Genomic DNA, 120,527 nt, shown 5'->3' on the forward strand with positions numbered 1-120,527 from the left:
CACTCACCTTAGCCTCCCAAAGGCGCGGGATTACAGGCTGAGCCACCGAGCCCGGCTTATAATTCTTAATAAAAATTCCAAGGGAAGTCTACTTAAAAAAATAATATACATGAAACTAAGGAGGAGATCAATTTCACTTTCTGGAAAATTCTCAAGAGCAGACATCTTAATGGGGTGTCACTTAGGTGTCAAAAATAAAATGGTGTGTCACTCAAATGTTGCTCTCGTCATTCTATTTTCTAGAACTCTTCCTAAGAGTTGGTACTGAACCTAAGGGAAGGACTTCCCATTATTTTCCGAAAGTTCCTAGATCTGGTCTCCGCTTCCTCCAGCTCTTTTTGGCCTGCTCAGTCCTGCAGGTATTGAAGGCCACTGAGCCATTTCTCTGCATTCCTGTGTATAGGGAGGTCAGGCCTCAATTGCAAACCCTAGATTCATATACTCTGACAGAATATGCTTGCTAGTAATCTAAATCCTGGCAGCTTATTTTAGACTTGAAAAAGTCCTGATGGCTTTGGGAGGGGTGCATTCTGGGTATTTTGATTATGTGTTTATGTATGTATTTATTTATGTAATTTATCCTATGTTGCCTAGGTTAGTCTCCAACTCCTAGGCTCAAGCAATCCTCCTGCCTCAGCCTCCCAAACTGCTGGAATTTCAGATCTGAGCTACTGTGCTTGGCCTTTTGGGTTTTTTTTTTTGTATGTTTATGAAACATGGTTTTACATATGTGTATTTGAGTGTTTATACCCCTCTCTTAGATACTTAAGTGATTCTTTGTCATCCTCAGATTAAGTCCCAGCTAGTTAGCATGCCTGGAATATTCCTTTATTCTTTGTCTAGTTGACCCTTTCTCTTTTTGTGGGTTCAGCTCAGCATTCATCATTTACAGGAAATGTCTGAGGTTCCAGCATGTATACAGGTGTCTCATCTGTGCTCCTGAATAACTTAGCATATTATAATAAAATTATTCACTGATTCATTGGTTCAACAAATAATTATTGAGCACCTGTGCTTATTAACCTAACATTATAAACTTCACCAAGTAGGCCTGCCTTTTATAAAATAGACCTCGACAAATATTTGTTCAATTAAAATTGGTATATATTATTTTAGTTTTAGGATAAGGCTTATTTGGTTACTGATGAATGAAATTACTATTAGACAGTGTGGTGTGAAAAGGGGAAAAAAAGACCCCACTGGAGTTGTAATCAGAATAACTCATTATAGGTGATGACTGACAGCCTGCATGTCACAAACTGCCTGTGTTCAAATCCTGACTCTTCTGTTTGTTGGCTTTATGACATCTGGCCAATTATCCAGTCATCTTTTCTCTCATATGTAAGAAAGAAGTCACGACAAAGGTTATTGAGAAGTTAAATGAGAAGGTACAAGAGAGTGCATATTTTAAGTTTCACAGGATGTATTTATTTATTTGGATTATTAACTTTCTCAATTTCATCCTTGATTGTGCTTCTCAAGTTTTAATGTATATACAAATCCCCGGGGGATCTTGTTAAAATGTAGAGGGGCTGAGATTTTTCATTTCTAACCAGCTCCCAGGAGAGGTTCATACCTGGCCCACAGACCAAGATTTGGTCTGGTCTAGAGTTGTGATTCTCAAACCTTCCTATGCATCAGAATTTCCTGGAGGGGTCTGGCGCAGTGGCTTATCCCTGTATTTTCCACACTTTGGAGGCCAAGGCGGGAGAATTGTTTGACCCCAGGAGTTCGAGATCAGTCTGGGTAATAGAGCAAGACCTTGTCCCTATAAAAAATAATAAAATTAGTCGGGCATGGTGACACACGCCTGTAGTCTCAACTATTGGGGAGGCTGAGGTAGGAAGATCACCTGAGTCCAGAAGGTCGAGGCTGCACTCCAGCCTGGTTAACAGAGTGAGAACCCAATTCAAAAGTAAAAATCCCCTACAGGATATGTTTAAACATGGTTTCTGGGCCCCAACCTGGGGTTTCTGCTTGAGCAGGCATAGGGTGAGGTTGAGAATCTGCATTTCTAACTAGCTTCCAGGGGAAGTGAGTGCTCTGGGAAGCTCATCTTTTGAGAATCACTGATCTAGAAAACAGAACATTGTTTTACTTGGAGAGTAAATTACTTTGCTATGCTTCAGAAAGCAGGAATTGGAGGCTTAAGACTTGGATTCGGACTCTTAGATTATAGTTCTGGTGCTTAAACCCATTTAATATTATTTTTAATAATAAGGGGCACTAGCACGTTTGGATGCTTTTGCATTGTCTAAGGTGTGCAACAGCAGTTGCAACACTCTAACCCTAACCCGAGAACTCTGCAAGGAGTACCCTGAGAGCCAGTGAAATTTTGTCACTTGGATGACAAGAGCCAAGGAGATTTTTGTCTCTTGCCTCCCTCTCAGATGAACGTGGAATAGAGAGAAAAATCTTTTGGTAAGATTCTCATTAGACATAGTGAAAACCGGCCCATGTTCTGATCGCTTTTGCATTAAGAAATAAATACATCAGGAAAATGAATTCTCTCCTTCAACTTAATGGACTTAACAGAAACTCTTGGAGGACAGGCATGGGTTACATGATTCTAAAAGGGTCTACTCATGGTAAATCTTAAAAAAGGGTCAAATTTGTCCCTGATTAAAGCAAATGCTAGAAAGATGCAATGTAAAAATATATTGAATGGAATCTTCCGAGGTTTATTGGTATTCTAGCTCTCTTTTGTGTGCAGTGATGTTGACAGCATGTTCTGGAAGGTCAGCTGTCCTCCTACGGCAGCCTGGTGCTACTGGCCAAGCGACCTCTTCTTTTTACTTTTTTTTTTTTTGGAGTCAGGGTTTCACTCTGTTGCCCAGGCTGGAACACAGTGACACGCTCATGGCCACTGCAGCCTTGATCTGTTGGGCTCAGGTAATCCTTTCACCTCAGCCTTCTGAGTAGCTGGGACTACAGGTACACACCACCATGCCCGGCTAATTTTTTAATTTATTGTAGATACAAGACCTCACCGAGTTGCCCACGTGGTCTCCAATCCTTGGGTTCAGGTAATCCTCTCAACTCTGCCTCCTAAAGTGCTGGGATTACAGGCATGAGCCATCATGCCTGGCCCTCTTCAGTTTAAAAGAGAGAAGTGAAATGCTCAGGGAACAAAATCATACTTCCTAATCCTGGATATGGACCAGTTTTGTCTCTGTTCAACATTTATTGCCTCTTCTCTATAGGATAGTGTGCTATATTCTGGGAGTGAGTTCAAGAGTGGTTCTTGTTCCCAAGATATTTATAATTTTACGGGAGATGAGGATTTATGTAAACAATTATACTATAAGCAGAATGAAATAATTGATAAATATTGATCATGGTACTCGTGTGAAGAGGTACTACAGAGAAAACAGTGATACTTTCTGCTTGAAAAAGTTGGAGACAGTTTAAGGACAATGTGGCATGTGGCTAAGACTTTAAAAATTAAAAGGATTTCAACTGGGTTCGGTGGCTCAGCCTATAATCCCAGCACTTTGGGAGACCAAGGCTAGTGGATTGCTTGAGCCCTGGGGTTTGAGACCAGTCCAGGCAACTTGGCGAGATCTTGCCTCTACAATAAATCAAAAAAATTAGCCAGGCGTGGTGCCCACGCCTGTAGTCCCAGCTATTTGGGAGATTGAGGCAGGAGGATCACTTGAGCCCAGGAATTCAAGTCTGCAGTGAGTTATGATCACACCACTTTCTTATTATAAATAACCTCTAGGGGTCCGCAAGATGTAAAAAAAGTAATTCACAGCAATGTCCTCCAAAGCTGAAGTTATCAGTCTTTAAACTGTAGTCAGCCTGGAATTCTATTTTAGAATTGTATAGACAGGGTCAACAGAAAACCAGTCATCTGGTCAACAACCAAAATCTCGTTGACTCTTGAGGCAATCAGGGCTCAGAAATTTTAAAAATATCTAAGCAAATATTGATGTTTCATGTAACAAAGTGTAACACACATTTCCTTTGGTAAAGTTCATTTCTATTTTTCTTCATTAAGCACCACTGACTTGAGGGAATAATAGCCCTTCCGATGTTTGCAAGCACTCTAAGTGGAAACTTCAGTTCTAAGTCCAGTTAACAAGCATATAGTTATAAACTCCTTAACGGGTCTCTATCTTTTTTTCCTTGTATTTTTTCCATTTTTAAAAATAACTATTTTTTCAGAAGTGTTTCTTTTCCCCTTTGTGTAAAAAATTTACATTTTTCTCGTTTTTTGTTGGTTACCTTTGCATTTTTAACAGGCCTACTTCACTCAACAAGGTATAACATTAATGAATATTTCTACTCTCCCTCAAAGAACATGTTGTTCTATAGCTCTATAGTGTACTTGAATTCTGACATCCCCATCCTATATTCCAAGTTATTGCTATCTAGAATTTTAGTTCCACCTTGTTTTTAATCCCCCAAATATTCATTATTATTTAGGTAAATTTTTAATTTTATATATACATACAGAAAAGTACACAAATCATAACTATACAACTTAGGACATTTTCAAAAAGGGAATATAATCCATGTAACAACCACCCAGATCAGAAAATAGAATATTACCAGTACTTTAGTATAGTCCCACAAGTGTCCCCTTCTCAGTTGCTACCCCTTGTAAAAGTAACCCATTATTCTAACTTCTATCATTATGAGTTAATTTTTCTTGTTTTGAACTTTATATGAACTCTTAGGTCTGGCTTCTTTCCTTCAACATTACTTTGTGGAATTCGTCCATGGGTATAGCAGTGGTTTGTTTATTCTCATGGCTATAAAATATTGCATTGTGTGCATATATATACACCTTACTTATCCACTCTTCTGATGATGGACATTTACATTGTTTTTATTTTGTCTATTATGAACAGTCTACTATGAACATCCTGTACATGCCTTTTGTACCCATTTCTGGGCACTCTTAGGTATGTGTTCACGTGTTCTCATATCTGCTACTAGACCTGGGTAGGGATTGCTGAGTCATGAGACTCATGTTCACATGTTTCCATTTCTGTTGGGTAGATGTAGGAGGGAGATTGCTGAGTCATGAGATACTACAGTTTATATTCTCACTAATGGTGTATGAGAGTTCCAGTTTTGTGATGTGCCAGTTCAAATTCTTTTCATGATTTGTACTTGCTGATGATTAGCTCATTTTTAGATGGGATTGCTTTTGAATGTAGAACTCCATGTGTCTTGGGTTGTGAATGCATACTAGGGAGTGTTTTGTGGATATACATTATTGACTTTTGCATTTACTTTTGCTAAGTGTTAGGTTTTTGGCTTGGGATTCCAGCATATAAGGGTAGTACAGATCTGGACCTTACACCTGGAAGGGTCATGTGCTTGGTGTATCAGTTTCTCACTGGGAGAATTTTTTCACCCTTCATCCAAAGATTGAGGCAGGCTGGGTGTGGTGGCTCATGCCTGTAAGCACTGCACTTTGGGAGGCTTAGGTGGGAGGATTGCTAGAACCCAGGAGTTCAAGTTTGAGTTCAAGATCAGCCTGGGTAACATGGTAAAACCTTGTCTCTACAAAAAATAAAAAAATTAGCCAGGTATGGTGGTGGGGTCATGCTATCCTCCTGCCTCAGCCTCCCAAAGTGCTGGGTCTACAGGTGTGAGCCACAGTGTCCTACTAGGAAATATATTTTTAATATACTTTTAAATAATTCCCATATTTTCAGTTAGTAATTGTTTCAATTGTGTGTGTGTGTATGAGAAAAGGACACTAGTAAAAAAAACTTTGAAATATTTCCCACCTGTAATCCTATGTCTACATTTAGCCAATATTTATGGGAACCAACATCATCCCTCCTTAGTAACTTTATTTTCCTGTTTCTTACAAGGTCATGCGAAAGACTGTGTATAATTCAGAAGAGATATTTCTGCAGTAAAAAAAAAAACACAAAAACCCTATATTTAAATCAATCCAAGTCTCTTCCTGACATCTAGGCTGTATCTAGGACACATCTGGACATCTGGAAACATCCAAATTTGATAGACTTTCCCAGCTTTCAGCAGAACAGTTAGTAAATAAAAGAATAAGAAACTTATACTAATCATGCGTATTTTTTAAAAAGTCAACAGCCTGATACCCCCATAGCACAGTCTTTATTTCTTGCCCCACATTAGTGAAGGAGGCTGTTGTCCAAAGGGTGTGGTTTTTGAGGTTGCCACATGCCATGCCATGACCTAAAATATCTCCCTCTGGCTGCCAGATGGCTTGGGGATGCAGCAAACACAGGATCCATTGACCTCAGAACTTGGTGCCTTAGAACTGGAGGCTCTTTCAGGGTCCTTCCTAAATTTCCATTTATTCTTAAATATCTGAAGCACGTCAAGCCTTAAACTGGTCTTGTTCACCTCCTTCTCCTCCCTTTAGTGAAAGCAGTGGTAAGAATTAATTTCGGGCACAGAAAATATATGCTGACCTTTCACGGTTCCCCTGAGGTCCCTAATCTGTGCTCTCCAAGAGAAAGTCTCCCATCTTCAGGCCAAGCCTTCTGGAAATTGTGTGCATATGAGGTGGAAAGCTATTTTGGGATTCTACAAACAGACCCAGTCTTTGGGGGATACTTGGCAGGAGTGGAAGAAGGAGGCTCAGATATCTCTTCAAGTTCAACTCTCTGCTGGGTGTAGATGCACAAAATGCAACCTACTTCCAGTTACTGAAATGTAGTATCTTGAAATATCAGAAAAATAATTATCTTGAAGGAAAAGGCAGGGAAATAGTTTTTTTCTGTTTGTAGAAGGGAAAAATTTGATAAGTTGGTTTGAAAAGAGAAAAACATAAATACATTGCAAGGGACATTTATTCATCAGACATTTATTGAGCACCTACTATGTGCCAGAGATAGTTCTAGGCTCTGGAGATAAAATAGTCAGTGGACTAGATGGACATGTTCTTTGGCCCATGGACTTCTTAGTTTAGTTGAAAAGGCACGAAGGAGAACTAACCCAGGATGTGTGTGTATGTGGAGAGGAATCAGAGGAGATTTCTCTGAAGAATTGATTTATTTTATTTTATTTTAGAGTTGGAGTCTCACTCTGTCGCCCAGGCTGGAGTGCAGTGGTATGCTCATGGCCACCCCAGCGTCGACCTACTGGGCTCCAGCAATCTTTCCCCTTCAGCCTTCCAAGTAGCCAAACTACAGGTACGTGCTACCATGCCCAGCTAATTTTTTTATTGATTATAGAGACGAGGTCTTGCCAAGTTGCTCGGGCTGGTCTCGAACCCCTGGGCTCAGACGATCTTCTTGCCTTAGCCTCCCAAAGTGCTGGGATTATGGGCTTGAGCCACCATACCCGACCGTTTAATTTATTTTTAGTCGGAGTCTCACTCCGTTGTCAGGCTGGAGTGCAGTGGCACACTCACGGCCACCGTGGCCTTGACCTGCTAGGCTCAGGTAAGCCTTCCACTTCCAAGTTGCTGGAACTACAGATGCTCCACCACGTCTGGCTAATTTTTAAAATTTATTGTAGACATGAGGTCTCACTATGTTGTTCAGTCTGGTCTCGAACTCCTGGGCTCACGCAGTCCTCTTCCCTCAGCCTCCCAAAGTACTAGGATTACAGGCGTGAGCCACCGAGCCTGGCAAGGAGTGATCGTTAAACCAAGATCTGAGTGGAGTTAGATGATCAAAGTCCTCAATTTAGTTTGGCTTCATTGTCAATGTCCTGTTAACAAAACAAAACAAAAATTTAGTTCTAAATCACTTATTTTTTTTCTGAGATGGTTGTCTGCCTGAGATACAATTCTGATTTCAACAAGAGAAAATTGGCTTGCTTCTTCTGTCTCTCTCCCGTGTGTATATGTTTATTATTATTTCTTGTGTCTCACAGTGTTATGATTGATTGATTTACAACTGTCTCCCTCTATAGATGTGAGTCATTTCAGGCCAGGGCCTATGTCTTAATAGTCTTTGTTTAGGCACAACATAGTCTTAGGATGCGTAAATACAAGGGGGGACCCCCCAAAGTGGAATTCTCTTTTGGAGGGCGTGCCCCTTGTAAGACAGGCTTTCCCTGCTAGGTAAGTGTTCTAGGAACCCATCAGCATCGGTGTACCAGGTAGCATTGTTGTAAGAGGCTGTGTTCGACTTCAGTGAATTGTTTTGGAGATTCTTTCAAGGTGTTTATCCATTTCATGATGGGTGATTTACAAGTGCACCTGCCCATACTGCACTGAGGGTTCAGAAGTTTCTGACCAAAAATGGCATGGCTCCCGTGTCCCAATCTTCCTCTTCACCTGATGTCACCCCGAGTGACTTTTTTTGTTTCCTCAGATGAAAAAACTTCTCAAAGGGAAATGTTCTGCTGGTGTGGAAGAGGTAAAACAAAAAGCAGCAGAAGTACTAAAAGGCATCAAAATTGATGAGTTCAAAGATTATTTTGAGCAGTGGAAAAAGTGTCTTGATAGGTATATTGCATCAAACAGAGAGTACTTTGAAGGTGACTGAAGTTTAAGCATGTAAGAATAAATACACAATTTTTAAGAAATAAATTCTGGACTTTTTTTTAGTTTCTCTCATAAAGGAATCAAGGTGGATGAATAAAAGTAATAGACATTCTCACAGCATCATTTTGCATCGAGCACAGAGTCATATCCAAACATTATTCTTCACATCCAACCTACTCAATCCTTCATCACAGATGCCTCGGGCAGACCTCCTATTTGCTGTGGGGATGCAATAGTCTAGGCACTGGCTCTTATGGGGTATACAGTCTGATGGAAGAGATACACTTTAAAAAATTTTTTGGGGGGTCAGGGTCTCACTCTGTTGCTCAGGATGGAGTGCAGTGACAACGCTTATGGCTACTGAATCCTCGACTTGCTGGGCTCTGGTCATCTTTTTGGCAAGAAGCTGGGACTACAGGTGTGCCATACCACACCGAGCTAATTTGTTAAAAAATTTATTGTAGAGATGAGGTCTCCCCAAATTGCCCAGGCTGATCTCAGACTCCTGAGCTCAGACAATCCTTTTGTATTTGCCTCCCAAAGTTCTGGGATTGCAGGCATGAGCCACTGCACCTATCTGGGAAACACTCTTTATATAAGTAATCACTCAAATAGCTAATTCTTTCTAAAGAAACAATGTGTGTAAAAATTTTAGAAATAAGAGATTTTAACTAAAAACTGCAGGAACATTTACTGCTTGACCAAATGTTTGGATGCCTTTGAGAAATGTATCTTGCTGTTGGGCATGCCTGTAATGCCATCACTTTGGGAGGCCAAAGTGGGAGAGTTGCTTGAGCCCAGGAGTTTGAGAACAGCCTGGGCAACATGAAACCTCATCTCTACAAAAAAATACAAGAATTAGCTGAGCACAGTGGCATGTGCCTATAGTGCCAGTTTCTTGGGAGGCTGAGGCAGGAAAATCACTTGAGTCCAGGAGTCGGAGGTTGCTGTGAGTTGTGATCATGCCACTGCAAGATAAGAAAAACAAAAACAAACCTAAAACACTGTCTTGTATTTCCTTCCTTTCTTCTCTCCTATCCTCTTATAATAATTAAATTTTAAACTCAAGGTACATACTTCTATAAGGAAAAGGATATAAACTGATATTCATTCTAGATATTTTGGATGCTGACTTGGCTCAATTGCTAATAGCAAAATCCATTTTTCCCCCTGGTAAACACCAGTTAATCATTAATGGTAGTTTGATTTTCCCTAAAGTTATTTTCCAGTTGTACTGATACTATCTAGTGAGTAAGAATCCACTTTTACAAGGAAATTTTGCGGCTCTAAAAAATTGCCAGCATCCTAAGCAGGGGGTGTATATTCCTGCACATTAAGAGCATGAGAGGACAGGTAGACACATAGCAGAAGAAAATAAGAGTCAGTAATGTGCATTGCTCTCCATGTGTCAGCAAGTCTAAGAATCTTAGGAAATGACTATACACAGAATAGGATTTTTTTTTTCTGGCTCCAGATCTAAGGAAATAATTTAAAATAACATTTTAGGTCAGGCACAGTGTCTCATGCCTGTAACTCCAGTACTTTGGGAGACCGAGGTGGGAGAATCATTTGAGGCCAGGAGTTTGAGATCAGTCTGAACAACATAGTGAGTGTGTCTCTGCAGAAAACACAAAAATTCACCAGGGATGATGGCATGTTCCTGTAGTACTCAGGAGGCTGAAGTAGAAGGATCACCTGACCCCAGGAGGTCAAGGTTGTGGTGAGCCATGATTATGCCACTGCACTCCAGTCTGAATGACAGAGTGAAACCCTACTCAAAAAATGAAATGAAATGAAAAAAAAAATTTTTTTTAGAATTAGAGGGTGAACATTGGAGGAGTGAACTGACCTCCTTAGTATAGTAGGACAATACATACCATTAAATTCATGTTTCACAATTCCCTTTGGAATTTTTGGATATAAATCAGAACTTCTCTCTCTCCCAGCTTTCTTTTCTTTTCTTTTTCTTGTTTTTTTGCTTTTCTTCTTTTCTTTTTTTCTGAAGGCTATCATGTGAATGTCTCACCTGTGTTGCTGTAGAAATGATATGTTATTGAAAGTAAACATGTATGAAGGTCAAGGGCACATGGAATGGTGTGACTACACTGGATGATGCTACTCACAGATATGGTTCTCAGCTCAGATCCAAAAAAGAAAGATTTATTTACTACTGTTGCTGAATATTATGCTATTTTGGATGAACATATGATCTCTTTAGTCCTAGTCTGGTATTGAATTGCTTACCATTTAAATACAAATATGAGAGCTGAGTTGGTAAGAATAAAGATAGCAAGTTAAGAAAGATGGCATAAAAGCAATGAAAAAATTCGAAGGATGGGGCACTATAGACAGCCTCATCATTAATGGAGGCTGCCTCTCCAGATAAGAGTTGCATTCATGTTCGCCTTATCAGTCACAGACAACAGCCACGTTAGATACTTCACATGCCTTGAGTTATGCATTCTCAACAGGGGCAATGTTACCCCTAACAAGGTGAAAAATGGTTGTGTGTGTGTATGTAATCTTACTTTTTAGTATATAAAGCTAGATATATGTACAGTACATAGTCAGATATTCAGTATATCCATGATATTAACATTTCATGGTAGGGAGCACTTAAGAAAAAAATGTCTGAAAATGTTCTTTAGTGGGAAGGTGGTAATGAAAACACATGATTGAGAAACACTGCCCCGATGATATTTTTGTTCTTTGTAGGGGAGATAATCTACTCCTCGGTGAAGCTACTTAATCTTAAAGAACTTGATTTTTTTCTTTATTTTTTTTTTGAGTTGGAGTTTCACTCTGTTGTCCAGGCTGGAGTGCAGTGACAGGATCATGGTTCACTGTAGCCTCAACCTCCTGGGCTCAGGTGTCCTCCTGCTTTAGACTCCCGAGTAGCTGGGATTACATGCATGCACAATCATGTTTGACTAATTTGATTTTTGGTAGAGACAATGTGTCACTATATTGCCTAGGCTGGCCTCAAACTCCTAGGCTCAAGCAATCTTCCAGCTTCAGTCTCCCAAAGTGCTGGGATTGCTGGCATGAGCCACTGCACCCAGCCAAGAACTTGATATTTATGCTACAACATCAACTAGGAAAAGATCATTATGAAACGAAGCCAAAATAGTAGCATGGCCACAAATGATGAAAGAGCTTGAGGCAAATTGATAGACTTTTCAATAGCCTTACCCATAAACCCAACAAACTTAGGCCCACATAGACTATTTATATTAGAAATAAAGAAGTGACCGAAGATAAGTCCTTTCTGTTATTTACAGATTTCTACTTACAGAGTCTATGGTTTTCATGTGTTACATGTACAATAGACATTTTCTTAACTGACCCTTGCTTAATTGACTTGCCAGATTAACAAAGGTTCTTCAATCTTCTATAATACGTCCTACAGAGGTCCAGGGTGCTTCAAACACTTGAGGATAGTAGGCTACTCACCATTACACTCTGGGCTTCTGTTCTCTTCAGTTGAGTCATATGCTTACCACAAGTGAGCTTGGTTTGTTCCCAGACCTGTTTATGCCAGTTGTATTTGTTACTATATTTAGTTATTAGTTAATGAAATAGCATGTAAGCCTATGAATGCAAAAAGAAAGAGAATTGCCATTTCTACAAAAATCAAGTTGAATGCTTTCAAAAGAATTGACAAGGAAAGCCACAGTTTAAATTGAGAATGGTCCAAGTATGTGTATGTTTGTCCCCAGCTATGTTCAAGTACATGTGTGGAGTAGGACGAACTTTGGATTTAACCAGACTTGAGATTTTGCCAGAGGAGTAAGAAGGAGATGGAGAGGGTACAGGGAATTAAAGATGTATATTGGTTAGCAAGTAGAGTGGTGAATATTAGATTTTAAGAAGGAAAACAAGGACATGAAGGGTTGAGAGACAGTGAAAAGCGGGTAGGCTTAGTTGACTGAAGGGAATTGGGGTCATAGTCAGAGTCGTCTGAAATAGTGGAGGTTGTGATTAGAGAATGGAGTGCTTGAAATGAAGATGGAAGGGCTCAGGCCATGGCAGTGCCGAGATGGGATTGTGTGGTTGATGTGCTATACAAGCCAACTCGGTAGGGGAATACAAAGACAGGTTATTGGGAAGATATTGGAGTCACCAAGAATTACCCCAGAAACAGGAGTGGAGGGAGGCAATAAAATGGCTCAAGAAATAGAGTGCCATGAAATTTGGCGAGCTCAAGTCAGTAAGTGCCAGAGGTCCTCGAAGGACAGAAAGCCTTCTGTTGCTGCGGCTGGGAAAAGTATGGTGGAGGAATGGGGATTATGTTTACCAGTCAAAGGTGGAAGAATCAGGAAGATAGATGGAGAGGACAGGGGAGGGCGTTCCAGGTCGTGGGTCACAGAGTGAGCAAAGTCCAAATGGCAGCAGGGTGCATGGTGTGATTTTGATGGCAGTGAGTTTGCCAGGTTTGGTGGCTTCGGATTGTGAAAGACTTGGAATGCCAGACTAAGGTTTTTTTATTTTTTCATTTTTTTACAGACAGGATCTCCCTCTGTCACCCAGGCCAGAGTGCAGTAGTACGATCATAACTTGCTGCAGACTCAACCATCTGGGCTCAAATGTTCCTCCCACTTCAGCTTCCCAAGTAGCTGGGATTGCAGGTGCACATCACCGTGGATGGCTAATTTTAAAAAATTTTTGTAGAACTGGGGTCTCACTATGCTGCTCAGGGTGATCTTGGACTCCTGGTCTCAACTAATCCTCCCACGTCAGCCTACCAAAGCACTAGGATTACAGGCATGAGCCACTTGGCCTCACTGGGTTAATCTTTACTGATGTTATACTTTGAGCAGGAAGTTTTAGGCTGTGAGAAATTGCCTACTTTTGTAAATATAGGCAAATAGTCAAACACATTAAAATATAAAACGGCAGAAGAAAATAGAATAGAAAGTTCGAAAACAAAAATTGAGTCTGTACCCAAGCTCACTTGGTGGCTATATTTTCAGAAGTGTGTGCCTGGTAAACCTCAGATTCCTTATCTTTAAAGCTGGATCTTAGAGCTCTTTAACTTAGAATGGCACCTCTTCAAATTTGTTATTTTTTCCCATTGGACTAAAAGTAAGCTGAGTTAATTACACTTCCTTTTGACTTTCCATTTAGTATCTATTGATTTGAGAAGTGATACCGAACTATCACAAGAACCTGTGTATAGGGTCTTCTACCTCTTTTAGCCAGAACAACATGGAAAGCCAAGTTATCAGAAGACTGCTAGGTAAGGTAAGGTGTCATCAGAATAAGGGTGTTTTTGGGGGTGAGACAAATGTTTCTTGACATCAGGCTGTGCATTTCCAATGTATCCATCTTTAAAAGGGTCTTCCTGTTACTCTTCATCACTTATTTCCATCAGGTTCCCAGTGGAAGACAGATGGCACATTCAAAGGTTTCCTTGAAGAGGCAGAGATTTCAACAGAGGGATTCCTAGGGATGTGGTTGGGGCCAAGGGAACTAACCAAGATGATGAGGCACCCAGGGCACTAGCAATGTGGGGAAGTTGTTCCTGCCCTAGGCCTGAAGGGAAAAGGAGAATGAGTGGTGCTTGAGAACACAGAAGGAGCTGTGAAGAGGGGTGTCCAACAGGAGTCATGGTCATGGACAGAGGAACCACTGTGGAAACATTGCTGGGCAGGGAAAGCATAGACAGAACAAATACTCTGGTCTCTTTCTCCCCACCCTTGAGCTCCTCCAAATGGTGGAACTCAACTGGAAGCTAGAAGGCAAGAGAGCCTAGATGACACAGTCCAACGTGATCAACACCTGAGGTACAGGAAGGTAGAGAAAAGTCAAGAGTAGATCTGGACAGGCAAGATAAGAACAGCCAGCACGCTAATTTTTGACTGCTACATCCTCCAGAAATCTATGCACTTTCAGTTCCTCCCAAGAGCAGCACTTTACCAAAGTTCTGAAAAATTAAAAATCTGAAAAAATTTCTTTTGTTATGAAGCCACTGTCAGAGCTTTGGAGAGGGCCCAGTAAATAGAACATACTGGGAGAACAATCCAAATGAATGGCTGCTGGGAGCCAGAGTGTCATGTGTGTGTTGGTTAAGTTAAGTCGGAGGGAACAGCTTAGTGTGAGGACCTATGAATCGGTCAGCTGAGCCCAGATTTAATCTTTTCCACCTAGTCTCAGAAGCACCAAATCATGTGAGGAGAGTCTATCTGGAGGAAAGTAAAGAATGTTTGCTTTCTGAGGGTAGTTTGTCACCCTGGGGAAGATGGGACGGAAAGGGGTAGACACACCAACCAGGGCAGAACTGGAAGTACAGAGCTTGGCCAATGCTCTGTGAGGGCAGCTCATACTCAAGAGGGTGGCTGGGGCTGGCCACACATACCCAATGATTCTTCCCAAACTTACTGGGCAGGGAAGTCTTTCTGCTGCTTTGGAGCAGAGTCAATTTTCTTTTCTTTTCTTCTTTCTTTTTTTTTTTAACATATTTTTTATTTTAAAATTATGGGATACAGTTAAGGGTTAGGCATACAAATATGTATTGTGCAGGTACCCTTGTTGATGAGGTGTGCCCCCCCATCCCCAGACAGATATCGACTACCGTTAATCCCACCTCCCTTCCCCTCCCTGCCCACCCTCATAGTTTCCCACCACTGTCAATCCTTTTCTTATAGTATTACGATAGTTGTTCAAGGACCACTTATGAGAGAGAACATGTGATGCTCAGATCTTTGTTTCTGAGAGAGATCACTCACTCAGTATTATAAATTCCAGTTCCATCCAGGTTGCTGCGAAATTCATGATTCTGTTCTTTTTTATGGCTGCGTAATATTCCATTGTGTATATGTACCACATTTTAAAAATCCAGTTCTCTTTTAATGGACAGCATGGTTAGTTCCATGATCTTGCTATTGTGAACAATGCTGCAATAAACATACATGTGCAGGTATCTTTTTTATAGAGTGATTTGAGTTCTTCAGGGTATATTCCCAGTAGGGGGATTGTGGGGTCGTATAGAAGGTCGAATTTTAGAGCTTTTAGGATTTGCCACACTGATTTCCACAGAGGCTGCACTAGTTTACACTCCCACCAACAGTATAGAAGTGTTCCCTTTTCACCACATCCTCTCCAGCATCTGTTATTTTTTGAGTTATTGATAATGGCCATTCTGACTGGAGTTAGGTGGTATCTCAGTATAGTTTTAATTTGCATCTCCTTGATGATTAATGAGGTTGAACATTTCTTCATGTGTCTGTTGGTCACTCGTATGTCTTCTTTTGAGAAGTGTCTGTTCATATCTTTTGCCCACTTTGTAATGGGGTTATTTGTTTTTTTCTTATCAGCACATTTGAGTTCCTTGTAGATCCAAGATGTTAGGCCTTTGTCAGACCTGGAGTTGGCAAATACTTTTTCCCAGTCTGTGGGCTGTCTCCCTGTTCTCTTGACAGTTTCTTTGGCTTTGCAGAAGCTTGTCAGTTTAATGAGGTCCCACTTGTCTATCTTCTCTCTTATGGCCCGTGCATTTTGGGTTTTGTTCAGGAATTGGATGCCAGTTCCAACTTCCATAAGGGAGTGTCCTGCATTTTCTAAGGTTCTTATGGTTTGAGGTTTTACATTTAGGGCTCTGATCCATTTAGAGTTAATTTTTGTGTATGGAGATAGATATGGGGTCTTGTTTGAGTCTTCTGCATGTGGTCAGCCAGTTATCCCAGCAACATTTACTGAATAGGTTCTCCTCTCCCCAGTGGTAGGTGGTGGAGGCTTTGTTGAAGATGACTTGGTTGAGAAATTGAGGTTTTGCTTCTGGAATCTCAATTCTATTCCATTGGTCTATATGCCTGTTCCTGTACCAATACCAGGCTGTTTTGATTATTGTAGCTTTATAGTAAAGTTTGAAGTCTGGTAATGTGATACCTCCTGCTTTGTTTTTTTGCTGAGGATTGTTCTGGCTATTCTTGGTCGTTTGTGTTTCCATATGAATTCCTGTATTTTTTTTCTAACTCTGAGAAGAATGTTGCTGGTAATTTGATGGGTATTGGATTAAATCTGTAGATTGCCTTAGGTAAGATGGACACCTTCACAATGTTGATTCTTCCAATCCATGAGCATGGGATATTTTTCCACTTGTTTGTGTCATTTTTACACCAATAATAAACAAACAGAAACTCAAATAAAAAGCACAATTCCATTCACAATAGTCACACACATAAAAAATGAAATACCTTGGCATCTTCCTAACCAGAAACGTGAAAGACCTTTACAATGAAAACTACAAAACACTGCTCAAAGAATTCTTTCTTTTTTTTTCTGAGTTGAAGTCTCACTCTGTCGCCCAGGCTGTAGTGCAGTAGCACACTCACAACTACAGCAGCCTTGACCTGCTGGGCTCAGGTGATCCTTCCACCTCAGCCTTCTAAGTAGCTGGAACTACAGGTGTGCATCACCAACTACAGGTGTGCCCAGCTAATTTTTTGATTTATTGTAGAGACGAGGTCTCCCTAAGTTGACCGGTCTGGTCTCAGACCCCTGGGCTCAGACAGTCCTCTTGCCTCTGCCTCCCAAAGTAATGAGATTACAGGTGTGAACCACTGTGCCTGACTTGGAGTAAGGTAAATTAAGGGCATGATTACGAATCATAAACATGGTATTTTGGCTCCCACCTGTCATTCATTTGAATTGTGTCTCAGTATGTTCTGTTCATTGGGCCCACTCCAGTGACTTCAAACCAAAAAGAGCTTTTACCGATTTTTAATTTTTCTCCACTACATTTACTCATTCACTGGTTCATCCAACCTACATATTTTCAGACGCCAGGAATACATTATAGAGGTTGGGAATGCAAACATGAATAGGATGGGATTGATCTACAGAGGATGATACTAAGAAGTTAACAGTTGAAGGTGTTCCTTAGGATGGCGTGTATTTGTCATTCACTTGTCATGAGATACTCACAGCTACCATATTAGACAAACATGATCACCAACTGTGTCTCTCCTACAGGTACAATTACTAACTATATTTTGCAGATGGAGACACTGAGTCTTGGCAAACTAAAGGGACTTGCTCAAAGTTAAAGAAATTGGTTCATGGAAGAGCAAGGATTTAACTCTGGGCAGTCTGGCTCCAGAGTGAGTATGTTCAACTCTTTCCCCTGTCACAGGCCAGTGCTGGGGATGGGCCTGTGGACAAAGAATGACTGTGTCACGAATGAGGTAAGTGCTAATGGAGGGACATACAGTGTGCCGAGGGAGAGAGGAAGCAGTGACTAACCCAGTCTGTGTGCAGGACATTTGTGCAATAGCCCTTGCCCATTGCCAGAAAGGAATACACAGCGTCTCTTTAGGGCTCTATTTGACTATGTGTGGATCCACATATAGAGGCCAATTCATGTTACCCTGCAGCCCCTCCCAAACATAACAACACTTAAAATAATTTCTTCCTGACATCCTGGACCGCCTCCAAGGATTCTGTTCCAGCTTTTGGACAAGGTGGAAACAGGAAGAGGATGTCCTAATGTTCCCTGACTAAAGGCCTAAGTTAGAGTTTGGGATAGTTTTGTAATTGGAATCATTGTTGAGATTTTTATCATCCTGTGCTGTATGTATGTACATGCACATGTCAACTATGTTACATATCAGCCACAACACATGTACTATATAGGATCACTGAAATCACCTGACATTGCTTAAGTCTCAACCTTTCTATAGTTTGTAGATCTATGTTAAGTGAAGATGATTTTGTTTTTTCATAAAGAATTAATATTACTTGCTGGGCATGGGGACTTGCAGCTGTAATCCCAGCACTTTGAGAGGCCGAGGCAGGAGGCTTGCTTGAGCTCAGGAGTTTGAGAACAGTCTGGATAACATAGTGAGAACTCATCTCCATAAAAAAAAATTCTCTCCTCAGATGCTTTTTTTTGCTATGACTTAAACATAATTTAGTAGTAGTAGCAGCAGCAGCAGTAGTAGTAGTAGTAGTAGTAGATCACAATTTATGCTAAGGACACAAAAACAAATTCACTTCTATGTTTCATTCCCTCTAGGAAGAAACCGTTTCGGTTAGGTCTCCTTTACTGATTCATGTCTCAGCTCATCTTTGAGTCATTGAACAACCTTACTTTTGACTTTATATATTGCTTGGTTTTAGAGTGTCACTGAGTTTATCTGGGCAGACCGTAAACAGGTGCTGTCTGCTGCTGCCAAATGACGGCTTATTCATGCCAGGATATTAAGCACATCCTGTAGTTCAGTAAACACCAGGTGGGATTCTAATCCCTTCAGCACAGATCCCCCCATTCTTCTCTCCTCAGGGAATGAAAATCTCTGGGAAGTTCCTGCTCAGAAATTCTCTGCACCTTTAGAGGTCAGTGAGTCTCATTCCAAAATGATCCAAGAAGAGGGCTAGAACTGCTACTCCTAGTACCCCTCTCTATATATCCTATTTTGGGGCATAACCTCAGACAAGTCCCAAGTTGACACATAGCCCCTTTCGTGTATTAGGTTACTCTTTTGGGGTTTCAGGGTTGGTGAAATCTTCCTTCCTTTCCAGAGTTGAACCTGCCTGTGAGCTTTGCGTCTCTGACTTACTCCTAGATCATTCTCCTATGAGACCTCTAAAGAAGATAAAATGAGACAAGGTCATCCTCACACCACGGAATAACCTCCGGGTCTTATGGTCATCAAGGCAGAGTCTTTGGTCTATAGGAAAAAGGTAACAGTCTCAGACTCAAACGGAACCATCATCAAGGGACTTTCCCGGGAGGAGGACCAACCTTGCTCACTGATCTGCTCACACTGAGTGGCACAGACCCTGCAGCTCAACTCTCATAGCCTTTCATTACTTAGGTATACCAGTGTAGCATACCGGCACCAGTATAGCATACTGGCACCGGTGTAGAAAACTGGCACCACTGGTCCAATCAATGGAGCAGTTTTGGAGGGAGGCACACTGCAATACCTCTGCAGGCAAAGAGGTGATGTCTTGCCCATCATTTAAAGGAATAATCTGAAAATTGACAGCTGTGACAAATGACTGGCTATTCCCAAATACCGAATCTCTTTTTTTCGATAGTAACAGAATTCCCATTATGTAGCTGGGAGCAGCCATGAAACCCTGTCAGTTATATGACTAAGTTTTGACCACTAGCATATAAGCAGAAGTGATGCAATTTCTGCGTTGTATCTTTAAAGGAAAGTGGTAGGCCATATGGGTGCTTGACCTCTATGGGTCCAAGGATGGCAGAGCTACATGATAGAAGGTACCTGGGCTCTGGATCCCCTGGCTGCCATGCCAGTTCTGGGCTTCTTAGATCTCAAGACCACTGATGGTGGGTAGACTGCTATTATTTTGGGTCTCTGTCAAAGCAGTCAAGCCTTTATCCTGTCAGTGACTTTGGAGCTCAGTAGAATAGATTCCATTTCAGTTGAGAATGTTGCCGCATTACCACAACTCGTCTGTTCCCAGCATGTAGCCTTACTTTTCCCATAGATACGGTTCTCGGGTACTGCAGCCTCCATTTAGGGTGCTGCTTCTTGGGGACTCTTCACATAGAGAAAGAAAGGGCTATGCTATTAGACTTCAACTGGAATAGAGAGTGGAGACCTAGACTTCTCGCTCAGTGTCAAAAATCATCCCTCAATTGGCCAGTCCTTTACATGTTGCCATATTTCTCAGGCACACCCCATGATTGACGTCTGCAGGGGCAGGGGTACTTCCTCAGACATGGCTGCAGTGTTTGAATTTGTTGCTAGGGTATCTATGGAATTTCCATATTCTATCTTAGGAAAGAAATCTAATATTGCTTTGATGCTACATTCTTCTTTAGCCAGAAATATAAAGAAACCATTGTTTGCTGTGGCATTTTGGCAGAATTCTGAAGTGTGGTCTGGACCTGGGAACCCACAATCCAAGAATAAGGCACCATTTACGTACAGAACTGTTGAATTTGGATGGAAACTAGGTTCAGCCACACTTGTGAAGCCGCTGTCTTGCAGAGTCAAAAAGAGCTTATTTTTCAAGTGAGTGTGTCTCACTGTTTGTTGGCGAGTACCAAAATAATTATTTCCTGTGTGGGTCAGTAGAAGTGAGGTAATTCCAAGGAAAATGTTCCATTGTGCTGCTCGGGCTGGGCAGTGCAGTGGCTCCAGACGTGCCCTTAAAGCAACAGTCATTTCAGTGAATGGTCAAGTCAGGTTCATGTGCCCCTGGGAGGGAGACTCATGTTCTGTTTCATGCTTCCAGGGTCTTGTGAGAAACAGCAAGTGTGAATGTGCACTTATAGAAACACATGCACATGAACATATCTGTGGGTGGGCTTAGCATTTTGGCTCACTTAGTCTCATAGATTTTTGAGAAAGATAATTCTATAGGAGCCGACATAATATACTCTGCTTCTTTCAGTGTAAAAGTAGAAACTTACTTTGGACAAGCAGTTATTTGTTCACGTGTCTGTCTTGAACCACTTGAGGGCATACTTCATTTGTCTTTGTTTCCCCAGCTTGTACAATGGATCTGTCACTCAGTATATTTTCATTCATCTTTTGTTGGATGAATGAATGACTTGTATGGAAAGTGAACTCCAGGGTGGTGACTACTACACCCAAACCAGGGAGTTTGCCAGAAGGAGCGCCCAGCCAGCCAGGGTTGGAACATTCCTGAGGTGCCAAACCCCATGGTTCCAGAGATTAACCAACTCTGGGTTTCATACTGCTATCCTTCCTAGAATCAGAGAAATAGGCATAGAATTGTCCACACCAGTTGCTAGATTCTGGCACAACAAGTGTAGTGAATTGTGGCAGCTGGGTCAATGATGACAGATAATCCCACTGGGCCAAATGGGATGCCATTTCTGGCCCAAACAAAGAGGGATGCTTTTAGTATCTGACACTTTCCATGACTGCTCTGATACAGGAGCTTAGAGTGTACAATGTGTCTTACAGAGTTGCATGTTATAAAAGGGAAAGTTCATTACTGATTAATCCACTTAACACATTTTTTTGGAGTGCCTGCTATGTGCTAAGCATTGTATTGCTGCTGGGCACAGAAGTAGATGAACCAGACATGCTCCCTGCCTTTGAGAAATTTAGCTTCTAGTGGAGAAGATAGTCTTCTTTGTCCCCTTCTTTTTGAGCCGGAATGTTATTCTGTCTCCCAGACTGGCATAATCGCAGTTCACTCCAGCCTCAGCTTCCTGGGCTCAGGCAATCCTTCCACCTCAGCCTCCTAAGTGACTGGACTATCAGCATGAGCCACCATGCTTGGCTAGTTTTTTTTTTTTTAGTTGGAGTCTCACTCTGTTGCCCAGGTTGGAGTGCAGTGGCACACTCGTGGCCAGCCCAGTGTTGACCTGCTGGGCTCCAGTGATCCTTCCACCTCAGCCTTCCAAGTAGCTGGAACTACAGGTGCACGCTACCATGCCCAGCTAATTTTTAAATTTATTGTAGAGAGGAGGTCTTGCCAAGTTGCCGGGGCTGGTCTTGAACCCACAGGCTGAGGCAATCCACTCACCTCAGGTTCCCAAAGTGCTAGGATTACAGGCTGAGCCATTGATCCCATCCTAATTTTTGATTTTCTTGTAGAGATGAGGTCTCACTATGTTGCCCAGGCTGGTCTTAAACTCCTGGGCTCAAGCAATTCTCTTGCTTCAGCCTCTCAAAGTGCTAGGGTTACAGGCCGTTGTACCTAACCGAGATAGTAAAAAAATACAAACAAATACATAAAATAATTGCAAATTGTGGCCAGTTATGAAAAATAAACTGGATATTGAGGTGGGAATTAATTGGAAGTGTGTGGGTGATCAGAAATGACTGTAGGGGGAAGGAACGAGTCTTGGGAAGAATAAAGGGGAAGAACATTTCAGACAGAGGAAAAAAACTCATGTTAAGGACCCGAGGCCTAAAATAAATTGATTTTTAGAGTAAGAGTGTCCAACCTTTTGGCTTTCCTAGTCCACATTAAGTAACCTTTTGGCTTCTCTGGGTCACACTGAGTAAAGAGGAATTGCCTCGGGCCACACATAAATCATATGATATAATTAGTGTATATACATAATATGACTCCTTTTTAAATTTCTTTATTATAATGTTTAGATAAGTGAGAACAATGAAAGACTAATGGAAAATTTGACCTTTTTGGGGTAAAACTAATCTATCAATGTCTGGTTTGATGGAAGTGGTCAAATTCTTAGTGAGTTCTCAAGGTGCGCATGAGAAATGTTTGCTTGAATTTTACTCTTCATGTGCTTCATAATTGAAAACAGCTGCTCACAAATGTATGCGCTGCCAGAAAGTGATGTCATGAATAAGGCGTGATTGTAAACTTCAAAAACGAAATTACGCATGGGGTCATGAAGAAAATACATGCTAAAAATGCATGATTTTAAAAGATTTTGTGGGACCACATTGCTAGCTGTCCTGGGCCACATGCAGCATGTGGGCTGTGGGTTGGACATGACTGTTTTAGAGCAGGAGTCTCCAAACCCCAGGCCACAGACAGGTACCAGTCTATGGTCAAGTTAGGAACCAGGTTGCACAGCAGGAGGTGAATGGCAGGTGAGCAAGTGAAGTTTCATCTATATTTACAGTCATGCTCCATTGCTTGCATCACTGCCTGAGCTCCATCTCCTGTCAGATCAATGGAAGCATTAGATTCTTATAGGAGTCTGAACCCTATTGTGAATGGTGCATGTGAGGAGTCTAAGTTGCGCACTCTTTATGAGAATCAAATGTCTGATGATCTGAGGTGGAGCTGAGGCAATGACCGGCTGCAAATGCAAATTAACATTAGCAGTGAGGTTTGACTGCACAGAGACCATAATAAATCAATTGCCTGCAGACTCATATCAAAGCCCTATCAGTGAGTGGCAAATGAATTGATGTACTTTAATTGTATAGCTGCATCTGGTGGCAGACTTTAAGTCAGAATTCGACACATATTTGAGTCTGCATGTGGCCTGCTCATTATTTCATTTACCACTTGCATCTGTGCCTCTTTCCCACACTGCACACTGTCTCAATCACAGTTTTGGTAAGCTCACAAGCTAACCCTAGCCAAAATGAGTAAAAAACAAACATCACTGGAGAGCTTTTTTGAAAAGAGGGAAAGACACAATGATGAGATGGCAGAAGACTCTCAGGCTGCCAACAAAAAGAGAGCTGCATTTAAAAGAAAATAAAAAGAGTCCTATTTAAATTATAGCTTCATTGCAACAGGTGATTCACATTCTCCAAGCCTGCTTTGTATATGTGGTGACCTGCTATCCAAAGAAGCCACGAAACCTTCAAAAGTACTTCGCCACATGGAGACCAAGCACCCTGCATTAAGAGACACACCTTTGGAGTTTTTCAAAAGAAAAAAGCATGAATATGAAGAACAGAAGCAATTATTGAAGGCCATCACTTTATCAAATGTGTCTGCACTGAGAGCACCGTTCTTAGTGGCCAACTGCATTGCTAAAGCTAAGGAGCCCTTTACTATTGGTGAAGAGTTGATCCTACCTGCTGCTAAGGATATTTGACATGAATTTTAGGAAAGGCTGCAGTTCCAAAGGTGGCATGCGTTCCTCTTTTGGCTAGCACCATAACTAGGCAAATTGATGAAATAGTAGAGGATGTTGAGGCACAATTATTAGAGAGGATTAATGAGTCATGGTACACAACCCAGGTTGACGAGGCTAATGATGTTGACAGGGCAAGAATGCTTGTTTTTGTGTGATCTATTTTTTCAGGAGGATGTGTGTGAGGATATGTTATGTGTACTTTTGTTGCCAACCAATACCACAGCTGCAGCACTATCCAAGTCTTTGAATGACTACATACCGGAAAAATGGAATTGGTCATTTTGTGTCAGTATATGCTTGGACAGAGTGGTTGCCATGACTGGACAGCTTTCTGGTTTCACTATTCAGGTCAAAGAGGTCGCTTCTGAATGTGAATCTATGCACTGTGTCATCCATAGCTGAAAAATGCCACCTGAACTTAACAACATTTTGCAGGATGTGATTGAAATTGTCAACCTCATTAAAGTACATGTCCTTAACTCTTGTTTGTTTGAGCAGCTCTGTGAGGAGATGGGGGCAGATCACACACATCTTCTCTTATACAGAGAAGTGAGATAGCGTTCTAAAGATAGATCACTGTCCAGAGTTTTTGAGTTATGAGAGCCACTCCAGAAATTTCTTTTAGAAAAACTGTCATCACTGGTGGCACATTTCAGTGACACAGAATGGGCCACAAAACTTGCTTACTAGTGTGTCATATTCAGCCTGCTCAACGAACTCAATCTGTCACTTCAGAAGAGAACGACAACTGTGTTAAAGTCTGCAAATACAGTGACTACATTTAAAGTCAAACTGGAACTATGGGGGTGATGAGTAAACACTGAGATTTTTGACATGTTTTGAACATTAGCAGAGATTTTGAAGGAGACTGAGCCAGGGCCTTCTTTCTCCTAACTGGTGCACAATCACCTATCTCATCTTTCAAAAGAGTTTGAACACTACTTCCCAACCAAAAAAGACTCATGAACTGGGAAGGAATGGATCTGTGACCCATTTGTGAATAAGCCAGGTGAATTAACCTTGTCCATGCTAGAAGAGGATCAGCTGTGAGAGATTGTAATAGACAGTGGCCTTAAAAAGTATGTTTGGACAAACTTCAAATCCCCATACGTTCTGAATTAAAGTCAAGACGGAATATCCTGAGATTGCCACAAAAGCACTGAAAAACCTGCTTGCATGTCCAACATCTATCTTTGTGAAGCAGGGTTTTCTGCAGTAACAGCAACCAAAACAAGATTATGGAGTAGAGTGGACATAAGCGACTCATTTCGTGTGTCACTGTCTCTGAGTATGTCTTGACTGGTGAAGTCCCCCAAGGATTTTTGGACCTACGGTCAAGGACACAATACTGAATGGCAGACGCTGAATGCTTGTAGGTGGTTGGGGGTTTTCTATTGAGATCCACAGCCAGAGGTCCAGGCCCGAGTCTTGTCCTCTGACTGACTGTTTAGTCTTGTCTCATCTGCTGTATGTCCCCTTGCTGAGTAGCAGTGAGTGGAATGGAAAGTCGGATTTGATGTAAAACATGGGAGAAAAACCAGTCCAGGTAAAGCGATATAGCTTATGACTCTGGTCCAAGTGTCAGGGAAATGAGAATGGTCATTCACATCCAGCTGGTGTGAGCTAGAGGCTGCAGAGGATGATGGTGTTGAGTGCTATGAAGTTATCTGCACTGTATGCTCCTTTGATCTCAATATAAACCATCTGGGAAGGGTCCTTTATGTCCAACATCTATCTTTGTGAAGCAGGGTTTTCTGCAGTGACAGCAACCAAAACAAGATTATTGAGTAGAGTGGACATAAGCAGACAGAGGAGGAAATAGCAACCTTGCCATTACTTCCCTTCTACTCTTGTGCAAAAGAGGTGATCCTGCCCAGGTGGTAGGAGACCGATTCACACCCCAGAGCACTTGAGACAGAGTAGAACCTCAGGGTGCCTGTGGATTCTGCTGACCAGACTCACTATCTGGGGAGGGATCTGTTGGAGCAAGGGGAAAGCTTCTGAATTAGATGAAAGTTCTTGCCCATTCTTGCCAGACTGCACAGGTGAAGCAGTTCCCTCTAGTTCATCACACTTTCTGCCACCACTGACCAAACTGCCACCTCAACAATAGTAATATTATCTAAAAAAACAAAAAACAAAGCTAAAAAAGAAAAAGAGAGATGAAGAAGAACCAGCAAAGAAACACTGGCATTCCCCAAAACCTTAATATGTTGACACCCACAAAAGGACTTCCCAGAGTCCAAGTGATGGACCCCATCTAGATTGACTTGTCCAGGGTTTTCATCTTGTTGGACCTGCTTAAACCTGTCCAGTATGATCTGGAAATGCAGCCTCAGTACGTGCCACCAGTGTTTCTGGCAGCACAGGAAGGAGGTTTCATAAAGCTGGACTAAGAGATGTTCTTTGAATGGGTTATCCAAGGCATCCACCCAATGAAGAAAACTATGCTAACTCTTGCTATGTAAAATAAAAAAATGTAAAACCCTTCAAAAATTACTACTTAAACCTTACTTTTTTTCCTGAGGCCTAAAGAAAAAAAATTACTATTTTAGTCTTACTCCCTGGAACCCCAACAGCTGTAGAGAGGAAGCACTGTAAAATGCATGTGGAGTAAGTAGAACCCAGTGAACCATGTCCTCAGATAACAGACCCCAGGTGAGGCTGATGGGGAGGTGGGCCCTGCCTGGAAGGGGTCCCACAGCCTTCCAGACACTGGTACTCCCTATACTTTGATCCGGCTGAGGGTCACAGAGGCATACACATGTGAAAAACTCTTCAGACTGCTCACATATGATAACAGCGCTTTACACAGCTTACTGCATGTGGGTTATGTCTCAATTTCAAAAAAGTCAAACACACTGAACCCTGAGAATCCACAGAAAAAGGATAGGAAGACTGGAATATGCTTCACGATAACCTGGATGGAAGGGAAAATGATAGATCCAGATCAAGACTGGTCACAAGTTGATAACAGTTGTACCTCGATAATGTGTGCCTGGGAGTTCATTATATTATTTCTGATGTTAGTACATGTATGAAATTTTTCATAACCAAAAATTTAAGAGAAAAAAAAGTTAGAATGCATTTAGTTTTGTACTATATGTAGTATATAGCAAATGTTTAATATATTTTGGTCTTAATTATGATAAGTATTAATATTGTTATCACAGGAACAGGATCCAGAACTTGAACACAGGCTGTACTATTTATACCAGTACCAAAGTGAGTGTGGGCGTACCCTTCCCTGGCCTTGTACCCCCAATAGGAAGTACAGATTGCATATATTATCTGGAATTCACCAAAGCTACTTTGGGGACAAACAGGATAATGTGTTCAGAACAGAGGTCAACAGCTGTTACTCCTCTGTGACATTCCAGAGATGGGGACAGATGTGTTCAGACTGACCTCCTTATTCAGTGAGTGTGGGAACTGGTGGGAAAGGGCGGGATGGGGGAAGAGGAACAGAGCAAGGGGGGAGGACGAGAAGGTTCCCATGGGGGCCCAGTAACTCGAGAGAACACTGGGAGCAACGTTGAAGTGAACAGTTCTGTTTCCTGGAGGTGCTGTCCTAAACAACATGTGGGGATGAAGGCCCTTAAGGCTGTTCCTAAAGGAGTAAAACCAAGCATGATAGGTTTCCCAAGACTGGGACGAGACTGCAGTTCCTGGAGGGGTCAGAGGGCGCCTCCTCACCATTCTGCTTATTGTGCAGTGGGGAATAGAAGAGGGTCAAGCCAGGTTCTGTACAAGATGTGGAGTGAAATACATTCTTTACCTTGCTGCCCAACCCAGTCATGTTTAATTAACATTCCTGTTTCCAGAAAATATCCAAGTGTCCCAGTGGCTTTAAAAAATTTTTAAAAATTCAGCCAGACCCTGGATTCTTGGTACCTTTGTATAAAGCCAGCAACAAGACAGGTTCCTGGTCTCCAGTGAGACCAAACAGAACACGGCTCAGTGAGACCATTTGGGTTTCAGTATAACAGCAATTTAGAGAACGATGCACTTTCTTGATGATTTGTTTGGGTCCTATGATCTGTGCTTTCACCTAGTCATAATGACTTGGCCAGGTTCTGACGGTAATAGTCTCTCTCGACTTTGGTGAAGGTAGTTGTTTTCTGTATCTGCCACACCACTTCTGCTTTATTTTCAGATGATCAAGTGAATGAACCTTTTGTCATGGAAGCATCCTAAGGCTCACATCAGCATTGCCTGGTTTTTTGTGTATTTCCTTTGTTGATAGCACACAAATTCTTGGTCTGATCAGGATTAATTCCTCCAGGATGATTGTCAAGATGACACAAGTTTTGCTTCTTCTCTTGTCTGAATCTGCATGAATATAAGGTCAGCAGGAAAGTAATAAGAACCACATATTCCGGACTAAAGGAAGACTTTGCAAGTCATATGTAGACTTTTAACTGAATCTTTATGTAGTTGGTGGCTGAAGGTCAGATGTGCTTATCAAGAAGGTATACTTTGCAAGCCTTGCTCCTGACCTCTGCACTGTCAGTCACACAGTCAAGCCGGTTGTTGATTGGGCCATGTCTACCTTTCCCATCCTGTGACACTTGAATCTCAAGTTCCATTTTCAGAGAGTTGAGTTCAAATCTCTGCTTTGCCAATTACTGTGTCATTGTGGGCAAATTACTTAACCTCTGAAAGCTTCTGTTTCATTATTTATATAAAATGGAAGCCATAGTAATATCAATGCTCTAGGGTTGTTGTGAGGATTAAGTGAGATATAGTGCTTAGTACAAGGGAGGACCCAAAAAAACCCGGAATTAATTTTTGGGCAGCAGGCCTCTTGTAGGACAGACTTTCCCCACTAGGCAAGTGTTCTAGGAACCCATTGACATCAGTGTACCAGCTAGTGTTGTTGTGAGAGGCTGCATTTGGCTTTAGTGAATTTTTTGGGGGGAGATTCTTTTAACGTGTTTCCCATTTCATGATGAGTGATTTACGAGTGCAATTATCCATACTGCGCTGACTCTTCAGCAGTTTTTGACCCAAAACGGCATGCCCCATATACCCTACCCTCCCTACTCACCTGATCTTGCCCAAGTGAAAAAAAAAATCCTCAAAGGGACTTTGTTTCACCTCTTCCATATTTTGCCGATGTGGAAGAGGTGAAACAAAAACCGGCAGAAGTACTAAAAGATGAGTTTAAAAACTGTTTTGAGCAGTGGAAAAAAATGTCTTGACAGGTGTATTGCATCAAATGGAGAGTACTTTGAAGGTGACTGAAGTTTAAACATGTAAAAATAAAGACACGACTTTCTATAAATAAATTCTTGGTTTCTTTGGAGCTTCCCTCATATAGTACTTGGCAGCAAGAAGCCTCTAATCAACGTTAGCCACTGCTTTTATAGCTAGAAGTGATAGTCCTGCTTCTCTAAGTAGTCAGAAAGGTTTTAGGTAATTGTTTTGAGCTATTTTTTCACCATATTTCTCATGTAATCCTTGATAAGTTCTCATAGATTATTCCTGTAAATATGTCTTTTTATAATATATGTTTACTCTGTGGGATTCGTCAATCAATGTAGCAGTCATTTCTTATTGGCTCAGCATAATTTTTTTAATGCTTTGGTCCTGCTGGTTTGCGATAATATACATGGGTTTCTTATCTTCATCTCTGCCTCTTTTTTTGATAAAGTTTTTTGTACCAATATTTGGGATAGCACCACATGGCTCAAAGAGAGAAGCTCAGGCTTCATTACTTTTCTACAGTCACCCTGTGACTGTTTGAACCTCTTTAAGGCAGATCTTTGGGGAAAATTAGAAACTGAAATGAAAGGCAAGTTTCTAGCTGGAGTTTAGATCAAAGAAGATCCTATCCTTCTAGGCTTGCTCTGTATGAGAGGTAGCCACAGGGCTTCTCACTAACCAGCTTGACAATGATAATTCTTCAAGACTCTTCAATGAAACTTTAGTCTATACTGGTATATGTTATTAAAGACCGTGTGTCAAGGAGGACTATCAGGCTAATTTCTAAATCTGGATTCTGGTGGGACTCATGCCATAAAGTAAAATCAATCCACATATGAGGGGGGATCCAAGAAAACCAGGTACTTATTTATAAAAAGTTGTGTATTTATTTTTACATATTTAAACCAGTCACGGAGTGCTCTCCATTTGATGCAATACACCTTTCTACTGCTCAAAACAGTTTTTGAACTTGTCCATTTTGATGCCTTTTAGTGCTTCTGCTATTTTTTGTTTCACCTCTTCCACATCTGCAAAGTATTTCCCTTTGAGGACTTTTTTCATTCAGGGAAATTAAAAGAAAGTATTGCTCGGGGTGAAATTGGGTAAATAGGGAGGGTGGGGACATAGGGGTCATGCTGTTTTGGGTCAAAAATTGCTGAACACTCAGTGCAGTGTGGGCAGGTGCATTGTCCTGGTGGAAGAAGCAGTCACCTGTTTGCCACAACTTGGGACATTTCTTCCCCAACACAGCCTCTCACAACAATGCTGATACATAGGTACACTGAAACATAGGTTCCTAGAACACTCACTTAGCTGGAGAAGGCTGTACTACAAGGGACCTGCCCCCTAAAAGGTAATTCTGGTTTTTTTTGGATCCCCCTTCATAAGTATATTGAACATATATTGAAGGATCTATTCTGGTTGCTCCAACAAACGTTTATTCAGTCCCTCCAATAAGTACAAAATGAAGATTAATTAAATCTTATTTCTATCTTAAGGACAGAGGAGGTTTACACATTGTGTGAGATGTGAGAAACATATGGGGAGAGGTATTTTCTTCCTATTTTACACCCAAGAAATTGAGCCTATGACTTTCTGAGATTAGTTAACGAGATGGCCCAACTAGATTTGATCCCTAAGCCTGGGGGAAGTCAAATTCCGTGTGTTTAGCCACTGGAATTTCCAAGTCAGTTATTTTTCCTCTTCTGTATTCAATGTGTTCAACTGAGTCTGGGAATGCACTCTGAGTAAGAAGCTCCTCATCTCTGCAGGCCCATGTGGGACTCACAGGGGTGCCCCCGGGAGAGAGAGAAGAAAGATGACAGGTGGTTAGGCATAACTCTGACATTGGCTGTAAGAGAAATGAACTGTGAAGGAACTAGTTCTTTGAATCTCTTGTATTGTTGGGTAGGGAGCAGACAGCAGACAAAGGTTCTAGCTGGTGACAGTGCATATTGAGCTGGGATATTCCTAGTGTCATATCCTTGGGAAACCAGGCATGGGATGATGACCCAGGTCAGAGTAGCAGAGAGAGAAATCTGCAGTTTCAGCTGTAGTTGTTGGAGGTCAGGAGAGCAGTGGTTAGAGTTGCCTCATTCCCTCAGTCAGTGTCTTACTGAGCACTAACTGTGATCTAGATGCAGGGAGTATAGCCATGGAGGAGACAGACATGGATTCACCCTTATCACGTTGTTATAGTTGCATAGGGGATACTTGCATTCAACAAATAGCAGCACAAACAAATCCATAGTTGTTTTTTCTTCGTGGTGTTCAATCACATGGTAGAAAGAGTGTGATGAACTTTGTAGCTGGGAGGCCAGGTTTAGGTGGGTCAGAGGTAGGGAGTGTGTGGGTCATGGTGGCTGGAGAAAGCATCTCTGAGGAGGTTCTGTTCACTCTGAGCCTGGAAGGATGAGTGTGATTTATGCAGACTGGAGAGAAACATCCTGTTAATGAGCAGTAAGCGAGGAGGCTTCTGAGATGCTTCCCTCCACCCGTACAGGCTTGGTTTCTGTTATGTTTCCAACAGCCTATAGAATTTGGTCACGTGTATTACATTTTTTCCTAACAACCAATGTGGTTGGGACTTCAGTCTGCTTGTGGGTTGACTAAGGTTGCTTGTTTCATCATGAGACGTATGTCCTAGAATTTCAAGAGCATGTAGGGATTTAAGGAATCCGAAATTTCTCCCAAAAATACATGTGTGCTTTTATGAAGCACAGTTTAATCATGACTTCCCAGTGTCATTTGGGTCACTCCTCTTCTTCCTAGGTGATTACACTTAGGCTCTAAGGAGACACTGTGTGAGATGTCTTGTACTGAAAGATAATGTACATCCTTATCCTTTTGTCCTGATATTAATTTTTTTGAAAAAGACCCTTTAGTTTGGGCAGCATAGTGAGATCTTGTCTCTACAAAAAAACCAAAAAATTAGCCAGTGTGGTGGCACATTTCTGTAGTCCCAGCTACTTGGGAGGCTGAGGTGGAAGGATCGCTTGAACCAAAGAGGTTGAGGCTGTGATGAGCTGTGATTATGCTGCATTCCAGTGTGAACAAGTGAGGCCCTAACTCAAAAATAACAACAACAATTTAATCATGGACTCTATTAATTTAGTATAAATTAACAATTAAAATGAATTTTGTTTCCACTTTTAAAGTATTTAATTTTCGAACCACACAACTAAATTACTTTAGGTAATCATATTATCCCCATTTTAAATATGAGTAAAATAAAACAGAAAGGGATTAGGCGAACTACTCAAGTTTAGAAAACAAGCCAGTATCAGAACCAGGATGATAACCCAGGTTGCCTGACTCTAATTTTCAATATCATTATTCAAACTAGCTGACAAACTAAATGAAGATTTTTGTTGTATATACCTGCCAGAGTTATTTCCAGCTGTAACTCTGATGGTTCTAGGTAATCCTTAATTCTTGAAGTCAATTACATCCTATACTGGTGGTTTAAAAACCAACTTAACCCTCACTCAGACCCGTTTTCTCATCTGTAAAATGGGGTTAGTAATACTTTTCTTCATAGGCTGTGTATTAAATCAGATCTGAAATGTAAAGTTCTTGGTATGTAAATGTAATTATAATTACTGAAAATATAGTAGGGTCTCTGTATTCTGTGCATTGATGGATTTAAGGACTTTATTTTACTTCTGTCATTTCTACCTCTTAGTATATGTGAGTGCCATTGACTTTCAAGAGTAAATGTGAAAATACTCTAATGTTATGATTTGGTCCTTTGGTATGATACATGTTAAAAAAAAAGGAAGCGAAATATAAAAGTTTGTGTTTCTTTATATTTTTAGAATGAAAACCACATAAGGCCAGCTTCAGTGGCTTACACCTGTAATCCCAGCACTTTGGGAGGCTGAGGATTACTTGAACCCAGGAGTTTAAGACCAGCCTAGACAACATAGTGAGACTTCGTTTCTAAAAAAAAAAAAAAAAAATTAGCCAGGCATGGTGGTAAGCACCAGCTATTCGGGAGGCTGAGGTAGAAAAATCGCTTGGGCCCAGGAGATCAAGGTTGTGTGAGCTATGATGGCACCACTGTACTTCCAGCCTGTGTGACAGAGTGAGACCTCAACTCAAAAAGAAAGAAAGAAGAAGAAAGAACGAAATAGAATTGGTCAAGTACACTTAATTATTTTTTTGTGAATTTGCCTCCCTGGGTTTCAAGCTTACTTCTCAGCAAGATAAAGCAGTTAGATCAGATAAGTAACTGTTTCTTTCTACTTCTTTGAAAATAATTATTAGTCTAATTTTATTTATTAATGAACCTTTTTTATAACGACTTTATTGAGATGTAATCTACATGCCAAACATTTCACTCTCTTAAATGTACAGTTCAGCTACCTAATTCCACAACACATCATCATTCCCAAAAGAAACGCTTTACCCATTAGCAGTCACTCCCATTTCACCCTACTCCTACCCTCTGGCAACTACCAGTCTATTTTCTATCTCCTTGGACTTGCCTATTGAACAGTTCATATAAATAAAAATACAGGCACTGTTTCTTTTCCAGCTAAGTTTGACTCAGTTCTGTACTACCATTTGCATTTATTAACTAAATGCTACACAGTCATCTTTCATATGCTCAAAGACAACTGATAATTCTCACCTTAGCCTTTTGTTATTGATCATAGGAAACAGTGGAGAATCTACTTTGTTTCTATTATCCATGTTCTTGGGTTGTGTTATTTTAGTCTCAGAGTCTCTTGTTCTAGATCTGGGTAGCCTGGTGGCTCTAGAATAGAGATGACCTTTTGGGAAAGGTCATTCTGCCATCTTTTAATTGTCCCCAGATAGACAACAGGCCTTGGGTAACATATAGGTTACTGTAACTGGAGAGAGGGTCAGAGCCATGAAGTCTGAGTCAAATTCTAGAAGTGAGTCTTCTCCAGGACGGGTCATAACTTTGTCACTTACCTATGGTTGAGAAGTGTGAGCGAGTAATGCCCAAGGATAAACTACTTAAAAGGGCAGAAGTATGTGTTGGTAAGGAAGGTTCACAAAGACTGCTTGTGAAAACATGGAAATGTGGATCAGATCAGGAGGGAGGGACATGTCTCTGCTCTGTCTTAAAGATGTTCACTGTAGTATTTTAAAATAGCAAAGAAAAAAATAAAAGGTAACAACACTAGGGGTTTGTTAAACCATTTATATGATTATAGGATAGAATATTGTGCATCAATTACAAATGACGTTTATGAAGTTTAAGTGATATGAAAAAATGTCAAAGATATAACAGTATATACCTTTTGAAAACTTTAAGTAAAACATGATATTAAATGTGTAAAAATCTTAAGAGACAAACAGATGCAAGGTAATGAACTAGAATTTAACAGTGTTTATATCAAAGTAGAAGATTAGGGATGAATATTGTTTTAATGTTCATAATTTTTCTAAATTTTCTTTTCTTTTTTGAGTCAGGGGTCACACTCTGTCACACAGACTGGAGTGCAGTGGTGTGATCATAGTTCACTGCAGCCTCAACCTCCTGGGCTCAGGTGATTCTCCCTCCTCAGCCTCCCAAGTAGCTGGGACTACAGGGCTGTGCCAGCATGCCCAGCTAATTTTTTGATTACTTTTTTTTTCTTTTTTCTTTTTTTTTTTGAGTTAGAGTCTCACTCTGTCACCCAGACTGGAGTGCAGTGGCTGCTCCTGGCCACTGCAGCCTCGACCTGCTGGGCTCCGGTGATCCTTCCCCCTCAGTCTTCCAAGTAGCTGGAACTACAGGCATGCGCTACCACGCCCGGCTAATTTTTTTGATTTATTGTAGGGATGAGGTCTTGCCAAGTTGCCCAGGTGGGTCTCGAACCCACGGGCTCAGGCAATTCACTCACCTCGGCCTCCCGAGGTGCGAGATTACAGGCTGAGCCACCGAGCCCGGTCTTTTGATTACTTTTGTTGGGACAAGATCTCACTGTGTTGCCCAGGCTGGTCTCGAACTCCTGGGCTTAAGTGATCCTCCCGCCTTGGCCTCCCAAAGTGTTAGGATTACAGGTGTGAGCCACTGTGCCTGGCTCGTAATTTTTATAATTTCCCATATGAAATATATCTTACTTTTATCATCAGAATAAGAAGTGGTGCAAGTTATCTTTTAAAAAACCCACATATTCAAACACCCAAACCGAAGTAATTATATAGCATTTAGGTTATCAGGAAAGAAGAAAAAAAAATACTAGAAAAGTTTTGAGAAAGTCACTGAGTATAAGACACTGACCCAGGTACCAGGATGGAGGGTGGAATTGGCCCTGCTAGTGGAATGGTCCTAGCTACAGAAGGCCTGGGTAGGAGAAGAGTGCAGAACGGTGTTGTAAGTCTTGAAGATCTTGTGGCACCTCTTTTGTACCCTACTACTTAACCTTGAGGGACATAGAAAGCATGAGAACCAAGGGGCTTTTGGTCGCCTTACCTCCCCCGCAAGAACATACAATGCTTTTTTTGTTTGACTTTCCTTTGGTTTAGGGAACCTTCTTTACATACTCACCAGGCAGAGTGCTTGCAAGTGGGATGTGTTTTGCAAAGTTTCTAGAACTAAACTGGGGGATGCTTGGCGTAAAGCGAGCGCTGTGTGCTAAATGCCCTGGAGGACTACCATATGATGTCCAACACAAACATCGAATTCCTAAGATCTAAATCTAACTCCTTTAATCACGTGTGCAGACATTCCCCAACTCCTCACTATAATTCTTACTGTTGTCTTTTTGGCACCGTCTATCCCCATTCTGTGAAAATCTCTCCTCTGCAAATGGGTTTAATCCTTCTTTAGATCACTTTGTCTCCTCTTAAGTCTCAGCTGGATTTCAACTAGCCTTTTTCCACAACTTCGACATCCATCAATAGAGAATGATTCTAATGAGCCCATTATGAAGTGACCAACTATTTTTTAGTGCCATACAAGGTCTTGTCTTTAAAAGAACTAAAAGTCTAAAGTCATCAAAACAATGTTATATCCTGTGTGAAATGTTGCAGTCATGATGCTTTGTGGTTTGAGTCCCTTGATCATGTGCTCTGAGAGGATGGTGGTTGTGGCCGTGGGTGACGGAGACGCTCAAGCCCTGGCAGGTGCATCTTCAGTTTCCCTCACACTTGGAGTTCTTCAGGAGGAGGGGCTGGAGGCCTAGACCACCATCGGGACAATGTTGCTCAGGCTGCTCCTGGCTCTCAACTTACTCCCCTCAATTCAAGTAACAGGTAAATAACTTTAATTCCTTTTCTCCTCTACATTGTATTTTGAGGACTGGCTATCAGGTTTATTTTAAATTTCAAACAACCTGTGAAATTTGGATGTTGGAAGTATAGTCCTGCTTTAATATGGCAAGTTGTTACTTTGAAACTCACTGACTCTCAGACTGCAGCATAGTACTTTAACAAAAGTCCTCTGGAAATAAATAAGATTTAGTTATTAGTCGGTAGTGTCATAGTCGGTAGAGTTGTGTTCTTAAGAAAACTGCTATAAATAGGTTGGTTCTGAAAACTCTGAATTTAGGCTATCCGGGTTCCTATCACCGATCTAATTCTTACTAGCTAAGCTTAGGTTGCTACTTAAACTCTCTAAATCTCAGTTTCCTTAACTGTAAAATAGGAATGATAGCACACCTCATATCAAGGCCACTGTGAGGGTAAAATGAGATAATCCATGTGAAGTGCTTTGCTCAGTCAGTGCTTGGCTAGCGAGATAAAACTTGGTTTAATCGCTCTGTCCACCTGAATTGAATGAATGCCAAGATAAATCCTGGAGTCACTGTGGAAGATGGTACGAAACCAACATTAATAAGTTAGTTTTCTTTTACAATTGGCTGAAATCTGTTTTCTTAGATTAAAATTCTTTAAGTTCCTTATGATGATGAGAAGGAGGATAATATACCTCACACTTATAGAGCACTTGTTCTGAATAGCTCTCAGTTCTCACAACTAGAAGGTAGGTATATTACAGTTAACCCCATTTCAGATGAAGAGACCGAGGGGTAGGCATGACAAGTAATTTGCCCAAGACTATATAGGTGACCTTTCTGGAGGCAGCATCTGAATCACATGAATCTGATCCCCAAGTCCGCAAGCTATTCCACCTAACGTGGAGTGGTTTGTAATTTTATGTATGGACTCAGGTAAATCCAGGGTTAAGTCATCTTCAGAAAATTGTAGTCCCTAATAGAAAGAGCTCATTACTTTGGTAGACTAGAGTAAAATGTTTGTTCAACTTTTTCTCAGAGTTAGAAAAGGGTCCCACATGGCTCAGAAATTGGACTGATATGCCAATGAGCATGTTTAAATAAGTGCAGTTATTTTTCTCTGAAAGATACATTGAAAAACCAGTAACTTCAATTATCTTTCTTATTTATTTTGGTAGTACAGAAACTGCATTATTTGCTATTGTCATTCTTAAATGTTTTGTGCATGTACTCCAAGGAATATAATTTTCCAACCTGTAGATGTATAATAATTACATATACACCCATCTATTTTGTGATCTGATGTACCCATGAGCACAAATTGTGCATATTTATAAAAGGTATTGATATAATGAAAAACATGAGTTGGTGATGAGGTTACCTTTCCTGATCTGGTACCAAGAAATTAGAACTACCAAATATATTCTAACAGAATCTTTAAAATTTATTTTTAAATGGTTTTTAAACTTTATGTTTAAGGGATCTTCAAAATTCATTTTAAAGAATATTTAAAATACCTTGATTTATTCGACAGTAAAGGGAAGCCTCACCCTGACTGAAAACTGTTTAAAACTTGGTAATTGTATAAAACATGCTTTGCTGATGTGCTTTGTGGACACTTTTCTGTCATCGATTTTTTCACTCTCTTTTGAAGATCTTTTGGTAAGACCCAAAGCATTGTATTTTTTCTTTAGAATATTTTTTTAAAAGGAGAATAGCTTAAAAAGTGGTCGGAGAATCCACACACACGGAGTATTTGCTTTCTACTTTGAGATGCATTTACTGTTCAAACGCCAACTCACTTTCCCGATCACTTTGGGATTTGATGCTGAGTGACTATGTGATGAAGGGGAGGGTGGAGGTGGAGAGGGCATTGCTGCAATGCCTCTTCCAGTAAGAAAATTTATGAGGAAGAAAGAAAATATTTACAATATACAAAAATGTGTGATCTGTTCTAATAAAATTGTGCCAAGCCTTCCGTGTGCTTCTTGTTTCTCTCTTAGTATTCACTTTCCAGTAAGAAATAAGGAAATTCTTTGATCAGTGGGCAATTGTCCTCCCTAGGACCGAGAAATGATTGTTCCATCTGTGTTGAGATGTATGTGTGTGCGTGTGTACAAAGAATAGTTCTTTTTTTCCAGTAATTTAACAACTCTAACTTATTTGCTCACAGTATAGCTTAAAATACCTGTTCTCTTGGGGTTATGCCTAAGCTGATTCTTTATGATTTAAATGACTCTGTAGAAAGACCTTTATGGCTAAAGTACAGAAGTATGATTTTGGAAGAATGAGGAAATCTTAGCTTAGACAAGTGCTTTGCTAAAGTCACAGGTTTTCTTGGAAAATTGTGCAACCGAGATCTACAGAAAAGACTTCGTCGAACTTTGGAATATCAGTCCAGCTTGGACTTGCAGGCCCTTAAGAGGGATACGATTTGGGAATGGTGATAGAAGTGTGCACAGCATTGGTTGTGTTTTCCAGCCCATATGGGTTATTCTTCAGTGAGCTAATTATCTAGTATGATGACAAAAATCAGGGCAATGTACTTATTTTTCCAAAGAAGCATTCTTTTTCGTTTCCCCCCAGACTTTAGCAAATGAATGTCAAGATGGCCAGTTTGGACATAATTGATTTCCCCTAGCTCTTGTTTTTTTGGAGAGAGGCACAGAAGGCAGGAAAATAACTGGCGTTTAATTTTTTAAAAGAAGTAATCAGCAAAGCAAAGTAATTAAAAACTTGATATTTACTTCAGCAAATGACTCCCTTGAGGTATTTGTAAACAGAAAGAGGTAATCTACTTCTTACCATCAAGTGTTGCTGGGTGCTGGGCTTGAGAAAGTGAGGTTGAAAAGAGGAATAATGAAAATGGCAAGGGATCCACTGACTGCTATGTTTATGTGACTTTCAACACACTGTGCCTTTGTTCTGACTCTTAAAAAATTGACTGCATGTGCTTGTTTTGCCATTTTAGGTAAATTTGATGAACATTTCAAAAGTACAAGTCTTGCTTAAGAATTTGTTTTACTCTACAGCCATGTCCCAGACAACACACTCATTTTTAAAGGCAACCATTTAGCAAGAACTTTTACAGCAAGAGCTGTAAAGTTTAATATCAATATATCAATTCCAGGAAATAGAATGAGTCATTGCCATAGATGAATTAGAAATGGAAATGAATCTGTGATCGTAACTCAGAAACCCTCACATTCAAACATTTCCTTTGAGCGGGGAGGGGAATCTCATGCCCCTACTCCTTCTTTAATACTAGACCCTCCTTCCTTTTAATGCCTTTACTCTTTTTTCATGAGTGGAGAAATGCCATGTGAGTGCCATTTGGCTTTTATCTTGTGTGAATATCTTCCTCCAAGTATTTCCTGCATGCAGTGTGCTGACATTTACAAAATGAAAATTTTTATGCCACCAACATCCTAGAAGAAAATTCCGTTTGTGGTTTACCATCTGTAAGACAATAGCTCTTTATTAACTCGTGTAGCCATTGATGAGGATACATAATTTATTTCAGACGTTCTTGCCTAAAAACCAGAGAATGGGCACTCCTTCAAAGCACAGTTATGTCATAGTAGGCCATTGCAAGGGATAAAATCTTTTTCTCCTTTTCATCTTGGTTAAATTTTTTGTTTGCCTTTTGCTTCAAGAATTCTTTATGGAAGTTCACAGTGGCTGGAACTTCTCAGTAGTTTAGCTGAACATCTGGAAAAATGACATCTGGCTATTTGTGACTGACTGAAAGGGGTCTCTGGCTTTTTAAAGCTGCATTAAGGTATTTGTATCTCTTTTATGATGATTTCTTTGACTATTTTTGACCAATATCAGGGTGTTAGCATAAAAAAAGAATAAAAGAAATACACCTCACCCTGAGCTTTCAGTCTGAGAATTGTTGCACGAGAACTGGTTCCTGTAGCTGGAGGGAAGGTTATCCGGGCCCCACAGAGGGGTGGTTGCATAGTGGGTGTCTAATTTTTTTGCCCATTACTCTCATTTTGATGACTCCAAACACGAGAAGGGAGGTACACAGGGTGGGACCAAGAGCTCCCCAGTTGTTTGGCAGAGGCTCATAAAAAGAGAGTGTAGACTTCTTGAAACTTAGTATTTCATTGCTGATTTTGCAGGTAGATTTGTTTAATCTGGTATTACCAGGCAGGTTGTACATGTTTCTGTTTTCATTGCTGGAAGAGAACCTGCAAGGTGGTGGAGAGCTTCTGCCCTAACTTGGAGCTGCTCTTTTATCTGCGTCACCATCACCGTTATCTTTTTCTTTGTCATCATCTTCATTATCTCTGGTACTCTGCCGACAACATAACTGGGTTCATGGTTCCTGATTGTGTCATTCAGAATTACTCACCCTAGTTCACTGTGGCCTCTGATCTGATAGTGAACCCCTTTCTACAGCATCTGAATCACCTTGCTGGCTTACAAGCCACCACGTAATGTACTGGTGATGGCAATGATGCCTATTCACTCCCTACCCATTCACATGGAAGTCTAAATGACTGGCATGTCCACATATTTTAACCATGATGTAGATTCTAGATTCCCTTGTTGAGAACTTAGGGGGGGTGTTTGAACAAATTTTTAAATTTGCTGAAAAGGTAGAAGGTTGTGCTTTCATTGTTTAGGGATATTGACACGTGATGAAGTATGAGAACGTCATCAGAGATATATTTGCAGCTTTGATGGGACCTGATGAGTTTTTAAAATACTGAATGCTACTACTTACAAGGGCACATAGCTTAAGATCAGGAGAGGTCCATTTGTGAAACATAGACTCCATCTCACAGAGGGTGGATGAATGGGTGCAAATGAGGAAAATGTTCCCTTCCATCATGAGACTTCTGGGGACCAAACAGGGTGTGAGTAGATTTCTGTTCTCTAAAGTGCCTTTTCCCTCTTTTGCTTTGGTAAGATGGGTCCTCACAGATGTGCTCATGCAATAGGCAGGTGTTGAATATCCTCTATACGCAAGATATGGTTCTAGATTCTGTGACAGATGCAAAAACCTACTTTGGGGTTTAAGGAAGTAAACTTGAGAATTGCAAAATCTTCCTAGAAATTTCTTTCCTTTTAATTTGGGACCATTGTGAGTAATAGTTTATCCACAATAATTTATTTTATGAAAAAAATTATTAGCAGAAGCATCCAAAGAATTGTTGAATCCAACCACAGATGTTTAGAGATGGGAGGGAATTTAGACATCTCCCAATTTGCAGAAAAGAAAGTTGTGTTGATGGTTCCTAGAAGATGCTAATAGAAAAATGACATTGCAGAGTCTCTTGGCATTTTTGGATGCTTTTGGGCTGGACCCACCTTACTTATCTAAACTCTCTCCTTCCATGAACCAATACAAGACTCTCATCTCCAATCCTGCAGTTTCTTCACTGGCCCCAAACCTGTACTCTCCCTCTTGACCTTACTGAGGCTGTTTGGACCTTGAGATGCCCTTTCTTCCCCTTTCTGTCCATTCACATTCTACTTGTCTTTCACTGTTGACCAGCAGTCCCCAACCATTTTGGCATCAGGGACTGGTTTCATGGAAGACAATTATGGTCTCTGTGTAGTAAAACGTCAGTGCTAATGTTAATCTGTATTTGCAGCTGCTACCTAGCACTAGCATCATCACCTTAGCTCCACCACAGATCATCAGACATTAGAGTCTCATAAGCAGTGCACAACATAGATCCCTCGCATGTGCAGTTCACAATAGAGTTTGCATTCCTATGAGAATCTAATGCTGCCGCTGATCTGACAGGAGGCAGAGCTCAGGTGGTAATGTGAGTGATGGGAAGGGGCTGCAAATATAGATGAAGCTTTGCTTACTCAAATGACACTCACCTTCCGCTGTGTGACCTGGTTCCTAACAGGCTGCAGGCCGGCACTAGTCCACGGCCTGGTGGTTGGGACCCCTGCTGCAAACCTTTAGGGCAAGATCCATCTCCTTGAGGAATCTTTTCCTGGACACTTTGACCTTTACTGTAGTCTTGTAAGAAGAGTTCTGATTAAGTGTAGCTCAATTTAACAAATATTTTAAAAGATCGTTAATATTTTAATCTCTATTGTAGTCAGAGGAAATATTTAAGAAGGAAAAGAAATATAAAAAAAGTACACAGAGGTTTCTTTCACCCATGCCAGCTCTGGCATGTCTCTGTTTCTTTTCTCCCTTGTTTCTCTAATAAACTTTGTTTTAAAACTTTATGAAACCGCCCCCCCAAAAACCAGTACACAAGAACTACTTATGTAAATTGAATTATCTCTGCTTTTGTAGACTTTATGATCTAGTTGAGAAGATTATATGTAACAGGACAGAACACATGAAAACAGATAAATGATAACACTTGGAGGCTCCCTACCTCACTATGCTATTTGATGACTTAATGACTTTCCATAAATTATTCTTCTCATCTGGAATGTTTTCTACACTTCTCACCTGAAGAATGCTTCTCTTAGTCTCTAAGTGGCAATGTGAGGAATTTCTTTCCTTCTCAAGGTTCCCAAAATTGTTATTGTGTGCTGATACATCTATTTTTTCCACTAGGCTATGAACTCAGTGAGGGCAGGATCATGTCTTATTCGTCCCTATAGCTTCTGCATTAGGGACAATGCTGGAAGAATGTAGGTATTCATGAAATATTTGTTGATGAAGGAAATGAATGAATTAGTGCCAAAATGAGGAAGCATAAAATGAAATACTCAGGTAAGTTTAATGTTAATGGAACTGAGCTGGAAGCTAATACTAGATAGGATTGGAATGAATGACGCTGTTGTTAATAATTGCTGGCTATCATTTAGATTTGCCTGGATTTTTTTGTATTAAATCATGAAATTTCCCCCCAAATCCTGTGAAGCAGTTGCTATGATCACTGTGATTCTACTATCTCATAGATGGGGACACTGAAGCCCAGAGTGGGTAGAACAACTTGCCTGTGATCACCAAGGATGTGAATAGACTCATGCTGTGTTGCCTCAAGAGGGAGTAGCCATATTAATAAACACGTGGAAGCACGGGGTACTGTTTCATGTTCCTGGGGCAGATGGGAGGCCTGAATGCAGGGTGGCATGGAGAGGCAGGAGAGAACCGGGCTAAACAGAGAAGTGAGTGCTGATAACAGACATTTTAACATTGTTTTCAAGGCGTTTTGAAGCAGCTGCACTGGGTAAGAAGAATCCTTATCTTTGGAAATCCTTATCTTTGGAATGAAGCTGAAGTCATAGGAATGGAAGGCCAGTTGAAGGGAGAGGGTATCATCTGATGACGAGCTAGTGAAGGAGACAGAGAATATAGTCAGAGAGGCAGGAGGGCAATGAAGCTCATGGAATGCCATAAAAGCTAAATGGGGAAAGTGCTTCAAAAAGAGACAGTGGTTAATAGCCTCAGACGTAGGAGGGAAAAAGACGTGACTAATGGCTTGGTTTTGGCTGAAAGGAGGCCAATGGGACTTCGAGTTTAGGCAGAGTCATGGGGAAGAAAGACAACACTTCACAGCGTCAAGAAAAAAGTGGAGGAAGACACAACAGAGCCAGTGAAAAAGGAGAGGAAATAGACAAGGTGAAGACAATTAGGAACGTCTATCACCCAAAGTGTTCACCACGGTCTTTTGTACATGGTAGGTATTATGTTTGGTATGTGGAAGGAGCTAAGTGACGGACTTGAGTGTGTGTGTAGGTGTGTGTGTGTGTGTATGTAGCACTACAGGGCTGGAGGGGAGAGAATGCTGTTAGAAAAGAAAGGAAGAAGAGGGAGAGGGAGAAAGGAGGGGGGGGCAGTTCTCTCAAGAAGATAGGGAGGAAAGTTTGCTGCATGGGGGAAGGCGTGTTAGAGAGAGGAGGCTGCATCTTTAAGAAGATGGGGAAGAAGAGAAGAGGCTTATAGGGACAGAGATATGTGGGGATGAAGCTAGGGTAGCTGAGTGATGTCATGTAGGAAAACCTGAAGTTAAAAACAGCTTTTAAAATAAATAAATAATAAATAAAGTCTCTCAGAATAGATTATAGCATTAAACCTATTATCAGCAAAGGCCACTGGAATAATACATACCTTGACTTTGAAGACTTCGCCCATGTGTACTTTAAATTCTTGCCTGAGTCCTCAAAATTGCACAAGATGGCTGGGCTTGACCTCCATTCATGGCTGAGATAATGGGGTTATAAGGTTCAAACCAACCCTGCCCAACATTATGGGCAGGGCTCCCATTTTCTGTCAGGGATGATAATCTCAGCCTTTCCCTGTATGTTTTAGAACAAGGGTGTGGCTGCCTGACCCTGGCTTTGGGGAGGCCAAGTCTGATATCCTCTTGGCCTCTCTCTTTTTCTTTTTGAGTCTCACTGTATCACCCAGGCTGGACCTCCTGGGCTCAGGCAATCCTTCCGCCTCAGCATCCTGAGTAGCTGGGACTATAGGCACATTCCACCACGCCTGGATAATTTTTATCTTTTATTTTCTTGTAGAGACGAAGTTTTTCTATGTTTCTCAGACTGGTCTTGAACTCCTGGACTCAAGCAATTCGCCTGCCTTGGCCTCCCAAAGGGCTGGGATTATAGGCGTGAGTGCCCAGCCTCTTTTTTCAAACTCAAAAGCTAACTCCAAGAGATTCTCAAGGTGGGGGGTGGTGGGATGAAGAGTTTCAGTCTGTCACATTTTGACAGAACTTTGCTAGCCTCGGTTTCCTCATTTGATATATGAAGAGGCTGGCCTAAGGATATCTTGCATCTATTTTCTGGCTTAAAAGTACTTCTAGAATGGGATTTTTAAAATGCCAGCTTTTATCAGCTCTAAGAAGGCAACTCAACCACCCCACTCCTTTGTGGATGCTCTTATGACCTGGTAGAGCAATTATAAGGTATTGCAAACCAGCCATCTCTGAAGTCTTTTAGGGGACATGCTAACCAGGATCTTAGATGCCAGTGTGCTTAGTAATGATGGCAGGATTTGGGGGGACAATATTACCTTTGCTATCTCCTACATCCCTTTGTAATTATCCTACATTTTCTACATCTAAACTTCCAGACCATGACACCTAGGAGATTCTGTATATGCGATGGCGGTCCTGTGTAGGCTCTTCAGAAGTGTATGACTTGGGCAGAATAGAGCAGGCCGTTGTCTTTGCAGAGTTGTTTAGAATGAAGCCTCAGGATCATGGTGGCTTGGGAGAAAAACATGGTCCCCAAATTTGGTTACTAGATTAAAATACATATTTAGAAAATAATATATTAATAGAGGAGGCTCCTTTATACTTGTGAGTTTTCTTTTAACCTGTTAATGGAATTACTGGCATATATTGTAGAAAGCTACAAAGCCTTAGATACCTACTAGTTGGACTACAGGAAATCTTTTAGGATAATAGACTTTGATTTTTGGGAGCCATTTGGTGGCTTTTGGTCTGGGCACCACTTTCACGTAAGTTAAGGTGCTCTGCCGTGTTGTGCTCTTAGGTCGTCTTTCTAGCATTGAGAAATGAGAGGAAAATTGCAGCCCCAGGAACAGCAGTGATTGGGGCACATGAGCTTATGCTGCTTTATGTTGAGGGAATTTTGGTTCTCAGAGTGCTCATACCTCACACTGCTGGGCAGTGTCTGAGTGGTAGAGATGGATTACGGTGGAGGTAATGGTTTTAAACAGTTTTAATATTAACTGTCCTCCTAATACAGATGACTTCCCAATGGACATTTATTTCTAACTTTGATTGGCTTCTTTGAACTCTGGGTGTACACTTCTAATTCCTTCTGGATCTTTCCTCTCAGATGTCTTACCTGGCCCCCAAACTCAACATATCTAAAACTGAATTCAATAGCTTTTTCAAATTTCCCCTTCCCCTCTGTTTTTTTTTTTTTTTGAGTTGGGGCTTCACTCTGTCGCCCAGGCTGGAGTCCAGTGGCACACTCACAGCCACCGTAGCCTTGACCTGCTAGGCCCAGGCAATCTTTTCACCTCAGACTTCCAAGTAACTGGAACTATAGGCATGAGCCATCACACCTGGCTAATTTTTTAATATATTGTAGAGACAAGGTCTCACCAAATTGTCCAGGCTGACCTCAAACAAGAGGATTCAGGCAATCCTCTTGCCTTGGCCTCCCAAAGTGCTGGGATTACAAGCGTGAGACACCATGCCTGGCAACTCCCCCTCTTAATTTACCTAATTTTGTCAATGGTGTGTCAACTTGAGCCCTCAAACAGCCCATGAACTCTGTGTCAGTTTCCATTTAGTTCACCACCAGTCTGCAGGACTGCCTTGTTGTGTACCACTGGAGCACCAATACCTTGTCTACCCTGTCATCCTAGCTGCTACCTCCACAGTGCCAGCCTTAGAACTCACATCAGTGCTAGTGCATCAGCCTCCTGATTGGCCTCTGCCTCAGCCCTACCCTTGCTCCAAATCAATGCACGTTCACTGCTGTGCCAGCATTCCTCAAGCAACACATACCGTACCCTTCCCAACTCACGTGTCTTCAATATCTTCCGTGAAAGTCCTAGTAAAATCCTGTGCCTTTTCTTGGCAGTAAAAGCTCTTCACGAATGGTACCGGCCATCTTTATTTATTTCCCTCCTACATAAATGGAATGCTCAGCTGGTCCCCGCTAAACCCTTATACAAAGGTCATTTCCATGATCTTAGCCTGCCTACATTTTCTCAGACCATATAGCCCAGCTAAAAAAGCCCCCAGAAAAATTCCCCCTGGAAACAAATCATCCCCTCTTTCAGGTGACTGTCAATGACCCTTTATAAGGTCCATGTGCCACACCTGGCTTTGGAGAGTAACTAACTAATTATGCACCTGTCTTGGAATGTAAAAGAGCTGCTTGGGAGGAAGCAGCTCTTTTACATCTTTCTATCTCCCAATAAACAAGTATACCAGGTCCCATGATTTATTTGCTAAATGAATGAAGGATTTTATCCTGGCAAAAATCATAATACTAAAGAACAATTCTCTGGCGTGTCAGCATTTTTTTTCAGAAAGTACTTACTGATTTTTTTGATAATTTTTCTCTCTCAAAAATTCATGCCTTAGTTAGATCTTGGTGCTCAGATGGGACTTTTTGCTACTGAACAATTTGACTTTTGAGTTACTTTCTGGCAGCTGAATGTAGCACAATAAATTTTTACAAGGAAAAAGACAAGTGCTCTCTACCCCACAGTGTCTGCCTGTGTGGGACACAAATAAGGGTTAAAGATGAGACTTAGGCTAGTGCTGACCAAAAGCAACTTGTTTAGTAAATTTGTTAATCAGGTTTGTGTTTTCATTTCCTATAGTCATTTGTCTTGTTTGAACTAAAATCTCTTTAGATTTTGTTTTAAAATCATACTTTCTGTCAATAAGAGTTCAGGTGCTTGATATGACCAGTAGTTGTGACATACACAATCTTGGCCAGGGCTGGTTGCTTGGACTCCTTCTCTTGACAGATGTCATTACTTCTGTCGTGGCAGCCTCCTCTACACAACTGTCTTTCCTTCTGCTTCTAGTAGCTTCCCTGTCCCCTGGCCTTTTCAGACTGAGGGTGATCACTAGTTGGCTGCTATAAGCCACAGTTTCCAGCACTGCTCCTTGTGGTTCTGCTGTCCTCAAACCTTTGCCAACAGTCCTTTTACAAATAAGCCCTTTGACTATTGCCCAATTTTGTGTGTGCCATCTGTTTTCTGTTGGGATCCTGAATCAGACCACGTAAGTCGGCCCTCTGTATCTGCGGGATCCGCATCCACAAGTTCAACCAACTGCAAATTGAAAATACAGAAATCGTCTATGGCCACCCCACCTTGAATGTGTCCGATAAGATCTGAAAATACAGAATTCGTGGTATGCCAAATCTGCAGATATGGAGGACTGGCTTTTCCTATCCACTGGTTCCGGGGGGCTGATTGCAGGACTTGAGCATTTGTGGATTTTGGTATCCTCAGGGATCCTCAAACCAATCCCCCATGGATACTGAAGAATGACTGTATATATGTGCATATCAAGCTTATGTAACGCTTTTTTGGGTGAAGGAACTTCCATTAAATCTCCATTCCTGTGAAAATGGGAAGAGTCTTCAGATAACAGTCAACAGAAAACTAGATGTAATGATTACAAAGTTATTTTGAAACTATAACCTGCATTATTATTTTGTGTTAACATCAATTTCTGAGAGGGAGAGGCTGGGGCCTTTCAAAAGTGTGACAGGTCATTAATATGAGGAAGACTAAAACACCACCAGAATTATCTTTTGGAGGGTGCACCCCTTGTAGTACAGGCTTCCCCCACTAGGTAAGTGTTATAGGAATCCATCGTCATCAGTGTATCAGCTAGTGTTGTTGTGAAAGGCTGTGTTTGACTTCAGTGATTTTTTTTTTTTTTTTTTTTTTTTAGATTCTTTCGATGCATTCGCCCATTTCCTGATGGGTGATTTACAAGTACACCTGCCCACACGGCGCTGAGTGTTCAGCAGTATTTGACCAAAAAACGGCATGACTCTCATGCCTCACCCTCCCTATTTACCCCATCTTGGTTTTGTCGGTGTGGAAGAGGTGAAACAAAAAACAGCAGAAGCCGGGCTCGGTGGCTCAGCCTGTAGTCCCGCGCTCTGAGGTGAGTGGATTGCCTGAGCCAGCGGGTTCAAGACCTGCCTGGGCAACTTGGCGAGACCTCATCTCTACAATAAATCAAAAATTAGCCGGGTGTGGTAGTGCGTGCCTGTAGTTCCAGCTACTTGGAAGGCTGAGGTGGAAGGATTGTTGGAGCCCAGCAGGTGGAGGCTGTGGTGGCCAGGAGCAGCCACTGCACTCCAGTCTGGGTGACAGAGAGAGACTCCAACTCAAAAACAAACAAACAAAAAAAAAACAACCAAAAAAAGCCCCAGCAGAAATACTAAAAGGCATCTAAATTGATGAATTAAAAAACTGTTTTGAGCAATGGAAAAGGCGAATTGGGTGTTTGGCATCAAATGAAGAGTACTTTGAAGGTGATTGAAGTTTAAACATGTAAGAATAAATACATAATTTTTTATAAATAAGTTCCGGGTTTTTTTGGGTCTCCTCTCTTGCAGCCTTCATTATTACTATTATTTCATTTTAACATAAATTTCTGGGAGAGTGTCTGGGTCAATTCAAAATGTGATAGGCCATTAATAGCTTTTTTTTTTCTCTTCCTGGGAGCTCAAAGAGGTTGGTGAAGGTAGCTCAAAGAGCATGCTATAGTCTGGTGAAGGTTTTGCATTCCTCTTAAGTCAGCATGAAGCCAAACCACCAGCTATAGTTACCAGGGCCACAGTCTGTTGAGTCTCCCTCCTCCCTTTCCTCCCAGAGAGTACAGTTTGTCTCACAGGTTCTCGAGCAACCACAGGATTGTCCCATGGAAGGAGCCTGAAAAGAAGCCAGTGGTCAGACGTCTACACATTGAAGGGTATCTGTGGTCAGGAGGGAGGTGCTCTTCTGAGCCAGGGAAACTGGTGTCACCTTCACACTGTGTGCACAGCATCACAGGGCAAGAAGACTGAAAACAGACGCTTTCATTTTAACATGAAAATGTTACCTAATATGTTAAATTCTGTTCAGTCACAATTTTAAAAAGGGAACAATGTAATTAGGATCCTACAACCTGGTTTTTCATTTACAAAAGAGACTCTGACCATACATGCCTAAATGGAACCAGATAAAGTTCTTGAAGGTTCTGGGGGAATATGTCATTGCTCATTAAACACGTGTTAAGTCCTCCTGACTGCTTCTTTAACCTCCCAGTCTTGAGTGTCTCATACTCCACGGTTTCACCAGCTTCTGCGTGCTATTTTATTTCTTTATGGTGCTGTGGTCACGGAAAGGAAAGATAGAGCACCATACATTTAAACATGACCAACAAAGGTAACTGACAGAAGCTCTGATGTTAAGGATTTGCTCAGTGAGGCTTAGACTGACTTTATATGTTGACTAAAGTCTATATTAAATCCCTTTTGTACACTTGGGCAAGGTGAAATGGAAGATCTTAATGGTATAATCACTGCTTGTGCATCAGAAATTATTTATTTTCTTAAATTTTTATTTTAAAGATATGGGGTACAATTCAGGATTAAGTATACAAATATTCATTATGCAGGTACCCTTGTTGATGAGGTGTACCCCTCCTCCCTTGGCAGAATCCCCCTACTGTCAATCCCACGCACCACCTCCCCCCCGGCAATTTCTCACTACTGACAATCCTTTTCTTATAGTATTACGATAATTGTTTAAGGTCTACTTATGAATGAGAACATGTGGTACTCAATTCTTTGTTTCTATGATAGATCACTCAGTATTATAGACTCTAAGTCCATCCAAATTGCTGTGAAGCTCATAATTTTGTCCTTATTTATGGCTGCATCATATTCCATTGTGTATATGTACCACGTTTTTTTTTATCCAGTCCTCTTTTGATGGGCAGCATGGTTGGTTCCATGTTTTTACTGTTGTGAACAATGCTGCAATAAACATGCGTGTGTAGGTATCTTTTTCATAGAGTGACTTGAGTTCCTCCAGGTATGTTCCCAGTAGGGGGATTGTGGGATCCTATGCAAGGTCTATTTTTAGACCTTTTAGGAATCACCAAACTGTTTTCCACAGAGGTTGTACTAGTTTACACTCCCACTAACAGTGTAGAAGTGTTCCCTTTTCCTCAATTGTTGTTGGCCATCCTGACTGGAGTTAGGTGGTATCTAGTGTGGTTTTAATTTGCATTTCTTTGATGACAAATGAGGCTGAGTATTTTTTCATGTATCTGTTGGCTGCTCATATGTCTTCTTTTGCGAAGTACCTATTCATATCTTTTGTCCACTTTGTAATGGGGCTGTTCGTTTTTTTCTTTTCGGCACGTTTGAGTTCCTTGCAGATCCTAGATTTAGGTCTTTGTCAGATATACAGTTGACAAATATTTTTTCCAAGTACATGGGCTGTCTCCCTATTCTCTTGATGTTTTCTTTGGCTTTGCAGAAGTTTCTCAGTTTGATGAGGTTCCATTTGTTTATCTTATCGCTTATGGCATGGGCACTTGGGTTTCGATCAGGAATTGATTGCCAGTTCTAATTTCCATAAGGATGTATCCTGCATTTTCTAAGCTTCTTATAGTTTGAGGTTTTCTGGTTAGGTTTTTGATCTGTTTAGAGTTGACTTTTGTGTATGGTGAGAGGTAGGGGTCTTAATCTTCTTCATGTGGTCAGCCAGTTTTCCCAGCACCATTTACTGAATAGGTTCTCCTCTCCTCAGTGGTTGGTGGTGGAGACTTCGGGGAAGATGAGTTGGTTGAGAAATTGGGGTTTTGGTTAAGAAACTGGAATCTCTATCTTGTTCCATTGGTCTATATGCCTGCTCTTGTACCAATACCAGGCTGTTTTGATTATTGTAGCTTTATAAAAAAGTTTAAAGTCTGGGAGTGTGATACCCCCCCCTTTTTTTTTTTTTTTTTTTGGCTAAGAATTGTTTTGGCTATTTGTGGTCGTTTATGTTTCCATATGAATCCTGTATTATTGTTTCCAGGTCGGAGAAGAATGCTGATGGTAAGTTAATGGGTATAAATTGTAGATTGCCTTGGGTAGGCTGGACATCTTAACAATGTTGATTCTTCCAATCCATGGGCATGGAATATTTTTCCATTTGTTTGTGTCATCCTTGATTTCTTTGAGCAGTGTTTTGTAGTTTTCATTGTAAAGGTCTTTCACATCTCTGGTTAGGAAGATGCCAAGGTATTTCATTTTTTTGTGTGGCTATTGTGAATGGGATTTTGCTTTTTATTTGGGTTTCTGTTTGTTTATTGTTGGTGTATAGAAATGCGACTGTCTTTTGCACATTTATTTTATATCCTGAGACTTTGCCAAAGTCCTTTATCAGTGCAAGGAGGTTTTTGACAGATTCTCTTGGGTTTTCAAGGTATAGAATCATGTCGTCTACAAAGAGGGATAACTTATTTCCTCTTTTCCTATTTGAATACCAATGATTTCCTTCTCTTGTCTGATTGCTCTAGCTAGGACTTCCAATACTCTGTTGAACAGGAGGGGTAAGAGTGGGCATCCTTGTCTTGTTCCGGTTTTCAGAGGAAATGGTTCCAATTTCTGTCTGTTTAGCATATGTTAGCTGTGAGTTTCTCATAGATGGCTCTTACTGTTTTGAGGTATGTTTGACCTATGCCTAGGTGTTGGAGGGTTTTTATCAAGAAGGGGTGCTGGATTTTATCAAAAGCTTTTTCCTCATCTAATGATATAGTCATGTGGTTTTTGTCTTTATATCTGTTGATGTATTTAATTATGTTTATGGTCTTGCGGATGTTGAACCAGCCCTGCATCCCAGGGATGAAGGCTACTTGGTCATGGTGGATGATTTTTGAGGTGTCGTTGTTGGATCTGGTTTGCTAGAATTTTGTTGAGAATTTTAGCATCTATGTTCATCAAAGATATTGGCTTGTTCTCTTTCTTTGATGGATCTTTACCTGGTTTGGGTATCAATGTGATATTAGCTTCATAAAATGATTTGGGGAGAGCTCCATCTTTCTTGATTGCCTGGAATACTTTCAGCTCTTCCTTGTATGTTTTGTAGAATTCTGCTGGAAAACCATCTGGTCCAGGGCTTTTTTTAAAGGTAGTCTTCTTATGACACAGTCAATTTCCTGGGTTGTTTTTGGTCAATTTACGGTCTTGATTTCTTCTTGTTTCAACCTGGGGAGGTTGTGTGATGTAAGAAAGTCCTCCATTTCATTTAGGTTTTTGAATTTGTTTCCATACAAGGGTACATAGTAATCTCTGATAAACTTTTGTATTTCTTTGAGGTCAGTTGTGACTGGATCTTTTGCATTTCTCATTGTGTTTATTTGGACTTCTTGGTTAGTCTAACTAGGAGTCCATCAATCTTGTTCTTCCTTTCAAAGAAACAACTTTTGGTTTCATTTTTTTTGGTATTATATTTTTGTCTTCTGTGTCCCGAATTTGGGTTTTTATTTTGGTGATCTGGACTCTTCTGCTGAAATTAGGATTTTGGTGGTCTTGTTTTTCCAGTTTCCTTAGGTGATTTGTTAGGCTGTTAACTTGTGATCTTTCCATTTTCTTCATGTGTGTTCATAGAGATATTAATTTCTCTCTTATTACTGTTTTCATGGCATCCCAGAGATTTTGATAAGATGTTTCTTTGTTTTAATTTGTTTCCAGGTATCTTTTAATCTCTGTTTTGATTTCCATGTTGACCCAGGAGTTGTTTAGAGAAATAATTTATAAGAGGCATTTCATGTGATCATATTGTCATATGTGGACCTTATCTGGGCTCCATCTATGATCTTAAGGAAGTCTTTGAAATTGTAAGCAAAATGTTTTGTATATGTGCAATAGATGCCAAAAAAAAAAAGTTTGAAAATATATACTTCTTTTAGCTGTGAGCAGAAAATCAATTCATTCTTGTGGGATGAACAAAGTTATTTTCCTATTCATTCATAATCTTAGATGCCTAAGTAAATAAATTACATCTTAGCTCTTCCACTATTTGTGTGACTTTGTTAAACAGTCATTTAGTTCTTTTGTTTCCATTTGCCTCTTCTTTAGACTATGGAGTTGGCTTAGATCATCTCCAAGTTGCCTTCCAGTTGAGCATTTTTTTTTTTCAGGATTGACTCTAGTAAAATGGTGGAGAAACTGAAATTTATCTTGTTCTGTTCCTCTTCCCATTTCCTTTACTCCCCTACTCAATGAGAGTGTCTTCCCTCACTTTGACACCTAGTATCATCCTCGCTATCAAGTTCAACTTTGAGAGGATCTAGAATCAATCACTGAAATTGTGTTGAAATTTTGACACAACACGGCAGAGGGAAAAAAAAGTAATAGATGAGGAATTATGAGGCATAAATTTAAGTCTCAAGGGTTACTAACCTTTTCTGTAAACTTGGACAACCTATCTACCTTTTGACCTCAGTTTCCCCATCTGTAAAATGGGCATAAGACTGACTATGCTGCCCATTTACATCACTGATGAATATGGAATTCAAATGAGATAAAATAAGAGAAAGCATTTTATAGTCCTATGAATGTAGGCCATAGGTACAAATATAAGCCAATATGTTTATCACATTGTATTTTTAGGCTTCATTTTATTTGGAAATCTAAGCATTAACTGAGTGGTGGGGAGGGTCCTTTTGCAGTCACAGTTCTTTGATGCTGGGAGCCACACCCTGGAGGGGGTTATCCACTCCACCTGTGCAAGAGGGTTGACCTAGTTACTAAATATAGCAATTGACCTGTTTCTAATGGGTGAAAAGGAAAAAAAAAATTTTTTTTGTTACCAAGCTTCCTCCTGATGCTCCACTCTCATGGAAGTACGAGCAACCTTCAATTTTCCTGAAGTTGGCTGTATCACAAGATTCACAGATTATCTGTGGGAAATCTTTGAGCTCTCACTGCCTTGCCCATAGCGGCAGATAAGTAGCTTCTCATCTCTGATCTTACTCTTCATGTTGCCTGTTGTCAAGCAGGAGTTGTGAGGGAAAGAGGTTTGCGGTTACTGCTTCCTGTCTCCACACCTTTAGCTGGTTTAGCTGCTAGGAAAGGCTTTGAAAAGCAAAGCACTGAATTCATCATCAAAACAACTTGTCAATTCTGTTAATGTCAGTCAGACCAATCTTTTGATACCATAAGCAAATAAAATTGATGGGTTGACAATGTTTCTCTTTCAACCTAGTGAGTTTGAGCTAGAGTGTTTTTTGAGTGTTTGACCTCTGAATACTCAAAAAAAGGAAGCTCAGCTATTCACAGGGAAAGAGGAAGTTCTGTTAATTCCAAAGTAACCTAAGAAGGGTGCTTCTTACCCCTAGCATGAACTGGAAAGCAAAAAGGAATCAACTAGAATTGGTGTAGGTAAGCTGAATTTTTTTTAGTTTCTCCTGAGTCTAGATATGTCCTTAAATTTTACAATATGTCCTTAAATTATTTGAAGTATTATGGAGTCCCAGAAACTTGGAGAACCGAAATACATATCAAAACCAAATGTTATCTGATGTTCTGATGACCAAATGCTTTGATTTATCTTTACTCTCACAGAATAAGAGGTGTGCATTTTTACACATGCCTCATTTTAAGAGAAAATAAGAGGAATCAGAATTGTTGTGTCTATTGGAAGTCGAAATGATCACATATTCAGTATCAGTTAGAGCCATTGATTATCTTTTTCTACCACCAAATACAAATTTCTTTCATTTAGTGCGGTTTTCAAAGCAGATGTAGGTTTTGAGTCTGATGAGATAGTTTCCCATTTAGGCTTCTCTGAATTATTGATATAAAAGAAGGTGGCACCAAGTGCTATAATGATATAAATATTGAAAAACAAGAAATTTTATCAACCAAGCTTAAACTCAGTTTGACCTCTAAATTAGGAGACTGCTAACCATACATTAACATGTAGTAAGTAAACTATTTCAAACATAGTATTGTATGTTTTGGGGTCAGCTAACTTTGAAATGATCTGTGTTGACATAGAAGGGAGAGGAATGTAAACATTGAACGATACATTGGACGTCTTTTTTTGAATCAAATGGCCATATTGAAAACCAATATTTTTCTAGTCTTTCCCAACAAAATTTTAGCACGAGTCACAAAGTAAAGTATTTTTCCTTCTCTTGCTCAGTTGCTGGATATGCCATCAACCAAGAGAATATTGAATATGTAACAGCCAGCCTAGGTAATGGGGCCTTTGATTGCCCCTCCCTGAGAAAGTTCTTGCTTTGTAGTGCTGAGGTAGAATGGGCTCAGGAGAAATCCAATCACTCTCAACAATGCTGAGGTTTGCATTTGGAGGTCCCGCGATGGACAGAAGGAAAATTTATCTTCTCTTTATCTCACTACATTATGCCTTGTGAAGGGCAGATGGCTTCAGGAGAGAACGAAGATTGCTTCTCCCTTCTAAAAAACAGCAAACACTGCAATGTGCTCCAGGGAGTCCATTGTGTTCTCAGTCATTTTTGAGATATTTTGTATTTTCTTTGCAATAATACCTCAGACTGGAAGACTGTCTTATCCCAGATGCCCAAACTTCACCTCTGTTTCTGGGTGTCTATTCTGGTCCTGTAATAAGGAAGAGACAAGTGAAGAGGAGATGCAGGCAGAAGGAGAACAGTTACTCACTGGTTGGTCTGTATGTCCTAAAGGCAATCATTTTTAACTCCTTCCTCCTCACGCACCATGCTTAAGCCAATGTTGAGTTTTGCAAAGTGCATCCTGGAAATATTTCTCAAGTTTATCCACTTCTTTAGAACCATATTCCAGTCCCTTATCACCTCCTCCTGAGACTACTACAACTGTATCCTAACTGGACTTCATGGTTCCCTCTTGTACCCTTCACATTTACCTTCCACATTTTTGCTAAAGTGATCTGTATAAAGTGAAAAGTTGTGGACATCACTTTCCTGCATAAAAGCTTTTGGTAGATCCCCAAGACCTGCAGGAGAGAGCCCAGGTTCCCTAATGGAATGAATGATGCTTGCTCTGCCAATCCTATCTCCCATGATTCATGCATGGTTCAGCAAAGTGGAGGTAGCTGTGATTCCCTACGCGTGCTGGACTCTTTGTCACCTCCTGATTTCTTTAGCCTAGACTGCTTTTTTTCTCTCTTGTTCTATCCTCCCCACACACCTCTAACTTACCCCCAAACCAAACACACATACTCTTCTATCTCACCCTAGTCCCCAACACAAAGACACATCTTAGCTAGGCTGACTTTGACTTAGTAAAAACTTGTCAAGGCAATGTTTGCATAATCCTTCAAGACTTGGGTCAGCAGTCATTGCCTGAGAGATCCCTGCTGGTTCCCCAACTTCCCCCAAAAGCTCTGTGCAGATCACTGTGTTGCTTGTCTAAAGTAGTGACATCTGTTTACATGTCTTTCTTCCCCACACGATTGTGAGCTGCCCAAGGACAGAAACTGAGCACCATTCATGTTTGGAAAATCAACTCTCTCCCACATGCATCTTAGGAACATATCATACCCTGAATTAGACGAGACATAGTCAGCAAACTACTGGAGTGTTGATGCTAGAGCTTCTCTCTCCCTTCCCTCTCCCTTCCCTCTTTCCACCTCACTGTGCATGATGAGAGAAGGAGGCTGAGCTGGGGAACCATCTGGGATTTCTCTCTCGCCTCCCTCTGTTTCCCGCCCACGCTCTCCTTTTTGTTCCCACAAATGTCCTATTCTCATCTTTTTCCTTATATCAAACTCTCAAAGTCATATCAGGAAGAATTTGATTACACATTAAAATGAAATCCAAACAATTAGCAGCAGAATCTCAATTCCCAGGGGATTCAGTAAGCAGAAATACACATACCTAACGTTCACTCTCTGAAGAGCAGAGGCGGTATTGGCATTTCTTTTTGGGGTTGCTTGCCCTTCCAGTGAAAACTGGCCCAATGACTTCTAAGTAAACAAAGAAAAAAGCCCAATAAAATAAAACTAATTTTTTTTAAAAGTTAAGCTTTTGTATCAAGACAGCCTGAACTTTTTGATTCTTCACATATTTACTTTTCAGTACTTTCAAGAATATTTGTGGACTCAATAATAAATGAAGCTAAAGTTGTTGAGACAGATTTTGAACAAGAATTTAATGAGATGGTAGTCAAACTGATGATAAGAACGATACAGTTAGGTCACCATTTTTCACTCAATGATTCAATGGGATCCTATTAGTCAAACAGTGCATATAAAAAAGCATTAACATGTGGTCCTTGGTGTCAAGAGCCTGGGTAACTAGGGGTCTAGGGGAAATACACATGAGCCAAAAGTTAAACAAATTGAAGGGTATGGAACAAGAGGTGTTCACAAGGTAGACCCTGACCAAACGGCGAATGAATGATACAGACGGCAATCAGTTTGAGGCCTAGAAGGGACTGATACTCTGGATCATAGAATTAGTGGACAAATTATGGGGGTGGAAACACTCACAGCATGTTCCTGGAACCTTGACCTAAATGGTTTGACTAATTACAAGTGTTTTGGTTTGAGAAAATGAGGTTGGAAAAGCCTGTGGAGGCCTGTGAATTTGAGGATAAGAAGTTAGGTTGTATCTGTTAGGCCTCTGGTTCTCAGACTTGATTGCAATTTAGCATTAAATTCTAAATGGAGACACTTAAGAAATGTGAATGGATGCCTGGGTTCTATGCCCAGAGATTCTTATTTAATTGGCCCAGGAAGTCAGACAAAAAAGGGCACATATTGTATGATTCTATTTATATGAAATGCCCAGAATAGGCAAATTCATAGAGACAGAAAGTAGAATAGTGGTTTCCAGGGGCTAAAGGGAAGGAAGAAGGGCAAGTGACTGCCCATGGGTGTGGTGTTTGTTTTGGGGTAAAGAAAATATTCTGGAATCAGATAGTGGTGGTCCATTTACAACTATGTGAATATACTAAAAAATCAACTGAATTGTATACTTAAATATGCGAAAAAATCCACTGAGTCATACATTTGAAAAGGGCAGACTTTATGGTACATGAATTATATCCCCACAAAGTTGTTATCTAAAAAACCACAACACAATATCAATCTTCTCCAACTTCTATCCCTAGCCTAGATCAATTGAATCAGAATTTCAGGAGTAAGAGGTTCTGGGCACAGGTATATATTTTTTAAGTTCTTGATGTACTATCGGTTTTAATAACTATATAGGAGATAAAAAGGTATTATTAGTTTAGTTCCATGTGGCTTTCCTCTTTTCAAAGAAAAAACAAAATCCTTGAGTTCATGAATTCAAATTCAGGTTAAATTGTATATTTCATTTTAATTGATTCTGATTTTATTCGGGTCTTCAGCATGAGTATGTGGGATGTTGCTTCAAATAAACTTTTCCTAAAAATGCAAAGGAGTAAATAATTATTAACATACCCTAAAACAAAAACAAAATATGTTTTTGCTTGTATTTAAATTTGAATCAAAGACATAAAGCAGTTTTTTGTTTTAGAAAACATTTTGGAAAGTTTTTAGTAGCAAAGTTGATTCTCAAAGCTTCAGTGGTCTATTTCTTTCTCAGGTGGTTGTGGCCAACTTGGGTTTTAGTACTGACTTTGCTTACCATTTGCTCAGTGACTTTAAACAAACCTTCTATTGTTCTAGGCCTCAGACAGTCATTACAAAAAAAGGAATATGTTGTCATGTGCCATCAGTGAGGATAGCACAGGAAACAAAACACATGTGTTCTCTTCCCTCATGGAGTTAATAACCTAGTTTAAGCGTTTTTTATTCTCTTTTTCTTTTAAAGTGAAGAGCTTGAACTAAATGGTCTCCAGATTCTTTGATTTTTTATTGAGATAGTGGTAAAAATAGAAGATGGACCAGAGAGGTAACTCTTACAGATCTCTTCCATCCTTTGTGATTTAAGGAAACAAATCTCTCGGTATAATTATCTCCCCAAGAGTTCTTATATCTTCATCTGCCAAGAGAAAACCTATGCTGGAGAGCAGTCCATCTGGTTAATTAATTCATCTTGATTTCAGGAAAAAATAATCTTATATTCTTGTTCTAAGCAAATGATTTCTTTCCCCTCAGAAAACAAGATTTTGGTGAAGCAGTTACCCAGGCTTGTGGTGAGCAACAATGAGGTCAACCTTAGCTGCAAGTATACCTACAACCTCTTCTCAAAGGAGTTCCGGGCATCCCTTTACAAGGGAGCAGACAGTGCCTTGGAAGTCTGTGTTGTGAATGGGAATCACTCCCATCAACTGCAGTTTCACTCAAACACAGGGTTCAATTGTGGTGGGAAATTGGACAATGAATCAGTGACATTCTACCTCTGGGACCTGAACGTTAACCAAACAGATATTTACTTCTGCAAAATTGAAGTCATGTATCCTCCTCCTTACCTGGACAACGAGAAGAGCAATGGAACTATTATCCATGTGAAAGGTAACATACAACTCTACCGGTGTGCCACCCTAAAGCAATGGTTTCCAGTCACAGTCCTGAAAACTAGGTCATGGCCAGTGTTGGGGTTGAATAGGTCCTAAGTGATCTGACACTCATTAAGACAAATAACGTTTTGGGGATTCTTTTTTCCTTTCACTTCAGGGGAGATTCAAGGTTATATTTTGAATATCTTTGCTTTCCCTCACTGACACTGAGTAGGAGAGTAAGGAATGAAGTTACAACCCATGCGAATAGTCTCCATTTGAGTGGGTCATGGTAGAAAAAAATGTTGGCATTAAAATGTAAGCCCAGGTACCCTCAAGAAGCCACTGAATCAATGAATCAAGACTCAAGAAGACTGGGTCCTATTTCTAATGAATTCTTTTTTATATGGTCTTCCTCTGTAAAAGTATATTTCCATTTTCTTTTTAAAAAATTTTTAAGTTTTAATGTACATTTCCATTTTCTAAAATATACAAAGGATGCTGGATTAGAAATCAGGGAGCATGAAATTTGCTATTAATCAACTCTGTGATCTTTAAGTCACCCAATTTTTTCGTAGCCCCAAACTCAATACTATTAAACTGTGTTCATGAATTAGTGACAATAAGTCTATTGAGCTAATGTTGAGATTACAGTCTCTCTTCAAACTCAATACTATTATGTAGTGTTTATTAATTAGTGAAAATAAATCTACTGAGCTTATGTTGTAATTATGCTCTCTTTAAATGTTGGGGAGAAAAATTATGATTCCCCAACTCAGAAGAATACTGTCTATGGTAGCAACAAGTAAAACTGAGAAAGGTCAGATAGACTTTTCAGTATACTTTGTGTATATACTATAGCTTTTCCTTTCTGTAGAATGATAAATAAGAAAGTGTGTATTCAGCTTTATATTGAATACTAGAATAATTCCAATAAATGTTTTTTTCTCCTATGCCAGGACAAAGCTGTGACAGTGAAAAATGAGAGATACTAAATAAGGAAAAAGCCATTAGCTTAATGTGGCAGAATACCTTTTGTGACCTGGTAAAATAGAAGCAATTAATGTGTGAATATTTTGTTTGCTGAGTCCCATTTAGATTTCTGATATCTATAATGTCCAAGCAGAATATTTTAATTGAATCAAGTCAAAGGCTAAGGAATATGCTATTTTGGAAGCTGAGTGAAATATTTTTTCCTATAGAAATAATAATACTACTTTAAGATAGTATTACACCACACACACACACACACACACACACACACACACACACACACAATCATTTATATTAGAACAGGAAAGAAGACCAATGACTCAGTAATTTTCAATCATGTCTTCAAACTGTAAATCTAGGTAGGTTAAAAAAATACGAATGCCTGGTCCCAACCCTGAGATTCTGAAGTAGTTGATGTGGGTTGAGGAAGGTATGCTGGACATTGTTATATTTAAAATTCCTAAGATAATTCAGCCAGTGTTGAAATCAATGAAAGAGGAGATTTGGGGTATTCCTTCTATTCCTAATTTTCAATAGACCTCTGTGGTTTCTTCCTAATCCCTTTCTGATTCCCAAAGATATAAAGTGACTTGTCTATCATCATATAATATATTAGACAGAGTTAGAGCTAGAAATGTATCTTCTGATTATCAGTCCAGTGTTCTGACTACTATATTAGGCTGGTGATTTTCTTATGACTTGAAAACATGTATATTATTTAACTTATTCTGAGGATATAGTTTAGGGTCTAGATGAACTGTCTTCTGATGGAGGAACGGGGCAGGGTTAGGTTAAGGCCTCTGGAAGCCACTATTTTGAATTACACAGTGGATCCAACAAAGTCAAGCAAATGCAACTCTATCAACATACTACTCTAAAGTAATGGCTTTCAATTGCAGTTGTAAAAACTGACCAGTTCATGGTCAGTGCTGGGGTTGACTAATTCCCAAAGAGCAAGTCTATACACTCTGAGCTGGTGATGTTTTTCATATTTTTATTTTTTTCACTTTCTTCTCTGATTTCAGAAGGAAGGAAATGTACTCAACTGCCATCCCTGTATCATTTAATCCACTTTATTCTGTTTTCCAGAGAAACATAGTTGTCCACCTCACTTATCCCCTGAGTCTGCTAAACCCTTCTGGGCACTGGTGGTTGTTGGTGGAGTCCTGGTTTTCTACAGTTTGATGGTGACAGTGGCCCTGTGCACTTTCTGGGTAAGAGAAGTAGCACTGCATTTGTGCCATCTTTCCACTGCACATGCAATCTGAACTTATGGAAGAATGTTGCCTTGTGGTTTATTTTCTTTTCCTTTTAATATGTGATTATTATTATTATCTTCTCCCCATACTCGAGTAGGTTCTTATTTGAAATAGAAATCTGATGTGAATTCCACTTTTCAGAAGGTACTGAGTAAGTGGCCAGGCGGAAGAAGATGCTGGGAAAATTGGGGGAGGAGACAAGGAGTAACTCCCTTTCTTCTCCCCAATTTGCAATATAATTATGACACATAAAACACTTTTAATGCATACATTTGTATAAAATTCCAGGCAACTTGGGAAACTAGGTAACTGAAGCCAACAAAAAACTTTGACATGGTCCAAAATCATGAGAAAATTGGCTACTGATGTGTATTCAAATCTAGCAAAGAAATGAGATGTGTTTATCTGAGTCATTCTTTTGTCTCCTCTGAAGCAGTTGAATTGTGTGAGGCCAAGCATGGGGCTGTCATTATGAAACGCTAATGGGAATTAGACTTTTCTGAGCTCTCACCACCTAATCGAAGTTTACCAACTTTTGCAAATGTTTGTGTAACACACTTGGTGCATTTCCCTTTGCACCAAGCATTGACTTTTTGGCTTAGGTTTGAACACATTTTGATGAATATATCTGCAGTTGAGAAGAGATCTCCTGAGCGAGAATCTCTTCCTCACTCAGTGACTTCCTTCTCACGCTGGTAGTATGTACGGATTACCTTATGTATTAACTCCATGCTGTCTTTGACTTTTTTCTAGAAGCTAGATGCATGTATGAGTCATTTCTTTGATGAGAAATGTATCCTCTTCAAGAAGAAGGGACCAATTCTGTTGATATTCTCCACAGTTTGATATTAAGTACATTTGGTACTTAATAAATGCACTTATTAGATTGATGAATCAATAACCCCCAGAGAGGTCAAATTCAGGACTTAAATGAGCCTACCTGAAGTAGGATGTCCATCTTTAAGGCATAATCCACATAGTTAACTAACTCTCAGATGGGTCAGTGATTTTTTAGAAGCCATACTATGTTAAGCCATCTTGTTTATTAGGCTTGGTGCTGGGAGACAGCTCTGGAGTCACAATCATGCCATTCTATCATCTGGCCTTAGGCCCTTTTTTTTCATTTCATTTTATTTATCTACTATTATTATTTTTGAGTCAGGGGCCTCATGGTGCCCAGGCTGGAGTGCAGTGGTGTGTTCACGGCTCACCACATCCTCAACCTCCTGGGCTCAGGAAATCCTCCTGCCTCAGCCTCCTGAGTAACTGGGACAACAGGTGTGTGAAAAATCATGCCTGTCTAATTTTTTGTAGAGACGGCATCTTTCTATATTGCTTAGGTTTATCTCGAACTCTGGGGCTCAAGCAGTCTTCCGGCCTCAGACTCCCAAAGTGTTGGAATCACAGTTATGAGCTCAGCCTCTTACGCCCTTTTAAACTCTCATTGACTTCTTGCCAAAATTTTCTCTCGATTGTTCCCCATGTGCTCTTTGCAGTTAAGAAGGCCCCAGTGGGCAGATGAATATGTGTCAGGTTGCCTATTGCCTAATCTGTACCCTCTGCAGGGTGGGGAACAAAGTGGTTGCTTGTTCCTGGACATTCTTTATATGAGGTATCATCCTAGGAATTTGCCTGCCTTGTCTTATGTGAGTTGCCCAACCTGACAGGGTTACAGTATTGTCAAGTATTGCCCAAGTTCTGCCTCTCATGTTAGTTGAGTGCTTTTGTCTTTCTGTATCTTTTATCTTCATCCAAGGTATCTTCCAGCTTTGATCCTCTGTGGTGTTTGTCAATAATTTTAGGATTTTTAGAATTCCCAGGTCTTGTTTCTGCCTAATCCCTGGCCATTCCAATCCTTTCATGGGGAAGCTCAGTTTTCTAACTTAAAGGCCAGGTGCAGTGGCCCTCCAGGAAAGGTGCTCCCCTGTGGTATGCTGACTTAGGTTGAAGTAATTTACCAGCTTTGCAGGAAGTAGTCTGGGAGCTGCTTTAACTTTCAGTGGTCGGAAGGATACAGCTCATCATTTAAAACTGATTGTAGACATGCATTAGAATGTCAGGTACTATCATGGGGCACTAATTTGCTGAGTGACTTGAATCCCCACAGGGACAAAAGCGTTTCTCACTCTTAATGGGTTTAAACAGTTCATTTTCTTTTCTTTTCTTTTTTTTAAAGTTAGAGTCTCACTCTTGTTGCCCAGGCTGGAGGGCAGTGGCACGCTCCTGGCCACTGCAGCCTCTACCTGCTGGGCTCCGGCGATCCTTCACCTCAGCCTTCCAAGTAGCTGGAACTACAGGTGCGCACTACCACGCCCAGTTAATTTTTGATTTATTGTAGAGATGAGGTCTCGCCAAGTTGCCCGAGAGGGTCTCGAACCTGCGGGGGTCAGGCAATTCACTCACCTTGGCCTCCCAAAGCACGGGATTACAGGCTGAACCACTGAGCCCGGCCAACAGTTCATTTTCAACTCAAGCACCTCATAGATGCTTGGGGTTTTTCTTTGGCAGCATGACTACGAACTCCTAGTGAGGTTCTTTTTGCTTTACTTTGAGAAAACTTACCTCTGGTCTTATTTTGTCTCACAGACCCCCTGTGAATTGGGTAGTTCCTGTCCTTGGCATGTCTTATCATCTGTGGCCTCTGGTAAAAAATAAGAACTACCCTCAAATCTCAAATCTAGGTCTTTGCACTCTGACTAAAAGGTATAAATGCAAAATGTTATAGAATACATTTTGGGCTCATCTTTTCCGTTTGTTGCTGTTTAAGCAACAAGAAACTTGCTGAGCTGGGCATCTAGGCCGTTGAGATCCCTAGAGTTTAGCTGCTTCCTGGGTCATTTTCTGAAATCCTATTTTTGGCTGGTCTGCAGTGTGCCTTGGTGTAAGCTTCTGTGTTCTGGAACTTCCTGGAGGCCTGTGATGTGCCACTGTAGGCAGATCTAGGCTGAGTGGGTTTCTGGGAGCAGCTGCAGATTCTTCCTCAGTTCTTGACCTGTTGTTGACATTTGAGTAAATAAAGAGCTCCTCTCAGTCAGGCTGCCACAGACCAGCACCTGTTCCTTTCAATTCTCCATCCACTCAGCTGAATTGGTCAACCTGCTTCTTTCCCTAGTCTAAAGGAGCATTTTAAAAAACATCGTGTCTCCCACTGCAGATCACAATGTGGGGGATGTGGATAGTGTGTGTACAGGTAGTAACTGCCTTTTAATCCAGTTGATTCTTTTTTTTTTGAGATGGAGTCTCACTCAGTTGCCCAGACTGGAGTGCAGTGGCCGCTCCCGGACACCGTAGCCTCGACCTGCTGGGCTCCAGCGATCCTTCCGCCTCAGCCTTCCAAGTAGCTGGAACTACAGGCGCATGCTACCACGCCCGGCTAATTTTTTTGATTTTTATTGCAGAGATGAAAAGTTGCCCAGGCGGGTCTCGAACCCGCGGGCTCAGGCAATTCACTCACCTCGGCCTCCCAAGGTGCAGGATTACAGGCTGAGACACCAAGCCCGGCCCCAGTTAATTCTTAAAGTAGATTACCTTGTGTTTGTCCTGGGGGTGGCTGCTGCTCCCAGGACAGGGGTGGGTAGGGCTGGTGTTAGGGGGAAGGCCAGAGGAGGAGCTGTCCTGACATCTCACTTGGTTAGCAGACATTGGCTGGGAAGGAGTGGAAGGGATGACACGGTCACCAGACACATAGTTGGGTAGGCCCTGCACACATATATGTACATGCCAGATGCACATGGGCACTTTGTGTTCTGAAGGGTGTCCCCAGTCCTATGTGTGTCATTTCCATCCCACTGCTGTGTCTAGAGTTGGGGCAAGAATAAGTAAATCCACTGCCTGCTCACAGTGTGGGGGAGCATGGGAGCTGATCGCAGATCGTTCATTATCTTTGTGTGCAACCTGGAAAACCTCAGAGTCAAGACATCTTCATTACTGGGGACTCTCTAGAAGCTATTGTTTTGTTTGGGTGTCTGGAGGCAAAGACTGAAGGTTTGGCAAAGGGAGTAGTCAGGGCTGGAGTAGATACTAAAAATGCTTTTCAGATTAACATCAGCAATCTTTTACACTTATCTGGGTACAGACATTTCCTTGGTCTCACCCTTGCCCTGCTGTAGTCCTGTGCACAGAATTCTAGTCTGTTATTCATAAAAAGGATGTAGAACCAAGATGATTCTTTCTTGCTGGGGACTGCCCTGTGAATGTAGAATGTTCAGCAGCATCTCTGGCCTCTACCCACCAATGCCAGTAACATTCCTCCATATTGTGACAACCCAAAATGTCTTTAGACCTTGTCAAATGTCTCTTGGGACAGGGGTTAAGGGAGCTTGAGTTGTCAAGAATGAAGCTTGGCAGGTCTGCCTTGGGCAAGTGTTTATATGAAGGTGTCATTCACTGAGATGAGAAACACTAGGACAAGACCAGATCTAGGGGGACATCTTGAGTTTTGTCAGGGTCTCGCTCTGTTGCCTAGGTTGGAGTGTGCAGTGGTACAATCACAGGTCACCTCAACCTCAACCTTCTGGGCTCAGGTGATCCTCCCATTTTGGCCTCCAGAGTAGCTGGGACTACAGGGGCATGCAACCATGTCCAGCTAATTTTTTGATTTTTTTTGTAGAGACAAGGTCTCACTGTGTTGCCTAGGCTGGTCTCGAACTCCTGGGCTCAAGTGATCCTCTTGCCTTGGTCTCTCAAAATGCTGAGAATGTAGGCATGAGCCATCAGGCCTGGCTGGAGTGCCTCTGAGTCCAGAGACATAAATTCAGATGAATAAGTGGTCACTGAAGCTTTGAAGGTGGATGAGACTGCCGAGGGAAAGAGGGTAGAGTGAGTAGAGGAGAAGACCAAGGACCATGCCATGAGGAATTCTAACTTGCAATTCTGAGCTTGCAAAGAAGGCAGGCAGGAGTGGCTAGAGGTAGGACAAAAGCCAGGATGTGGTGGATGGCAAAGAAGAAGAGAGGTGCAAAAACAGGAGAGTGATCAGCATTAGAGAACACTGCTGAGAGCTCCAGAAGGTACCTGAGACGTGCTAGCTGTGTCTACCAACATGAGGTCAGGGTTTTCCAAACCTTTTTAACACTTTCTCAGGCCCCTCTGTTAAGAAACTGGGAAGGCTCAGGCAGGCGTGTGTGGACATAAGTCAAGGCTGAAGTCATTCCTTCACGCACTCATCCAGGTATCACATCACATGTGTGTGACATGTCTACTGAGGCGCCAGGCCTGTGTGCTAAGAAATAGGTTTTTGTTTTCTAATAGAGGATTCTGAATCCAGAAATCCAGATGACCTTCTATTTTTAGAATTTTTTTTGTTGTTGAAAATGTAAAATTGACCATCACATTGATCCAGAAATGATTCTTCCAAGCCTCAGTCCACAATTTTGCTAAGATTCATGGTAAGGGTAACTTCACTGCTTTTAATTCCTGCAGTCCTAGTAGAAATCTATCCTGGGGAGCTGGGCCTTGTGGGGTGGGGATGAGGGACACAATTGTCAGTAGAAACATGCGCCCCCTAAGGGAAGAAGATGTAACTGGTTGTCTAGAACTGGACATCCCCATTCATTTGGACTCTACCTTTACAAATGTATGATTACTCCAGATCCAGGAGGAGCTGAAGGTCATCCTCTTTGGTTAATTATGGAAAAGTGACTTTTTAAGCAGATGCTAATGTAAGAAGATTGAAATGGAAAAAGGCTTCACCTGTTCAAAGGAGGAAGGGCCTTCAAGTGCATTTGAAAATCCACAGTGGGTATGTTATTTAGCATGCTTTTGGAATTCAGGTCAAATTACAGCATTGAGAGAAACTTTGGTGTGTTTCTCTCAAACACTTTCTTTAATTGAGATTTTTCTTTTTTTTTGAGTTGGAGTCTCACTGTTGCCCAGACTGGAGTTCAGTGGCCGCTCCCGGCCACCGCAGCCTCGACTTGCTGGGCTTTGGCGACCCTTCCGCCTCAGCCTTCCAAGTAGCTGGAACTATAGGCTCACACTACCATGCCGGGCTAATTATTTTGATTTACTGTAGAGATGAGATCTCGCCTGCCCAGGTGGGTCTCGAACCCGTGGGCTCAGGCAATTCACTCACCTCAGCCTCCCAAAGGCGCGGGATTACAGGCTGAGCCACTGAGCCCGGCTTAATTGAGATTTTTCAATTTCACTCAGAAGAGTCAGTAGTTAGGGTTTGATGAGTCATTATCCAAGTCCAAGGTGCTCAAGGAATGCTGGTGTTTAGTGTCATTTGAACCATTGCCCCAGTCTTTGAACTCCTTCTACGATTGACACTTGTCTTTTCCACAGATGAAGAGTAAGAGGAGCAGGCTCCTTCAGAGTGACTACATGAACATGACCCCACGGCGACCTGGTCCCACACGCAAGCACTACCAGCCCTACGCTCCAGCACGCGACTTTGCGGCCTACCGCTCCTGACACAGACACCTATCCAGAAGCCAGCCGGCTGGCACGCACAACCTGCTCAACATCACTGCTCTGGATAGGAAAGTGCCGCCTCACCTCCAGCCGGCCACTCAGGGCCCTGCTAGGCCATTGAGTTGAGTTTTCTTGAGTGACTAGACCAAACATCACCATCATTTTGAGACTCGAGATGAAGTGAAAGAGCGTTCTTACGGCTGGCCAAGTGGGGCCATGCCATGACCCAAATTCAAACTGACCATGTATTTATTGACTTGTCTGAGACGTTAGGGCAGAAACAAACAGTGAGTGGGTTCTGTGAGCCTTGAAATCTGCTTCCAAGCTGCTGACTGAGCCTCTTTCCTTTCTCACTCACTTGCACAACTCAATCAACCAAAGTGTGATGTCCATGAACATTTTAGATGGAGAAGAAAGACTAGAAAACTATTCTTTTTGGTTAAATGGGTGTTCAGGGTGGTAGTAGGTTAGAGTAGGGGGAGGGAGAGGGAGACTTTGATATTTTAAAACCATTAAAACTGTCTCCCACTCATGAAATGAGCCATTGAGTTCCTATTTAATGCTGTTTTCCTTTTAGTTTAGAAAGCTGTAGACATTGTCTTTGAGGAATTCTGACCATATTTAGCCATTTTGACTAATGGGATCCCCTCAAAACAATGCCGAGGAAACCAACATGCTTTCCTTACTTCCTGTGATGTGACTTCAGTGTTAATGTTTGCAATATAACTTCAAAGGAATTAAGAGTTCTCTGACACTGAGGAAGAATGTGTCAGGAAATAAGGTCACTTTATATCAAAATTGTTTGTCTACTCTGAAGGGTGATTTGTCCACCAGCTCATTCCAGTCAGACCAGCAGGGGCTCTCCTGTTCCCTACGGCTCAGTGTTAGCAGTTGGTCTCTTCCTTGTCTGCATGGAGAGCTGAAATGAGATGCTGACAGAGCACCCACAGGAGGACTGGGAAACGCTGTGAAAAGGGATGCAAGCATTCATTCATGAGGATTGACTCCCAAGAAGTTTCTTCTGAAGGAGGGAGAGTAGAAGGGAATGATGACATTCTTGCCATGGGCTGAGAAGGTGGCTGGCATTGGATGGAAGTTTTCCAGAAGGGATCAGGCAAAGGGACCCCTTTCTCACAGAGACTTTATATGTGTGAAAGCTCAGAACTCTGGTTACAGCTGGCCCTGTATCTTGGAGAGCCATTGACATGGGAAAGTATTTTAGAGTGTGTCTTTTGAGAGAACGTCAAAGTTCTCAAGAGACTCCGCAAGGCCTGGCTCTGGAATGACTCTGAATATTTTTCTGCCTCCAATCTGACTCCACTGGAAAATGCCTGGGGGTCCTGAAGAATGGCTCTTCTGTGCCTTTACAGATTTGTTTAGTGCTTTGATTAATCCAAGTATTGGAGTATCCTAGGTTTTAGGGGCAGACAGTCTTGGTTCAAGTCCCATTACTAGCTGAATGGCCTCAGGCAAGCCTCTGCCCATCTAAGACTATGGTTCTACAACTATAAAATGAAGATAATGATAACAAATGTCTGTTCCTACACTATAATCTTTGTGAGGGTGTGGCCCAGTATGTCTTTGTCTCTGCTTGTCCCTGACATTTAGCACCATGTCTGACATATTATGTTAGCTATTATTATTATTATAGTCATATAAAAATTAAACTCGGCAATGACCTAGGAAGGGAGGGAATATTGTAACACACATTTAAACCCACTATGCAGAGATGAGGTGCTATAATATATATGAGTCCCTCTTCTACCATTTTCCTGTTTCTTGGGATATTTTGTCTTGTAATGAAATATAGGTAAACCTCCCACTTTTATGTATAGAGAGAGAGGTCTTAAAAATGTTTTTTTAATGTGGGGAAGAGGGAAGGGGTAGGAGTCTTATGATTCCAGATAGGAAATATTGTACTCTGGTTGATTTTTGAATGGGCTTCCATTCCATGAATTTAATTAATCCAAAGAAGGTCAAACTCAGCAGTACTTGGGTGATGAAGGACTGCTGAACTTATACTGGCACCTATCAACCTCTTGTGCACACCAAGTTCTTCAATTTAAGTTATCAGATTGTATTTGAAAAGGACAGAACTGGAGACTTTTTACAAAAGGCTGTGGTATATAAATAAATAAACATTTCTAAAATGGAAAAATCTGATCTATGGTAATACATGGTTTTATTTTCTAACTGGAAAAGTAGGCTTACTAAAGATGAATCACACTTGAGATGTTTCTTACTCACTTTGCACAGAACCAAAGTAGAAATGTTATACAGGGAAGTCCATTTTCACTATTAGTATGAATCAAGAAATGGCTGAAAAACAGTGACTGGAGCAATGCTTTCATAGTTTCAGTCTGGTAATTGTGAAGAAAACAATGCCATTTGCTGCTATGGTTGTAAGTGTCTTATCATTAATGGTATTCTTGTAATTTTTGATTGTCAGCTCACCTATTTTGGACTGAACATGTCAATTTAAAAAGACCAAGTGAACATTATGTTCTCTGTATTCGGTGATAAAACTGCTAAACTATCATATGCCTGTTTTGAATTAGTACCCAATTTTTGAAATTTTATCTATTATTATTATTATTTTTAATAGAAACAAGGTCTTGCTATGTTGCCCAAACTGGTCTTGAACTTGTGGGCTCAAGAAATCTTCCTGCTTCAGCCTCACAAAGCTGGGATTACAGGCATGAGCCACAGTGCCTGGCCTGAATTTGTGCTTTAATATTGCTTTTCAATATTAAGAAAGATATGCTTTCAGAGTAGACATGCTTCACTTTGGCAATGAATCTGGAGAAAACGTGCTATTTAAAAGAGGTAAAGGATAAATCCTTTTATAAATCTTCAGTTTAGCCTTTAAAAAAAAATTAGACTTTCAAATAACTAGTTTCATTTCTAGCAAGGTACATTTCTGGTTTGTTTGCTTGGCGTTAGTCTGTTTCTCATTGGACCAATGGTTCCCTTCTCTCAGATGTTGGGCTGATCTTATCTGTGCATTCTATGTGATGTGAATGCTTCAAAATTTGAGAGAAGTCAAGCTTCAGCCTCGACTCCATCCATTCCTTAGGTGAGCCAACGAAACCAGTCCTCATGGTGATTTTAATGAGGTGGTGATTTTAATGGGAGTGGTGATGGTCACACAGCCTTTTGTACTATACCAGGCTAGGATGGGAACTCTAACAGGACTATAACCGAGCCTAAGGTGTTAGATTCAACTCCATGCTGGAGATTGGAGATGGTATCAGTGAACCCAGAAACACAATTATGACTGCCATATACCTGTTACTGACCTAGGTCAAACGCAGTGGCATGGATTCTTTCAAGACCTGGGGTGAGTGAGTCTGTGCTATCTGCAAGGCCATTTAAGGCTCAGTAAAACTCTCTCTCTTTTATAATTTTATACATGTTCCTCCTCAAACATCACAGCACGTCCCTATTGCAGGGCCTTTACAGATACTATTTTCTCTGTTTGAAATCTTTCCTAGATATCCATCTGGCTTGATCCTTTAGGGCCCTGCTCAAGTGTGAACCTCTTCCCTAGTTAAATTCCCCCATACCCTGTCTGCTTTCTCTGCTTATTTTTCTCCCGAGCATGTTACATCTCTTATACTAGATGTTTTGCTGATTTATTTGTTTATTGCTTGGTTCTCCAGACTAAAATGTAAGCTCCATGAGGGAAAGAACTTCATCTGTTTTGTTTATTGCTGTATGCCTAATGCCTAGAACAGTGCCTGGCATACAATAAACATTTATTGATGGAGTGAGTGAATTTCACATGGCCACATGAATTAATGGTCAGTCTAAACATTCTAATCACACTTTGAGTAGGAGAGAGTTTATTGTCTTTTCTACTTTTCTGTAAATAAGTTCAAAAATTCATCTTATTAGAAAAACAGGAGGAAAAAATATGCACAGTCAAATCTGGCAAAAGGGAATCTGATGGATATAAGTTCATTTACAATTTGGAAATTTTTGTGCAGTGAGGAAAACCAATACTGTTAGAAAGAATCATCCTAAAACATCATGCTAAATAAGCCACTTCATTTTCCACTGAAGTCCCTAATTCCCTCTTCATGGTGTATGGTCTATGATTTAAACATATCTTTAGCTCAAGACTTCTGAAAAGGTTGCCCTTGTAGTTAAAATCTCATCCTACTATTGACCTGCTGCTTGCTTTTTTCTGTGGGGTGATTTTTACCCCCAACAAACTCTGTGCATGCCTTGCCTGGCTCTGATTCAAAAAGAGCTTAAAAACGGGAATGCTAGGGATAGAAAATGTCAGCTTCTTCACCTGTCAAGCTCATGTCGTAGCTGGACATTCTAATATCTTACAATAGTTTAAAAATAAAACAACAACAGACAACAAAACTTATGGCATTCAGAGCAAGTTGAGAATCAAGTTAGACACACACACACACACACACACACACACACACACCCCTTTCATCTTGTGGGAAGGGGATGACTCTTGAACAACAGACACAAGAGTTAGCAGCTTCTGTTTCCTTCATTGTAAATATTACATTGAAGGTACCTGGAGTTCATTGGATAGGTGTGTAATGAGTTCATCTCCAAACCGACTCTTTTCTTTGTTGAAATGGAGCTCATTAAACTTAAGAAAGTAACTAAAACTTGAAAAAGATGAGCTTACATGTTTCTCACTACTCCAAGAAGGAATGAACTCAGCTGGTTACTCCTGGATGGTTCAATAGGACCAAATTGGAAAGGGACAAGATTGGTTTTTAAAAAAAAAACAGCCGTAAGTGAATCTGCTCAGTAAGCATTCTTTTGCTGTGCTAATAAAAATAGTGTAACCTCATTCTATAAAAAGGTTCTAGTACCTTGAAACTCAAGTTTAAGACAAAATAAAAAGCAGATTTTTCCCAGTTGACCTCCCATCACATTCCAGTATGGATATTGTGATTGTCCACGACCCCGAGCTCACTTTTTCCCTCCAGTCTGATAAAGCAGATTGATTTGTTTTCAGATAGTATCCTTTCTCCTCTCTCATCTTGTCTGGAACAGAAATAATGAATGGGTAAGAAAAATTAGGGAAACTTCTGGATTCACTGTAATGGAGCCTGACTACCACACTGAGCAGCAACAAATGAGATGGTCTAGAAACCAGACCAACACAATGTTTCATAACTTTACCTTTCTAGTGTCTATTTGTGTTTTCTTAATGGAGGCCTAACTTGACTTTTGGCAGCAGTGCTCAGAAGGAAGACCTCTTGGCCTTCTCTGAATTGGCATCCCCAAGAATCATGCGCCTTCCCTTTGAGGATTTCCAGGCTGCCAGTGCTTAGAAACCCAGGCCACTGTCCAGCACAGAATATGGCAGTTTCCCAGTGGTGGGGTCTCATCCTGTCACCCAGACTGGAGTGCATTGTGATCATGGCTCACAGCAGCCTCAACCTCCCGGACTCAGATGATCCTTCTGCCTCAACCTCCCAAGTAGCTGGGACTACAGGCATATGCCACCACACCTGGTTAGTTTTTAAAATTTTTTTCTGTAGAAACAAGGTCTTGCTAAGTTGCCCAGGCTGGTCTTAAACTCCTGGTTTCAAGCAATCCTCTCGCCTTGGCCTCCCAAAGTGCTGGGATTATAGGCATGAACCACTGTGACTGGCTTGGGCCCAAAACGTAAAAACCACTTGGGATGAAATGTGGGTGACAGAAGAACAGATCAGCTTTTTCAAGTTGACCTCATTCTTGGTGCAATGCTTATCCTGTTTCCTTATTCTGTCTGCCTGTGTAGACTCTGTGAAAGGTTCTTGAGTCCTGGGAACTTGAGGGGACAAAAAACTGAAGAAAGGTGAATAGATTTCAGTGTAGAAGTGGACAGGATTCTGCTCACACTTCATCATGCAGTGCTGTCTCAGTGATAGACTCAAACACTTCTCTGACTCTAGAGCACAAGCTGTGAGCTGAATGGAAATATCAGTTGAGACAGAAGAGCAGCAAACAGCTTTGTTTTCCTATAGTTGTGGTTTTACATGGTGATGATGACACACGGAGACGAAAATGTGCAGCATGAACTCCAGTTGTTATCTGAGTGAGCATCTCTGCCAACGCTGAAGGATATGTGTGGGTGTCACCTGCAAGCAGAAAGAGAGAGAGAGAGAGAGAGAGAGAGAGAGAGAGAGAGAGAGAGAGAGAGAGAGAGAGAGAGAGAGAAAACGAGGCCCTGTTTCGGTAAGAAGAGCCAGTTCATCAAAGATCAACAGCAACAAGTGGTGTTTTTTATTTCATGAACTTTATGCTTGATTTCCTTTCCCTTGCTTATCTCCATGTCTGAATTTAGTCTCTGAGCCAAATCATATTTGCACCTGGTGACTGAGGAAGGGGGTGGGAAAGGTGAGCTTGGATGGGCATCAGGGATGTTACTGTTGTCATCTGGTCATCTCTGCAGTCTCTTGGGCACATGCTTAGCTTCCCAAGTGAGGGTTTTTGCTAGCTTTTGGGAACCTGTAACATATGGCACAGGGCAGGCAGACCTGAGGTTGTTAGTGATGAGACCCTCTTTCCCTCCCAAGCCTGTACAGCGCTGGTTTCCCTTGCTTTGTTTCTCAGTTCTTTCTTCCTCTTCATTATTCGATGACTAGTTCATGGGCCACCCAGCTCTAAGAAGTGGGCCAGGCATGGGGATGTGGCACTGGCAGCACAGACATTCTTATCTCAGCATATACCAGCTGTAGAGTGTGCACTTTGTATATGCCTTTATTTTATTTTATTTTTTGCTTTTCCTGCTCACTGTTCCCTGCTCCTCAGGGTAACCTCTTAGTCTTGACTGTGGAACTTAGATCTTAATGGACACCCTTTGTCTTGCTGGCTTGCCTGAAATTTATTTCTTTGGGATGTTATTTAACATCTCTAACTCTTTTCATGTCTTAGACCAGGAATGACAATTTTTTTCTGTTAAGGGCCAAAGAGTAAACATTTTAGGCTTTGGACTACACAGTCTCCTATAGTTAATCAATTTTGCCATTGTAGTGTGAGAGCAGTTATAGGTTTTATAGACAGCATATAAACAAAATAAGCATGTCTATATTCCAATAAGCCTTTATTTATGGTATTTATATCTGAAGTTTATATAATTTTCATGTCATGCAGTTTTACTATTCCTTGGGTTTTTGTTCCAACCATTTATACAGATAAAATCCATTTTGAGCTCATAGGCTGTAGCAGGGCAGGTGATGGGCTGGATTTGGTCTGTATGTGGCAGTTCTCTGACCCTTGACTCAGATCTAAGTCACAATTTTAGCTGCAAGCTTGTATCTGAGTTCTAATCACCAACTCCATTTTTAGGGTGGAAGGAGTCTGTTTGGATGTGTGTAAAAGCTTCTTGGGAGTGCTAGTGTCATATATCTGTTTTGAAAGAAGGACTTGGATCCAAGAAGAGAAGGAAGAAGATCCTCAATCTGAGGGAAAGTCATTGAAGTAGAAGAAATGGGAACTTATAAGTAAGGGGAATGAGAAGCTGTGTCAGGATGCTAGTGTCATCTGTAAATTATTGCCAAAAGCCTAAAAATCTCAGGAATTATGGCAACCCTTCTCTTAAGCCCTTTTGCTCTTTCTCCTCTGTTCTTGGCATCAAATTATTATAATCTCCAAGGAAACACATTTCTCTTCACAGAAGGCAGGGGGCAGAGAATGGCCCATGTCCTGTGTGATGATGAACAGGATTGGCTTCCCTGCTAATTCCTCCCCACACAGCACACCCGAATCTAGCTGGGGGTGGGTGGAGGAGAGCTCAGAAGCAGCTGTCTCACAACTAGCTTCCTACTGTCCAGTCATCTCCATTTTCAGTCTGCACTTGGCTGTCATGTCATGGGTGACCAAGAGTAACCCATCACAAATCTAGAGTAAGGCTCACAGGTAACTGGTAAAGTCAGTTGCACTCAGATCAGAAGGGCGTTGACCTGACCCTCATCATCCCTCATCCCATGCCTCATTTCCACCGATAGCTGCTGGCTACGTCCACGGTACACATCGTTCCTGGAAGCATCCCAGCACATGGGAGCATCCTGAGCCACACACCCATTCACGCCATCTGGGCCATTTAAAAATAGGGCCAAATGTAGCACTTAGTCTGATCTGTCCAGCCAGGATCAGGAAATTGCCTCTAAAAGGTCAGATGATTAAGATTATTGTGCCAGAAGTCTAGGATGTCAGTAATGAAAAAAGCTTCTGGCAGAATGAATCAATCCTGGCTCTGCACACGCCATTCCCAGGATTTTTCTTCTCCAGAATGTAGAGCTATTGTGTACATTCGTGCATTGTGTGTCCCGTACAAAGGCCCCTAGTGAAGGGGCTAGAGTGGGCTGAAATCCAAGCCCCATACCTGCTTCCTGCTAGAGAGAGTGCCCTTCTAATGCCCTCAAGTATGGGCTTACTGAGGCCCTGATGAGAAGCTTGCCTTTCTGCCACTTGGCTACTGAGCTTTAAAGAATAAGTTATATCCCCATTCTCCAAACAGGAATTTTCTAGAAGGAGCAACAGTTGAGACAAAATAAAACAAGCCAAGAAAAAAACAAACAAACACTGAATGATTCTAAGTATCACAACAATTTTTCTCCTGTCTCTTTCTTAGACTTTCTTTCCCCTCATTTCTGCTTCCTTTAATTCATTTGGTTGGTTTTTCTTGACTTACATTGAATGGGGTTCTCTTTGAAGAGTAATGTGAGAAGAAATTCTTGGTTCAGATCTCAGAGGAAAAACAAGTAAGTTTTTGTGACCTGGAGAATACTGGGTGATATCGTTTGGATATTTGTCCCCTCCAATCTCATGTTGAAATTTGATCCTTAGTGTAGAAGGTGGGGAGTCATGGGACCCTCATGAATGACTTTATGTTCTTCTTGTGGGGGTTGAGTGAGTTCTTACTCTTAGCTCCTGATACCTGGTTGTCTGGCACCCCCGTTCTCTCTTTCTGTCTCTCTATCTCTCTCACTCACTTCTTGCCATATGATCTTCAAATGCCATTTCCCCTTCCCCTTCCATCAGGAGTGGAAGCTTCTTGAGGTCCTCACCAGAAGCAGAAGCTGACACTATGCTTCTTGTACAGCCTACAGATCTGTGAGCCAAATAAAACCCTTTTATAAATTACCCAGCCTTAGGTATTCCTTTATAACAGCACAAATGGACTAAGACACTGGGTTTGGAGTTAGTTCTTGGGATGTTTCTGAAGCCTTTCAGTTGATGCAGAGTCTACTCATATTTCCAGGTTATTAGTACATGAGGGGATCAGAGTAAATAACCTCAGGGCTGATTCTTATAATTGTCTTCATATTCCAAACTATAACTCTCCTAGAATTATCTTCCCATGATGAATACCAATGTTTTGGGTTTCCCCCATCATCACATTCCTAAGTTTTACAGATATATCATGTTGAGATTTGTCGATCAGGATTGTTTGAATAAATCTATAGTTTTCTGTAATTGTTATGTTCACTAATTTACCTAAATTATTTCTATCCCTTTCTCTTGAGAACATAATGAATTTTATCTATAAGTTTAGGCTAGAAAACTTGAAAATTAGGTGGGACTTGTAGATGTTTGTGTGAATTTAATTTGAAAGGCACCTTCACATTACAGAATGAAAAACTATTACATCCTTTTAAAGTTTTGCATTTTCCAATTAAACTTCTTGATGACATAAACTATACATTATTGAATTCTTCATAATAAATTATATCTGGCACAAGACGGGTGTTCAAATATCTTAGGTGAATGAATAAAGGGATGAATAAATGAATGATTGTGTTTCATTTGATAAATATTTGGTTTTTGACAAATTAGATAAACTAAGTATTATGAAAAGACTTAGAAAATTTACATTTTTTAATTGCTAAAATGCATTCATTATTCATAATGCATTCACTAATATGCATTTAAAGACATTTTTTAGACATTTGGAAGTAAAAACTGCTTTCCTTCTTTGGCAGCAAATAGAACTCTAATTGTGTTCAGGTATCTACCCTCCATGTGCATCTGGGGAATTCCAGGGAGTGGACAAGGATTGGTTAAAGCCAGAATAGTAGTCCTAATGTTCTCATCAATGATTGGCATGGACACATGACAAAATTCTAACCAATAACCTGAGGGGCCTCTGGGAAAGTTTCTCCTTTCCTTTAAAAAGAACTATTTAGAAATAAGCAGTTTCCCTTCTGCTGCAGAACGTTGTGCCTGCAAATAACATCTGGAACAGTCATCTTGGGACCATGAGAGGAGTTGTCCTGAGAGGAACATGCTGAGGCAGGCAGATCAGAAAGAGGGAAGACTCTGGGTTTTGAATGCATTGTTGAGTATGTAGATGTTTTTGTGTGAACTTAATTTGAAGGGACCATCACATTACAGCATAAAAAGCTATTGCATAATTTTGAAAAGTTGAGCTAACCTTATAACTATCCTTCCCTCTGCTTCCTGTCATTTGAAGCAATAAACAGCTTTATTACTTAAGCCACTTTGAGTTGGATTTTCCATTGCATGAAGATTATAGTCATCTAATTGGTACTACTTTTTCACGTTTATTGATGTGTATAAATACTCATAGATTATATTACTTGGGGATACAAAGAACTTGACTCAATAGTATCTTGTCCTATGGACATACTCAATTATTAGTCTCTGATAACCCTGAATAACTAAATATTATTACCACATTCAAAACAATATCCATGTTCACCAATACATGAAATTTGGGCCACTTGTTTCTTTGAACACCTTGACTTTGTGGAATGTTATAAGTGACAGAATAGCAGAAGGTAAGAGGACCTCCATTAAGACTTTCTCCTCTTCTTTTTCTCATATGAATTGATGAGAAGCAGCATCTTCTGAAGGAGCCTGGAGAACTGTATTTGTATTTTGAACTTAAAATGTGTACATAAAAAATGGGAGCATTGGCTGGCTTCTTGGTAGTGTGTGATACCACATACTAGTAAGCTCTTCTAGCCAAGTGGCCTCTTTCTACCCCTGTATTATCTAATGCTGTTCTGAACTCCAGGGGCCAATAGAAGAGATAGGACTTTGTAGTTGTAAAATAATATTCTTAATATGTTACATTCAAAAATTCAAAAGGAAAACCAAGCAACTTCCTCCTCCTTGTCCCCTCTCCCATAATTCTATTCTTTGGAGGTTGCCATTTAAAAAAAAATTTTTTTCTATTTACCACCACAATTTTCAAAATGTTTGCATTCCTATTTCTTGATTTGTCAAACTTAATAGTATTTGTGGACTCTTCATTCTGAAAGATGAAGAGTTTAGCTCATTGCTACCAACTCCCACCCTTTTATATTGAAAATTTTCTTTGAATGAAATCTTATCCGAAGATGAAAGTAGCTGTACTGGGCTTGGGTCTTCTGTCTTTCAGCCTCTCTTTGCTCCTGTCTATGGCACTTCAGGCAACACTAATATTCCTGGGGATGATACATTAACTTTGGAAACAGCTTCAGGATTTCCTGCCTGTGTCCTAAGAAGAGGACACAAACTGGCCACACATGTGTCCTATCTAGTGATGGGCACTGAGAAGGACAGAAGAGGTTTGACATAGTCCTGACCTCAGAAATATGCTATCTTGTTTGGGGAACTAACTGGTCATTGAGGTGGAATACACTAAGCTCCAAAGAGATTCACCATTCAAGTTCAGAGGTGAAAGATTATTGTGGTCTGGAATTTGAAATCTGGCCCTGGACTGAAATGAATATTATTATACATACAGCTTTCAAACTCGTTGGAAGTAGAATTGCCTTGAGAAGGAGTACTTGCATTTTTAATTTTTTTTTTTTTTTGAGTTGGCGTCTCACTCTGTTGCCCAGACTGGAGTGCAGTGGCCGCTCCCGGCCACCGCAGCCTCGTCCTGCTGGGCTCTGGCGATCCTTCCGCCTCAGCCTTCCGAGTAGCTGAAATTACAGGCATGTGCTACCACGCCCGGCTGATTTTTTGATTTATTGTAGAGATGAGGTCTCGCTGCCCAGGCGGATCTCGAACCCACGGGCTCAGGCAATCCACTCACCTCAGTCTCCCAAAGGCGCGGGATTACAGGCTGAGTCACCAAGCCCGGCTTGCATTTTTAATTTTTAGAAATACTCCCAATTTGCTTTACGTAGAGGTTGTAATAATTCTCATTATCACAGTGTTATCTGAACTGTTGATCTTTGCCAATTTGATCATTGAGTTGCTTTGCATTTTATTTGTTATGAATCAATCTCATCACCTTTTCATTTCTCATAAATCACTGTGTTTTTCTTTCTACTCACATTCTTTCCCCATTTTCTTCTGATCCTATTGTTGGCCTTTCAATGTAGGGCCTCTTCAAGGAAGCTAGTCCTTTGTAACTCCTTCACTTTAGAGATGAGTGGCTGTGAACATATTGTTTCATGGTTCGTGCACCAGCATTTATGAAGTACCCATTTCATGCCAGGCACTGAATTGGCACAGGAGTTAGAGATAGAGTCTGCCCTTAGGAAGCTCCCCAGCTCTGGGACATACAACACTTTTTACATGGTTTTCTGGTCTATGGTAGCTATGCAGAGGGAGTTCTTGGAGCTCAAAGGTGGGGTGCCATCTAACCTATGGGAGCAGTGGGGGAGGCTTAGAGAAATACTCATGGAGTGGGTGGAACCAGCTGAATCTTGAAGGACAACGGAGACTGGCCAAGTGACAATGGGGGGAATTACATTTCAGGTAGATATCAACATATGCAAAAACACAGGCATGGTGCCTTTGAGGAGTTCAACATGCAGATTCAGAGTGGTTGGTGAGAGGTGAAGTGTGAGGCGGTAAGACTGCTGTGGGGCTGGTGCCATATTAAGACACACATTTTATGCCAAGGGATTTGTGGTTTATCGCAAAGGCATTGGAAAGCTAATAGAAGATATATTTTAAAAATCTCCTAGCACTTTGGAAGGCAGAGGCAAGAGGATTGCTTGAGCCAACAAGTTTGAGACTAGCCTGAGTAACATGGCGAAACCTTGTCTCTACAATAAATAAATAAAACTAGCCAGGTGTGGTGGTGCATGCCTGTAGTTCCTGCTACTTGGAAGGCTGAGGCAGAAGAATTGCCTAAGCTCAGGTCGAGGCTGTGGTGGCCGTGAGCATGCCACTGCACTCCAGCCTAGGTAACAGAGTGAGACTCTGACTAAAAAATAAACTTAAAAAAAAACTGCCTTAAAATTATCATTTATAATGTATAATCAATAATCTTGCATTACAGAAAGCTACAAAACTAAGCATCTTCCTCTCCCCTCTCCCCTCCCCTATAATTCTATTTTTTGATGGTTGTCATTAAAAAAAAAGTTTCTATTTACCACCATAACTCTCAATATGTTTACATCTTTATTTATTGATTTGTCAAACTTAATAGTATTTGTGGACTGTCTACTGTGAAAGAGTAGCTCATTTCTTCTAATTTTTTGAAAGGGTTTTAAGCACAAGAGAGATCTAATTAGAGTTGCATTTTGGAAAGATGATTTTTCTAGCATGTATGGGGTGACTTGACAGCTGTTTCAGTAAGTTAAACAAGAATGTGGGTTGAAGGGATGGATTCATGTATTCATGGAAGGTTCTTAGAAGATAGAAATAGGAGGACTGGTGGCTGACTAGAAGTTAGAGGGCAGGAGAGGGTTACTCCCTGGTTCTGACTCTTGCTAAGGCAGCAGGTTATACTTATACTCTCTGAGAGAGGGATGTAGAAGAAAGTAATTTGTGTGTGGGGGTGGGGAGAAAGGCTAATCTCCCTCTGGACATATTGATTTTAATGCTTGTGGGAATCTAAGCAGAGACGTCTTACGAGGCAGCTAGACACAGAGTTGTGCCACCAGAAGGGAACAGAGGCTAAGGAGATCAATTTGTGAGTCAGCCACCAACCTATAGTTTATTCATTTTCTCATTCATTCATTCATTGAATAAATATTTATTGAATACCTTCTATGAGCTATGTGCTGGGTATGGTGAGAGAACAGACACATTTTCTTTTTCTTTTAGATTGGAAAATATAGTTTATTCAGAAAGTAGATTAGAGGGAGATAGGGGAAGGGGCCAAAGCTTAGGGAAACAAAAGCATGGCCCCAGACACATTTCTTTACCTCACGGAACTTTTAAGCTGGAGAGGAGATAGACATTAACACATAAACTCACAAATATATATGCAATTACAGATTGTGGTCAGTGCTACAAAAAAAGGATACAGGCTTATGTGACAGGATAACAGCAGGAACCAAATTTAGAGTGGGGATGGGGTGGGTGGGAAACATACAGGAAGGCAAGGCTTCTACACCCTGACCTTCCTTGAGCAGAGGAGTTAAAGGTTGTGAGCAGAGGGCATTTGGTAGTGGAAGTCCCAGTCAGGCCCAGCCCTAATCTTTGTGGTGCTTAGAATAAAGGGCAATCAATGGAGACCCACTAACATCTAGACGCCCTCAGTCAAGACAACAAAGTGTTAACAAGAATGTTTTATCCCTCTACCTTGACAAATATACCTTCATGATAACAAATAGAAAAATATATGTAAAGTGAAACTGAACATATTAATGGCAGCTGAATGTAGTTATTATCACACGTTTGCGTCTTCTGTTAATGGGCTGTGAAGTGATTGAATGAGTAATAAAATTCAGGCAGATGAAATACTCTGTTTCTTGAACTGGGTGCTACTATTCACTCTGAAAATTTGCTGAGCTGTATATGCATGATTTATGTACTTTTCTGTATTGCTATACCTTAGCAAAAAGTTTAGAAAAATTATCAGGTACTTATGCCATACAGTTTACTTTTCTTGCCTTTATTCCAGCATAAATAATGTGCTCTCATCAAGACTTTTTGTGTGATTTTGTGTATTGTTGACTATAATGTTACATTAGACAACTTGTCTTTGTTTATTGTAGTTCTTAATCTCAATTGGTTGTTATTTTGTCTCACGTGGCCAGAAAATAGTCCCTAGAGAAATTAGGTTCAGGATTATTTATAGTTGAACCTTCTCCCATGGATCCATGCAGACGGTTTTGGGTTTTGTTCTAATTTCTTTATGTTTTGTTGAGATGCCACTTTAGTTGCAGTTTTTCTTTTTTTAAAAAAATATGGTAGATGTTTCTTTTATACAGAAAACTCATTAGTTTCTTTTATACAGAAAATTCATTAACTCTAAAATAAAAATACTCTAAATTTCTTTGAAAATAAAACCTTCACATTTAGATTTGTTTATTTTTGTAACATATAGCAAGTAACGATTCATATCAAGTAACTATAGCTAGAACTAATAGAGAAGTAATTTCATTTTCTGACAAAGACTACAGTTTGCTCTTTGAGAATCTTCTATTGTTTCACTTATCTCTTGTAATGTATTTTGTATCTTGTCTAAGTTAAACCTAATTGCTTTCATAGTATTAGTTGGCATTCCCATCAGTCTCAGTCAGTTCAGACTTTCGTAACAAATTGCCATACACTTGGTGGCTTAAACAACAGAGATTTATATCTCACATTTCTGGAGGCTAGGAAGTCCAAGATTCAGCGTTTACTGAGGTCCTCCTTTCTAGTTTGCAGATGGTCATCTTTTTGCAGTACCCTTGAATGGTAGAGAGCTGAGAAAGGAGGAAAGGTGTCTTGTCTCTTCTTTTAAAGACACTGCTCCCACCATGAGACCCCCACCCTTATTACCTAATTACCTCCTGAAGGCACCACTTCCTAATACCATGCCACTGGGGGTTGGAGTTTCAACATAAGAACTTTGGGAGGACACAACAAACATGCTTTTGTTTTGTTTTGTTTTGTTTTCTTTTCTCCCCCTTCTCTTCCTCCCTTCCCCTTCCCCCTCCCTCCCTCTCTCTCTTTCTTTCTTTCCTTCTTTCTTTGAGTCTCACTCCGTCACCCAGGTTGCAATGCAGTAGCATGCTCATGCTACCCCAGGCTCGACCTGCTCAGGCAATCCTTCCACCTCAGCCTTCCAAGTAGCTGGGACTACAGGCGCATGCCATCATGCCTGGCTAATTTTTTTATTTATTGTAGAGATGAGGCCAAGTTGTGCAGGTTGGTCTTAAAACCCTGGGCTCAGGCAATCCTCTTGCCTCCACCTTCCAAAGTTCTGGGATTACAGGCGTGAACCACTGAACCCGGCCAAACATTGCTTTCATAACACCATTATACATTCAAAAATATTTGTAAGGTCAAATGTGATATGTGTTCCATCAAGATTTCTATCTTTTGACATATCCATAAAATTTTGAATATAATCTTTGCATTTTTCTAAGAAATGTCATCTCTTGCAGCATATATGAAGTCATGTCTCCTAGTGTCAAATACAATACGTGGTTTCTGTAATTTTGGTCAAAATTCTGCCTTATATGAATTTTTCCTCCCAACCATGGTAGTGCTGTTCTCATACACTTTCTTTTTGACAATTAAATAAATCATTAAAGTAAAACTAAAATTGTTTTAATTTTTGGAAAATTTATATAAGTTGTATTAACATTATATAAAAATAAAACTATTTGCAATTCTACCATTTAATGTCTACCTATTTGCCCATGGAAATGTGATAGACACTAGGATGTGTCATCTAAATCCCTGGAATGACCAAGGTCCTTGTTTCTGCAGCTGCTGGAGTGTTTGCTTCTGATGGCTCACCATCTCCAGGGGTTGTTCTCTGCTGACAAGAGCTGTCTTCTCCCTGGGGACAGCCTTTGTCTGATGGCTGGTCAACTTGGAGGTGCCTTCACTGGGACAGTTTTGAAGAGCCATCCATCCCTGCTCCAGAGCTTCTAGCAGTACTAACTGAAGCTTCTGTTTAACTGCAAATGCATCACATTTCAATTTCTCTGTCTGCCCAATCATGCTTCCCTCATGGCCCCTGAATGTTTTCTTCTATTAAAACTCTAATAAATTTCAGCTTCTTAGACTCTCCAGGGAATCTAATCTACAATAGTAAAGAATTTGTATCAATTTTCACACACGTTGCATCTAGGCTTACATAGACACAAGTTTTAGCATCATTCAAATTATGTAATATTGCAAAATGTTCCGAAATATCAAAGGAACCATTGCAAATATTGTGCTAATTTGTGAGCGCCTTGAATTGGTACCACACATTGGAACTCAAAGAGAAGCAAGAAAAAGAATGTATGGTAGTACTGGGAAGTGATACCTCATATAAAATCTATTGCATTCATGTGTCTAACATGGGTCTGAGAAATGTCTGGCTCTTCACATGAAAATGGAAGTTTTGGAATGTCACATAGTTTCAATCACTGGCAAAGTTTCATGAATTTTGGTCCATATATTTTTTCATATAGGGTTTATTTGGACTTGTTCATATTATATATCCGAGCCACCACCAAATTCAATTATTTGTAACCTTTTGATGAAACATGGACTCTTTTGGGAATCTTTTAAAAGCCATAAAACTTCTTCCCCCAAAAAAGCACATGCACACAGACTTTTTCCTATTGCTTCATAGTGTTTGTTATAGTTCTTAGAGTTGTGAAGTATTCCTGAACAAGTCAATGCCAAGGCCACATTTTAAGAAGGAAAACTGTATGTCATTATGACATTGTGAATTTGGACATCTTAATAAATGTCAAGGGATATACTTCTGGTTGCTCTAGGAATATGTATTTTTTATTCCATCCTCATGTTGAATCAATTTATAGGAAGATACACAAGTCGAACATCATTTCTGTTCCAACAAAAAGAAAATCCAGTTAGTTGCTATGTATTTCAGGTATTACGTGTTTGACATACTATTGACAAGATACTTGGATATTATGTTTGGCTGTGAAGTTTTTTTCAGTCTTGAAAGCCTTCTGGATAGAAGAGAGGTAGATGAGTTTCATTTTATGGGGCCCAGAGGTATAGAATGAGGACCAGTGACTTGAAATCCCAGAAGAACCAGTTTAAGGTTGTGGAAGTCCTCCTCTCTCTTTCACTCCAAAATGGCAAGATGGGTATGTTGAAGGCAAGAATGAAGTGCTTTGGTTGGGCTCAGAAGTAGTGATCTGTTAAAAATATGGAACCAGGGTGTAATTGTCCTCAAATTTCCCATCCCAGGTCAAAGTGTTAGGGAGAAAGCCTTGGTCTTAGGATAAGGCACATGATTCCCAAAGGGTATTCCCCCATCTAACCTCAGAGACCTGGTAGACTACTCATTTCTTGTAAGAGAGATGCAGACTTCTCCTTAACTCTATTTCTAAACTTCTTAAGAGAATAGCATGGAAGAAATGATGCTTTAATTCACACAGGAAGACAGTAGAGCTTGCACTTTCTTCTTCCATAACATGATGGAGTAATTATCCTTGTCAAGTTATTAGACTCTAATTGATATCAGAGTTGATTACATGCCTTGGATGTCTCTTATGTAGTACTCCAAATCATCTCAGCCTTGCCTGTCACCCACCCCAGCCTCTTTCTCCTCGGATGGGCGGCAATCCTAACAACACTTTGTAACTCTTGGAGAGTTTTCTAAAGATGGAATGGATTGACTAGGGAAGCAATGAGTTTCTCATCATTGAAGAGGAGTTAAGGCAGCTGGTTGATCATTTATCAACCACATAGGAATTAAGTTAATAAAGATCACAGCTACCATTTATTTAATGCTAGGCACAATGTTAAGCATCTTAAATACATCACCTCAATTCTTCACAATTACCCTGTACACCATTTTCTCCATTTTTCATTTGAGGCAATTGAGACTCTGGGAGGTTAAGTAACTTGTTTAAAAAGGTCATGTGAGTAGAAAGTGACAAAGCCAGTTAGTCCTGCTTCAAAGTCTATTTTCTTTTCATGAGTACACATGTCAATTCAATTATGGGCTAGGTGCTTAAGTCAACTTGACCTTAGTTCCCTTTTAATTCAGACATTCTACAAGCCTACAAATTTTGCATCAGTGCACGATAGCAAAAGGGAATGAGATAATATTGAATGAGGTTTTCTTCCCACCTGTTTTTCTTCCTTTTGGGGGGAAAGGGAGGGGGATCTAGAAATTGAAAAGATTAACACATCATAACTCTTTCAACAAACAAGTGAGTATAGTGGTTTTCACACTCAAATCAAACCCAAGATTGTTTTCTGACTGCAGAATGTAGTCATTTACAACTTAGGTGGAGATTGTGCCTGTTTCTGCTGGTATGGAGAAAATGAGCCACGAAGGTCTGTGGGAGTGTGGGAGTCACACTGGGGGTGGTGTGGGTGATGTTTAGAAAGATAATGGCCACAGTTAGAGGTGTCCTACACCTGGGTGGCCTCTGGGCGTTTGGGAAGTATTGTAAGCACTAAATGTAGTGCAAAAGGAAAAAAAAGAAGGGCAGAGGAGTTGGCTTTGGCCCAAGGAGTTATGATCTGACTCACAGAGACCTGAAAACACTTGACAGAAGGAGAGGAAGGTGTTTGCTTGGGAGAATCTGCGTGCATACACGTAGGACAGCAAATCTGTGACTGTAAGAGTATACTGGGATAGTTGCATCTCCCAAGTAAGGACTTGAACACCACTGAGGCCATTCTCAGGCCTGAAGTGTGCTGAGTGAAAGCACTGACCATGTGCTCTGTCTTTATCCCAGCATGCTAATCGATTACCCTAACGTCCCAGATTGTACAGACTACGGGCACCTAAAACTACTATGTACCCTGAAAATATGTAACCGAGATATTAGCCTTTAAAAATTTGTAAAGAGACTTGTGATTAAGACTTCCTATTATTGTGTTATGTCACAGCTACAAATTATGGTGACTAATTGTCTTTAGGAAAGCCTCTCTACATATTGGGAAGGGAGAGATATTGCTGCAGTACAATCCATGCCTTTGTTGCTTTGGTTCTTGTTACTATTTTGTTTACTTGAGTTTCTGTACCATATTATGTAGGATGGGGTTAGTTGTATAGTTTTTGTTCTAATAAAACATTGTTTTGGAAAATTTGTTATTCTCTGCCTGTTAACAGAACCTAACATAACAAAATAAGAGAGGATATTCTAAGAATTAGACAACAGGAAGAAGAAATACAGAAATGAAAGGGGAGGGGAAGAAAGATAAAGTTTTACTTGCTAGAAATAGTATTTTGCAGAATGAAAGAGGATGGAGAAGTAAAAACATTGGGGAAACTGTACAGATATTCTTCTTAGATTGATACTGTGTGCATTAGCATATTAAAGGTTCTGAAAGTCCTGTAATTAAAAAAAAACTAATTTAACATTGTTAAGCCAATATTTTCCAACTCATTTTTATACTCTTACTTTATAAAATCTTAAATTTTTTGCATAATAATTAATTATTTCCATAAATTAATAATTTATGGAAATAGTGTTCTGCATCATGTTTTGAGAAGCGAACCCTTATTGGTTCAGCCCTTGAAGATTGCCAATACTTATCTTTTCCAGTTTGAAGCTGGGAACCAAAATAATAATAATAATTTAAAATAGTCCAGCACTTTTCAGTTTATGAAATACTATCACAGGATTTTCCTGCTGATCTTCATGACAGTGCTCTGAGGTAGACACCATTGTTCCAATTTCACAGATAAGGAAACTGAGGCATAGAAAGTTTAAGTGATTGTTATGGCAATACATAGAGAAGAGAAAGGAGTTGAACCCTAGTTTTCTGTATCTAAACTGAAAGCCCATATTGATCATGCTGTTGAAAGTGTTTTCGTGCAAATCTATGTACTTGATTGAATTGAATGTATATAACTAGCTGGGAGGGGCATGGTGGGGGGAAGAGAGAGATAGAGATAGAGAGAGAGAGAGAGAGAGAGAGAGAGGAGGTGATGTAGAGAGTCTTCCTATTCTCCTCAGGTTGGTATCCAGGACCAGGGAATTAACCTAAGGAGAACCAAAGTAATGTCAACTATCAGCAGCATAGAAGGGCAGGTTGGGCAACTTCAGAAGACCAGGTCGCAGGGTGCAGAATCTGATCATTCTTTACTGCAGTGGGCATTGGAAAAATAGTTTATCTTTACTAACTTGGATTTCATAATGACTCTATATTTATCATAACGTATTATTCAGTTAAAAGTTTTTTAAAGAAAAATCTAAACATTTTGATCATTGGAAAAAACAGAAGGCTGAAATGGGGTGTAGCCTATCCTTGTACTCCCTAGTAGGACCATAGATAAAACAAGGGCAATAAAATGTGTTATTTATCAGAAGGATTTCAAAATAGCTACAGCCAAAAGTTTTAAACAAGAATTCTTAATGGTTCTGGCATGGGAAATTTAAAATTCCACAATGATGTTCTCAAGAACGAAAGATTTAATCTTGAGTGTGTATGCGTGTGTGTGTGTGTGTGTGTGTGTGTGTGTGTGTGTATAACCACATGAAACCTGATATAGTTGGACTACAAGACCTTGATGAGTCAAGAAATAATTTTTAGATCAAGCTATTAATTCAAGGAGATATTTTTGTAGTGTGAATCTTAAAAAAGCAGCCATAAAAAGGAAAAGACTTATGAATAATGGAGGGGAGAAATTCAGGTCACACTATGCCCAGAAGCCGTTCTTTTTTCTGCCTCAAGTAAAGAGATCTCTAAAAATACATCCTTGACAGATACAGGAAAGATCTTTTTGTAGTGGTTTCTTGTAGCAATCATTTGCTGATGACATCCCAGAACATATTTCCCTGTAGGAGCTGTACATTTCTTGACTTTTCAGCATTTGCATGAATCCCTGCAGTAATTTATAGGAGCATAATGAACTACACCAATAGATGTATAGTTAAGAAAGCAGAGGGTTGAATTAGAAAGTGTGGTTTAAAATAGAACTCCTAAAGCTGGGCGAGGTGGCGCATGCCTGTAGTCTCAGCTGAGTGTATCTTTCCCCCCCCCAAAGTGTTTTTTTTGTTGTAAAATATATCATACGTAAAAAGAGCCTGGACAATATATAAAGGGGGACCCCAAAAATCTGGAATTTATTTATTAATTTAAAAGTCGTGTATTTATTCTTACTTTTTAAACTTTAATACCTTCAAAATACTCTCTGATGCAATACACCTATCGAGATGCTTTCCCCACTGCTCAAAACAGTTTTTGAACTTGTCAATTTTGATGCCTTTGAATGCTTCTGCTGTTTTTTGTTTCACCTCTTTCACATTGGCAAAACATTTTCCTTTGAAAACTTTTTTTCATTCAAGGAAACAAAAAAAAAGTTGCTTGGGGCAAGATGGGGTAAATAGGGAGGTTGGGGCACTGGGGTTGTGCCAATTTTGGTCCAAAACTGCTGAACAAAATTTCACTGCCACACGCTGTCCAGGTTAATCACCCATCATGAGATGAGCAAATACATTGAAAGAAACTCCAAAAAAAAAAAAAAAAGATTCACTGAAGCTGAATACAGCATCTCGCAATGCTAGCTGGTATACTGATGTCAATGGGCTCCTAGAACACTTACCTAGTGGGGGTGGATTGTACTACAAGGAACTTGCCCTCCAAAACATAATTCTGGGTCCCTCTTCATATACAGGGGCTGTCCCAAAATGTATGCACTTATTAAGAGATATTATCTACATATAATTTTTTGAAGTTGAATTACGGTACAATGTATAGTGTGATGTTTGCTCAACCATGCTTTCACCATTTTCTTTGACTGTCCTGCCTGTCTCATGGTGACTATAGCATTCATTTGATTAATGCCATCTTTTGAGTGAACGTCATACTTAAAATGAGTATGCATATATTTTGCATTCCTGTATGTATAATACATGTTTGTACATATATTTATATGTGTTTCAAAACAAGACAATGTGATGAAAATCTGTGTTCACCTGTCATGTAATAAGAAACAGAATAGAACTAGTAACCTGGAAAATTCCTCACGTCCCTTCCCTACTCCTTCTCCCTCTCTCCTCACCAGAGAAAAACATTGATCTGTGTTTTCATCATTTCATTGCTTTTCTTTAATTTGATCATAATGTATGTATCTTTAAGCACTAGAATTCTTAGTTTTACATGTTTTGAATCTTTGTGTAAAGAGTCATATTGTATGTTTTCTTCTGCAACTTGCTTCTTTGCTCAATATTCGATTTGAGGTATTTATCCATACTAATGCTATTCATTTTCACTGAGTTATGGTTTTTCCATTGTTTGAATATATATCATTCCAGTCTCCAATCTAAGTTGTTTTTGGAGTGGAATTGCTGTGTTATAGGCTATGTTAATTTTCAACTTTACCAGACAATGGCAAAGTTATGGTATCCATTTTCTAGTTATGGTATCAATTTTCTTTTTCACCAGCAATGTTTAGGACTACTTGAAACTATAAAATTCCTAGAAGAAAACAGAAAAAAACCTTCTTGGCATTGGTCTTGGCCAAAATTTCTTAGATATGACACAAAAAAACAGGCAACAAAAGCAAAAATGGGTGTGGGACTATCTGAAACTACAAGCTTTTGCACAACAAAAGAAATAGTCCAAGGAATGAAAAGGCAACTAACAGAATGGGAGAAAATATTTGCAAGCCATATACTTGATAAGGGGTTAATTTTCAAGATCTATAAAAAACTCCCACAACTTAATAGCCCCTCCCCCAAAAGTCCAAATAGCACAATTTAAAAATAGGCAGAAGATTTGAACAGAAGACATTCAAATTGGTAACAGGTATATAAAAAGATGCTCAACATCATTAATTATCAGGTGAATGTATATAAAAAACTACAATGAGATATCACCTTAGAATGGTCATTATAACAAAACAAAATAAAGATGGTTGGTGAGGATGTGGTGAAATTGGAATCCATCTGGGGAAACAAAAAAAAAAGTTGCTTGGGGCAAGGTTGGGTGAATAGGGAGGGTGGGGCACTGGGGTCATGCACACCGTTAGTGGGAATTTAAAGTGGTATGGCCACTATGGAAAACAGTATGGGAACGTCTCAAAAAATTAACAATAGAACTACCCTATGATCCAGCAATCCCATCTCTGGGGATATATTCAAACTACTTGAAATCAGAATCTTGAAGAGATAATAGCATCCATGTTCATTGCAGCACAATAACCAAGACATGGAATGGATTAAGAGGGTAGATCTCATTTTATATGTTCTTATCGCAAAAACAAAAACAAAGAGACACCAGAAAACTTTGGGAGGTGTTGAATGTGTGTATTATCTTGACTGCAGTGATGGTATCACAGGTATTTGCATATATACAAACTCATCAACTGGTCCACATTAAATATGTACAGTTCTTTGTATGTCAATTATATCTCAATAAAGCTGTTAAAAAAAAGATTTTTTAAATCTCCACATCACTGTCAACACCACTGTCATCACTTTTTGCTAGTCTGGTGGGTGTAAAAAGTATCGCTGTGTTTTAGTCTGTATTTTTCAGATTATAAATGAGGTTAAGTATATTTTCTTTCTTTTTTTTTTTTTGATATTTATGTTTTCTTTTCTGTGAAAGGCCTGTATCAGCCTTTCATCTCTCTGTGTGTGTGTTTTCCCTTCCTTTTTCTTATTTACTTTAAGGAGTTCTTTGTATTTTCTGGATTCCCGGTCTTTGTTATTTATATGTGTTACAAACATATCTTCCCACTTTGCGACTTACCGTTCTATGATCCTTACAGTGTCTTCTCATAAACTTGGTTAAGATTAAATTGATCTTTTCTGCTCATATAAGTCTTTCCCTCTGGGGTTTGTGTCCCATTTAAAAAATCATTCTCTAATCTGAGATAATAAATGCATTTTCTTCTATAGGTTTTTAAGTTTGCCTTTCATGTATACATCCATAATCTGTTTGAAACTGATTTTTGAATATAGTGTTAGATTGGGATACTGTTTTTTCCCCCCATATAGATCTTTTGTTCTATCATTTCACTGATGTTTAATGTCACCCACATACGGATGTGAATCTATTTATGGACTCTCCATGTTGTTTCAGTTGTTTGTCTATTTGGTTGATCTAAAACCGACTTCCCCTAATGACTATAGCTTTATAATAAATCTTGCTTTCTGACATTCTTTATCGGGTATCTTGGCTATTTGGTCTTCTATGTAAATTAACTTATTAATTTCAATAAAACATCCTTTTGGTATTTGGACTGGAATCTTGTTGAATTTAAAGCTCAATATGGGGAGAATTTATGTATATCTTTACATATTTTTCCCCATCTAAAAACACAGCATATCTCTGTGTATGTTTAGTGTTCTGAAACCACTTTAAAAAACAATAAAAATAATATATCTAGGGATAAATCTGGAAAGTATATGCAATAATTTCTAGAAGAAAATAAATAATTTTCTTGACAATATATATTTTAATATTTTGTTTCTGGTATACACTAATTTAATTGACTTTTATACATTGATCTTATACCCAACAACTTTGTCTGACCCTCTTTTTTTTTTTTGAGTTGGGGGTCTCACTCTGTCACCCAGGCTGGAGTGCAGTGGCATGAACACAACGATCATGGCTCATGGTAGCCTTGACCTCTTGGGCTCAGGTGATCCTTCCACCTCAGCATCCTGAGTAGCTGGGACTACAGGCATGTGCCACCATGCCTGGTTAATTTTTTTTATTAAATTCTTTTTAAAATTATAGTAATCTTTCTGCATATTCTCTTATGTTATATACATGATAATCACTATATAAATAGTGGCAGCTTCCTTTTATATTCCAATCCCAATGTCTTTATTTCTTTTTCCTGCTATTATGATATTGCATTGAAGAGATGAGAGTAGGTGTTCCTGTCTTGATCCTGATTTCAACATTCACCATTAAGTCTAAGATTTGCTTTAGTTGGCAGATGATCTTTATACCAGTGAAGTATGTTCACTTCTAATTCTATTTGCTAAGGATTCTTCTAAAATCACAACTGAACATTGAACAAAGGTGAATATTTTTTCCTCTTCTTTTAAAAGTGAATCTTACAGCTTTACTATTTTTAACCTGCTAATGTGGTTGTGATGGCCATGAAAACCTGTCAACCAGATCTTCTCTTACAGAGAGCTCAATTGGCTGAGGACCCTGCTGCCACCCTGTCAGATAGCACTATGTTCACACTGAGACCAATCTTCCTGTGGGCTTCTGCCAGCCTATGGCTAACTAGGGTGAAAGTATCAAGGCAGGACTACTCCTATAAGACATGGGACTCCCTGATTGGTTTGAAAACTCCATGCTTAATATGCCACTATTATGCTATTATTTATTTTATTGTTATTATCATGCCATTATTTATTATGACATATATATTAAGTTTGTTTGCTTTTATGCACAGAATAGCACTACTGGACTTTTGATGGCAGTCTCAATCTTTTAAGAGAAACACATATATGTTTTCTTATTTTAAATATGTTTTACTGATGACTCAATCCTTCAGGATACAGAGGATAAAATGAGAAGAGCCATCACTCTAACTGATCAGCAGTGAATAAATAGTTGCTGTGAAAGTTAAGCCAACACTGGGGGGAAAGTGGCTATACCCCATTTTGGAGGTCTTAAAATATTCAAGGAGGACAATATTTGGCTTATTCTAGTATATGCAAACTGATTTAGAGGGTTTTAGAGGATTTTCTCATGACTGGAGACTCCAAAAGTGGAAGATGCAAAGTGGATGATCATCTAGGAAGGGCAGGACCTTGCCAGGTTAGAAGGAGATTGCCCCTAGAAGGGTAGGACAGTGGTCTGTAGGGGCCCTGAGTAGAAGTGTCCTGCATATGCTCTCTGGTTGTGTTTGTTCAAGGTCATATCCCATGGTTCTCTAGCACAGAGTTTGCTACTAGAGAAAGGCTTATAAATATTTGTTAAATGTGTGTCTGAAACCTAGAACGTAATGACTCATGAGGAATTCCAAAGATAACAAAAAGGACTTTTGAAGAGCTTCCTACTAAGAGGAAAGGAAAGGAAAAGCCTATCACTTGGCCCAGTTGGTATATCAGTTGACACTAAGAAGACAGAATTACTAAATCCTGGTTTTGCTTTACTGTTTTCCATAATGGAAACTTATCTCCCAACCGAGATATGTAAAATTAACGTGGTGAGGAGGATTCCTCAGGCTAAGTGCTGGCGACTCTCCATCTCTTCCCTGCTCTGCATCAAGTGGGCTCCCTGCTAACAGGCTTCTTGTTGGATTCGGCCAATGGGAGGTCCTGGCAGGAAATGAAGAGCTGGACGAGAGAAAGCGTGGGGTGTTCTCCCCTGTACCCTCTCTGCTTTGGTGCCTCATTCCTTCACATCAACAGCTTTTAATGAGATAAACCGTTTTCCTGGTCAGTTCCAGTTTGCAGAGAACACAGAAACACCATTTCTTGCCCTTTGGGCTTAAGGAGCTGTGTTGGCTATTTTTTGCTCTTCTAGGACAATTTATCACCACCCTCCACCATGCTCTGTGCCCGAGACCACCTTGTATGGACTTCACCAAAGGACTCCTTTCCTCTGACTTCTAAGTGGGTTCAACCAATGAGAGGCATCAGCAGGATATCAGAGGGTGGAGAGAGTGAGACTGGAGCATTTGTTCCCCTGTCCCCCATAACTCCCATACCCCTTCGCCAACCATGCTGGATTGGCTGTGGGCTGTGGGCCTCCACTAAAGACCACACACAGCTGCCATCAAGGCTGTCTCATTCTACAATCTCCATGGGATCCAGCAATACTTTCCTGTATGTACTCATTCAAGCTCAGAGGATATTTACCTCCCCTGTGCTTACTTGCTCCAAGATCCTCAGCCATCACTTCTTCTTTATCCTAAACACTCTACAGCTTTGTAAGTGGTCCTCTCCCTCAATCACCCAGTTATCTCTTTCCTGCTGGTGCCCTGACTTAGGTATCTTTACCTAAGTAAGAGGATCAGTGTCTTGCTAGTTTCCCAACGTCTCTGGGTGATTCGCCATTCTTTTTCTATCCTACCCATGTCCCTCTGAGTAGTTCTTCTATCAAAGTGTCTTCATGTTGTCCCTCTGGGGTAAGGAGAGGCTTCTGTGTCCTGCCAGGACCTTAACTGATAGACTAAGTAAGGATACAATTAGACATTTATTTGTAGTCTTAAGAGAATTTATGTTCTTGACCACAGGCAGATTTTAACTCACAGAAGTGAAGTGACTTGCATTAGCACTCTCAAATTATTGTCCATAATTTCTTAAAAACTATAGAGGCTTTGAGGCATAATAGGGGACTGGAAGCGAACAGCTCTGTCCATTGAAGTTCCAAAGAAAGAACAAAAAGTGGTTTTCAGAAAATTCATATCCATGAAAACATAGGCTCCTAGTAAAATGGAAGAACACATTCTCAACTAGATATTTTGTGATTACTTAGAAAGAGAAGTAGTCATCACCAAGAAGTCAGCATAGTTATTCATTAAGAGAAAGGAAAAATACATTTTTCACATTTTTTACAGAATATTTGGTCTAAAGAGATAAAAAATTTTTGGTTCATAATATATTTGGATTTCAAGTAAAATTTGATGAAACATCTTGTGATATTCTAGGGAAGAAATGGGCTGGTTGAAACATATTTGGATGGATCAAGTGATAGTGTGAGTACTTGCATCCAAAAAGAACTAATTAATGATTAATTTCAACTTGGAAGCAAGTCTCCTGGGATATTTTTCATGACTTTGATTTCACCCTTTTCTTGTTTAAAAATTTTTACTGGATACTGATTTGAATGAGCACATAGAATGCATATTTATCATCCACAAATATGATAAATTGCTGGGAAAGCAGATAACATTCTGGATTACAAAATCATGATGTGAAATTACTTCAACCAGTTGGAATTTTAGACTTAAAAATGCAAGATAAAATACATTTGAGATAAGCACATGGATTGAAAGGGAAGTAACAAAGTGTCATTTTTCACAGATAGCATGTAGAACTTCCAAAAGAATCTACAGTATTTTGCCATGTGAATTTAGCGAGCCTCTGAATACAAGGCATATATACAAAAATCATTGCATTTTTATGCAAGAAACAAAAAATAAAATAAACAGATATCATTGCAACAGCATCAAAAACCACTAACTACATAGAAATAAATTTAATGAAAGACATGCAAGACTTTTACCCTAACATTATAAAATGTTATTTAGAGAAATTAAAGAACACCTAAACAAGTGGAGGAAGAGACAAGGCCGATGAGTTGAAAGACTCAATATTATAAAGAAGTGAGATCTATAAAATTAATGTATGGATTAAATAAAATTCTACTCAAAACACCACAGATTATTTTGTGGAGTTTGCCCAGATAGTTCAAAAATACATGTGGAGGCCAGGTGCAGTGGCTCATACCTGTAATCTCAACACTTAGAGAGGCCAAGGAGGGATAATCACTTGAGGCCAAGAGTTTGAGACCAGCCTGAGCAACATAGTGAGGCCTCATCTCTACAAAAAATTTTTTAAAAATTAGCTAGGTGCAGTGGGATGTACTTGTAGTCCCAGCTACTTGGGAGGCTGAGGAGGGAGGATCCCTGGAGCCCAGGAGTTTGAGGCTACAGTGAGCTATGATCATGCCTCTATAATCTAGCCTGGGTGACAGAGGGAGACCCTGTCTCAAAAAACAACAACAACAAAGCTCAAAACCATGTGGAAACACAAAGAATCAAGAATAGTAAAGGTATTTTAGAAGAACAAAGTTGGAAGATATGTATCATCATATATATCAAGGCTGATTGAAGCAGTGCAGTACTGGCAAAGAAGTGGCAAAGTGACCAAAGGATCAGAATAGAAAGTCTAGAAACAGAATCCACATATGCATGACTTATGACAAAAATAGTCATGCAAGGCAATAGAGAAAGGATGGTCTTTTCAATAAATGGTGTTGGATCAACTGCGTATCCAAAGATATCCAAATTAAAAACAAAACAAAAACAACTGTTCTTGATCCCTGCCTCACACCATACCCCAACATTTCACTCTAGATGAGCTGCCAATCTGAATGGGAACAGTCAAACAATGAAGTTTTTAAAAGAATATGTAGTAGAACAATTCCATGATTTTAGAGTAAGCAAGTATTTCTTAAACAGGACACAGAATGTGCTAATTATAAATAAGAATAGGATTCTATTAAAATTAAGAAATTTTGCTTTATCAAACACACCATTAAGAGAATGAAGAGACAGTATGTTTACATAATGGCGTATTGTCTAACAACAAGAATGAACCAACAACAGCCATCCATGACCCTGTGAATGAACTCACAAATATCAGTGGGCAAAAAGAGCACACTCTGTATGATTCTATTTATATAAAACACAACAATTATTCTGTGGTGCTAGAAGTCCAGAAAGCAGTTACTGTTGGGCAGGTGGTGGCTGACAGAGAGCATGAAGGGGTTCCTGAGGTGATAGTAATGTTCTCTTTCTTGGTAGTTATACGTGTGCATTTAGTGTGTGAAAATGTATTGAATTAATTCACTTATGACATGGCATTTTTCTGTAAGTTATATAATTCATGAATACAATGTTTAAAAATTAATAGAACTGAATATAAAATTTTGAAGTAAAGTGTAAACCAATGAATTGCACAAGTACCAGACTGGGAAGTCAGGCTAATTAATGTCAAACGCCACAACAGACAAACTCTGACATTTTAGTATTGTAACAATAAGTGTTTATTTCTCATTATGTAAAGACTGATAGGAAGTCTACCTTTACCTAGGATGTGTGCTTCAGGGTCTCTGCAGAGGAAGGAATGGAAGAGCATACCAGCTCTTAACTGCCTCAGCCCAGAAGTGACACACGTTATTTCTGCTACTGGAAGTACAAATATGGCATCAACCAAACTATGAGGGAGACTGGAAGTGGGGGAAGCAAATGGGATATTTGGTGAGCACTGACTATGCCACACTTGGCTTAATGGCAGTTGGCTTGAAAAACACCTCAGTGCTTTTAATTATCTACAAATGGAGCTCTTGCCACCTGTGTATGTGCAATGTGGTCACTAAGAACAAGGTGGCTTTGGAAAGCACCAATGCAAATATGGTGTTCAGAAAAAAACAACTACAATAAAAGAAGGAAGTAGTTTCCTAGTTTCATTTCATCAGGCTCAGGTCACATTTGAAAAATCGTGTGTTCAGTTCTGGATATCATCTTTAAGAGTGCCATTGACAGGCTGGTGTATGTCCAGAGAAGGATAACTATGAAGATATTTTAGCCATGATAGGCTAGGGCATGTTGTAGTAGTACATACACCCTTGAGTCTTCATGGCTTACTACAACAAAGGAGTATTTCTTACTCATGTCACAGTGTGACGGGTTTGACAGTCACCTATGTGGTGACACAGGGATCCCAGCTCTTCCATCGTGTGGCTTCCATGCCTTCTAGTGTCTCTTTGGAGATGCTTATATGGACATTCTAGTCTAGGATATTCCTGTATGCCCAAGAAGAAGTGGGGTTGAGAAACATCTTGCTAGCTTCACCACAGATGGTGATGGATCTAAAGTCATGAGGGATCGCTGAAGAAATTAGTTATAGTCAAACTGGAAAAATGATAGCTGAGATTCCTGAAATATTTAAAGTGTTATTGTGTGGAAGAAGAAAAATACTTATTCCAGGTAGCTTCTGAAAGCTGAACTAGGAAGAAAGAGTGATGCTATTGAGACAAATTTTAATCTGTTTATATAAGAAATAATTTGTGAACAATAGAGCTGTTCATCTCAGAAAGATTACTTTGTGAGTACAAATGAATCACGATTTATTAAGTGTTTACTATGTGCTAATTTCTTAAATCAGTTAGCTGTAACAACTACTCTCGAAACAGTACTATTAATAGCCATACTTTGCAGATGAGAAAACAAGGCTTAGAGAGATGATATAACTTGTCTAATGACACACAGATTAGTAAGGGGTAAGGGTGGGATTTCAATCCTGATCTTTCTGAACTCAGAGTGTGTGCAGTATTGCCCATAGGAATTTTATTAAGAGGTAATATGGATCACTGTTCAGCAGGGATATTTCAAAGAGGATTTCTTTGTTGTGACTTAATTGGACTGAGATGAAAGCTGTTTCATGACAGGCACGTGTACAGAAATTTCTAGGTGCTCACTTTGACAGCACACGTTTGGAACAATACAGAGATTAGTGTGGCCCCGCGGGAGGATGACTTGAAAATTTGTGAAGCGCTCCATATTTGTACCCCTTGAGCCTGTAAAAAAATCAAATAAAATAATTAGATAATAAAATAGAAACTTCTGGGAACATTGAGAGGCTGTGTTAAGTATCTTGTGCTTTTGTGTTGGAGGGTGCTGAAGAGAGTGGAGGATCACTACAGGGAAGCAGAGTCATTGCTGTTCCAACCAAAGCGGTGTGGCTGCAGTGAGTGATAGTTAATCACCAGGAGGTCTGGGGGATGAAGATGCCCACGGTGCTATTTCCTACGCGGGCTTGGGGGTGGTGGTTTACCTACTAACAAGGCAAATCTAGGCGCAGCTGCCCCCAGGGACACTGCTGGGCTTTAGTTGGATGCTCAACATCTCCCCCTACAGGGCTCAGAGACACAAATCCTCTGCAGTTGTGTCTAGTTCACACTCAGACACATTGAAGCAGGCGCTGACAGCCTTAGTAATTCTGGCAGGTAGCCATGGAGATGCAGCTGTGGCTTCAGAAACTTACAGCCTGCAAAGAGGGGGTGGATTCTGAACTCATGGGCTGTCACTGGCTTGCGTTTGTAAAGGTAGGTGTGCAAAACAAACACAACTGGACCCAAGTATCCAAACCAATGATCAGCCTCATTGGACAGAAAACGGTTCGACTCATCCTGCATACTAGAACAAGCAAGTTTTTAATCTTGATTCAGAGGGCCATTCAGGAGTTGCTGCATGCCAACAATTCAACACTGCCAAAAAACATACACTCTAGTTGATAAACATTTATACACTGACTAGAGTGGTTTAGAGGTCACCACAGACCACAACAATTACAATATATCATTTACATGTAAAACAAAACAGAGTACACCTAAAAGGAGGAGAAAGAGTAACTATATCTAGAGCACAGAGTCAAACAGATTGCTACACTTGGGAAAGAAAATTGCTGCAAGATTTTCAGTTGCTAAAGCTGTAAGATAAATTATATATTTTTCATTTTCTGACAACAAGAAGAAAAAAATTCATCAGCAGAGAGATTTTTTCCCCCCTGCAAGTAAATTTAATCACAAGTGAATGCTGTGGGTTCTTGTATAAAATTTATAACAGCGATGTCATTTTTGCAACAGACTCTGTTGACAGGAGGTCTGAGTTGACAGAGGTACAGAACTGTGATACTCTGTATTGGGGATCCTTGAATTGTAGTGAGTTACCTTGGGAACTTGATAAAAAGGTGGATTCTTAGGCCCCTTTCCCAGAGCTTTGCCTTCAGTGGGTCTGGAGAAGGGTCCAGACATCTGCATCTTTAAGCCTCACCCAGATGCCAAGTATTTGAGATGCAGGCGGTCTGTGATCAACTTTGAGAAACTCAGATGCAATGCTATATGTGGGCTATGGGCAGATGCTAGACCAAGATCTTCCTGCAGTGGGTGGGAAACTGGCTGGGGGTATTTTCCAGCCTCTGTGGAGTGGAAGCTTCTGGAAGGGAGGCCTCAAGGTCTAAAGCAGGTAGGAATGGAGCTAGATGCTTTGTGTAGACTGACTCACTTAAAGAACCAAGGAGCCACAGGCTATGTTTCTCCTCATGACACATTAGATTGCAAGTCTGTGTAAAGTATCTGTCATGAATTGCTAAGAGCCAAAAGCCCATTATATCATGCTCTTACAGAATTACATAAGCACGGCAGCACGTTCAGAGTCTCAGGAATATTAAGTGTACACTTAAATGGCCCCATTTTTCCTACTGCTCACAGTTTTGAAATAGAGTTTATGTGTCCTCATAGAAAGAATTCATGATTTGAAGTTATTTCTTCATCTGAGAAATCTAAACATGCAACTGGTTATCACAAATGAATCCTGTGGGCCTGGGGTCTGGGGGAAGAGGGACGTGGTGCACACAGAGCCTGGGTATGGAGGCTTGGGCCAAGATCAGAGAGCTCCTTCTGCTTTTCACCACAGGTTGTGCCAGTTTTGAAAACAGAAGCAAAACAAACCAGCAAAAGCCCACCTGGCTTTTTGGGTCAAGGAGAGGCTAGTGTTTTGGACTTGGTGCTGTTGGGCAGTCCCTATTTCTAATGGGGGCAGGTCAGAGGCATGGGTGACACAGGGAAAACCCACAACTACTTCTGAGAGTCTAATCCAGGGACGTTCTCCAAAAGTACACAGCATAACACTTTTGAAGGTCCACTAAGACATTTTCATGCCATGAATCTTGTTTATTTATTTTAAAAATTATTTTATTATACCAAGCCAGGTGTGGTGACTCATGCCTGTAATACCAGCACATTGGGAGGCAGAGGTAGGAGGATTGCTTGAGCCCAGGAGTTCAAGACCAGTCTGGACAACACAGTGAGACCTCAACACTATGAAAAATAAAAAATTAGCTGGGCATGGTTATGTGCCTATAGTCCCAGCTACTTGGAAGGCTGAGGTTGGAGGTTTGCTTGAACCCAGAAGTTTGAGGCTAAGGTGAGCCATGCTCATGTCACTGCAATCCAGGCTGAGAGACAGAGTGAGGTCCCGACTCACTTTTTTTTTGTTGTTGTTGTTATACCAGAACACAGGACATCTATCTTGAGACAGAGTTATGGAAAGTAACAAAAAGTGATGGAAAGTAAGAAAGAGTGTGGTCTTCTGGATTCAGCAAAAGGCTGGACAATGGCTATCTATTAGCAATACTTCCCCTATACCAGTTTGAAAAGTTAAAAATCTTATTATACATTTGTTTTGTTTTCACAACATGAAATTATTTTTTTCTCCTTCATTAAATGTCCAGTTTAACAGCTGTTTCAACTCAACACTCTTATTTTGATTATTTCGTTGTTTAACATTTGGCCCTGATAATATTATCAATTCTAGATGCCGAGAATATGTTTAAATCAACTGAAATATTTTGGTTATGTTTCATTTAGGGGACTTTTCTCTGCTTGTCTTTTAACCTCCTAAAAGCAGGCAGCCAAATGATTAGCTCATCTATTTTGGCAGAATAAAATGACTTGTGGTTTCAAATGCAAAACTTCAGAGGACTCCTAACAACGTCCCACTTATAATGCTGTTTACATCCTTGCTATAGGATGTGTGGCTCCATCCTGGGGAAGGATTTCCTTCATTGGAATCCCTAAGGGTTCTGACCGACTTCCCTCTTCCTGTGGCACTATTGGTGTTTAAAAAATAATGCCCAAGAGAAAGAGGACCGCCATCCTCCTGCTCTGTGGAAACACACACATTCTCACACAATTCCTGTTCCTGCTTCTTTGTCAGTGATGAGACGAAGAACTGAGTTTAAACACTTCATCAAAATTGCGCAGTGAGTGGCAAGAGTCTTTCAGTTGACACCAAAAGGGGCTGAATTACCAGCAAGAAACACTCAGCTGGAAGCTAGATGCCACATCATTCAACCTTCCTCTGCTGAACAAAGGAAATTATTCTGTAAAGTATGTGCGGATGCTCTTAATTTCAAGTGACATAATGCATTGGCTTAAATGGAGATTTTCAATCCGCAACTTTGCAACTTTTCCTCAGTATGGAAACCCCCAGGACAATTTAGCATACCCTGGGGTAGGTTTGAAAGAAAATAACTAAATCTTAAAGCCAAACTAGCAATTTGGATACATTTAGAGGATGATTTCTCTGGGCTGTTTCCATTTTCTATTACAACACAGAGGTTCTGCCTTTATGTCAAAAGGGAAGAACTAGAAAAAGGCTTTCTGTAGGCCATGAAACTGGTCATGCCTTGTGATTTTAAATTTGTATTGCCCACTGTAGTTCAAGTATTCAAACTTGGTATTCTCAGAAATTGTGATTTCTTTCTTTTTCAGAAAAGCAAGCATCAATATAGCTTCTAAGATCAAAGCAATTGTAGTCATTTATTTATGACTGCCAGGGTGAAGCTTTCTTCCAAAATCCTATTTCATGCAGAGCAACAAAAAGACAGATGACAACATCTCAACGTTTTCCCGTTTATTCTAAAGGTTAGTGGTAAATATATTGCTGGATAATTTATGAGCATGAATTAATTACTAAAGCGATAACCCCCAGGTTTAATAAAGGAAAAGAGAAGGTTTTTGGTGAACCAGTTATAATCACAAATGTGTCTGTCACCTTCCTCCCTTGGGCAGGAGCAGCTTGTGGAGAGGAAAGACATGTGGACTGAGGAAGTGAGAAAACAGACAAGAGAAGGTCGTTGGGACTGAGGTTACTTTTATCTTTCTGATTTAGAATCTTGGGGGAGTTTCTCTGTGTATCTCTTGTCTTTTACTTGACAGACTAAAATAAACACGAATACCAGGAAGAATTGGTTCAGATTTTTTAGTCTAGTTTCAAATGCCCTCCATATGATGATTCTCCTCTCGACTGCCCCATGGATCTGCTTGGGACCTATCAGAATTTTTACCTTCTTTAATAGGGCCCTTTTGCTCTAGCCAAGCCAATTCACTTACTGTCCATAACTAGGACTGAAATTTCTCCCTCTAGAAAGCTGTTTATGCTTGCCACCAGGAATACCTTACCCACACCACTCTGACAGTTCCCATCCTTCAAGTACAGCTCAAAATGCAAATCTTTCAAAAACCTTTGCAGGTGAAACTCACCCCACTTTGATTTTTCTGTGTCACCTCTGCTGTTATGCATGATTATTCCCACTTTGTATGCTCCTAATGAACTCTTCGAAAATGGCGACTACAATTTATTCATGTTTGTGTGCCTCATGCCAAAAAGAGTCCTTTAAGAAAGTCCATAAAATTATAGATACATAGGTTTATTTATTTTCAGTGAAAGGGTTGATCTAAAAAGCTGTCATTACTGGAAATAGAAGTATGAATCTCTTTTAAGAACACCATGTGCCCTGTTTCCTTATTGCTTTCCCACATTAAAGCATTTTTTTTTTTTTTTTTTTTTGCTTGAGGAGATAATGATAAGGAACCTCTAAGAATTTGGTAATACTTTTTAAAAAATGTGTTTTTTTGTTAATCCCAACATACATATAAATCTCTATCTATGGATTTTTTCACCCCTCGACATAATTCCTTAAACTCTTTAGGAGTTTTCTGCCCCCTGGTCGGGAAGCACTTCTTTAAAATATCAATTTTTGAGTGATTTTTGTGGAGTTGTGTAGTGCGATTTAAGACTAACTCATAACAAGACAAATACCAGACCTTAAAAGTTAATCTTTTCATCTAAAACTTAGGCTCTAGACTTCATTTCCTTCTTCATTTTTTTCCTTTCTCTGTCTCTTTCTTTTCTTTTCCTTTCCTGGGTTGGATGCATTGACCATTTAAACAATATATTAAAGCCAGTTCAATTTGTATCATACTAAAGATGGACTTGAACCTTGTAACTGATACTAATAATCACTTATACAAGGTTTATCATGTGTAAGACAAAGGCTTTACGTGCATTATCTCATTTAACCCTTGAAGGTTTAGGAAGTAAGTTCTGTTATTGTAATTACTCCTTTTCTCTTTTTATACGCTGGTCTGAATACAGATTCTCTTATCTTCATTATCCAGGACAACCTTCAGGCTGCAAGTTTAGCAGTTGCTAAAAAGCAAAAATCAATCCAGCTCTCATTTCTGTCCTAAGCAGCCAACAACAGGGGTTGAGGAAAACTTTTTCAGGCTGAAAACTACTGTCCAAAGCAGTTTTTCCTTGCAGGCTGCCTGGCAGAGGTAGGACGCAGACTGGGCCTCCTATCATTGCCAAAGCAAGGAAGGTTTCTAGGGGAAATGGAGCTCTGTGGTAAATTTCTCTCCTGGGCTGAGTGCTTTTCTATCTCTCTTCTCGTGTGTGTGTGTGTGTGTGTGTGTGTGTGTGTGTGTGTGTGTGTGTGTGTGTGTGTGTTTACTTCAGGTCCTGATCTTCTTCTTCCTTCTGTCCCCAAAGCTCACCTGGAGCTCTTTCCACAGGGGTAATTTCCAAAGTCTGGGGGCCACTGTCTGGGTTGTCTCCTAGGGGCAAACATTCTGATTTCCAAACATCTGTTCTGTTGGCCTAGGTGTCAAGGCAGCCAACTCGTCCTGGATTTACCTGCTGTTCTTTATGAGGGGATAACAATCGTTTTTTATGAATCCGAGGGCAGGTTCCTGAAGAATGTTCTTGACACCATCCTTGACTTCTTCACTGCACACACAAGAACAAGTTTCGCCGGGCTCGGTGGCTTAGCCTGTAATCCCGTGCCTTTGGGGGGCTGAGGTGAGTGGATTGCCTGAGCCCGTGGGTTCGAGACCCGCCTGGGCAGCGAGACCTCATCTCTACAATAAATCAAAAAATCAGTGGGGCGTGGTAGTGCATGCCTGTAATTCCGGCTACTCGGAAGGCTGAGGCGGAAGGATCACCGGAGCCCAGCAGGTCGAGGCTGCGGTGGCCGGGAGCGGCCACTGCACTCCAGTCTGGGCGACAGAGTGAGACTCCAACTCAAAAAAACAAAAAACAAAAAACAAAACAAAACAAAAGAACAAGTTTCATGAGGCCATTCTTTACATCACACTTTAATATCTACCTGTGACACAATGCCAAAACTCACATCAGTGAAATTAACTCTACAAGGGGCAAAACACTCAGGAAAGTTACTGATGGGTTGATTTACTTTGAGGAGACAGTTTCAGGGTACCCAGTGCAATAAAGTCTGTAACAAATATTACTTCCTGAACAGCAGTGAATTCTAGGTAATGTCCTTGGATAAATGAAGACATTTTACACTGACCATTGCCATTAAGTCTGTGAGGAACTCGAAAAATCCACTAAGTACACAGTCATACTTCTTATCCATCCCCTTCCTATTATGGAGTCCTAGTGAGCAGAGTTTCTAGATGTTCTTATAAAAAAAATTTGGATTATGCTAGCACAGAAGGGTGGATAACTGTAGAACTAGAGAAAGCATAAGCCCAGATTCATTAATTCAACCTTGACTAACTTCAACTGAAATCAGGAATGAAAAATATTTAGTAATAGGAAACGGTTGATACATGTGCTTTGGGATACAAAACACTGCATTGGCTTCTTAACATCTTGTTTTGAAAGATAAGAAAATAAGTTAGAAAATGTTCGCATACCAAGTACCATTAGATTTGGATTAATTTTTTTTTTTTTGAGTTGGAGTCTCACTCTGTCGCCCAGACTGGAGTGCAGTGGTCACTCCCGGCCACTGCAACCTCGACCTGCTGGGCTCTGGCGATCCTCCTGCCTCAGCCTTCCAAGTAGCTGGAACTACAGGTGCACACTACCACGCCTGGCTAATTTTTTGATTTATTGTAGAGATGAGATCTTGCCTGCCCAGGCGGATCTCGAACCTGCAGGCTCAGGCAATCCACTCACCTCAGCCTCCCAAAGGCACAGGATTACAGGCTGAGCCACTGAGCCCGGGTATCCCAGAGAATGTTACTACAAAATCGCTTGTCTCTCATTTCAAAATAAAATATGAGCAAAGATATAAGTAATCTGAAATGTTGAATTTTCTTACTTTTATGACCAAATTTGGCTGCCTTTCAGGAGAAGAAAGTTGGTCATTTCAGGGGTTTAGGAGCAGGAGTGTGGTGGGGCAGGTGGGGTTTAAGGGAGGGTGTGCTGAAGAACTGACATTGCTTAGAACTGGCTAAAGCCACAGCTGCTAGTGCAGCATGTCATCCTGGACTAAATTGATCTGGGTGGGGGTACAGCTAAGTTAAACTAAGCTAAGATAAACTAAGTTGATCTGGGTGAGGGTACAGGTGTCTAGCCAGTCCCAAGGCTTGGAGGAAGTTTCCGGATCCATCAGGCTTTTGGTGGGAAGCATCAGAAATCAGCCCTGGGTAACTTAAATTAAAAAGGAATTGTCAAGCAGCTCACAGAATCAACAGGAGATCTGCAGCATTAGACTTGTGGAATGTGGGAATCAAAGGAGGCTTGGCTACAGTCAACATGGCTGGAGATTCACCACCTCTCGATGCCATTAGCAATAGACTCATGACGCTGGTGCTGCCACCAGTACAATTTCTCAGCCATCCTTAGATTTTTGTGTCACCACCACAAAGGTCAAAATTTCTGATGAAAGCATCTGAAGAAACCTACCTCCTTTACCTTATCTGTCAGAGCTTAGGCAAATGTGTTGGGTCCTTTTGGCTTCCATTTCAAGATGCAGACAATGGGGAATTATTCCCCAGAGAAAAGGTGTTCAAATCGAAAGAGATTAATGTCCCTGATGGTTCCTGAACCAAGACCCTTATTGCTAGGTTTACTGGTGCCTCAACCAAGCAGGAAGCGCTTCAAGGAGGTGGGGTTGGGCCAGGTGGCTATAGTAATGTAAGATAGCTGTTTGATGGAAAGCACAGAACAACTTTAAATCTGTGTGGTGTTTCCATAATCCAGGTAAATATAAAATGTGGGACAGGGCATGCTGGGAAGGTGGTGGCTCAGCAACTCCCACCTTCCCTCCCCTTTAATCACTAGAATTCCAACTCCCAATCCCTCCTGTGCTTACCGGAAGCTGGACTGAGAGGCAGGTAGGGCCTGTAGGGCACAAACCAGAGAACTAGGCCTGAGCTTCCCTTCCCCCTACAATCCCAAAGGCAAATAAAACCCAGACAAAACCAGGGAAGGATTTGAGAGTTGCAGTTCCTGGGGATGGCTTGGCCTATGGACCTCCCTGAGTACTTGGGCCAAAGCTGATGTTGTTTAGCATGCAGAGCCTGACTTTTTGGCTTCCAGGAAACTGAAGGAGAAGGCTGGGTTCTCTTCACGTCTGATGTTTAAAGAAGCTTATGGAGAAGAGTAGTATCCTCCCAATTCTTCAGGATGGAATTGAACTTCACTTTTTCACTAGTGCAATAGGTCACAAGGTCAGAGATGGCTGTGTGCCTGTCGCTCTAAAGACTGTGACTGCTAAAGTATCTTCCAGAACAGACAAAAGAAAGTAACTGCACACCTCAGGGGCCAGTAGCCACAGACAGGACAAGTAAACAAGGTAATCAGAGCAGACCTTAGCAGAATCTGAGGAATTTACTTAAGGAAAAATTTTAAGCAAACAATAAATAAATCCAAAGAACTCAAGACAGGGGAAGATACTTAAGGGGGAAAATGGTGATATGAAAGGAATCTCGCAATATATATAGTTAAATGAAAATAGATAACCATATCCATGTAACCATATATGGTTAAATTAAAGTGTGTATAGCCTAAGAGGAAATCAGTGCAGAAAGTAGCCACAGTTAAGAAAATAGTATTTTTAAATGGTACAAAGGCTAAATAAATCTGAAAACTGGTTCTTTGTGAAAACTGATAAACAGATAAGTACCTTGAGAACTTGACTAAGAAAAAAAAGAGAAAGAGCAGAAGTATATAATATTAGGAATGGGAAGGAAAACATAACTACAGACATGTGAAAGGTTAATGGAATTATAAGATAATACCACATATAACTTAATAGCAACACATTTGAAAACTTGTAAAATGAATAATTTTCTATAATATAAATAAATATTAATAATTTTCTATATAATAATATAATTACACAAATTAACTCAAAATTAATTTAAAAATTTGACTAGACTAAATACTGTAAAGTTGTCATAAGAATCATCTGTACTTGCTAAAACCATAAATTCCTATAGCTGATGCAATGCCAGATCAAATGAATCAGAATCTTCAGGATAGGTTCCTTGTAATTTCTATATTTATCAAGAGCCCTGGTTGAGTCCAGTCATCAGTGAAGTTAGAAAATGCTGCCAAGAAAACATAGGCTGAGTGGTTGCAAAGCTACACCATTTAAGGAAAGGCTTTAGGAACTGATGATTTTATAGCTGAGTTCTATTTAGCCTCTAAATAACAAGTACCTTTGATATTATATAATTATTCTAGACCATAGAAAATAATAGAATAATTCTTATGATGTCAGCGTAATATTAATACCAAATTCAACACAGTACAAAACAAAAACTACAGACCAAACTTACTAGTGAACATAGATGAAACAATGTAATAAAATGACAGTTAGAAGACAGCAGTGCATGATAGCAAAAATACACTATCCTCATATGGAATTGATTTCAGGTTTGTAAGAATGACTTAAAAACTAGACTCTATCCACACTATTAATTTCATTTAAAAATTGAAAGTGAAAAAACATATGGTCACATAATAGATGCTGAAAAGATATTTGATAACATTGAATAGTCATTCTAGATACAAATTATACACAAAATAGAAATAAAATGAGATTATTTAAAATTTCTAAAAACTAATAGCAAATATAATTACAAATATCAATATACCTACATTTGCAATTAAAATAAGAACACATACAGGATGTCAGCCAACATTATCTTAGAGTACTAGCAAATGGAATAAGACAGGAAAATTAAAAATAAACAGTATTGGAGAAGAAGGAAAAAAAGCACAATATTTTGCTGATGAGATAATTGTATATTTAGAAAACCCAAAAGATTTTTGTAGAAGATAAAAACTGTTATAATTGTTGAGATAATTTAATAAACTAATTGAATGCAAGTAAATATGAAAAGATCAAGTTTTTCTATATTTTCAGTAAGGACTTAAAAATGGAATTAAGAGGAAAGATTCCACTTAGAAACAAAAATGTATAAAATATCTAGGAAGAAGCCGGGCCCAGTGGCTCAGCCTGTAATCTCGCGCCTTTGGGAGGCTGAGGTGAGTGGATTGCCTGAGCCCGTGGGTTCGAGACCCACCCGGGCAGCGAGACCTCATCTCTACAATAAATCAAAAAATCAGCCGGGTGTGGTAGTGCATGCCTGTAATTCTGGCTTCTTGAAAGGCTAAGGTGGAAGGATCGCCAGAACCCAGCAGGTCGAGGCTGCGGTGGCCGGGAGTGGCCACTGCACTCCAGTCTGGGCGACAGAGTGAGACTCCAACTCAAAAAAAAAAAAAAGAAAAAGAAAAAATATATCTAGGAATAAATATAATGACAGAGGAACAGGACCTCAGAAAATAACTAAAAATCTTATTGACTTACATAAAATAGGATCTGAATAAATGAAAAGACATATTTTTGAGTGCAAAATCAATTAGCATAAAATGAATATGTAAATATATTACAATTCCAAGTATAATGCCTATAAGTTTTTTAATTGTATGAAATACTTTAAAATTTATATGGAATGAATATTTGAGATCACTTCATAAAAGTATAAAAAATAGCTACTATTAATTAAGCACTGTTTTAAGCACGTTGCATACATTATAGTTCATCTTCAAATAACCCTATTGAGTGGATTTTATTTTTCTCTCTTTTTCACAGATTAGAAAATGGAAGCTTAGAGATGTTACTACTTTGAAATATCATATAGCTACTACATGTAGAGTTGTGATTTGAACCCAGGTAATTCTGATTCCAAAGTCACTATGCTTAACCATTGCACAGAGGTCTTATTTCCAGACACTAGAACATATTATAATTCCAGAAGTCAAATCAATATGATTTTGGCATAGGAATAAACAAATAGATTAATGAAACAGAATAGACTATATATGACAAAAATGATAATTTAATGAGAAAGGACAATTTATTTAATAAAAGAAACCAAAGCCACTAATTATCTATCTGGAAGAAAATAAGTCTTTATCACATGCTGCATAACAAATTGAAGATAAATTAAAATTATAAATGTAAGAAGATTAAAGAGCAATAAAATATTAGGAAAAAATCTAGGAGGAAAAAAATTCTGTATAACTTGGAGATGAGGGGATACCTTAACTAGACAGGCAACATAAGAGCTATAAAAGACAGAGATATTTTAGTATATATGCTGTTAAAGTGACCACAAGACAAATATTTGACAGCACACACACACAAAGAAACATCTTTGAGAGGCAAATGATACTATAAATGACAGAGTTGGAAAAATATTTGTAATTCAAATGACTGATATCTACAACTCACAGGAAAAAAATGAGCAAAGGATATGAGTAAATAGTTCTTAATAGAGAAAATGAAACTTGTCAATAAAATATGAGAAGAATTAAGAAGATTCTCAAACTAGCAAGGAGGAAGTGCAGATTAAAGTGGAACCAAGAGCTCTCTCTTTTGAACTGTTGTTAAGTGTGAGGGATATGGAAACACCTACAGTTGACAGACACACAGGGAAAGCAAATTCTTACACATTGATGTAAGTTCTTATGGCCTTTGAAGAAAGCCAATCTGGTTATATCTTTTAAAACTAAAAATATATACTTTTTTTGACCCAGCAATTCCATTCTGGAGAACCTATCTCAAAGAAATAAAAGAGCAAAGTCAGGCACCATGGCTCTTACCTGTAATCCCAGCATTTAGGGATAATTGCTTGAGCCCAGGAGTTTGAGACCAGCCTGGGCAACACAGTGAGACCTTGTCTCTACATAAAAGGAAAAATTTAGCTGGGCATCGTACTTGCAGTCCCATCTACTTGGGAGGTTGAGGCATGAGGATTGCCTGAATTCAGGAGGTTGAGGCTGAGGTAAGCCATGAACTTGCCACTGCATTCCAGCCTGGGTGACAGAGAGAGACTCTGACTCAGAAAATGAAATAAAAGGAGCAGTAGGTAAGAATATGAGTATAAGAGATTTAGTTTAGCATTGGTATAATGATAAGAAACTGGAAACTAAGTCAGTGCCTAAAGATAAGGAAAGAATAAACAAATTAGAGTATATTCACATCCTGAAATAGCACAAGATCATTAAGAATGAAATCAATGGATTTACAGGGATTGCTACAAAGTATTATTGAAGAAGGAAAATAAGATACAGAGATGTGCAGATCATGACCTTATTTTTGTAAAGCTAACAATGCTCCAAATTCCACTACTTATCTGACAATTTATGAATATCTATGCGTATGCATAAAAATGCTCGTGTGTGATTATATGTATGGAAAGCACAATGGTGTGCACACATGGGTTGTAAACAGGAGGTGTAAGTGGGAGAGTAGCTCAGGGTGAGAGAAGTGGAGATAGAAGTGGGAGATAGAGGTACATGAAAAAAAGACAAGCTGTTTTAGCTATAAAAAGGAACAAAAGCGTGTCCTTTGTAACAATATGGATGCCGCTAAAGACTGTCATCCTAGTGAATTATCACAAAAACAGAAAACTTAATACCACATGTTCACCCTAATAGGTGGAAGCTAAACACTGAATACACACAGTACAAGAATGGGAAAAACAGACACTGGAGACTCCTAAAGGGGGAAGGGAGTGGGGGAGATAGAGACCTGTTGAGTATCATGCCCACCACCTGGGTGATGGACTTTATAGAAGTCCAAACCTCACCATCACACAATATGAGGAGGGAACCCTCCCAAACCCGGAATTATCTTTTGGAGGGTGGGTCCCTTGTAGTACAGGCTGCCCTCACTAGGTAAGTGTTCTAGGAACCCCTCGGCATCACTGTACCAGCTAGTGCTGTTGTGAGAGGCTCCGTTTGGCTTCAGTAAAATTTTTTTCTTAGGAGATTCTTTCAACACGTTTGCCCCTTTCATGATGGGTGACTTATGAGTGCACCTGCCCATACTGTGAAGAGTGTTCAGGAGTTTTTGACCAAAAAATGGCATGACCTCCATGCCCTATCCTTCCTAGTTACCGATCTTGCCCTCAGCACCTATTTTTTGGTTTCCTTGAGGAAAAAAGCCCTTAAAGAGAAATATCTTGCCGATGTGGAAGAGGTCAAGTCAAAAAAATGGCAAAAGCACTAAAAGGCATCAAAATTGAGGTGTTCAAAAACTGTTTTGAGCAGCGGAAAAAGCATCTCGATAGATGTATTGCGTCAAACTTAGAGTACTTGGAAAGTGACTGAAGTTTAAACATGTAAGAATAAATACACCATTTTGTATGAATAAATTCCGGGTTTTGGGGGGTTCTTCCTCATATTCCTATGTAATCAACCTGTACATGGACCCCCTGAATCCAAAAAAAGAAAAATAAAGGGTTATTTAAAAAGGGTCCAACATGTAAAAAATAATCTTATTTTTATAAAAGGAAGTATGTGTGTGTATATTTATGTACAAATACATTTTTAAACAAATTAAATTAAGCAAATAAATACTTTCAAGTGAATACTCAATACCGTGTGATTTCATCTGGAGGTATCTGAGGAAACATTTCCAGTATCTATCTTTACGTGTGACTGTATAGGAATCACGAACCAGGAAAGAGGAGCAAGGAGGAAGGATGTTCACTGGGTGGGTAGGATGGTCACTGTGGGGGGTGGAAGTGCGGGACCCCCACAGAGGACATATTTAGCCTTGCCTTTATATGTTTTTGAACTGTATTGTCTCACTTGTTTTAAGAAGCATGGAAGACTGCCAGTTTGGTCCTTGGTGGGCTTAAGAATCGGAAGAGCCCTCAGCAGTACCTTCCGTTTTGTACTCAAGACAGCCTGCTCAAGCAGTTGAGCATTAAATAGTCAAATCCCAAACTATTAGGGAGGAAACAAAAGATGGCTTTTCACCAAAGCTGTTCAAGTTGACAATATTTAGTAGTCAGGGGGACCACAAAGCAAGGGTAGGAGAGCTTATTCATTTGGGTGAAGAATTTTATATCCATATCTCCACATCTTAAGGAAATGAATCTCAATTTTGAAAATACTTTGCATTAAATGCTTTCAAGAAGATCTACTTAGCTATTCTGAGAATGTTGGACACACAGATTGCACCCCAAATAATAATCACACATTAAGTATTACTTTTGTGCTGTCATTGAAAATGATGCTTAAAATGACCATAGGATAGACAACCCCCTTTTCCATAAGACAACCCCCTTTTCCATAAGAAAAGCCCTCTTAACCAAGAGAAAAAAAGAATGACAGGCATGAAAATATCCCCTCAACTTCTGAAAAAAGACTACTGCATAGAAAGAAGGCAGAAAGAAAATGTAGTGCACCAACTAAAATGGTTGTTTTCAAAAGCAACGCCAAAGCAGGCCCACACCAAAGCATGACAATGCTGGCAACCTGACCTTGGATGTCCAGCCTCCAGAACTGTGAGAAATAGATTTCTGTTGTTTATAAGCCTCTCAGTTTATGGTATTGTGTTGTAGCAATCTTCAGAGACTAAGACAAAATAATAATTGCTGAAATGAAACATTCACGTGAGGGGAACAACGGCAACTTTGAATTGGCAAGACAAAGAATCAATGAACTTTCAAAGAAGGTCAACTGAGATTATCCAGTTTGTGGAACAGAAAGAAAAAAGGAAAAATGAACAGAGGTTCAGAGACCTGTGTGACAACATCAAGCATATCAAATACACATAATCAGATTCCAAGAAAGACAGGCTTAGCAAAGGATAGAATAGTTGAAAAAATCATGGCTAAAATCTTCCTAAATGTGATTAAAACATTAATGCACATCTAAGAAGCTCAACAAACTCCAAGCAAGTTAAACTCAAAAAGACTGACACCTAGACACATCCTCATAGTCAAACTTTTGAAAGCAAAAGACAAAGAGACTAATGAAAGAAGCAACACTCAAGCAACTCATCATGTACGAGGGATGCTTATAACAGCATCCTTCATAATCGACAAGTGGGAACAAATGTCCGTTGGAGGAAGAGTGGATGAACAAAATGTGTTATATCCATATAAAAGAATATTATTTGGTCATAAAAAGGAAGAAGTTCTGATACTTTCTACAACATGGATGAACTGTGGAAACTACACTGAGTAAGAGAATCCAGTCACAAAAGACCATGTATCGTGTGGCTCTATTTACATGAAATGCCCAGAATAGGAAAATTCATAGAGACAGAAAGTAGATTAGTGGTTGCTAGAGGTGAGAGGAGGAAGGAGTGGAAATTTGCCACTAATGGGTTTCTTTTTGGGTGTGATCAAAATGCTCTGGCATTAGATAGTGGTGATTGATGTGTAACATTGAGAATATACCCAAAAAACCACTGAATTGAACACTTTAAAAGGGTAAACTTCATGGAATGTGACATTTATCTCAATAAAAGCAGTTATTTAAAAAAAAAATCAAACAAATTTCTTGGTGGGTGGTTGAGGTGGGACGTTGTCCTAGAGAGGAATCTGAGAGCCTATGGATCTGCCCACCATCATCTTGGCTGAAATCAGAGGTGAATTCAGGGGAATGTGATGTCTGGTGCCAAAGCAATCTGCTACAATAGCCTGCCTGTGAAAAGGTAAGCACGCTGCAGGTTATGTGCTGTTTCTGGAGTTTTAGGGGTAAATTTGTGCTTTGTTGTTCTACCCAAGCAAACAAAAGGGAGGGAAAATGAATGAATGGAAGCGGTACCTTATATTCTCTGTAATTAATTTTAAAAGACAATTCTAAGCTTTATATTCTAAAGACAATGCTACACTCTCATACAAAATCATTGGTCAATTTCTTTTCTTTGTAACATATCTTACAACACACAGTCACCTAGTGAGGTGTGGTGAGAGACTGGGAGGAAGCTTGGCTTAACAAAGCATCTATTTCAGTGGTTCCCAGGTTTTGGTAAGCACAAGAGTGATGTTAGAAGCTATTAAAATGTTGACTCTGGATGTCTCCTACTCTGTAAATCACCTCCTCATTCTCCTGCTAAAGAATGCTATGTGGTAGGATAGGGGTGGCCCAGATGTGTATGTTGCCTGAAAGCACCCCTGGCGGTTCTGTTGCAAGCAGTCTGTGGTTCCAGGTGAGAAACAACAATGTTGCCCAGCTAGTCTTAGATGAGATCATTGGGACACAGAGAGGGGAAATGGCTTGCTTAAGGCCACACAATAGAGACAGAAGTATATAGTGAAGTTAAATTCAGGTCCCGTCGCCTGCAGTCCTGTGCTCTGTTCATCTCATGTATTTGGGTCAGAGCAGCCCTGTGGTCACTGTCAGGTGTGCCCAGGGAAGCAGCAGACCATGTATCAGGGAGCGTTAGAGCCACCATACACTTGTGCTGCTTTTGCATATAAGAATCATCTCACTCAGAGTACTGGAATGTGAGGACCCACGGGGCAGCTGCAGGAGAGCCAGTGATCCTGGGTATGTGCCTGTTTGGAAGTGTTTGGAGATTTCAGAGCATGGCAGCCCGAGGGCTCACAAGTTACTCATTTCTTTTTAGAGCAGAACTACACTGTGCTAAGCATTCAAATATTTCCAGACAAGTGGATCACTGACTTAAGTGCTCAGTTTCTTGCTGGTATCTGGTATCATGAAACCACACTGCAGAGAATTCCAGTTCACAGGCAGGATAGTTATACATTTACTTGGCTATAGAGAATGGGATGATGGAAGGGATGAGGCAGATTGCTATGTGTACTCTTCAAGGATAGGCTAAACTGGAAACTATACTGCAATTTTATACTATTGGGCTGGGCTGGGGACAAGGGAGAATGGGAGTTTTAGGCCGAGAAAGACTAATATGGTGGCATAAGAGGAAGACATTGTGCGATAGGGGAACTGAGAGATTTGGTGTGGAGTTTGGTATAACTGGATAAGGAATGTGTGTGTGTGTGTGTGTGTGTGTGTGTGTGTGTGTGTGTGTGTGTGTGTGTATGTGCATATGTGTGTGGCAGGGGATAGGAGGCTGTTGGGGAGAGGGTGGCACATGAATACAGAGGTGAGGTCAGAGTGGGAGGAGGATCAGATCACTAAGGGCCTCAAATACTATTTTTCTTTTTTTTTTTTTAGTTGGAGTCTCACTTTGTTGCCCAGTCTAGAGTGCAGTGGCACTATCATGGCTCACTGCAACATTGACTTCCTGGGCTCAAGCAATTGTCTCACATCAGCCTCCTGAGTAGCTGGGACTGCAGGTACGTGCCACCATACCCAATTGTTTTAGAAACGAGACCTCACTATATTGCCCAGGATGGTTTTGACCTCCTGGGCCTGGCTTCCCAAAGTACTGGGATTACAGGCATGAGCCTGTCTCAAATGCTATTTTAAGGAACATGGACATCATCTTACTGGCAATGGGAAGTCACTGGAGGTTTTCAAGTGGAGGCACAATGCAGGCAGAACTGCACTTTCGATAGTTCACTCAGGTTGGAGGGTAGAGAGAAGCTGGAAAGCAGATGCAGACACAGAGGCCGGCTAAACATGACAAGGTTCTGAACTAAGGTCATAGTTAGCAGGTCTTCCCAAGCTTGAGGATGACCAGTTTCAGTTGCTAACATGGGGTGGATCTTCAGGAAACACAATGCTTGGAACTGTTTCACCTACTGCCTGTTTACTTCTTAGTAAAGATCTGGATGATGGGTGTAAATGTTAGAAGAAAAATTGGTAAGGAGAGGAGAGGAAAAGATGGAGAAAAGTACAGGGGAGAGGAACAGAAAAAAGAGAAACAAATGTCTAAAATTTAGAAGAATAAAAACCAAGAGGTCGTTCATAGTTTGCAAAAATATTTCATAAGGATTGCTTTAAGAAAAACATCCAGAATTTCCAAACTAGTGATTAAATTGATTTCTAAATGCATTTGAAGAGCTCATTATTAAAATAAATGAATTATCTCATAGTGATCTCATGTATATATATCATGCCAAAGAGGTAAAATGCTATTGAGCCTCATGAAGGAAGTAGGTCAGTGTTCTGTGGTGTGACAGTGTGCATTCTGGGCAGGAGCCAGGGCCTAACTTCACATCTCAGGGGGGTTCAGATTTTCTGGGAAGGGGCTGAAAAATGTGCACTCCCTGGAGTGGCAAAGGAGGCGAGGGCTAGAAGCCAGATTACAAAATCCTAGTCTGGAGAACGTGGGCAGATGTGAAAAGTGGGAGGAATGTTCAGACCACACAGTTGCCTGGTGAAAATGCCAATGCAAACTTGCAACCATAGCAACTCAATAGCCCTTTTAACACACATAAAATCTCTGTGTCAATTGCACTTAATTGAAAAAAACACTCTACTTTTTGCTAATAAATAAGGTTTTGGATTTGTTTTTGTTTGACTTTTATCTATTTGATTAGGAACATTCTGTTAAAATACTTCAGTTTCTTTTTTCTTTTCTTTTCTTTATTCATTTTTGAGTCAGGGTCTTATTCTGCTGCCCAGGATGGAATGCAGTGGCACAATCATGGCTCACTGCAGCCTCGATCTCCTGGGCTCAGGTGATCTTTTTGCCCAGTTTCCTGAGGAGCTGGGACTACAGGCGTCTGACCACACCCAGCTAATTTTTTGATTTATCACGGAGACAAGGTCTCGCTGTTGTCTAGGCTGGTCTTGAACTTCCAGGCTCAAGTGATCCACTTGCCACGGCCTTCCAAAGTGCTGGAATTATAGGTGTGTTTTAATTTCTTGATAACCTTTTCTAGGATGGAGGCAAACATTTCAGGAATATAATCTGTTCTTGAAGAATACAATTCTCTTATGACTCTAGACAGGGAAAAATCAAGAAAATATTAATTAATAAGAAAGGAGGTGGCTTTAAAGGTTTCTTGTCTTGGTACAAAAATGAAATCAGGATGATGAGGAGGTAGAGAGCTGGAGTTACTATGGGCAGTGCAGGAGGCAAATACAAAGAAATTGCCTTAAAGAGGACAGGATTTTTTCTAAAAAGCAGGGCTGGGATAGAGGAGGAGGGATACAAGTCATACAAGCACAGGGCAAGATCTTACCTCTTTCAAAATTTGGACATATTTTGATCATGGATTTTCTTGCATTCATTTTTATTCTTAAAAATATTACACGAGCCAGGCTCGGTGGCTCAGCCTGTAATCCCGCACCTTTGGGAGGCTGAGGTGAGTGGATTGCCTGAGCCCAC

The 120,527-nt window shown here is 40.2% G+C and overlaps 1 protein-coding gene across 2 annotated transcripts; it reads left to right on the plus strand.

Annotated features, from left to right (window-relative positions):
- The first annotated feature begins 36,162 nt into the window (after positions 1 to 36,162).
- On the plus strand, positions 36,163 to 69,062 carry CD28 (CD28 molecule). Of its 2 annotated transcripts, none has more exons than XM_008074309.1 (4): positions 36,163 to 36,401; positions 59,883 to 60,239; positions 62,306 to 62,430; positions 68,761 to 69,062. In XM_008074309.1, exons 1-4 carry the CDS (start codon positions 36,347 to 36,349, stop codon positions 68,887 to 68,889), a joined length of 666 nt encoding a protein of 221 aa, XP_008072500.1. In that variant the 5' UTR covers positions 36,163 to 36,346; the 3' UTR covers positions 68,890 to 69,062. The 2 variants fall into 2 exon arrangements, with proteins under 2 accessions (XP_008072500.1, XP_008072499.1); XM_008074308.1 differs by having other exon boundaries at positions 36,185 to 36,272.
- Positions 69,063 to 120,527: the final 51,465 nt, after the last annotated feature.

Source organism: Carlito syrichta, unplaced genomic scaffold (genome assembly GCF_000164805.1).
Source record: "Carlito syrichta isolate Samal-C Ts95f unplaced genomic scaffold, Tarsius_syrichta-2.0.1 Scaffold316389, whole genome shotgun sequence".
Taxonomy (NCBI): Eukaryota; Metazoa; Chordata; class Mammalia; order Primates; family Tarsiidae; genus Carlito; species Carlito syrichta.

What these genes read in the sequence shown, in the direction of transcription:
- CD28 (XM_008074308.1), top strand. Translation starts at nt 36,185, where the DNA reads ATGCTTTGTGGTTTGAGTCCCTTGATCATGTGCTCTGAGAGGATGGTG. An exon ending in AGACGCTCAAGCCCTGGCAG is followed by an intron (nt 36,273 to 59,882) that starts GTGCATCTTCAG and finishes CTTTCCCCTCAG; the next exon opens with AAAACAAGATTTTGGTGAAG. An exon ending in TGGCCCTGTGCACTTTCTGG is followed by an intron (nt 62,431 to 68,760) that starts GTAAGAGAAGTA and finishes TCTTTTCCACAG; the next exon opens with ATGAAGAGTAAGAGGAGCAG.